General features: G+C 34.2%; 4 protein-coding genes across 4 annotated transcripts; 1 reads left to right on the forward strand and 3 right to left on the reverse strand.

Moving 5' to 3' along the window:
• Window positions 1-15,119: 15,119 nt before the first annotated feature.
• On the forward strand, window positions 15,120-17,583 carry LOC126715126 (uncharacterized protein At5g39865). The gene has a single exon (XM_050415569.1). It carries the CDS (start codon window positions 15,889-15,891, stop codon window positions 17,239-17,241), a length of 1,353 nt encoding a protein of 450 aa, XP_050271526.1. The 5' UTR covers window positions 15,120-15,888; the 3' UTR covers window positions 17,242-17,583.
• Window positions 17,584-59,782: 42,199 nt separating this feature from the next.
• On the reverse strand, window positions 59,783-65,682 carry LOC126715127 (binding partner of ACD11 1). Its single transcript, XM_050415570.1, has 5 exons — window positions 65,533-65,682; window positions 63,690-63,846; window positions 62,567-62,642; window positions 61,696-61,803; window positions 59,783-60,485 (listed from the first exon to the last, which is right to left on the reverse strand). Exons 2-5 carry the CDS (start codon window positions 63,803-63,805, stop codon window positions 60,009-60,011), a joined length of 777 nt encoding a protein of 258 aa, XP_050271527.1. The 5' UTR covers window positions 63,806-63,846; window positions 65,533-65,682; the 3' UTR covers window positions 59,783-60,008.
• Window positions 65,683-82,679: 16,997 nt separating this feature from the next.
• Window positions 82,680-83,977, reverse strand: LOC126715128 (transcription factor PRE6-like). The gene is made up of 2 exons (XM_050415571.1): window positions 83,555-83,977; window positions 82,680-83,071 (listed from the first exon to the last, which is right to left on the reverse strand). The coding sequence occupies exons 1-2, from the start codon at window positions 83,672-83,674 to the stop codon at window positions 82,916-82,918; spliced, it is 276 nt and encodes a 91-aa protein (XP_050271528.1). The 5' UTR covers window positions 83,675-83,977; the 3' UTR covers window positions 82,680-82,915.
• Window positions 83,978-102,799: 18,822 nt separating this feature from the next.
• Window positions 102,800-111,821, reverse strand: LOC126715129 (ABC transporter B family member 19). Its single transcript, XM_050415572.1, has 10 exons — window positions 111,128-111,821; window positions 110,960-111,014; window positions 110,352-110,527; window positions 109,507-109,707; window positions 108,841-109,100; window positions 108,436-108,752; window positions 108,118-108,341; window positions 107,173-107,992; window positions 106,722-106,963; window positions 102,800-104,220 (listed from the first exon to the last, which is right to left on the reverse strand). Exons 1-10 carry the CDS (start codon window positions 111,371-111,373, stop codon window positions 103,012-103,014), a joined length of 3,750 nt encoding a protein of 1,249 aa, XP_050271529.1. The 5' UTR covers window positions 111,374-111,821; the 3' UTR covers window positions 102,800-103,011.
• Window positions 111,822-119,067: the final 7,246 nt, after the last annotated feature.

A 119,067-nucleotide genomic window follows, 5' to 3' on the forward strand; every position in this document is an offset into this window, starting at 1 on the left:
AGAGAGAGAGAGAGAGAGAGAGAGAGAGAGAGAGAGAGAGAGAGAGAGAGAGAGAGAGAGAGAGAGAGAGAGAGAGAGAGAGAGAGAGAAAATAAAATTTTTTTTTTTTAAATTAGCATTGCAATTATATGTAGTACTCCCTAAACTTCTATTTGAATGAAATTTGATGCAATGCAGTTTTATTAGAGGGGTAAATAGGGGATTTTTAACATTATTCTTATATGAAAGCTTGGATTTGTACTAAAACACAAGAGCTTGTTTAGACCTTCAATTTTAAAATTACACTAGATTGCTTTTACTTTAACTTATCTTAATGCAGAACAAGAATAAATAAAGCGCAATAAACTGGAACTACTTTAGTGCATAAACATGAAATAAATAATAAATATAAAGCACAAGAGTAAGAGAAGAGAGATTCAAGCATAAGATAATACCAAAATGTGTTATTAAAGAGGAAACCAAAGAACTTGACGAAAAACCTCTCCGCGACCCTCCAAGTTGAAATCGATCCGCTAGAGAATAAGTTGGAGTACAGGAATAACAAAAGATCGGATGTCTACTATGTAACTGATGGATATAAATCAGTGTGTCAGTTGTATCTTTTAGAAAGTGCCGTAGTAAAAAAAATTCCTAAATATCATATTCTTCAACACTTTCTTACAAAAACCATGTTCCAAACTTCCAATTCATTTTTTTATTAAAATATATATATATATATATTCATGAGCAAGGAATGAAATGATTACTTCCTATGCCTTTGATGTTTGGAACTTATTCCAGAATCGCTTCTAAAAGTGTTGATTTACCAGAGTCTTCCTCTCCACAAATAGCTACCTTTTCTCCTGGTTTAACTTCCAAATTTATCTTTCTTAGCACGGCCTTCACTAGATTAGTCTCACATGAAATTTCAGTGGCCTTGATAAAAAGGGACTGTTCAAGCTCTTTCTCATTGCACTTTTGCCTTGCATATCTGTTCTGCAACTTTGGTGCCACAAGGAATTTTAAAATCCGAGTTAAAGAGACCTTTGCTTCAATGAACACTTCAGCAACATTAAGGATCATCCTGATAAGCTCCTGAACAATATGCAGACTTGCCAGAAATTCCAAAGCAGTAGCATCCCCAAAATATGGCAACTGATACTAAAATGGGAGATTACCAAAACAAAATAAAATAGTACCCCTTTTGTATTAGAATTGCTAATATCCACTCTTGATCTTGTTTCCTTAGCACTTGTATAACATTCTTAAAATGTTTCTCCCAAGCCTACAACTTCAAGACCTTCATATTTGCAAGAGACTATGTAATGGCCCTTAATCTCATAACTTGTGCCACCATGAGCTTTGTCTGATACTTATGCTGCAGTTTGGCCATTGGTGAAGTTGCAACCACAGTAAAGTGTTGAAGACACAGGCTTGTGATCAACGAAGATTAAAACGACAGAGCAAGGAAAGCAAAACGGTGGTACTTAATCTGTGTCATAAAACGCACAGTTTCATTACAAGATTGCATAGCAACGCACCGTTTTGGAGAACACAGAGCCCGAATGATAGAAGAATTGAAAACGGTGTCGGTTTGACTCTGTTCAAGCTTCAGATGTTAATGGCGCGAAAGTTAGTTATTGAGCTGTTAGTCCTTCCATGATTTACGGGCTTGATCCGCATAATTTGGATCTAATTATTGTTCTGTTAAGATCTGTAGAGTGAGTGATGTAAATAGTGAGCTAGTGATCAATTGTAATATTAAGCAAGATATTTTTCTTACTCATAGTGATTCTTTCTCTCAAAATTGTCTCTCTCTTTCTCACTGGTTTTCTTCTTTGATTCTCACTGTTATTAATACAATTTGTTCTACTCACTGTATTGATCTTGCTTCGACCTGAAATACGCAGATGAAGACATGTTGACCATATTTGCTGAAACCAATGTAGAAATTCACCTATTCTATAGGCATCTACTGTGACAAAGTTCATTATCTCCCCAGGAGAAGGATTCACCTTAGCAGCATTTGAGCTTTAGTTGCTTCTGGTAGATAGCTACAGATAGGAAAGATCTTACTTGGAGCCCAATCAACCTAGTTTGAAAGAACCATTGCCTTTCTGATAATGAATCAAAACACTTTGGTAAGAAGAGCACTCCAGCCAGTGCATAGCTTTCATATTTAAAGGCTTCTTTTGTTTCAGCAACCTCAATAAAAGCTTTGAGAAATAAATGGCTTTTCTCTGGCAGAAAAAAATTTACTGACACCATAGGGGGCAAATCATATGTTCATTTCTATTTCTATTTGCTCAGTTTCTCTTCAAACATTAAGTAGCAGGTTTGTGCCTGATCTTCCTGCCGTGACTGTGGAACATCATTCTCCTGAAGGATTTTGTCTTTACCGTGCTTTGTCAATGGATTCAACCACCAAATTGACATTTTGCAAAGAAATCCAGCTTTGGCAAAAGGATTGACATTCTCGTTTGAACAATTTTCACCAGTGTTACTAGCTTCCTCACCTGGCAAATGTGCATACAAAGTATCATATCTGATGTCCGGATCAATTTCCATATACCTATGTTCCTGAAAAGCTAACAAGAGCAACAGGATTGCTCCAGGAAATGACAGAATGTCTAAAACCATCTTAATAGATGCCCTTTTGTCCACAATAGCAACCCAAAGAGATGAAAAGCGGAGGAATCCTACAAATAAGAAGGGGGCAATATAACAAAGCTTTGCTGTTGTGACAGTTGGAAGGCGTAGCTTCTCAATAAGTCAAGCAGCATCCATGTGAAGCCTTGGAATAGCAACACTAGTCATCCATGCAAAGCTAATATGGCTTTCTTTGCATCCAGATTCTCAACAATTATCTAGATCCCCAAACCAAGACCACCATTATAAATGGCTGAGCATATCAACTTTAAAGAGAAGTGTTTAGACTTTGAGGGTGTTGTGTTCTTCCTTGAGAATGATCTATAAACCATGACATGTAAGAATATGACAAGGAGAAGAAGATCAAGAGAAAAGACCAAACGGTGATTGGTGCATATATATGGTTGGAATATGGATATAATATCATAATTGCAAGCAGGGGCGGAGGCACACATAAGCTTGAGGGGCATGGCCCCCCCAAAGCTTTTGAAACCCCTATATAATACCATATAAAAACAAGCTAGCTCCTGCAAATGTATCTATTGGCCCCTCCAAAAAAATTCACATAACTAGTCTAATATTAGTTTTAGTGGTTTCCCCTTTGAAATATGTTGTGGTTGTATGATCAATCAAAGGGTTGAGGCAATTATCTCTCAAAACTACATAGAATGACACACTAGCATGAGTGATAAAAAATATTTGATCTCATAAGTATGTCTCAATTTTATTAGTTGACGATTGGATGTATCTAGAGCATGGAACTATTAGGATTAAAGAAGGTATATGGAAGTAATGAAAACAATTAGCTAAGTGGGGTTGTCTAGCAAATTATGGCATATAAAATGACGAAAACAAAGTAAAAGTATGAGTTACCTTTCAGTCATTAGCCTTTGGTTAAGCAATTGACTGAAGCAATTGTCATATGTGTTTATTTTGTTGTGGTTCTTATGCATCATACAATGTTAATTTCTTTATAGCATTCATTTTGAAATATGACTATTTTTACAATTACAATATTTTAGTTTCTCAAGTGGACTTCACCTAACAAAACACACGTTTACTCAAACCAAAAATAAATAAATAAATACAAAGTTGTCCAATTGTTTTTTTTTTTAAGTAAACAAGAGTGCACTATATTTGTGCATGTTCAAATGTGAAAGTCGCTAAAAGTTTATTGTTTTTCTTAAACTAGTGTTTTTGTGTGTGTGTGTGTGGCAATCTTAATCTTTAAGCTTCATTTCTTTATTTCTCTTAACTCTATCTATCTCACACATACATACACATAAATATGAGTTATGACTAATGTACAAGCATGTAATTCGGCCCCCCAAGTTAAAAATCCTGGCTACGCCCCTGATTGCAAGTGCTTTCATCTTCCTGCCAGAAATTCCCACAGAAATCAGTCCACAGACTCTTCACCATTCCTTGTTTACTATGCCTTGAAAGAGCTGCAATAATAACTTCAAAAAAAAAAAAAAAATGACTACATATATGTCAGATTATGCAGAAGTATTATCATTTAAATGAAACTAAAATCAGTGATTCTAGTTCAAGTGAGTGAAAGACACAAAAGCGCTATAATTACCATTCCATATTATTTCTTAAGCAATAAAACTCATGTCTGTCTTCTTAGGAAGATTGAAAAACATGAATGATCTGATTTGATACATCAACCCCATAATTATACCGTCTGAATATGGAACATAAGGAAATAGAAAATAAATAGCAACAATTTATTAAGGTCCCTTTCGTTGTCACTTATTCAAAACTTCTGGATATGAATCGGAGTTTCAGACTACAAGTTAAGTGATATACCAAAAGTATATAGTTCAAGCAAACTGAAGCATTCCCTTCGATAGTAGGGCAACCATTCTGTGATATCCCAATTTGATTGATTATGTGATGTGTGTGGGTGTGTGATGAGCCCCACATCGGGTATTTGCTGGGTAGATCTAGGCTTTATTAACAACTACAAGGAGCCTTAATTGTAACTAGTCTTTTTGAGGTATAGCGCAGATGTGACTAGCGCTTTTTCTTGGGTTGTTACATATGGTATCAGAGCCTACCCCACAAATTGATTGTGTGATGTGTGTAGGCATGTGATGAGTTTTACACCTTCCAATGCTACAAACACTGAACAAATATTTATTGGAGCTTTCTAAAAGCAAATTTATGTCTAAAGGTCCAGAATGATGTAGCTGAAAAACTTAGCATTAATGACAAAAACAATGTAAAAGAAATGCATTATAAACAACATCTTCCATACTCTATGTTCATTGAGCCTTTTCAATATATACCCAAAAAGATCTATAGATGCCCAAACTAAGTCCGAATACTATTTTTGTATGTATTACAACTGTGAAGACTGTGTCATAGAATCTTGAGCTAACCTTCCTAAAGCAATCCATTATCGTATCCAACTTGTAAACTAAGGGTCCAGTCTCTTTCTTATATTAATACATACAACTCACTCAAGTACGATGTGTGTTATTTTCTTGAGCGTCTTCCTTCAATAGTCATAGATGTCATGTCTACCTCAAAGACACTTTAAATTACGTTAAACTTAACCTTGATTTGCAAAACTGGGAAAAGAAGTCTGACTTACCATTTACATTTCATCTTAAAAAACACTCAAAAATTGCACGACCTACCAAAACTTTTCTGAAATTATAGCTCCGATTGTTTCAGCAATTTTTTTATTTTTTTTTATTTTTATATATATTTGGTGAGGCAGAAATTATAGCTCTGATTGTTCATTGCTGCTGCCACTTCTGCTGCTTTTGCTATCACCGCCACCTTCATTTTTTTTTTTTTTAATTAAAATATAGAAAGGGAAATTCTAAATTAAAGAAGTGATTTTTTTTTTTCTTTTTCATTTTATAAAGTTAAATTATACATATCTTTATTTATAATTTATAAATATTTTAGTACCATTCCCAACACACTTGTACTCCCTTGACACTCTCATGCTCCCCTCTCTCCTTTCTCTTTAATGTCTATCTCATCAATCCCAAAACGACCTGATTAGGAATGACATACTTCCAACCCGCCCTGCCTCGACTTACCCTGCTTACATGTTCCCTGTCCAAAAAAGAAGATAGGATGGTAACGAGGCACCCATGATCTGACTCTAAATAGAAGAAGTGAAATCTGTTTATGCCAAGTTAAGATATGAAGCTTATTTAATGGTTTCTATTTTTCGATGCAATGAACAAAAAGAAAATACTCTTTAGTTTTTAAGGGTCAAACTTTCTGTATTTATGAAGAGAAAGAGCAATAGACTTGAACCAATGACATAAATCATTTTTCATTTTTTTTTTTACATAATTTTTCTAATAATTTTTGGGAAACCTCTGGAAAGACTCCAGTTCAACAAGATAAGCAAAAGTCTCAACTTTTTAAGTCACTTGCATATGGACTCCAAATATGTCAAATACCTCCTAAACTAGAAGCCTAGTTCCCTGTAAAACTCGTTGTTCAATACCATATGCATATATTAAATGGCAATTTTGGGGTTGTGGCACGTGGAAACAGCTTGTTACATTGTCATCCCCAAATTCAGATTGACTATGAAATATCAGCCATTCGATTCATAGCCGAAATACATGTTGCATTATATAAAAATTTACCAACCAACATAGCTTAGAATATATATTAACTAATACTAAAAAGCTAGCATAGGGTAGTGGAGGCTATGAAATTATTGAGAAACAAGAGGCAGACAGACATTCCATCCAAGAAGCCACTAACTCACTCCAAGACCCATTTCAATTCCTTCCTATAGCCCAAAAAGTGGTCAAACATATTGTTTATAATACATTTCCATTTTTTTTTTTTTTTTTTTGAGAAAAACCCCCCAAAGGGGAGGGGAGGAAGGTTAATTAACTGAGATCAAATCAAAGTTATACACGTCAAGGATGTCATATATTATCACACATTTAAATACTTTTTATCATTCTTAAATGACAGGTTAGATATACAGACCATTTTCCTTGTTCTCAGCTTAATGGTAGGTGGCATGCATGTCAGTGTAGGCAGTCTTTAGAATCATGGAGACAACTCTTGCAATCTCAAAAGAGCAATATACAGCTTCTCCACTAATGACATACATGAATCTGCTCTTTAATAGATTCTGTGCATATGTTTTAAGGCTTTTTTTTTTTTTTTTTTTTTTTTTTTTTTTTTTTTTTTTTGTACATTATTGACTACAATGTTCTTTGTCACTTGGGTTGTGTAGCTTTAACAGGTGCTTTTGAGGTTTGGGACTTTCTATTATTAACAGAGTTAGAAATTGATGTTATTTTGGTTTCATGAACTCCCTAAGAGCCTAAAGCTTTAAAATTGGTAGAGTTCCTTGGTTAAATGATAATTTATTAAGTCACTTCTTATTGTCCTAAATACAAGAAATTTAATGTGGCATTCAACTAAACAAAATTATGTGCCCCAACTAATTGGTATTGACACCATAAAATTTCAATGACTAATTTGGTTGTACACCCTCTGTTTACAATATATGTCATATTTTTTCTTCCTTTAGCCCTCCACTTATGCATTTCCTTTTTCACCACTCCCTAAATTTTTAAATGATAATTTTTGTTTTTGTTTTTATCTATTTGTATAACAAAATTCTAAAAGATTAAACTCAAGGGATAGTACAATCAGTTGGAGATTATATCTCAAATTAAGCAAAAGTCATTTATTTAAAATTTCTTCTCTCCTCTACTTCAAACCAAATTCAATCCTCTTTATACATATATGTATGCTAAATCTAAGAAAACACTACATAAAATTTCTACCATGCTATGTATTCAAGTATGTGTCAAGGGTCCTCCATCTCTAATTGTCCAAGATATCATCTTTAACAATTTTTTTTTTCATTTTTCAAGAATAATTTGACAGGGAGTGAGAAGATTTGAAACTAGACATCTTTGTTTCAAAAACTAAGAAGTATCAATTGAGGTATGAAGATTGTGACTATCTTAGAAATTTCTGTGTAATGTAACCAATTAATCTGTGTGTTGAATTACAAACCAAAAATGCTACAGCTACCGACTCAAAAAATAAATAAAAAATAAAAAAAGCTACAACTACCAGGTGATAATTAATGAACTTTGATCCAATTTTTAACAAAGGCATAAGAAAATTACAACCACCAACGACACTAATGTATGGTTGATAGACAATCTCTCCGTACATGTACCTTTAAGCATACTAAATTGCCTCCCTATCCAACTGCAGCCATTATTGAAGCAGCAAGATCTATCTGCAAGGTTGTTCTGGAAAACTTTATCAAAAAAAGAAAAATTGTTTTGGAAAACTGTGAAGGAGTACCACCTGCCATCATGTGGAAGGCTAATTGCATTTGCATATCAACATATGTAATAATTAGCTGAGTCAATCTCCATGTATTGATGTACAGTCTTTTGTATTAAATTTTAAAGATCAATAGGTGTACATTACATTTGTATTTTATTTTATTTTTAATTTGTCATCGTTAATTAAGGGTAGAGGAATTTGGACCTTGAATGTTTTCATTGAAATATTAGAAAGTGTTATTTAAACTACACAAATTATAATGAATGGATGATAGTTACTGGCAAATATCTTTGCTGATGGGCTATATTATTATGTCATAACTTGTCATTGTTTCAAAAAACAAGAACAAGATAATATTTTTATTTTATTTATAAATACAATAGAATTTGACCCTTTGATGATTATTTTATACCGTCCAATCTAGAAGCTAATTATTATTTTTTTGATTTAATTTGATCATAGCTCTCTTACACTTTGCCTGTTGAGCCTCTTTTTTCTTTTTCTTTTTCTTTTTCTTTTTGGGTTAGGTACCAGTTGAGCTTTTATGTTAAATAGAAGCTAATATGATGCTTTTCTTTTATGGAGAAAAGGATTCTATAGTCAAGATTGGACTTCAAACTTTATAACTATCCCTTTCTATAATTAAGTCTATCTACCTTTTTTTTTGGTACTGTCCACATTAAATGTGTTTTAAAATAGGTAGGCTGTCCAAATCAAGAGTTCTAGAGGGATAAAAGAATCATGCGCCTTATGTTTCCAAATTTTGCTGAAATTCCAAACCGTAAATGGTTATAAAAGTTGGCTATTTCAGTGCCTTGATTTGTTTCACTGGAAGCTTGAGCAGAAATTTGGGGCACATCAGCCAAATGATTGAATCTATATCCCAGCTAAAATATGGTCAAATTAAGCTCACGCTATCATGCTAGTTTGTTTCGTTATAAAATATTTTACGAAAGATCTTTTTAACATTTTCCAGTGTTTATTTTGTTGTAAAATGTAAATATAAATTTAACATTAGAATATGGTTTTTAATCATAATATTTGCAAATTTTGAATGTTCATGTCTAACTTTCACTTTTAAAGATGTCAGAAACTATCTTTGTCAATAGAAAGGTCAATTCCCATAAAATAAAAAAGAAAAAGAAAAAGAAAGGTCAATTAATCTGTGATTTTTCAGGTGAGTTTCATAATTTTTCGGGTTGCTCATATGTCATTTGGTACCAAAACTACATAATCATTTTTTTTTTTATGGGAACTACATAATCATTAATGAACCATTACATAATGATATATAACCATTAATACTCACCCACCTGAAAAAAAAAATTTGTCTAAAGCAGTAGAGCTACTCAACTATTTTCTTTGATTAGTTTTATGCTCTTATTTGCTAAGATACATAAATCAAGTAAGCAAGGCAACCACCATATCATATAACAACTTACTTCCTCCAAATAAATACTAGACTAGTGCATCGCCAATGTATTTATTTGACCTCTCATCTTGTACAATTGGCATTTGATTTTTAATATATTCCTAATCTTACTTCTTCTTCTTCTTTTTTCTTTTTTTCTTTTTTTTTTCTTTTTTTATTAAAAAAAATCAAAATCCAAGTCAACCATGAGAATTCCGTATATATTTTTAAATAAAACCGATAACACATTAACACCAACAATTCATACATTATATTTACTTAAAAAGATATTACTATAACTAAAGAAAATGACTAATTATTTTGATGAAGATAAATTTTGTTGAAGATGATAGCTAGCTATTATATACTTCAAAGTCTTGAACAAAATATTTTCTTCATCTTTTAGCTTTGATCGGTTGAACTAATTAACAAATCCCTTCTAATGGTTATGGTTATGTTCTAATTTTGTTGTCCATAATAGTAGTGCTAGGAACCCATGGGTAGAACTCACCCTTGAATACTGGCTTGTAATAGGAGGGTGCTCGAGAGCTTATATATACATGTTTAATTTTACACTTAAGTAATGTGGGACATTAGGATCATAACAAGTAATAAAAAATAAGAATTTTTTTTTCTATTTGCGTTGGAAATTTATAAACATCATTTTCACACTGTAAATTTAATTTTTATAAATTTAGAGAAATAAGATTATGTCATATTTCTTAAAATAAATTTAGTTTTCATTTATTTCCAAAACTACCTTTTTATTTAGTTCAAATATTTCCAAAAACATAAATTAAGGATAAAAACAAATTATTTTGAAAAATAGTTAAAACTTGAAAGATAAACTAGAAAAAAATAATAAGAAATAGAATAGGCATATTGAAATATATCTAACATGTATCTAACTCTATAAGACCATATCTTAGGTTTTATCCATAATTATTATGGTTTAAATGTTTAAACTTCACTACCGCACACCCTTGATGTGATAGTCATTCTATAAGTATAAGTGTTTGTGGGGTGTTGGGGGTAAATGCCGAGGTTTAGGCCTCCAAAAGGGAGTTTCACATATATATACACTTAGATTAGCCTAAAGTATAATTTCTATCTTGTATTAAAAAAAAAAAAAGTTTAAACTTCCCGTTCAAAAAAAAATATGTTTAAATTTTAAAATTCTTTCACCTCTAAATAATTAGTAGTATTTTGAGCAGAGAGAATATAACACAATATAATTTTTTTTTTTTTTTAAATCTTCACGGATATACATTTATTTATGGAATTTAATAACGGAAACAAATAGATTTTTTTAAAGACTTCATAAAGAAATATTCTCCAACGCGCCTCAAGACTAAGTGCAACACACGAGTCAACATCAAAGTGCGACAGGTGGGCCGATAGCTTGCTATCTCGCACGAGTTGTCTCATGAATGAGCTACACGTGAGACACTGTGCGATTGGCAGTAATATCATTGCTCAAAGCTCCTTTACAAAAAAAAAAAAAAAATCAATCATGGTGTGAAAGTGAGAGTAATATTACTTTGTTTAAACACATGGGCTCACAGTTTCCATTAATTTGTTTTCTTTTTTATTTTTGTGTCTTTCTATTTGACCAATGGTATATTATTAGAATTTTTTTTTCTTTTTTTGTGTTTCCCACGGGGTGTCCCACCCAATTTACGCACACTTTGACTAATCCTCGCTCGCAATGGAAGCATGTCGCTGGTCACAAGGTGTTACAGTTGTTGGAACTTGAATTGAGGAGCAAACTCAGTCGAACTCCAGAGCCTTACCCAGTGGTGGATAAGCCACTAGGCCACACTTAGTGGTTAAAATTTTAATTTTTATTCCAATAAATCTAGTGATATAACATTTTTACTTATTATAACATTTTTGTAATTAGTGTATAGTAAATGAAATGTTTTTGATATGTCAAGACTTTGAAGCTTTACACTCCTCAATGATAATAAAAGGAAAAAGTTAACAGATACGTTAAGGACATTGGTTTATGAAATATTTTTAAAAGCTTTTTATGAGAAAAAATAATTAATTTTTATGATTTTTTATATTTTTTTATAAAAATGATGTCAAAACTTTTCTAAAATATTTTATTAATAATGCCCAAAAACGTAAATGTAGTCGTTAATGGGACAAAATATAAAATATGTACAGTACACTTCAAAAAATAAACAAATACTACCAAAAAAAAAAAAAAAACACAATCCACACAGGATCAAGGCGTCATGTCTATGTGCCAGATGGTGGAGAAACTTCAGCATGTTTCGAAACATGCAATACCAGATGGTGGGATTTGAACACTATAAGTAACATATCCCATATCGCAATGAACCAAGTTCTGAACACAATATTTTCATCCAGCCATACAACCATCTCTGCGGCAAATAGATAAGATTTATTTAAAAACTAACCTAAGAGTAATAGTACCAACTTATCTATATTTTTCACTATATTTGTTATCTTTCCTATTTTAGGCAACCACTTTTCCATTTCATCTTGTCAAATTCCCTATTCTAAAATCTATTTTCCTTTAAATGAATAACCACATTAGATTCCCAAGTATTGGTAACTAGTAACCACTTTGTCTTAAATGGGCATTTATAAGTAATGTGGAAGGTTTTTAGGTGTTTAATTACCTATATTCACTCATTTACCCTATTTTAGGTAATCTTGCTACCAATAGACAGTCCTATCTTTATCTATTTACCCTACTCCAAGTAACAAAAAATACAATTTTGAAATGATAAAAATAAATAAAATAGAGACAAATATGAAATAACAGTCTCTCCTCCTTAATTTGCTTTGTTGTCCTTAAGAGTAGCATTTGAAAAGGATCTCTCTCTCTCTCTCCATTTTATTTTATTTTTATTAAATAAAAGCCATCTTCAAGTTTATCTTGATGCCAATTTTCCTTTTGTACTATCTTCAAGCTTATCTTGAATGATAGAGACCGTAAGAATGAGTCTCCTCCAAAAAAAAAGTAGTCATTGAATTTTTTTTTTTTTTTTTCCTTATCTAAGTTTGGGGTGTTTGTGTTCATTGAGCCACTTGGTTATTGACTTGTTTGGCCTTCGGGACTTCCTAGTTCGTATAGATTATATGAATCGTTAACTTGATCATAATCTTGACCACCTGCAAGTTAATTAAGACCCATTTGACCATTGGGACATCTCAATTCATTTTAATTGTGCAAATCTTCAACTTCATCAAAACTTACATTTTTGTAAGTTGATTAGGGCAAATATGGAGAACATCTTTTACATCTCGTTGTTGCCAAAAGCTAACAACACCAAGCTTTGCTTCTATCCACTCCATGTGTGAATTGTCATAACTTGGTTATGAAACCAATATCACCTAACTTTTTGTTGGTAGCTTCGAGAGATCCAAGAGCTCTAAATTTGATAAATAGACTAACTTAAGGAAGTCTAGACCTCCAAAGTGAAATTTCACTCAATAATAATATTTTTCAGCTTGTTTTATTTATTTTTACATCAAACCTTATATAGATGACTTTACAAGATAGACATAAAATTCAAATTCAAAAGAAACCCATTCTTTATCTAAAGTAAGTAGATAAAATTTATTCAAAAACTAACCTAATAATTTAGAGAAATGTTACGTCCATAACATTTTTACAAGAAATCTTAAGCCGGCAAGTTGTTATGAGTGGGCAAAAATTCTTAAAGAAAATAATTTAAGTTGTGAATTTAAATTAGAATTAATAACAACTTACTATAGGGATACTATAGAGGCACGTAACAATGGGTCACTTGACTATAGGTAATTACCATTGGGTTACCCAAATACTAGCATCTATCATGTACTGGTCCTTTGACATAAATAAAAATAAAAAACCTAAAGAGTAAATTTTGAAACTATATAAATTATTGGACAAATTATATTTTAAATCTTATACTGTAGTTTCTTGATAGTTTTAAATTAAATCGCACATTTAAAAGGTTTAAATTAAGTCTTGTACTTACAAAAACATTTCAATTTAAACCATAAACTCATATACGGTGATGTTTTTATTAACAACTCCATGCAAAATATATTTATGATTTGATTGAAAACTTTTAAAAATGTAATTGAAACGTAGTTTTTTTTTGAAACGTAGTTTTTTTTTTTTTTTTTTTAAGAAAAAGAGTTTTAATTCAAAACTCTTAAAAATGCATAATTTAATTTGAATCCAAGTATAAACTATGATTGAAAATGTAATTTATCCAAAATTATATCCGTTGATTTTTAACTGTTTGTAGCATTTTGAGCCATCTCAAATTAAAATAATTATATCTTCTCAAATTAAAATGGTAAGGGCACAATTTGGTTCCCAAGCCCCAAAAGTAAAAGGATCAAGACCCAAAAAGCCCAATACAATGAATTTGTAGAGAGTTGGCTGAAAACTAGATTTTAATGAGTTGGATTACAATCATAATAGGTTAAAGATTGCTAAGAAATGAAAATAAACGGGTTTATGCAAGGAAAATCTTCCTCAGTAAAGTTCGAGGAGAGTGATTCATATATATTTCTGTTGAACTTAAACACAATTACAACTCTCGTCACTACAGTGTTTTTTCTACCCATCCTCAGATGATCCTCTTGTAATGGGGTTTTTCTTCTTTATATTCCCCTCCTTCCCTTCATCTTAACCCTCCATGTGTAAATCAAGTTGTTGGTTTTGATACTTATCCCATCAGCACCTTCCTGAAATCCTTGCGGGTAGCTGTAAGGCTGAACATTACTGTTTAGGTATCACCTCCATATTAATATGGCCAGAGAGTTAGCTGCAGAACATTCAATGCGGTGGTAGCAGTTTTCTCCTAAATATTTCTAAGTTTGCCTTTGTCTTATTCCCTTTTAATGCTTATCCTTATCAGTATGACCGTTTGGTACGTTGTCCTTGATGAAAGGTCGGGTCTTTGACCTCTACACTGCTTAGCCGAGGAGGTGTCTCTCCTTGGACTACACTCCCAACCCTTTACAACTAGACTTCTTTCACAGCCCACTAATTTGTATGTCCTTGTTAATGTCTTCTTGTCATCGAACAACTTAATATCCTCGAATACGATCCATAACTCAATATCCCTTTCTGGGCCTTTTATCACTAAAAAAATAATAGATAAATATAATGATACATTGGAAGTATATCTGTTTCTCAATTTGTGCAAAAGATAATACTTAGATATATTTAGAAAATAAAATAAAATACTAATAGATAAATATATTGATACAGTTTGTGTTACTCTATGTCTTTGTGGAAGGAAAAATTCTTAAGTATTTTCGGAGTATGGATAAATAGTGTTTTTTTCTCTCAAATTCATGGTAGACCCCATCATAAATTTAATAAGTAGACCCTATTATGAATGTAAGAGAAGATATTTCCAAGTATGGATAACTGGTACTCCCTCCTCTCACATTCATGGTGGATTCTACCATAAATTTAATGAGTAAACCCTATTATGAATGTGAGGAGAAATAGTACCATTCTTTATATTCTGGAAATACCTAAAAATTACCCGCTATATTTTTTTTTTTTTTTTTTTTTTTTTTTTTTTTTTTTTTTTTGAGGAACCTTACCCGCTATATATATGTTTCTCAATTTGTGCAAAAGATAATACAAGCCAACCAACACGAAGCTTCAATCTTTTTTTATTTTTCCCTCTTGGGTACTTTATACATATAAATACATTAGTCACCACTAGAATTTCGATTCTCACTCTCTACCATTACAAAAAAAGTGTTTCTCCTTTCAAAAAATAAAAAGTGTTTGTCTCTCGAAGAAAAGAGAGCGTGTGGGACAGGTGGGATCGGTGGGTTATTAGCTTTCTGAATTGGTCCCTCTTTTTCTTTCTTCTACTTCCTCTTATTCAACCTCATTCTTTTGACTTTTAGAAAGAATTCATTTTACAACTTTCATTTCACACTCCTATTTTCTTTCCTCTTTCTCGAACTCTCATTTCACGGACGGCTTTCGAATTCGCATTTCTTTGGTAATCATTTTCACGGGTGTGAGATATTATTTTGAAAACTCCAAGATCTCCAAAACCCATTTCTTCTTCACCTTTGTCTTCTTCTTCTTCTTCTTCAAATTATACATTTTATTTTTTGTTGCCTTCATTGAAGATCCACTAGTTGAAAGTTCATTTAAAGCCAAATTTCGAAACTGGGTCTCTTTGACAGTTTCGGAATCTGCTTTCAAAATGTGTATTTTTTTTTCCCTCAGCTTCCGCGTTTTTAATGGATTGGTTTCTCCGTTATATTTGAAGAACAATGGCAAGGTAAGATTTTGATTCAAAACCCATTGTAAAAATTCTCTCTTTTTTTTCATTTTCCAAATCCGGGTTGTGCTTTGTTTGTCGAATTTCCACCTAAACCAAACCAAACCCATATAGTTTTTATTCAGACAGGACTTTTCCTTGTAATCTAATTCCCAATTTCCGGTTATAATATTCACAAAGTTTTGGCGTTTGCTTTGTTTTCAATTCATTCTTGGTTGTTTTTATCTATTTGGCCAAATGGGTTGTGCAAGCTCGAAGCAAAAGCGATGCAGGCATTGCCAGAGTCCTTATTCCCCTGTCCCTAGAAGCTACTCTATGCAAGTTCATCACCCACCACAGAACCAAGGTGAAAGCTACCATGTTGTGGCTCTCACCTCTTCTACATTGGGTTCCCTCAACCAAATCAACCATTTCAATAACAAGATCATGGATTTTGGTGATGATATTGATCATCTAAATCATGGTAATGGCACTGAATGTATTGGTAATAATGTTGATGGAAACGTGAGGAAGAAGAAGAAGAGTAACGATTTCACAATAGGCCTAATTGAGGCTAAGACGTGGTCCACTATGATCGAAGAGAAGATCCCCAAAGTGGTTCCGAAAACGCCAATTAGAACGCCTCCCGGAGAGCCAGAGATAATCAATACGTGGGAATTGATGGAAGGACTCGAAGATGTTAGTCCTCTAAGGTCCCCCTGTCATCTTAGGAGCTTTTCTTTTGATGTTGTTCGCAATCCGCACCCAGCTCGACAAGATTCTGCTTTTGAATACCCGAAAACTAGATTTCAAGAAAATGGCACGGCCTCGCCAAATCCTAAGCCTATGTGGCTTCAATTGGAAGATGATGATTTCAATTCAAAGGCTATCTTATCAGACTTTGATTCAGAAGCCATTTCTACATTCAGAAAGTCATTCCAAGAGCTTCCACCTGATAACCCTTTTCGTATTAGTCCATTGGACGATGACAAACAACAAGAAGAAGAAGAACAACAAGAAGTGGTTTCAGAAGCAGACAATGATTTGTCATTGGATTTCAATGATGAAAAGGAGGTAAAAGGTTGTGTTATCGATTATAAATGTGGGGAGGACAAGATTGTGCTTTACTTCACAAGCCTAAGAGGGGTACGGAAGACATATGAGGATTGTTGCCATGTGAGGGTGATCTTAAAAGGCCTTGGTGTCCGACTGGATGAGCGGGACGTTTCGATGCATTCAGGGTTCAAGGAGGAGCTGAGAGAGCTATTGGTAGACGGGTTTAATGGGGGAGGCTTGCCTAGGGTGTTTATTGGGAAAAAGTACATTGGTGGAGCTGAAGAAATCAGGAGATTGAATGAGGATGGACAATTAGAGAAGTTGGTTGAGTGTTGTGAAAGAGTGGATGATGGTGTTGGTGTTGGTGTATCTTGTCAGGCCTGTGGGGATATAAGGTTTGTGCCTTGTGAGACATGTTCAGGAAGTTGCAAAATTTACTATGAAGCTGATGAAGAAGAAGAAGAAGAAAGAGGTGAGGAGGTTGAGTATGGATTCCAACGTTGCCCTGATTGTAATGAAAATGGGCTTATACGCTGCCCCATATGTTGCTACTAGTTTTCAGTGCCATTCACTAGGTACTCTTTCACATTTTTGTGTCCATTTCTTTTTTATTTTTTTTCTTTTCTTTTAAACTTTTTCTTTGTGAGTTGCTTGTTGTACAGTGGAATTTTGGTATGTTTGATTTGAGGGTAATGAGAGAATTGTAGTAGTAGACACTGAATAATATATAATACTATGTTCTAAGCAGGTTTCCTCAACCTCAAGAATGTTGTAACTTGTAATAGCTGTATACTAAATTTCGTTTTCAGAAAGGCGAAGGGGGTTCGTAACTTTGTATACTTTTTCCATTTTCCATATAAATTAAAAAGATGCTACATTAAAATGTTGCATTTGCAATTCCTCTTGTTTGTGTTGTTCTTCTCTTCTTCTTTCTTTCTTCTTTCTTTTCCCTGCAATTGAGAGTCACAAAATTGAATTGAATTTTCCTCCAGAAAGATAATGTACTTTGTATTGCATTGATTAATACAACCATATGATTGGATTTAACCAGAGAACTTAGGTTCAATGCATAAAGGAATTGTATCTAAAAATTTCCCTCTTTTCAAAAATGTGGTACCACATTCCAGGCGTTGATCTACGGCATGATATGTGAGCTGTAGTTGCTCTATTCAATGATGTAGTAAAGTTGCTTTTGAGGCATAATTGCAACCATTGCACAGCATTTGGACGGTGACATAATCAAAAAGTCCAATCTGTAAAATGAAAAAGTGGAGAAAGAGAACATTCGCCCAGCATGAAAAATCTTTTTTGAAGCAACAAGCAAGAAAATCTTGCTCCTTCAGTTAAAAAACTATTTCCTTGTTATATAATATAAATAGTGTTGTTCGGCCTTATTATTTTACTGTTGGTGAGGATTGTTGGGCCAACTTTTTGTAATTCATTATATATAAACATTAAGAACTTGTCAATTAACAATCTTAGAGAAGAATAAAAAAGGTGAAATATTCAATAATAGAAAATTAGAAAAAAGCAATATGTACATTAGGTGAAGAAAAAAAAAATGAAAGGGTCAATGTCGGCGACGGACCAAAAAAATAGTGACATGGTCAAATCCTGCTTAGACTTCAGCAACGACGTTGTGTTTGTGGTAAAGAATTGCTTATAGAGTAGTTGCTTTCGAAGTTTCAACTGTAAGACCGTTTCTTTTGGAAGCTACACAACAATTTGAGAGACATTATAACATTCTATCTTCAACCCCCCCAAAGAGACCGTAAATTTGGCAATTTATTACTCAATTAAATTCCAAGATATTTTATTGTCAACCTCAAGTATTTCTTCTGAAATTGAAGCTACTATTACAATATTGGGAAATGAATTTTCAATGTCAAAAAATTCAAAGAAAATAACTTGGGATATTCTGATGCTGCAGGACTTGAAAGAGGACAAAAATTGAAGACTTCAATTTAAAGGGAGCTAAGGATTCTTAGAAGTTGCTGGAAGCTATTTTATTCAAGTATTCACATGGAGTGGCGCATACTTTTCAGGAACTCAAATTATGTGAAATGATTGAGTTAAAATAATCTTGTAGTGCCATTTACATAAGGTGGAAGCACTAAGTAACACATAAATGATACAAATAATAAGTGCCAAATACGTAAATATTTTCCTTTACCTGCCTCATCTATCTTTTTGATCTTCAAATCCAAAAGGACCTTGAGCCAAGAAAATCACAATAGGTTATAGGCTACATGACAGTTTGCCATCTAAATCAAATCATAATAATGGGAAGCAAGCCCTAAGAGGTATTGAGGACAATGATGTAGTGTGCAAAAATAATTCAAAGCAATTAAAAAAGCTTCTTGTCAAATACAGTTGCCTTTCATTAATGCTTTAAAAACAGTTTTGTTGTAAATTAATGAGGTTATGGCATCACCTAACGGATTGTATCAATGTCGCATTTAAGTTTTGGTTGTGGCATTGAAACTTTTGAAAGCCATTTGAGGGTGGAAAAGAATATAAAAAAAAATAAAAAATAAAAAAAAAATCTTGCTGCTGGATTGTCTTTATATAATACTAGTTATTATGATCAATAAGTTATGTGCTGATGGAATTTTTTGTTAATATTTTTTTGATACATGACAGAAATTTTACTCTTAACTTAATCTAAGTTCTAAGTGTATATGTGTGTGTGTGAAACTCCCTTTTGGGAACTTGAACTCCAGCCCTTGCCCCTCACACCTCACAAGCACTTATATTTTTTGTTAATATTAGATAAAAATAGTTTTTCAATACCAATAAATTTAGTCATACAAAACGTTCACAATTGTTGACATACGCAGCTAGTTGCAATTGGTAGATACTAAAAGCGGTTCCAAGGGTAAAATTATGTGATGTTGCTCAAATTAAAACTTGCTATCCTAACCAATTATGAAAAAAGATTGTGAATTATTTTATTCCTAGCATTTCTCCTAATATAATCTGCAGATTTTCTGGAAACTGACAAACCAAATGTGAAAGGAAAGGAAAGCCACATAATGGTGTTTAAAGAAATACAAAGCTGTAATCAGAAAAGGCCATAATCATTGTTTATTTTGCGATGTTTAGGATATACGTTTGCCATACACCTAACCAAGTCAGTGGACGATCTTTTTTAGCTTTTGTTCAGTCAAAATACTGGTAGACATGAATATGAGATCTTTCATATTAGAAATTTTTTATTGTGCAAGGCTCACAACTAAGGCAGAGACAATAAAATAATAGCCATTTAACTTTATAATGATACAATATTAGCACATTAATAAGGAGTTGGTTGGGTTGTAAAGACAGTGATGGAAACTACGCAGCACCGATTGTTTATTTTTTATTTTTTTTTATTGGCTAAGAAAAGGTCATTTAAATTGCATCTAGAGAAGCTGTACATGCATATGCAACAAGTATTATGATATATGGTTGGCAGCCAAGAAAGTGTATTAGAAAGTTTGGAAGTAGTTGACATTTGAAGGAAAGTAGTTATATGAGAGAGATGGCTCAATAAATTTGAAAGTGAAAAAACAAGAAGCACTAGATCAATGACTTTATGAAGTTTGCAAACATCTAATTCTCACAAGAAAATGAAAGCAAGGCCTACTCTGAAACACATGTCACTATCTAACATTCGATTATGAATGTAGCTATGTAGGGAGTCAACTTTCTTAGGCATTCTGTCTAGTGTGATTGCCTGTTGTCACGGGCTTAAGGCAAAGCACAGCAAGCACGTTGGCATGGTGCTTGGCATGACTGGTGCCGTGAAATTGCAGACCATGACAACTTTGTAAGATCAGTCAAATTCCCATTTGGGGTATGACTTATGAGTTATAACTTGGGGCAAGACCATAGCTTAAATGGGTCACATTTGCATTGTGGTCCTCACAATTCGGACCACGGTCTATACACTCCAGAATTGATAAAGAATACAATCTCGACACGAGTTAAATAGAAATGACATATTCCCAACCCACCCTACCTCGACTTACACTACTTACATCCCGCACGAGTTTCTTAAACTTGATAAACAACATGGGATGGGAATGAGCACCCATGATCTGACTTTATCCCAGTTCCCACCCTGTTTCTAGATGTGGCAAACAAGTCGGGTCAAGTTGGGTGTAGGTAAAAGATAAGTCATTTAAACAGGATATAAATAGGTCGGGTTTGGGTCAACTTATATCTTTTGATGCAAATTTTTTTGTTTTTTTGTTTTTTCTTTTCGAAACTGTGTATTTTCCACTTGGTAAGTTACGAAACAAATTACTTAATGTAACAATAATGGTACCGCATTTAGACTATCCTTTATAGTGTTGTACACTACGACATAAATATGAACACTTGACCCAATTTGGGGGCACATTTCCCAAATTGGTAAGTGTTCATATTTCATGCATAAAGATTGATACAAGTGTGCCACGATGTACTCAAAATTCAGGACAATGTGGTCTAATGTCCAAGGATGGTTGGCCAAAACATTAAGATTGATCACACATAGGTATGTGCATCCCTCTTATCTACTCACAATCGCAAACTCGGTAGAACACCTTTGAAAAAGAGTTTTAATAACTGCTGGTCATGAAAAGGCAATAGAAATCTCTGTTGTGATGTGCGAACTCGCACTAGTAAATTAAAGTCTGTTGTTCGTGTGCAGTGCATAGTACTCACCAGAAGCAATCTTTTTTGGTACACAACATTCGCACACCAACGGGGTTGTGCGCGCGTATTAACAAACAAACATGGACACTGCGAATTCATGTGGAAATTAAGGGACATTTAGAATGCTTTCATTGCCTAATTAATTAATTAATGCATATGCTTAAGTTTGGCCCACCTACATGAAGGGTGTGGTACCTGAACATGCATAATCTGGTCCACCTTTACACTTAACAACATTCACCTACCATGTGTGGATTTCTCTTACCATCATAAAACTCATTTATACTTTGTATCCACCTTCCAATGAGCACAACTCCATCATTTGGACCATGCCAAGTTACCAAGGGTATGTTGAATGGTTACTTTGTGGGCAAGATTCTTATGAAGTTTCTTGTGTAAAATACTAAACGGAGAAGTGCTCCAAGGATCAATTTTTTATGTTATTGGATAAAATAAGGGGGTAACTATTGAAGGAAAATGCATTGGAGTGCAACGCTCATGCACCAGTCCATTAAACTAATGCGCAGAATTGTGATAAAGCCATTCCAAAATCCATTCCTTTTTTCCAACCATTTTTCTAGTAGTTTCCTATTTTTCGCTTGAATTTTGGCACCTCTTTGTTGGCTTTCTGAACCTCTGTTTTTGTGCACTTTTAGCGCCCAATGCAAATTTTATGAAATTATATTTGCAACGGTACCAAGTTTTCATCAATCAGTCTTTCAGTTCAAAAGTAATGGCTTTGGAAAGTTGGGTGCCTTGAAAATAATTTTGATTTTCTTTATTAGGTTCTAAAGATATAGGATTAAATGTTTAGAATTTCAACTTGTATGTGTTGGCAAACCGAGAACAAAAACATGTCTAGGATAGGTGTTAGACATTGCTCAAAGTTGTACAAGTCAAGACTCAAGAATGTACAAGCTGCAAGAAAAATGATTATTTTTTTGTGAAGCTTGACTGATCGAATGATGAAGCTTGATCAAACAAAAATCGTAGAGAAAGAATTTTTGCAGAATTTTAAACAGGCTCAAGCTTGCGAAAACGTTTAGGGTTTCAATCCAACACTCTTATGTATAAAAGGAAAACCCTAGCTACGTTTTGAAGACTCTGGGAAGACTTGTGAGTTACTCTTGTGAGATTTGAGAGGTTCTGTACCTTCTAACTCTACAAGCATCTATTGGAACAAGATCTACAATCACGTACTGGTGGAATCTAGTTGCTGTAAAGATTAACAAGCCGTGATCTGAAACCTTTGAGTGGGATCTCAAATTCACAAGTGTGGGTACTTGTGTGGTGCAAATCCAAGAGAGGAGTCTGTGGATTTGGAGCTTATACATGGTTGTGTTAGTAAGTTACTACTAGAGGTAGCAATAGATTTAGGGTTAAATTTGATTATAAAAATTTCAATTCTCTATAGTGGATTTTTTTTATCTTGAGGATAGTTAGGTTAAATCCTTTCCAGATTTTTACCTTGAAATTATTGGTTTCATTAGTTTTCCTGGGTTATCATATTGTTATGTTCTTTATTTTCCGCTGTTGTGCATGATACGATCTGTCATTGTTTAACCTAAATCTCATAATTAACCTAAGTAATCACTCGAGGTAAGTTACTACTAGAGGTAGCAACAGATTTAGGGTTAAATCTGATTGTAAAAATTTCAATTCTCTATAGTGGATTTGTTTTACCTTGAGGATAGCTAGGTTAAATCCTCTCCAGATTTTTACCTTGAAACTGTTGGTTTCATTGGTTTTCCTAAGTCATTATATTGTTGTATTCTTTATTTTCCGTTGTTATGCATGATATGATATGTCATTGTTTAACCTAAATCTCATAATTAACCTAAATAATCATTTGGCTAATATATTAAGTTAAACAATCTGTTTTAAGGGGTCTAAACAAACAAACAAGTGGTATCAAAGTGGGTTAGCTCTTGTTTAGGTAGTTTACCTTGAGTTGATCATTGACTCCTGCTGTCATGGAACACGGTCACTCTTTTTTGATCTCTCCTCATTTTGATGGGAATAACAATGCTTACTGGAAGGTTAAGATGAAAGCCTTTTTGAAATCCCTAGATGAGAGAGTATGGCTCTCTGTTGAGAATGGTTGGGAGAGACCAACCAATCCTGTCAGTGAATGGAACATTGTACAAAAAGAAGAAGCAAGCTTTAATAGCAAGGCTATGAATGCTATATTCAATATTGTTGCTATGGAAGAATTTAAAAGGATCTCTAATGTAGAGGTTGATCATACTGCCTGGAATATTTTGCAAACTGTGCATGAAGGCACTAAGGCAATAAAGATCAATAAATTGTAGCTGTTGACCTTTAGGTTTGAAAGCATCAAGATGTCTGATGATGAGACTTTTGATGAGTTTTATGTCAAACTGAATGACATAGTGAACTCTGCTTTTTATTTGAGTGAAGTATATGATCAACCTAAAGTGGTTAGGAAGATTCTTAGATCCTTAACTGAGGATTTTAGACCCTTAACTGAGGATTTTAGACCCAAAGTCACTGCTATAACAGAAAGTAAGGATGTGGACACCATCCTTATTAATGAACTTGTAGGATCTCTTTGATCCTATGAGTCTTGATCTATCCAAAACCAACAAATCCAAATCCATGGCCTTAAAATTTGTTGAAGATGTAGATGATAGTGGATTTAATGATGAAATCTCTTCTATAGAAATAGCTTAACTTGCCAAGAACTTTAAAACTTTTTGAGAAACAATAATAGAAGGGCAAGAAATCGAAACAATGCTCACTCTAAGAATGTGAAGAAGAATGAAACAACCGAAAATAAAAATTTTGAAAAATCAAAAGATAAGGTTGTTCAATCCTCTAACAATTCTTTAGGTCAACAGTATTTTGATTGTCAGTGTTTTGAATGTCCTACTTACTTGAGATCTAAGAGAAAAACTATGACTGTTACCCTTAGTGATGATGAAGTTTCTGATCACGAGTCTGAAAGTGATCAAGAAGGAAATTTCATGACTTTCACTGCTACTGTTGAAGTAAGTGAGCCTAAAATTGTTGAGGAGAACCCTTATGATGGGAAACTCTCTATTAATGCTGACTTGCAAGAGGCTTACCATAAATTTTGCAAGATTGCAACAAAAGATGTCATGGATGTTAAAAAGTGATTGATTTTTTTAATAACTTTTTCAATTTCCTATAAAATGTTTTCTAAAATGGATAATTAATGTATGCTTTAAGAGCACACATTAACCAAACCCGTGAAAGAAAGCAGTGAACATGAGGAAGTTGGCTCATTAAATGTGAAAGAGAAAAATAAACAAGTAGTCAGTGATTTTATGAAGGATGCAAAAATGCATGTAGGAGTCAAACTATATATTGGCATTGTGTAAAGTCTATCCTCTCTAGTGTCCTTCAATGGTGTTACGGGCTTAGCACAGTACAGAAAGATGATCGGCATGACTGGTGCCGAGAAGTCGCAGATCAGTCAAATTCATAATTGGGTTATATTATGTAACATACCTGCGCGAAGAGTTTTTGTTATTATTATAAGGAAGTGGCTAATGCCTCCATTTATACCTTCTTAAGGGCCCTAAATTCCATTGGGCTCGGATATTATATTCCCTCAAGGCCTCTGGTGATGTTTATGGTCTGCACTCCCATTGATGTTTCTTCTTTGAAAAATGTTAAAATTGATCAACAGTTTAGACCAGTGATGGGTGACAAATTTTACCCATGGTGAACGAGTACACTTGAATGCCTTTAGACTTACACAAGATTGATTTCAACCTCACCATCTTACCCTTTTTTTTTCCTCTCTGGTCTCCATGTCTATCTTACTTATCATCATCTTTATATCTATTCTCTATGTATTCAGACTTTCAGAGGATTTACAAAGTTAATTATCACTTCATAAATTGTTTAAAATACCTCTAATCTAATTAAATAGTCCTTATTCCTTAAAAATAAAAATTGAGATAAAAAAATGTAATTAAACAATAATAATAGAAAGAAAAAAATATCCGATAAATCTCTCTATAACTTCCTTCTATATCCTAGACAGATACAAACTTCCTTCCCGAAAAAATAAAAAAACTACCACCCCACATCTCACAAACTTCCCTCCCCAAATAGGTGAACGTATTACAAACAAAACCCCTTCCAAATAATTTGTTACGTGTACCCTATTCCTATTCCTAATTTAAATAGGATTTTTGACAGCCAGCTACTGTTCTCACAAACAAAAACTTCAGTTCGCTTGTTTGTATAAAATATCTGTGCAGTGGGAAAAAAAAAGGGTGAAGTATTCACTTCATTTTGATATACAGTCTCAACACAGACTTCCTTCTTGGAGCGTGACTACAAAAAAAACTTATGTGCAAACCTTGCTTTATTTCAATAAAAAGGTAGGTAAGTTTTCTTCAATGCATTTTTTTTTTAATCCATGTACTACGGTTTTGTTATGGATTTTTTTTTTTTTTTGGAGAATCTGTTATGATTGCTAAATCCACTAATCACTACAATTTACAAATGAACAAAACTTAGGTATAGTATCTTAGATACTTTTTCTTAGGTTTCCTTCTTAAGATTCAACCACGTGGCTACTTAGGCTGCATTTGTTTCGGTGATAAAGGAAATCAGGAAAACGTTTTACACCCTTGAGGGTGTTTGGGTGCGTAAGGAAAATTGGGTCAAACGGAAAATCATTTCCGTTGACCGTAAAATATGCCCTCTGACCCTGTAAAACCATTTCCATTTGTATTTTACCTTCAAATCAATTCCGCCCCAGGAAAACAGAAGAGAGAGAGAAACAGCAAGGAAGAGAGATCGCACACCAGCATCGGCGAGCTTGCGCCACCTGAAGCACCACCGAGATCGCACACCAACACCGGCTCGTCGCACCCCAGCGCCGGCAAGATCGCACACCACCATGAGCTCCGATCCACATCCAAGTTACCCAAAGAAACATAACCCAATCCTCATTTCGGCAAACCCACACCCACCCGATCTCGCGCCACCTGAAGCACCACCGAGATCGCACCCCCGCACCGGTGAGATCGCACCCATAACCCACCCATGCCCGATCTCTCTCTTTCTCGATCTACCTCTCCCTTTCCCTCACTTGTCGATCACTCTCTCTTCCTCCTTCTCTCCGTTTGACCGAGTTTTTGAATTGTGGAAATGTTTTGTTTGGTTTTGTTTTTATTTTTGTTTGTTTTGTGTTTATATATTGAAATTTTCTATTATAAAATTTGTTTGGTAGCTGAGAAAATGGGTGAGAAAATGTGAGAAACCAGTAGGAAAATAGCATTTTCAGAATGCAACCAAACACATGAAAACATTTTCTAGAACAATTTTCATAATGCAGCCAAACACTTGAAAATATTTTCCTTTCCCGAAAATATTTTACACCTGAAAATATTTTACACTCGGAAAATATTTTACATTCAACCAAACACAGCCTTAATTAAAAATACGCTTCCATCTCATAAGAAAAAATCCACATGGTAGAATCTTAATAGGAGAATCTAAAAAACAGCATCTAAGTACTATACCTAAGTTTTGCCCTTTACAAATTATGTCTTAGAATTTGGCCTATTTATTAAAAAATTAATAATTTGGCTTTGGTTGTAGTTGAGAACATATGCTATAATTAAGAAGTTTAAACTTAATTAAAGATGATAGAATCGGTGTTCCTTCAATTGTACTCCCTCTTTCCTTTTAATATTTTTATTTATTGTGTTATTTTAGTGTTTTAACTATTTTCTTTTAACATCTATGTATTTTTTTTCTTTTACAAATTATGTCTTAGAATTTGGCCGGTTTATTAAAGAATTAATACTTATTGGGTTACGGTTGTAATTGAGAACACATGCTATAATTAAGAAATTTAAACTTATAGGTGATAGAATTGGTGTCCTTTCAACTGTACTTTTTAAAAAAATAATATGACTTTTGGAGAACAACTCTTCACATATTCATGTAAATTCACTAAGGTCAACTCAACTTATATCATATGGCATTTTTTGAACCCTGGTTGAGCTGCCACATCACTAAGTCGACCTGTTGCATCCTTATGGTCTCAAACCTATCCAAGGCCGTGGTGACACACCATCATTTATCACAATTGTTGGACCAATATTTTCTTTTTAAAACGTGTGCTCTAATTAACTATATTGTAAATTAGTTAAAGGCCTATGCGATGCACAGTTTTATTATAAATTTATATAATATAATAACAAAAGAAATATATAAATTGTATTGGTGTAACAACCATCAAATATAAAATGATAACACCTCAAAGAAAAATTATCTTCTAACATACCTATTGTGCTATAATGAGACTTGTGGTTACATGTATCAAAATGTTGGCATTAGAATTTTGTATATATTGGATCGATCTGCAACATTGTTTAGAGTTTATCCTTGACTTTTTGTTGATTGTCATAGCATAACAGATCTTTAAAGGAAACTATCTTCTTTTTAGGATGAATGGTCTTGCACAAATATTCGATTCTTGAATAGTGTTTTTTTTTTTTTTTTTTGCCTTTTAGAGATTAAATTTGTAACTCTTTGTCGTCATACATTCATAATGGATCTTCATCTTAATCTTGCACCTTTTGTTATTTCAATGTTGTTCAACTAATTTAAGCAAAAGGAAAAGTTTATGCCAAAAAATTATTAATTATTAGGCTCAAAACACTTGAAAACAAATTTATTATGAAATAAATGTACACAATTCAAGCAGATGTGTTTGTAATTTGCTACCAATTTATTATGTAAAATGAATGTATGATCATATTGGTACCTTTAAATGTTCATTGCTTATATTGTCTGTTGTAAGAATACTTGATTCTTTGTCTTTTCTTGGCTAAATCTACAGATCTTGATTGAATTTATAATTGATCTTCATTTTAATCTTGTAACTCTTGTTATTTCAGCATTGTCAACTATTTAACCCAATAAATAAATAAATAAATAAAGGCAAACAACTATAGTATACACAACCAACCTAACTGTATGAATATTTGAAAGACAAATCAAATGCATCTAAAGTGTAAAAAAAAACTTGCCTGTAGGTCAATGGTGGTGGTGATGCCTCCCATGTTTTGTATATCTCTAAAATAATCAACAAATGATTTTCTCATACTTGCATAAATAAGGTTATTCTAAAAAATTGAGAGAAGACTTAATAAAAATAAAATAAAATTCAATTGTATTTAAAGACATAAAATTAATTTTATTATTTTACTTTAAAACTTTCCTTCTCATCAAGTAGCACCAAATCAAAACTCATAAGTTCATTATTTGCTTTAATATTAAGTACCTCCCACATTCTTGTGACTCTTACTCTATATTCCAATCGTCTTTTTCAATGTCGATTTCATGATAAAACATTATAAATGAAAAAAAATATATATAAATATCAAAATGTTATCAACAATTTATCATCAAATTAATATAAATATTAAAAAAGTATGATGTTTATGTAAAAGAACTTTAATAAAAATAACTAATAAATTAGAGATGAATTCCCCTTTTCTTTATATCGCGGTAATGTTGAAGTTGCTCACTTGAGGAAAGTTTCTCCAGTGATTGATATTGTAAGCTATTAAAGTAAAAAAAATTTCTGTGCGTGCATATGTATGTTAGTTTATACCAGCTCTTAAAAGTTTTTTTTTTTTTTTTTTTGAGAAACCAACTCTTAAAAGATGAGTTGTTGTGGTTGATTGTGTTTTCTTCTACCAAAATATCATTGAGTTTATTCTTCTAATCTTAGAGTCATGAATAATAACCAAAAATAAGATTGTCCTCTAAATCAAAATTGAGGCTAATATGAACCCAAAAAAAAAAAAAAATGTTATCAACAATTTATCATCAAATTAATGCTAAAAAGAAGATTGTCCTCGAAATCAAAATTAAGGGATAAAAACAACATATTACCATTGGAATTCATATTTGATATACAAAATTGGAACCCATTTTATCTTTGTAGTTAACTAAAATAATTAACATTAATAAAAATAAGGGAGATCGTGAGAGAAGAATTATAAAAAGAAAAATCTTACATGCACATACTACAAATCATAACAAAAAAATTTATATGATATACAAAATAATATAAAATCACCTCTGTACGGGGTATGGCCTCAGGCCCATTGGGCCTTAGCCCGAACATTTCTCAAGAATCGAAGTTGGGCCCAAACCTCATAGTAAGTCCATATCATTTTTGAGTGCATGATAGACAAGCCCATGTCTAGCAGTTTATGGACTGTTCGGGATTGCATATGCCTGGAACAACATACCTCCCCAGTGGCTCAGTATTGCCTTAGGGAGTATTGCTATTGGGCGATCTTTTGGATGTGGAAATCAGTTCCAAAGCCACTACCACCATTTCCAACGAGATATATTCCATGTCAAGAATAATCACATCGGACCCCACCCACATGAGTGAGACCAGAATGCAATCATGAAACCCCCCACAAACCTCACGCTATAAATAGGAGGATTGAGTAAAGAATGGGGGTTGGCAACTCAAGAAAGAAAAAGGGAGAAAAGAGAGAGAAAGAGAGCGAATTAGGGAAACCAGGGAAGAGGGAAACCCGGAGAGGAAAGTGAGGGTGTTTATTGGGGTTAAGGGGAGTTAAAGTGTCATTCGGGGTGGAACTATCCTTAGTAGGAAACACCAGGCCCACTCTATAAGTAAATTGTGAGCCCAATTTTAGGCCTAGTTCTTCAGGCCGAGGTGGGGTGCCCACAACCTCTAATCATATTTAATGATTGATTCTCAAACTATAAGCATATAAATTGGATAAAACTTACGGAAATTAGGTTAATAAAAGACAAAACAAATATACAAAATCTAATCAATTTGTTAAAAAATACATACCTCCACAAGGTTGTTGTAGGTAGAAAATTGTATGTTTGGTAGTAAAAAATCATAATTTTATCATACACACACACACACACTCCAAGTTGAAGAAGCTGATATGGACAAAAAGTCTCCACATTGAAGAAGTTCATATGAAAAAAATGGTGTTGTGATGAGAGGAAATAGCAAAATCTAAATTAATGTCTAACATAAAATTTGAAGATAAAAATGAAAAATTGTATTCCACGCAACTAATCCAAAAAATTTTAGATAAAAGGACTCATGTATATCAATTAAAGTAGTCCTCGTGTATATGAGTATATCAATTAATAAAAGAAAATTGTATTCAACACAACTAATCCGAATAGGCCTCATGTATAACATTAATCATAACTCTATATTAAATTTTGGTGTTTATCCAAAGGATAAAAATGTGAACTGAAAAAATAGTTTGATATAACAAAAAGGTTGCGTGTTTTGTTAAAACACTGAGAAGAAGTTGATAAAAACAAATAAATTAGAAAAGAATTTGTGGGGACCGACCCAAAATAACAAGCTGGGCCCTAGGCCCGTCCGAGGACGCAGCCCATCTGAGGAGCCAGCGTGACTCAAGCAATCTTTATTCAGGCCCACTGGGGCAAAGAAAATATGTCCAAGGAGTAATTTCTCCTTGGATACTGCAAAATCCAGAGCAAAGGTACATCTAAGCCACTACAGTCCATCTTCTAAATACGTAAAAATGAAGGAAACCCGAAATATCTCAGCAAATGCTACTACCACCACATTAAATGCATTACAACTACTCTCCTGGCCGCATTAATGTGGAGAAGACCCCTGAACAGTGCTACCTTGGCTACCGCAACTCACAAAGAACTGAGAGAGGTGTCTGATGGGACAAGTGCTCAAGTGGGGGTTTGGATGATCAACAAGTGTAAAGCCCAGATGTTTGGAAATGGCCTATATAATATGTAAAAGTCCCCCAAGAGAGGGGGACGAGAAAAAAGAAGAGACTACTGTAGCATTAAGAGGAAATCTTCTTGCACTGATCTGTATCCATTGATCAAGTTTTTAGCCCTATCATTCCTGGGGATCTTTCGACATAATGGCATTTGTTCTTGCTCATGTATTTCCTTAATCCATGCAACAAACCGTTTAAACTTATTTAAGCCGAGTTCTTTAGCCCATACTCTACAAGAACTCATTGTATTGGACTTTTTGGATCAAGACTTGAACAACAAGGACTGGGTCACCAAATTGTTCCTCTACAATTGGCGCCGTCTGTGGAAAGAACTTAAGTGTTAGTAAGTACGACGGTTAAGCATGGCAAAATTAGATCCACACCAGGAGAATCCCCACCAAACTGACCCTCAACTGACGGAACCTGTTGGCTCTCAACGGCAAAATAATCCTCCCAACCCGGGAACAAATCCAGGCAATGGAAGGAATCATGAGGGAAGCGTACATACTACCCAGACTAGCCAAAGCCGTATCCAAATAGGTAGCCGTGTATCCCAAAGGCGAAACAATCATCAGGCCATGCAATGAGAAATAAAAGACCTAAAAAAAAAGCTGCGCCATGCACGGCAAAAGCGATCTCCCTCTAGCTCAGATGCGTCCTCTAATGAGGAGGAAGACGTCAGCTACAGATGGAGGTCGAGAACTCCCCCGAGTGAAACTTTTTCTTACAAGAAGGAGTTGCGCCCTACACGGAGGTATGAGAGCCCATCTAGTAAGGGATTGGGTAATGAGGTCATGAACAAGGCATTGGATCAGATCTCAAGATCGCCCTTCGCGCATAGGATCGAAGGGGCTAAATTACCCCGATGTTTCAACCAACCAACGTTTGCCATCTATAACGGTTGAGTAGACCCGGTGGAGCACGTGAGCCAGTTTAACCAAAGAATGGCCATCTACTCCCAAAATGAAGCTCTGATGTGCAAAGTTTTCCCGTCCAGCTTGGGGCCAATGGCGATGAGATGGTTCAACAGCCTGAAAATAAATTCCATGGGCTCCTATAAGCAGCTTACTCAGGCTTTCTGTTCTCGCTTTATTACAAATAGCAGAGTCCCTCGACCCTAAGTTCATTATTGTCCTTGTCCATGCGCGAGGGAGAGACCCTAAAGGCGTATTCGGATAGGTATTGGGAGATGTATAACAAGTTAGATGAGAACCACGATGATGTCGCCATCAGCACATTCAAAAGCGGTCTCCCCACCGAGCATGGCTTAAGGAAATCTCTAACTGGTAAACCCGTTGCCAACGTTCATTAGCTAATGGATAGGATTGACAAGTACAAAAGGGTGGAAGAAGACCAGCTACAAGGAAAAGGAAAGGAGAAGATCATTCCCCCCAAAAGGAATGATTACAGGTTGGAACGATATAACCACAACCAGCCGAGGAGGGATTTTTCGAGACAGGCTGGACAAAGCAACATGCAAACGGTTAATGTTGTGTTCAGAGAGTCGGTACAACAAATTCTGGAGAAAGTCAAGAACGAACCTTTCTTCAGATGGCCAGGAAAAATGGCTGGGTACCCTTCGAAATGCAACCAGAACCTGTATTGTCACTATCATCAGGACCATGGGCATACCACTGAGGATTGCAAAAATTTATGGAATCACCTAGATCAGCTGGTCCGAGAAGGAAAGTTACGTCACCTTTTACACCCCTCAAGCGGTCATCTGGGCCAGGCAATGCAAGAGCCTCAAAAAGATGTATCATTAAGACCTCCCACAGGGACGATACACGTCATCCTCGCCACTCCAGGAAGAACCGGCTCATTTCCTTCCAGGGTGCTGTTCGTGACTCGGCTCTCCGTCTAAGACAGGGAAGGAGAATTTAAAAGGTCTAAAAAGGGAAGCTCTTTAATATTAGGATTCTCGAACGAAGATAAGAGGGGAACTATCCAACCTCACGACGATGCCTTAGTGGTTATGTTGAGAATCGGAGGTTTCGATGTGAGGAGGGCACTGGTAGACCCGGGCAGCGCAGTAGAGGTAATGTACCCTGATCTATACAAGGGGCTAAACTTAAGGCCAGAGGATTTGACGGCTTATGACTCTCCCCTTATCAGTTTCGAAGGGAAGACTGTTGTACCAAAAGGGCAGATCAGATTACCCATACAGACCGGATCAGAGGTGGTGGAGGTGGACTTTATCGTGGTCGATGCCTACTTGCCCTACACAGCGATAGTAGCCAGGCCATGGATTCATGCCCTGGAAGCTGTATCTTCCACACTTCACCAAAAAATAAAATACCCGTCCGGAGGCCAAGTGGAGGAGATTCGTGGAGATCAGGCCATGGCTAGGCAATGTATGGTGGCCGCCATCTCCCGCCAGTCCAATGCCGAGTCCTCAGCTTCAGAGAACTTATAGCAATCAACCACCTCGGCAGGGCAAGTCAGTGAGCTAGCCGAGGAGATACGGTGTGAAAGTTTGAAAAAATTTACCGTTAACAATGACCCAGAGAGATTTTTCCAGGTCTGCTCAGAGTTACCTCCTCAAGAAAAAGAGGAACTGGTCGGGTTTCTGAGGAAAAATGTTGATGTATTTGCATGGGACGCTTACGATGCCCCGGGGGTTGACCCTAGTCTCATTTGTCACCACTTAAATGTTAACCCATCTTCTATTCCAAAAAAGCAGCCACCCCGACGCCCCTCGAAAGAACATGCTAGTGCCGTTAGAGATGAAGTAACGAAGCTGAAAAAGGCAGGAGCTATCAAAGAAGTCTTTTACCCCGAATGGCTGGTAAATACAGTGGTGGTAAGAAAGAAAACGGGAAAGTGGCGAGTCTACGTGGACTTCACAGACTTGAACAAGACATGCCCGAAAGACTCGTTCCCGTTACCTCGAATAGACCGACTGGTAGATGCGACTGTAGGCCACCCTCGAATGAGCTTCCTGGATGCCTTCTAGGGCTATCATCAGATACCACTGGCATTAGAGGATCAGGAGAAAACGGCGTTCATGACACCCATCGGAAACTACAACTATAAGGTGATGCCTTTCGGACTAAAGAACGCAGGGTCAACCTACTAAAGGATGATGACCAGAATGTTCGAACCGCAACTAGGCAAGGTTATTAAAGTCTACATAGACAATATGGTGGTAAAAAGCAAGGTGATGTCCGAGCACGTGAAGACCTGGAGATCATCTTTGGTGTCTTAAAGGAGCATAAGTTGCGGCTCAATGCTTCCAAGTGTTCATTTGGGGTCGGGTCTGGGAAATTCCTAGGCTATATGTTAACTCACAGAGGAATAGAGGTAAGCCCAGATCAAATCAAAGCGATTAATAGCCTACAGGCTCCTCGGAATTCGAAAGAAGTGCAGAAATTCACTGGCATGATTGCAGCGTTGAACCGGTTCATATCACGATCTGCAAACCGATGCCGACCTTTCTACCTCTTAATAAATAAGTGGAAAGGGTTTGAGTGGTCAGAGGATTGTGTCCTGGCCTTCCAGCAACTCAAAGAATACTTGTCACGACCACCCATCATGTCTAGCCCTGAGGCGGACGAAGTACTGTTCGCATACATAGCAGTAGCCCCTCATGCTGTAAGCCTGGTACTGATACGGGATGATAATGGAATACAGCGACTAGTGTATTACGTAAGTAAATCATTGCATGAGGCTGAAGTGCGCTACTTACCATTGGAGAAAGCAATTCTGGCAGTAGTGCATGCCACGCGAAAACTCCCCCATTACTTTCAGGCACACACGGTCATTGTTCTGACCCAGCTTCCCCTTCAATCGGTGCTCCGAAGCGCTGATTACACGGGAAGAATCGCCATGTGGAGCACGCTCTTGGGGGCTTTTGACATTAAATACATGTCTAGGTCCTCTGTAAAGGGTCAAGTCCTCGCGGATCTAGTCGCAGAATTCGCTGAGTCTTCTGTGGAAACAGTAACACAAAGGGAAAACATGGATGGAAAATCGGTTGGCATAATCTCAGCTTGAGAAACCTCGCGTTGGAAGGTCTATGTGGACGGCGTGGCCAACCAAAAAGGATCTGGGATCGGGCTAGTTTTTATATCGCCCGAAAGTATTACCATTGAAAAATCGATAAGACTCGGGTTCTCAGCTACGAACAACGAAGCCGAGTACGAGGCCTTGCTTCAAGGAATGATGATGGTTCAAAAATTGGGCGGAAAGGCAATGGAAGCGTTCTCGGACTCCAAATTGGTCGTTGGCCAAGTGATGGGTGAGTTAGAAGCTAGAGATGCTAGAATGCAAGAGTATCTCGGTCGAGTCAAACGCCTGCAGTCAGACTTTGAATCCTTTAACCTGACGCATGTTTCTAGAAGTGGGAACACACATGCGGATTTGCTGGCCACTCTTGCCACGTCCTCTGCGCATGATATGCCACGAATGATCCTTGTTGAGGATTTATGCCAGACAAGTTCAATCGGAAGAGACACAACTCGAATCCATCAGATTAGAAGGAATCCCAGCTAGATGGATCCTATAATGAACTTCCTCAAAGACGATACATTACCAGAAGGAAAACTGGAGGCCGAGAAGATACGGAGGAATGCTCCTCGGTTCTGGTTGTCAGAAGACCACAAGCTATACCGACGTTCCTATTATGGGCCGTACCTGTTATGTATACACCCCGAGGAATCCGAGTCCTTGCTTGAAGAACTACATGTAGGGATTTGTGGAAGTCATACAAGAGGAAGATCGCTGGCGCACAGGGCACTCACCCAAGGGTACTGGTGGCCGAACATGCAGAGAGAGGCCCAAGAATATGCGAAGAAGTGTGATCAATGCCAGAGATTCGCCCCAAATATCCACAAACCGGGGGGAGTCCTTAACCCCTTCTCCAGCCCTTGGCCGTTTGCTCAGTGGAGTCTTGATATTGTCGGCCCTTTCCCTAAAGCAGCAGGGAATAAGCGGTACATTATAGTCGGCACCAATTATTTCACCAAATGGGTAGAGGCTGAACCTTTGGCCAACATCAGGGACGTCAATGCCAAAAAATTCATTTGGAAAAACATCATTACGTGCTTCGGAACTCCTCACACCCTCATCTCGGACAACGGTCTTCAATTTGATAGTAAAAACTTTAGGGAATACTACCGCGACTTTGGGATCACAAACCGATATTCCACTCCTGCCTACCCCCAAGGAAACGGGCAAGCCGAGGCCGTGAACAAAGTCATAGTGAGCGGACTGAAAAAGAGGTTAGATGATGCAAAGGGGAGATAGGTGGAAGAGCTACCACACGTTTTATGGACCTATCGAATGACGCCGCGATGGTCAACGGGAGAAACCCCTTTTTCAATGACTTATGGGGCCGAAGCCGTACTCCCACTCAAGGACAGCTTCCCCACATTGAAATCTAGCACTTTTACCCTAAAAAGCAATGACGATTTACTGGGGAGAATTCTAGACTTAGCTAAGGAAAAAAGGGAAAAAGCGATGATCCATATGGTCTATTATCACCAGAAGCTAAAGTAGGGGTATGATATTAATGTAAAGCTGCGACCTTTAAGTCCAGGTGACCTCGTGATGAGAAAGATTCTTGGCAGCGCTAAGAACCCTTCTTGGGGCAAGCTGGGACCCAACTGGGAAGGACCGTATCGCATCACATCTGTGGCCGGAATAGGTGCTTATTACCTAGAAGACTTAGATGAAAAAACTGTATCTCGTCCGTGGAATGTAAATAATCTAAGAAGATATTACTATTAATGAAAATAGCTCTGCCTACGTTTTGTTCCATGATCATCACATATCCATTGGTCCACTTCCCTCTAGCCAAGTTTTAAACAGAACCTAAGTCTTGCATGGCTCCTCGGACCACAGACTTAGGGGAAATTAACAACTTATGGCATCTATTCAAGTTTTAACAGAACCTAAATTCCGCATGGATCCTCGAACCACAGACTTAGGGGAAATTAACAACTTATGGCATCTATTCAAGTTTTAAACAGAACCTAAGTCTTGCATGGCTCCTCGGACCACAGACTTAGGGGAAATTAACAACTTATGGCATCTATTCAAGTTTTAAACAGAACCTAAGTCCTACATGGATCCTCGGACCACAGACTTAGGGGAAATTAAAAACTTATGGTATCTATTCAAGTTTTAAACAGAACCTAAGTCCTGCATGGATCCTCGGACCACAGACTTAGGGGAAATTAACAACTTCAGGCATCTATTCAAGTTTTAAACAGAATATAAGTCCTGCATGGCTCCTCGGACCACAGACTTAGGGGAAATTAACAACTTCAGGCATCTAGCCAAGTTTTAAACAGAACCTAAGTCCTGCATGGATCCTCGGACCACAGACTTAGGGGAAATTAACAACTTATGGCATCTATTCAAGTTTTAAACAAAACCTAAGTCCTGCATGGCTCCTCGAACCACAGACTTAGGGGAAATTAACAACTTCAGGCATCTAGCCAAGTTTTAAACAGAACCTAAGTCCTGCATGGATCCTCAGACCACAGACTTAGGGGAAATTAACAACTTATGGCATCTATTCAAGTTTTAAACAGAACCTAAGTCTTGCATGGATCCTCGGACCTCAGACTTAGGGGAAATTAACAACTTCAGGCATCTAGCCAAGTTTTAAACAGAATCTAAGTCCTGCATGGATCCTTGGACCACAATCTTAGGGGAAATTAACAACTTATGGCATCTATTCAAGTTTTAAACAGAACCTAAGTCCTGCATGGCTACTCAAACCACAGACTTAGGGGAAATTAACAACTCCAGGCATCTATTCAAGTTTTAAACAGAACCTAAGTCCTGCATGGCTCCTCGGACCACAGACTTAGGGGAAATTAACAACTTCAGGCATCTAACCAAGTTTTAAACAGAACCTAAATCCTACATGGCTCCTCAGACCACAGACTTAGGGGAAATTAACAACTTATGGCATCTAGCCAAGTTTTAAACGGAACCTAAGTCTTGCATGGCTCCTCGGACCACAGACTTAGGGGAAATCAACAACTCAGGACTCCTGTGCAATTTTAAGGTACGTTCGTAGTCTCGTATAATAGCATCTATTGTTCTAAGTTCGCCGTACGGCACTGCCCTTTCTCATTTGTTTATATGGTAGAATCTTAAGGACTGTTGCAAACTTCAACTAGAGGAACAGTAGCATTAACTTTGAACAAAGTAATGAAATTATATCAACATCAGTCATAAATACAAAGGAGAAATGGAAGAAAGAACATTTTATATTAATAGACCGAGAGTAATACAAAGGGAAGTCTTTACAAATGAACAAAAAGTAAGACAACTCTCGTTTAAAAAAAAATACAGTAAGAAAAACCTAGGAGCTAAGCCTCGGCAGGAGGATTCTCTCTTTCTTCTGGCTGAGAAGGGGGAACGCCCTTAGCTTGGGAATTTGCCCCAAGATCCTCAGTTACTAACTCCTTAGCAGGATCCTTGGCCTTCGAGGAGGTACTTTTACCCTTGCCCTGGTCCTTTTTCTTCTCTATTATCACGTCCTCGGCCTGGACGGCTACTTGACCAGATCCCCCAACAGTATCAGTTAGGGGGATGGCATCAGGAACAGCCATAGCTTGCCCAATAGCTTCAGTTGCTTCATCAGGGATCTCTCGGATCTCAAGAGGAAAAAAGACCTTCTCAGGCAACCTCAAGGCTGAGTTTGCAGGGACCCCTGTAGCATTGAGAGCATGAGCCCATGAAATGCTGCAGTAATCCCTGCATACCTCTGGCAGCTCCTTGGAAAGCCTGGCCTCGGTCTCCTCCGCCCCTAGCTGATAAGAAGCCTTCTTCTCAGCCTCGGCTGCTTCCCTGACTAGTTGAGCTTCTTCCTTGGCCAGTCGGGCCTCCTCCTTGGCTTACTATAACGCGGCCTTAAGATCCAACACGGTTTGCCTTTCAGTGGCAAAGTTGGTCTCAGTCACGAACAGTTTTTGGCGCTGGTCCTCGGCTTGACTCTCAACGTTCTTCAAGCCAGCCTCGGCGCTCCGACGGTTTTTCTCAGCTTCTTTGAGCTTCTCAGACAGCTCAAATTGCTCCTGTTTGAGAGACCTTAAGGACTTCTCCACCTCGGCACAAGAGAGAGCCTCCACTTCAGCCAACTTACGGTTATTGCAGCAATACTCCTCGGCCACGAACACTTGCTAAGTAATCTGCCCACATAACAACAAAACGATATGTTAAAATGTGACAAGGTCTAATGATTTTATCAAGGGTAAGATGAATCACTTTACCATCATAAGGTCCCTCTTAAGAGATAGGAAGAGTTCAGGTTGCGAAAATCGCCTATAAGCCTCCATGTCCCTGGGGAGGAGCACGAGCTGCTCTAGGGCCTCGGCTATATATCCTGCTCGGCCCCTATTGTACTCTCAGACCGAAGCGGTATAGGGAATGGCAACCCCGTCTACCTCAAGTTTCGGCTCCAAGTGCGCGGATTAACACGCACTTTAGCCCGGTCCCCATCTTCCCGACTTTCTACGGATGGAGCCCTTTTATCCCTCTTCTCCCGGGTTGTTTTTGGCTGTTTACCCGAGCAGGGGCCCACCTTGCCTTCCTCAGGTGTTTCAACCGGCCTCTTCTTCTTCAGGTCCAGATTAACTTTTAGGTCAGGATCAGAAGGGGGTTGAGGGGCAACAAGGGGAAGAATAGGGGTCTGGGACTTGGAGGGCGCCTTTGATGACTGACCTTTGCCTCGGGAGGCCATCAACTCTTGTAGGCTTTATCCTTTGCTAGAAGCCATATTATCTACCTCCTCGTCTGAGGAGTCGTCCGAGCAGGCTATAACAAGTTGCCCGCCAACCACTGAATTTTGGTCCTGCTCTCCCTTAGGATCTAAAAGCTCAATCAGAGGAGCTTTGGGGATATCTTCTTCAAAGTAGAACTCATCTATCTCCTCCTCCAGAGAAGGACGAGATGATTCAGTTTCTCCTTCAGCTTGCGCGGCAGCTTCAAGATTGTCCGAAAGAGGCAATTGCGCAACTGGTGGAGGATTTTGAATGCGGGGCAAAATGACTGGCCTGAGATCGTTTCAGGCTAAAAACTTGGGCTTGGACACATCGATCCTAGCTAACCTCGGACTACCAGCTCTTATGGCGTGGCCAATGTCTTGGAAGGCGCGGGACAGGGGTTGGTAGCCCAAAACCAGATGAGTCGCGCGTAGTTGCCCGTCCTCGTTAACGTAGATTTCTGACCTCAAAAGATAGTTCAAGGCCGGAATGTTTACGTGGCTCAGCCGAGGAGCAATGTGAGCTTTATCTGCAAAATAGCTGAGGAGGAGATTGTGGTTAAGTTATAAAATTTTTTGATTCTTAAGCAAAAAAAAAAAAAAAAAAGGAATGAATCTAAAGAGCTAAGCCCCCTCCCTAAAGGATTGGCCCTAGAGGCGCCGCACCTAGAATTCCTGCCCGAGTTGGACAATGAAAACCATCGCTCCACTCTCCTAAGGCAATGAGGAAATCATCCTTCATAGTCTTATTGGATATGGGGAGACAGGAGATTAGCCTAACGACCTCGGACCGAGATTTAAGATAATACCCCCCCTTCTCGAGGTAGTGGCACTCGTACAGATGAACTACATCGTGCCAGGTAAGGCCTAGACCCATCTGCTCGTTCAGGACATCTATGCTGCCTAAGATCCTGAACATGTTTGGAGCGCACTGATGCGGTGTTAACCTATGATTGAACAAGTAGTCCCGGGTAATCCTACGCATGGGAAGTGTCATTCCTCTTTCTATAAAAGCAATCATAGGAATGACGACTTGACCCACGTCTCTATCTGTTAATACTCCTTCTGGGGGACAGTACTGTAGAACCACCCCCGGTGGGATATGATATTTTGCCCTAAAAACCTCCATGGCAGCCGGAGTATCTACTAGATCCTCAAATCTACCCATCTAAGTTAAACTGGAGGGACGAGAGAGAAAACCGAAGTGAAAATTAAAAGCCGAGGAGAAATTTGAAGCAACGAAGCGAGTGGAACTTACGGGTGTCCCTGCGACAATCTCTAAAACACTTAGAAATCTCTTCAGGGAAGGATGCCTCACAGAAATAGTTACAGAAATCCGAAGGTCGGGAGTGTTCGTGGATGTCTGGGCGCTGAAGTTCTCTGGAGTTCTTTGAACTTCTTATATGCTGGTGAACAAAAAGAAAAACAAGTCTCCTTAAGGCCTTATATAGCAAGGGGGAAAAAGGGAATCGCTCTCGCTCAAGAACTCTGGGAAGAATATCAGCCGTTAGATCTGCACCTTGCCATTAGATAAGGGAGACATGAAGCCGCCTGGAGTAAATAGCCACGTCTCGTAAATTGTAGCGCGTCAAAAGTAACTGCCCCCACACGTGTGAATCAAGAGCTAATTAATTTCATCCTTTGTAATGTTAAAACCCCGCTTTTCTCCTCGGAAGGAGATCAAAAACCGGAGTTTTAAGGGACTATTGTAGGGACCGACCCAAAATAACAGGCTGGGCCCTAGGCCCGTCTGAGGACGCAGCCCATCTGAGGAGCCAGCGTGACTCAAGCAATCCTTATTCAGGCCCACTGGGGCAAAGAAAATATGTCCGAGTAATTTCTCCTTGGATATTGCAAAATCCGGAGCAAAGGTACATCCAAGCCACTACAGTCCATCTTCTAAATACGTAAAAAGGAAGGAAACCCGAAATATCTCAGCAAAGGCTGCCACCACCACATTAAATGCATTACAACTACTCTCCTAGCCGCATTAATGTGGAGAAGACCCTTGAATAGTGCTACCTTGGCTACCGCAACTCACAAAAAACTGAGAGAGGTGTCTGATGGGACAGGTGCTCAAGTGGGGGTTTGGATGATTAACAAGTGTAAAGCCCAGATGATTGGAAAGGGCCTATATAATATGTAAAAGTCCCCCAAGAGAGGGGGACGAGAAAAAAGAAGAGAATACTATAGCATTAAGAGGAAATCCTATTGCACTGATCTGTATCCATTGATCAAGTTTTTAGCCTTATCATTCCTGGGGATCTTTCGACACAATGGCATTTGTTCTTGCTCATGTATTTCCTTAACCCATGCAACAAACCGTTTAAACTTATTTAAACCGAGTTCTTTAGCCCATACTCTACAAGAACTCATTGTGTTGGACTTTTTGGACCAACACTTGAACAACAAGGACTGGGTCATCAAATTGTTCATCTACAGAATTATATCTTCTTCTTTTTTAATCTTAAAAATGTTCTGCAATTTGGTGAAGTCACATAGCGTAACCACAACTTCTAAACCTAACTTTTATTATATAGTATATAATATTGAATCATACTTTTCACTTGTTCATTTAAAAGTAATTGCATACTTTCAAGTTTGCTTGACTTTTAATTAAAAAAAAAAAAAAAAAGTATGCTTGACTATTGCAAACGGGCACATTTTAACATAATACTAGTATGAAATATTGTGACCCTAACCCAATGGCATCACTTAAGTAAACTTTAGATTGCTCATGCATCTAAAAGCCACAATTCATAAACAATTATTATTATTATTATTATTATTATTATAACATCAGTTCAGAATTTAAGTTCAATACAAGAAAATTTTTGAAGTGGTAGAAAATAGGTGGTAAGAAAATTGATGGGAAAATTCATGGCGGTAATGATGTGTTTATCTATTACAATTGTCATTGGTATCAAAGATGATGATTTGGCTTCAACCCCTTTTCAACCCTCTTCCGAACAAACCTCACTACCTCAACCTTCTGAGCTTGGTCCTAAGCCATTTTATACTTGCCTCGAAGAAAATGTTGAAAATTGTAAGAAAATGCAAAGAGAAGACCCTAAAGCGCATAAAAATTGTATAACTAGGACTTTTTACCATTGCAAGGGCAAGATACATCCATCTGATCCATATAAGCATCAAGCTAACGATGCTATTATAAATTGTGCCAAAGAGCAAAGGAAAAGGCCTAAATATTTCATTCTTGACCATTGCTTATATAAATTGTAGCTACATAATGTCAAAAAAATTTACCCAGAAATGTATACATCGATGGAGTAAACGGTATATCAGAGGGAATATTATGATAAATAATTTCTAATCTCTCTCTTTCGTCAGTAAAATACACACATGCATGAAATATTATGTCTTTAGCCTCCTAAACTAGAAAGGATTTTTTATTTTTCACTTGTTATATAGACTAGGAACTAAATTTAAACATATAGAGAGATGTACCAATTAAGATAGACTAATTAGTATGTAGCTTAATTTGGGTGTATTTCTGCAATGTCGATCATTTCATAATTCTCTTTCCTAGAAAAATAAATTATTATGTTATTCTTAAAGTTGATTTTTGTGAGAAACTATTTCACGTTTTCATATTTTTTCTTAAGATATTTTAGAACTCAAAGAAAATTTATAATTCATATCAACTACATGAGGAAGAAATCTTGATTAATTCCATTTTTAAATAACATTTGGTTTTCACTTAATTTTTCATATAATATGACTAATAGATACATGGGAATCAAAGAATATATTACCAATATTTTGGATGCCTTCTATGTAATATATATTGGATTTATGGGTTATCACCTACAAGTTTCAAAGCTTTCACTAAAAATTACCAAAGGACAATATTAAGTGTTTCAGAAGTTTGTAACACTTACCGAAGGACATTATTTAAGTTTACACACACAAAAAAAGTCATTTTGAATTGTAATAATTACAACTCTATGAAATGTCACCTGTATAGGGTATGGCCTCGAGCCCAATGGGCCTCGGCCTGGACATTCTCAAGAATCGGAGCAGGACCCAAACCTTATAGTGAATCCATATCCATTCTGAGTGCATGATTAATAAGCCCATATCCAGCCATTCATTGTCTGTTCAAGATTGCGTATGCCCGGCAAAACGTACCTCTCCTGTGGCTCGGTATTGCCTTGGGGAGTATCGCGGCCGGGCAATCATTTGGAGGCAGAAATCAGTTCCAAAGCTACTACCACCATTTCCAACGAGATAGATTCTATGTCAGGAATAATCACATTGGACTCCATCAACACGAGTGAGATTAGAATGTAATCATGAAACCCCCACAAACCTCAAGCTATAAATAGAAGAATTGTGTAAGGAAAGGGGGTTGGAAAAACTAGAGAGGAAGAAAGAGAGAGAGAGAGAGAGAGAGTGAGCTAGGATAGCCAGGGGAAAGAGCAACACAAAGTGGGGGTGTCACTCAAGAAGGGAAAAGAGAGAACTCGTGGGGGACAAGGGGTGCCACCAGGTCACTCGGCTAGAAACAACCCTTAGTAGGAAACACTAAACCCACTAATACAAGTAAATTGTGAGCCCATTCTAAGCCCGGCCCATCAAGCGGAGTTTGGGTACTCATACCATTTTTAACATATATTTTTATTTTCATAGAAGTGTTCAAGCGAAATGTTTTGCCTATATAATTTAGTTAAATGTTTCGATTAATAGTTAAAATACTATTTTGGTCCTTACATTTTTGGCTTACAATGAATTTAATCATTATATTTTGATAACAGTCAATTTGGTTCCTATTATTTTCAACTTGCTGTAAATTTAGTTCCTATCATGAACTCTCTATGGAAAAACGTCTATATAGCAAATAGTGTGCATCATTGGCATACTTGGCCCGATTAAAACTCAACAACTCAATTAAAAAACCAGGTCAACTCCACCTCCCCATTACTAACAAACAGAACCTCCGTTATCCCCTTCCTCTCTTTCTCTTTGCAAGCGGCTGGTCTGCTTCTTCAGTTCTCCATACCTGAATACCCTACACACCACTCGCACCACCATTAGAGTCGGGTTCATGAGGGCTTGGCTGTCAAAGCCCCAGGTGGACATCTCCTTCTTCTGTGTTGTAGGTAATGTAAAGAAGTATGAATGAAGCCAAAGCAAAGCCAAATCCTTCACAGATCTCATTCATTTAAAGTAAATTTAAAATAAAATAAAATAAAATAAATTATTTCCTATATGTTTCTCTTTGTTATTGTTGGAGGTGTTGGATTTGTTTGTTTTGTTTTTCTCTTTTGAGTTTTGACATCTTCACCTCTCATCCTATCCAAGTTTATCGGATTGACAAGAGAGAGATGCCAAGAAATATGGGTTTCTATCATTCTATGTGATGGGATTTTTGTGATAATTGGATTGGAATGTGAACCAATACATATGGTATTATTGTTGTTTTGGACAGAAAAGGATTTGAAAGAGCTTTCTTTGTTTGATTTGGGATATGGGTTGCTTTCGTACGTGTTTGAGTAGATCTGTAACTAGGGTGATTATTGTGGTTGTTCAAGACCTAGGTTTATGATTCTTACCTGGAGAATAAAGTTTTTAGATTTTTTCTTTTTTTTTGGGATAATGCGCTTCAAGTTTCAAGCAAACTTGCAATTGAAGGCTCTTCTATTTCACCGAAGAACTAAAAAGAAAGGGTGGAAGGGGATAACGGATACTTCAAGACATTTTTTGGGTTCTGTCAGTAATAGATGAGTTGGAGCTGACTTGGATTTTTAAATTGAGGTGTTGAGTTTTAATTGGGCCAAGTGTGCAAGCTATGAATCCAAGACATTTTTGAGTTTTGTCATCAATGTTGCAAGTTATATCTTTTTCAAAATTTTAGTTAAATAAAATTGACTTTTTTTTTTCCTAATAAGGATCTAATATGTTAAGGAGACTAAAGTTTAAGGACAAAATTTAGCCACAAACTAAGTTGTAACACAAGGTTACAACTCTCACTAAAAAAATTAACATTGCTACATATTTTGAAAATCTAACCGTTGAATTACATGTTCTCTCTATATTCTTAAAACACATGTTAAATTTCATGACAATCGAATGTTATTTATTATTCAATTCATAAACTTATTTTTCAGAGCACTAGCATTGGGGGGTGTAAACACCCCTCCAGTTGCTATTTTATTATCCAAGACAGCAAAAACTCACTCCATCCGGGTTTGTATACCTAAAAAAATATGCAACCTATGAAAAAAAATATATATATATATATTTAATCTTGTGGTTGTATGTGAAGAAAAAATGATGGTGAGAGGAAAGAGAGATAAGAATACTTTTTATTATTTTATTAGGTAGTTTATATTATTTTATTGAGTTATATGTAAAAATAAAAACTAGGATATAGGATGAATTGTAAAATTGAGCTGGTAAAATAGATGAAGTAGTATTTGAGGGTGCAAAATAGGTTTTTTTTTGCATCCTTAAACACTAGTGCTCTTTATGTTTAATTTTAGACTACAAAAACTCGAAATTTAAATATTTGATTGATGACATAGCTATTGATCTTTAATTTTCTTGAAATTTTGTAAGTATGGAAAATATAAGAAGAAAATGTAACTAAATGCTGGATTTTTCAAAATTCATATCCAATAAAAAAAATATTGAATGGAGTTGTAAGCTTAGCTTACAACCAAGTTTGTTGCCAAATTTTGTTCAAAGTTTAATTATGTTGGGCCTAAAAAATATTTAGAATGGTCACAAAGTTTTTTTAAGGATAAAAAAATCATAAATTTTTAAAACTTATACATAATAATTATTATTTTTTCCAAATCAAGGTGGTCCTGTGACCACCCTGAACTCTATGTAGAATCTCCAGTGTTCTTTTCTTACTTGTTAATTTAAAAAAAAAAAAAAAAAATCACTCTTTCAAGTATGGATGACTTTTGCGAACAATCACATATTAAAAAAAAAAAAAAAAAAAAAAAAAAAAAAAAAAAAAAAAAACTATTATGAAACATTGTGACCCGAAACCAAAATAGCTAGCATTTCTTAAAGTCTTAAACTAGAAGGATTTTGCACTTCTTTTATAGAGAAATGTCACTACTAACCATTTAAGCTAGGCTCACTGGCTCAGAATTTGGGTGTTCTTCCACAACACCCCTTATTTCATAATTATCTCTCCTTGGAAATAAATTAATTATGTTATTCTTGAAATTGATTTTTGTGAGAAAACTATTTCACGTTTTCATATTCCTTCCTAAGATATTGTAGAACATAATGAAAGTTATATTTCTTATAAAATATATGAGGAAGAATGCTTGATTTAGTTCCATTTATAATGAAATTTTAGTTTTCCCTTAATTTTGCATTTAATGTAACTAATTAAAACAATGGGACGCAAAGAATAGATTGGCAATCTTTTCGATGCCCTATGTGAATTACATATTTTATTTTTTGGTTATCACCAACATGATTTGCATAATTTTGCAAAAAATAAGTTCCTATGCAATTATGGAAAGGAAAAATTGTGAATGTACTTGTTTTGAAAATCTACATTGTTGGAGCATTTTAATATTAAATAATTAAAATGAATAAATGTTATAACATAAATGTAAAGATGTGGGAGTGAATATGGAAGATGAGGAGTTAGTGAAAATTTTTAATGCCACATTGAAAATGAGAGAGACTATTTTATTCTTTTTAATTGTGGTGATTAATGGGCTAACATGAATTGTCTTAGATATTGGGCTAGATATGTGCACAAGGAGGAGGTGAAGAGTGGAGCCAATCAAGGGCTTGAATCTCCTTAAAGAGAGCGAGTGCCGCGCCTCAGTCCAAACAGTTCTCATTAAATTAGTAATATTCAAAGAAGTATTATTCACTTTCTAGTTGGGCTAGATATGTGCGCAAGGGGGAGGTGAAGAGTGGAGCCAACCAAGGGCTTGAATCTCCTTAAAGAGAGCGAGTGCCGCACCTCAGTCCAAACAGTTCTCGTTAAATTAGTAATATTCAAAGAAGTATTATTCACTTTCTAGTTGTGTTATTTCCATTATTATTGTGTTTGCACCATCATACACTTATAAGCTTCTTAATAATTTACTCATAAACAATTATATGTTGTGCCTAGCTTTTGGAAAATAATTGTTACCTGAGATTATGTAGAGATTATGATGGACAAGGAGAATATACACTAGCATTCCTAATTTTGAACTTGATAAGAAGTTGATGAATGATATGAGTGCCCTAAAGTATAGATACGTACAGTAGGCGATCTTATTCAATCGAGCTTGAATATGTGTCCTTAAACATAATACATTTGTATATAATATTGCTTTCCTTGTGTGCATTAAACATCATTTTTAGATAACTAGTCATTTACTTGTCTTACTAAAAGTAAATTCTTCTATGTTTTTCTTTATTAACTTTAACCACTAACTTGTGTTTCACATATTTATTGTGTTATGGTTTAGATTCAATTGGAGCAGTATCAACATTCTATTAAAATTTTTTTGTGCCTCGTGTTTTAGATTGTGTTGTCTAAAGTTTTGTAATAATATTGTAGGGACACGATTCTTTAGCGGCCCAACAATGATGTTGGGCTCGCACGTAGAAAATCCCTCACAATACGATTTGTAGAGAGTGGGCTTGAAAGGCTAGCGTTTGGTCATAAGGCGTTGGTTCAGACCGGGCGTTAGGGAAACCCAGATAAGAAAAGGCTTCAGGCTGGATATCCAAATCCCACAGCTTTGTAACTTGAGGGATTGGGCTCCTCGGATCCTGTCCGAGGGGCACTAATGTTTTTCTCCGATTACCCGACGGTGGGTTTTTCATGGTGGTGCGCATATATTGTCCGGGCATTCTCATCCCTGAAGTTTTTTCCAGGAAGTGAGATGGGGATCTTCACTTCGTTACCTTATGTTTCCTTTTATATTATCCTGTGTTTGCTGTCCTTCGTCCACGTGTAGGGTTAACTTTTCCAGGACTGACATTTGTCCCGTCAGTCTAATCCCAGAATTGGTGGGGATGGTAGATAAAGCCTAAGAATCCGGTTCTGTTAGGTGTATAGTCTTATCTGGGAAGGGTAATAAGGGTAACTTTCCCAAGATATTTTAGATCTTCTTACGGATTTGTTCTTATAGCTCTCTTTTACCCCTTTTGTCAAGGGAGCTTTAGGCTTGCCGAGGACTAAACCGTCCTCGGCTGCATATCTGGGCCATCCTCGGCCTTATACTTTTAAGCTTGGGCCATAACTTTTTTTTCAGCTTGGGCCTGCGGGCTCCCCATGAGCAAGTGGGCCTGGCCCATAAACTATTGGGCCCCACAAATATCTTTCTTAATTTTATACTATTGTATATGAGTCTAAAATCTATGTTAATTAAAGCATTTCAAACGTAAATACAATGCCATGTGGGAGTTGAATTTTAAATCGAATTATATTAATTTATCTCATGCCTGGTTATTGCTGTTGTTCTATGGGGTGTCACTATCAACATCAAGAAAGATATCATTCATTTTCGCAAATCATAATTGTATAATTGAGTGTAATACCTTTGTCGACTTCCTATTTTACCCCCCTAATTGTAAAATTAAAGGCAACACAGATACATTGAACATTGTTATTTTAACCCTGGCGGTGCCGAAGTTTCTTGAACTCATGTTAACTAAACAAATTGTGAGTTCCAGTTAGCTTAACTAGTAAAATCTCTTATAATTGAATAAGAGATTTGGGATTCAATCCCCGCCTACACTAAAAACTGATTGATATCCTAATTTGATGATAAAGATCTATTATCAAAAGCGGATACCATAGGTTGAAACCTTCTAAAAAAAAAAAGTTAACTAAACAAATTCCAATTGCACTTAAGGCAATTGGTATAAATGGCTGAGCCATTGAATATAAAAAATGAGTAAAAGTAAAAATGAAAAAGTAAAAAAAAAAAAATATATATATATATATATATATTGTGAGAGGGTGAGTGTACGTTTTTAGATCCCTTAAAACACAACCAGATTAACCTAGTTAATTAGCCAAGTGATTACTTAATCAAATTATTTAAACCTAGGTTAACACAAATATATCATATCATTGTAAAGTGCAGAAAATAAATAACACAACGATATGATAACTCAGGAAAACCAAACCGGTAAAAAACCTAGGGAAGATTTAACCTAGCTATCCTTAAGGTAAAACAGATCAACTATGAAAGAATTGAAGTTTATACAATAACGATTTAGACCACTAACATCCTATTGCTACTTCAAGTAGGAAACTTACTACCACGACCATGTGACAGCTCCGAGTCCACGGACTACTTCTTTCTTGGATTCACAACAAGCACAAGCACTCCTGCTTGTATATCTTTAAGCTCTTTATGCAGCAACCGAAATGATCATCAAACTCTTGACACCAATCTTGATTCTTGATAACCCTAAATACATGTGAAGGCAAACACCTCTAGATCTCATAAGAGATTCACATACACAGCATAAATAACAACATAAAATGTGGTTAGGATTTTTCCTTTTATACTTAAGGTAAAACATAAAACCCTACACGTCAAACGAGCTTGGGCTGAGTTGGAAAATTCTGCAGAAAAACAATCAGCACAAGTTTCGATCGATCAAGTCTAATTTTTGATCGATCGAGCCTTGCAGAAATTGAATAGTAATTTTCTGCAATTACTCAACTCCAACTTTACACATAAACATACTTTGAGCAAGTCTAAAACAAGACTAAATGTTTTGATCATAGTTTGCCAACATTATAAAATAAAATTCTAATACATTTAAACCTAAAGTCTTAGAACCTAACAGTGATGATGAATTGCATGGTGCAATTGCTATAAGAAATTGTACCAGATCTCAATCCGTAAAATATCAAATGTAAAAGAGGCTTCACAAAATTGTAAAGTTTTTTATGTAGTTTTAAGAGGGGGTAATTATAGAAGGGAAATGTTAATCAATGCTCTAAGGGCATTGGTTTAGAAACTAATTTTAGAAACATTTTATTGGGAGAATGATAAAAATAATAAATGTTGTTAACAACTTTTTATATTTCCAATGAAAGTAGTGTCAAAATTTTCCTATTATGATTTATTAACAATTTCCCTTAAAGCATCCATCAACATGACCCATTATAGAATACTTCTAGAGTTCCATAAATGCATAATCTCCCCCTCTCACATAATCATTAGTCCCACTAATTAAATATATGGTGGGACCCACAATTCATGTGAAAGAATGGGAGTACGCATTTATGATACTCTCGGAATATTCAATAATTTTCTTTTAAAAGTTGTCTACCTTTTAAGTTAATTAGTAAGTTGCCCATACAATGCACGAATAATGTTGTAATGTTCTATGTAAAAAAAAAATTTGAAGAATGTTGTACATATATTATAACATATTTGTTATAAAACTTTGTTAATAATGTGTTCATCATAAAAAGTAACAATTATAAATTGCTTACACATATCTATTATAATTATTTTGTTCAAGTAATAAGCAATATATATATATATATATATATATATATATAAAATAAATAAATAAATAATAAAAAAACAACAACAACAACTTTGGAGTAATATTTTTTAATAAAAGATTATAAAAGCATATTAATTCATTTCATATTATTGATTTTTATTATGTGATGTAATAAAGAGCTTCATTACTTTTTTTTTTTTTTTTTTTTTTGCTTCTTCAATGCTTTTTTTATTGCTAAATGACAACGCTTGTAAAACTTATTGAGAGGTATGTTATCATCATTTGTTTCTTCATCTTCAATGTTTGAAGTTTAATTCATCCCTATTCGTTCAATTTTTGAGCTTTCATAACTTTTTCTTTTTGTTGCATCATTTGTGTTAATCACTAATAAATTGGCACTAGAAGATTCTTGACTGGATCTTACAAAGTTTGGACTTGCGGATTTATTGTCACTAAGATTTTTCTTAAGTATTTGCATTCATATTAAATTTCAGTGATATGACAGTTTTTTGTAAATGTTTATGTATATATATATATATATATATATATGGAATAGTGTAGCAAAAGAATTAATATAGCATATTGGATTGTGTATTTTTTTTTCTTCCATACCTTTTTGTCATTTGAAGGTTTAAAAAAAATCTTAGCAACTGTGTAAATTTTCAAAACCATTCTATTCTTTTCTTTTTTTGAAATAGGAAAATCCTTTGTTTTTTTCTATTTTTTTTTTTTTTTCAAATCATGTGAGATTTCTCTCCAATATCATTAGTTTTACAATAATTTAATAATTTAAATAAGTTGTACCTCAATTTCTTTTTAGCAAGATCTCTTGTAGATTTATTTAGGATTTTCTCGGCATCTCGATCAAATATCATAAAAGTTGTTTTATCAGTTGCATCAAAAACTTCAATTTGAATCATGTATCTGAAGTATTTTGCAATCTATACAATTATAGTGAGTGCCAAAATGATCCTGATTGTGGTTGGACATGCCTTCCACAAAGCACGCACGAAATGTAATACCAACCCATCATTGTATCAATGTTGATTATTGTTCCAATACCCTAGCAATTCGCATCCTAAAATTGATAAAAAAATGAAGACATGATTTCATGAGAATGAAATTTTCTAAAAGTATCATCTATACATGTGTGTGTGTGTGTGGGGGGGGGGGGGGGGGGGAGGAAGTGAATTTGTAAGTGGGTAAGAGTTTTGGCTTTGATTTACGAAGGGTTCAACTTGGGTCATAAGATGTAAGGTAATAACTGGGTTTATAAAGTTTGATCTATTTTTAGAAGGTAATCTATTTTGTAGAGAATAACTTTTGGTCTAATTGTCAAGAGTAGCCCATATTTTATATAATAGTAAAAAGAAGTTACTATGATCTACTGGATTACAATAAAAAATAATAATAATAAAAGAGTTAAAAATGGCTAAATGCAAAATTAGAGGCACCATATGGCAAGACCTCATGTACTCTCCTGCATGAGATCTCTACTTATATATATATATATATATATATATATATGAGATGGGTTTAAGTTACACCTGATGTAACTGTTATAAACTTACACCTTTTTTACACCATAAATTTCTAAGAGATCTAACGGTTAAAAAAACAACATTAAATGCTATTTTTTTACCTTATTACCTAATTAATACTAGCATTCTCTCTCTCTCTCCTTATTTATTGCTTTCCACCAAATAATATTTTCTTCAACACAATCTAACAAAAAAAATTGAAAAATAATCTCATTTTCATTGATTTCACAAGACTACCCAAAACAAGAGTCAACAAATGACTTTCAACTTGCTCCTTAAAATAAATAAATAAAAATAAAAATAAAAACTTCAAATATGAGCCTATCATACACTACACAATCAAACCTCCCATTTCATCGAAAAGCAATTGAAAGGTGGGCCTATATATAGTCTCTTACAAGAAATAATATAATGATTGGGAAAAGTAAATACGTATATGTTTAGAACCCAAGTGACTGTTATGTTTCCAAGGGTAGGTGTTTGTGTTTGTATCATCGGTAAAAAATACAAAATACAATAAGATTCATACGATCTCTTACAAAAATAATAATTTGAAAATTAATTAAGCAGTCTCTGTAAAATAAAAGAAAAAAAAAAGGGTCGGTATTTGTTAGCTTTGGACAGATTTCAATTAAACAAAGTTCCTAGAGGACAAGCAAAAAAGATTAATAAAATATAATTCACTCCAACTAGAATATTGACCCGCTATATATTTCCGTAGCAGTTAAGTTTAAGCTTGGTCACTTACTAGAAAACCTTTTAAGCATTCCCATCTGATTTGATTGTTTAGTGTGTGATAGGCTCAAATTTTGAAGTTTTTTTTTTTTTTTTTTTTGGTTAAAAGGAAAATAGCATTCAACTAAGCCAAAATGGCCAAACTGTTGGCAGTAAGCCTACAAAGGTTTTCCCCCATGGCATCTGAATATACAAAATTAGCAACAACATCAGATGGGGAGCTATCCATAACAACAAAATATTCCTGCATACTACATCCTAACTTAGCCAGTGCGTCTGCAACTCTATTAGCTTCACGGAACACGTGTTGCACCTTGAAATGTTGAAACCTGCCCAACAGAGACCTGCAATCAGCCAGCAGAGAGGAGTAGAAAGCATTAGAGGTGGTATTGGACTGAACTAACTCCACCACAACCTTAGCATCTAGTTCAATCACCAGGTTCTGCACTCCAATCTAAGCTGCCAGCAACAACCCATCTCTTAGAGCCCAAAACTCAGCAATAATGCTAGTAGTGAACCCAATAGCTCTAGCAAACCCTTTCACCCATCTCCCCTCACTATCTCTAATAATTCCTCCTCCTCCTGCCCTACCCGGATTACCAAGAGAGGCTCCATCAGTATTTAATTTACACCAATCTAAAGGAGGTTTTTTCCAGCTAACAGTACACACCACCTTGTTCCTGTGACAATTGAGCTTCCCCACACAGTAGTAGAACTCCAAAGCTTGGTTTTTACTAGATCTGTGTAAGTTAGCATTAAGGGTAGTGTTATTGAAAACCATTCCATTCCTTTGTTTCCATAAATTCCAAATGGCAAAGGTAAAAATATAGCTCCACAGCACCAAAGAGGAATGAGGCACTCTACTTTGACAATTAGTTTCCAGCCAACAATTCAAATCTAAATCAAAAAAGGAGCTAACCATAGCTGGGGGAATCTTAAGATTAAACCAAAAAATTTTTGCCACCACACAATCTCTTAACAGATGGCTTATGGTTTCAGGAAAATTATTGCACAAAGGGCAGCAACTGTTAGTAATTATACCTCTCCTAGTTAATTCAGTCCTCACAGGTAAACTGTTATGCATACACAGCCAAAGAAAGCTGACAATTCTTGGCAAAGTGTCTATTTTCCAAACCCATTGACCTTGGAAAGGCACGGCATTTTGAGGAGCACCATTTAGCAAAGTATAGGCAGACTTAGTGGTGAACTCTCCATCCTTAGAAAACTTCCACATAATGACATCTTCCCCACTGTCAACCAGCCGCTTTGGGATAGCCTTAATCCTATCCTTGATACAACCAGCCGCCTTGGGATAGCCTTAATCCTATCCTTGTGACTCTCATTCCGAAGTGTAAAAGCCCTGAATCCCTAAACAATTATAGGCCGATTAGTTTGTGCAATTCGGTTTATGGCTAGTTTTGTGAAATCAATGATTATGGGATTATTTTTCAATATTTTGGGGGGAAATGCTAACGAGTGCCCTTAAAGTATTGGTTAATAATCTATTTTAAGAAAGTTTTGACATCACTTTTATAGGAAATAAAAAAAAAATAAAAAAATAAAAATCTATCAAAATATTAATTTTTTTCTCTTTTCTCATAAAAACTTTCTTTAATTGGATTGTTAACCAATGCTCTAAGGGCACTTATTAGCATGACCTTTTTTTTGTTAGATTGTGTTGAAGAAAATATTATATGGTGGAAAGCAATAAATAAGGAGAGAGAGAAAAAGAGAGAGAATGTTAGTATTAATTAGGTAATAAGGTGGAAAATAATAGCATTTAATGATTTTTTTTTAACCGTTAGATTTCTTAGAAATTTACGATATAAAAAAGGTGTAAGTTTATAAGAGTTACACCAGATGTAACTTGAAGTCATCTCTCTCTCTCTCTTTATATATATATATATATATATATATATTGATTACAAGCAATTATCATCAACTTTGTGCATCAATCAAGCAGCCGAGTTGGTTCATTTTGGTATATTTAAACTTTCTTTTTTCACACACATACTTCAAGGCTTTCCTAGAACTTGTGCAAATGAGGTGTTGTTGGATTGGATGGCTTGCAATATCAATTTTTCTCTTGCACCTTGGCAAATGACACCTTAGTTCAGCCTTGCCAAGCCCATTTTCTCCCGTTGCCTCATTCCAAGTATGGTTACAAAAATTTAATGACAAGAAAGTAATGAGATTTTAATTACCTTATCATGCACAACAACGCAATCACACAAGCGAAGAGTACCTAAAACTAACATGTAAATAACTAAATGCATTTTTAAGAGCTAGTGACATAGATTTCTCTATTTTATCAAGAGAATCAGAGTTTGAATCTAACCTATTGTTATAAATATCAAATTATCATTTTTTTTAAATAAATATTTTATAAAAAAATCATCTGAAGAAGGTCAATCCATGAGGGTTCCAGCTAGCCATGGGGATTCTAGTCAATCAACAATCCAATATTCCTCATAAACATAGGATGAAAGATCTGAAACTTTTTAAGAAGAACAATGTGTTGGTCTGGTACATTAAATCACAATATATTGTGATATGTTTTAACTAATTAATCTAAAACTGAACCATTTCCACAACAAGACAACCACAATAAGAAACGATGTTGATGAACTCTGGGATATCAGTGGACTGAAAATGCCGGGCCTTGCTAAACTTGCGATTGAATCCTGAGAAAACAAGTAAAAACTCAGAGGAGACCGGTGGTAGCCGGCCAAGAACCCTCCGATGGTGAAGTTAGTCTCTGACTGAAGAAATGTAAACTTAGTTTCTCAAGAACAGAATGCCTTACTCTTTCATTGACGTGTGCTTATATAGTATACGGGAAGCGGTTACTTGTTTAGTAACCGCTCCTACAGTTGGGGAATCCAACAAGCTCGGAAATTAACTTCCGTAACTGATGTAGAAGTTCGTATTTCACAACGGTTGGGCTTGGCTGGCGACGGTTCGTTCTTCCACCCGGCGGAGACGTAGTAATCCTCCCTCTTGTCTTTTACAGACGAGGAATGGTAGCGAGCTCGTCCGTCCATGTCAGACGGACAAGTGCTAAGAAGCCCGTCCGTCCTTAAGGACGGACGGAGGTCAGTAAGCTCGTCTGTCCCGTCTACCTTGAGGACGGACGGATGAGTAACCAATGACTTACCTCGTCAATCCTTTGGACGACGCGCATGGACAGAAGATAACTTAGCAAATTTTCGTTACACATCAGATGTTATGCCAAAAAATAAAATTATCTATTTGCATACAGTATCAAGGGTAAAGCCAACTATAAGAGTTGCTATAGTATCAATCTATTTGTTTACTACCATTAGTACCATAGCTACCCAAATCAGCTATAGCTTTAGCTGCACGTAATTGAATCTTAGTTTATAGTGTGAGGGTAAGGACTATTTGCTCATACGGTATAACTATTAGGACTAAGTTTAGTCTAAGCCTACAACCTTACTTAATATCTTTTTATTGGAGGTGAATTTTAACAAATCTACTGTTAGGTTCTAAAGATTTAGATTTAAATATCTAGAATCATATTTGTATTGTGTTGGCAAACCAAGAACAAAACATGTCTAGTCTAGGTTTTTAGACAATGCTTAAAAGTGGTTGCTTCAAGGTTCAAGTCCAACTAATTGCAAAAAATGAAGTATGGTTCTACCTTGCTTGACCAATCGAGAATTAAGCTCGACCAATCGAGAATTAAGCTCAACCGATCGAAAATCACAAGTCTAGTTTTTTCTGCAGAATTTTAAACAAGCCTAAGCCCACGAAAACGTTTAGGGTTTCATCTAAACTTCTCCACATATAAAAGGGAAACCCTAACCACGTTTTGAAGCTACTAAAAAGACTTGCGGATTACTCTTTATGAGATCTGAGAGGTTTTGTACCTTCTAACTACACAAGAATCTACCGGAGTAAGAACTACAATCAAGCGTTTGGTAGGACATAGTTGCTGCATCAAGATCATTACTAATAGTGATCTGAAACCTTTGAGTGAGATCTCAGAGTCATAAGCAAGACGGCTTGTGTTGGTGTAAATCCAAGAAGAGAAGGAGTCTGTGGATTCGAAGCTTGCATATAATTGTGTCAATAAGTTACTACTGGAGATAGCAATAGATTTAGGGTTAAATTTGATTGTAAAATTTCTATTCTCTAGTGAATTTAGTTTACCTTGAGGATAGTTAGGTCAAATCTTCCCCAGATTTTTATTTTGAACAATTCGTTTCATTGGTTTTCCTAAGTCATCATATCGTGGTATTGTTTATTTTCCGTTGTTTTGCATGATATGATATATTGTTGTTTAACCTAGATCTGAATAATAAATCTAAGTAATCACTTGGTTAATATATTAGGTTAAACAATCTGGTTTAAGGGGTCTAAACAAACAAACATCCACCATTAGATTATATTTTCTTCTTATATCCCCCATGCTTGTAAAATTTCTAGAAAATTAAAGATCAATAGCTATGTCATCAATAAATTGTTTAAATTACAAATTTTTTATAGTTTAAAATTATGCATAAAATATAAGCTTATAGATTATATAGTAAATAATATCCGATTGGTACAAAATTTGACATATATATTAAGAGTATAAAAAACATACAATCCAACGATTAATTTTTAAAATATGTAATAATATTAATTTTTTCAAAGGAAGTTGTAGCCCTAGACTACCACCCATAATTTTGTAACTAAACTTTGTCCAAACCATTAAATACACGTGATTATTTGATTACTATGACTATTAAATAGCATACATAGTGGTACCACAAACATAATAAACTTGTATATAATACTGCTTTCCTTTTGTACATTAAACTTCAATTTTAGATAACTAATCAATAATTAATTGTCTTTATTTTTAGATAACTAATCATTAATTACTTGTCTTTATTAGAAGTATATTCTTCTATGTTTTTCTTATTGGACTTTAACTATTTAGTTGTGTTTCAAATTTTTATTGTGTTATGGTTTCAGATTCAATCGAAGAAATATCAACATTCTATTTGGAAATTTTATTATGCCTCTTATTTTAAATTGTATTGTCTCGAGTTTTGTAATAATATTACTTTGGGATACTTTATTTCTTGACTTTATGCTACTGTTTATGAGCCTTAAATCTATGCCAATTGGAGCATTTCAAACCCATATATGATGTCAATGGGGGAGTTGAATTATAAATCGAATTATGTTAATTTATCTAATGTCTTATTATTCTGGTAGTTCTATGGAATATCACATCAAATACTATCAAGAAAGATATCATTATTCTAGGGAATGTTACATCAAATACTATCAAGAAATATATCATTCTTTTGTCTCGAATCAACATTGTATAATTGAGTGCAATACCCTTGTCAAAAATATTTATTTTGATCTAGGTTATTTAAGTAATTAACCAAAACTTGAATTGTTCATGTCAATACAGAGCCCAATTTGATGAACATCGAATACAGAGATTTTCTCTCTACATGTATGTGTGCTCACTCTTGTGTGTGTAAGGTAGTGACCGTGTGTAGGGAGTGAATGAAGTCGCGCCAATCCTTGGAATTTCTAATGCGTGATTGGTCATATATTAAATTAATTTAGCTTAAGGTCAAGTTTAACTCTAACCTAAATAGGTTAGATCGTATTTTAAACTCGAAACATACTATTGATACCATATTTTGATTATCCACTCTAATGCTATGAATTTCACATAAACATTATCACTTGACCCAATTTGGAGGCACACGTCCCACGATACCTTTCATGCATAAAGATTGATACAAGTGTGTTACAATGTGCTAAAAATTAAGGACGGTGTGGTCCTTATAACGCATGAAGATTAACACAACCACACCTGGTTTTAAGCTAGTCATCTTTTTTAGATCCTATCATCCAATTAAAGACGATGTGGTCCAATGTCCGATGATGGTTGTGCAAATCTTCCTTGCCTATTGTTATAACTATCGAATTACTATTTAAAAATTAATAATAATCTTCCTTGCCCATTGTTATAACAATTGAATTGTCAATTAAAAAAAAAAAAAAAAAATTTGAAGAAACCAATCCACAACTGTTCCTTCTAGCCATGGGGATTCTAGTCAATCAATAATCTAATATTTTATTTTCTCTAAAACATAGGATGAAGAATTTGAAACTTTTTAAGAAGAACAATGTGTTGGTCTGGAACATTAAATCACAAGATATTGTGATTTGTATTAACTAATCCAAAAAGATTCAATCAAAAACCGAACCGTTTCCACAACAAGACAACCGATAAGAAAGGTTGTTACTTATGCCAAAAAATATAAAACTATCTATTTGTATACAATATCAAGGGTAAAGCCAACTATAAGAGTTGCTATAGTATCAATCTATTTGTTTACTACCATCAGTACCATGGCTACCAAAATCAGCTACAGCTTTAGCTGCACGATTCAATGAGTCTGAAACCCAAAGTGCTCCTTTGGCAAAGTAAGTGCTGTTGACTACAGCATGACCAGCTGCAGCAGCTGCTTTTCCTGTAACCATTGCCGCAACTACAGCTGCTGTCCCAGTGACTGTTGCAGCTGACTTGGTGATTTCTGAAACATGGAATTTTTCATCCACAGTCTTAACAGTTTCCATGCCAACATGAATTTTATCAGTGAGTCCAATTCTATCGCTAAGCTCAGCAATCTTGGCTGCTGCAGTAGCTGAGACTCCATGGTACTCATCAAAAGCTTTGGCCTTGATTAATGCGTCTTTGCCCAGAACATATCCCTTGGCTAGCATTGTTTTGACAACTTCCTGAGCTACTGTTACAGCATCTCCGGAGGTGGAGACACATTGTCCCGTGTGAATAACCTGCTAAAGTGTTAGCTCAAACAGAACAATAAAGTTGAAAATGCAAATTCAAACAATAAATTGTATGTATTTAAAGAATTTTTATTTCATAATCTGGCATTATGGATAATAGAAGAATTTGCCCCCCCACCCCCACCCCAAAAAAAAAAACATCTACCAGATTTTAGGAAATTAAGTCCACCAAATATGATACTAAAGAAAATAGAAATCCTCTGTTCTACTTCTAGAATTCCACTTCAGGCTTTACTAACTGCAGTATGCTACATGTCTAAATTTTTTTGCATTTTAAACTCTGGGTATGTTATAAGGAAAAAAATTAAAATAAAAAATAAGGTAGAGCAAGCTGTGATTAGTGGGATTTAAAGTATAACTAAAAGTGAAACAAAAGATTTTTATTCATACCAAGTGTAAATTAAGCAATCCATTTCTGATAGGCAAATACAACTCATGCACTCATGTAAACTAAAACCATGACCTCATCCTCCACTGTGCATTGTGGAAGAAGGAGATTCCATTTGGTCTAAAGACCATTGACCAGGATCACTTAACTGAGTTGAAGTAACAGAAGAAATGAATATTTAGAACAATTATATATAGTTATCACTTCAAGGTTGAATCTAGAATACCAAAGCCACAGTTCTAATGTGACTGGCAATGCTATTAATCAAGAAACTCAGCCAATGGTAGAAGGACATTAAAGAAATTCTTGTATACTTCCAATATGCATTTACTACATCCCATTTCACTTATTATGCGCAAGAGGGAGATGGAATTCATTCTTCAAGTTTCAAGACATGACAACTGCACATTATAAGCAAATATAGCAGATACTTGAACCAAGTCCCCAAAATTAATTGCATAGTTTCAGAATAGTTCCATAACAAAAGCATAGCTTCTTTTTTGAAGAAACATTCCCTTTCTAACTGCTCAATAGTTAGTAATTCCCAAAATATGCAAAACAACTCAAAAGATCTGTAATATGCCGTTAAAAAACACTAATTTCTATCTTATATGTGAAGAGAAGCTAGATCATAATTCCTGGAACTACTATGAATTTCTTATAGTGACAATTAAAATTTCCATCTTATAATTCCTATGATGAATTTCCCAGTTTAAATGTTCCAATGCATAAAGTTTTTTATGTAAAATATAGTTTCTATAATGAAAAAGCCAACCATCTACTACTACCAGTAGAAGAAAGGATCCATACAATTGAGCTTGTATTATCTTCTGGCTTCCAAGATAGACTGTTCCAAGGATCAGATTCATATGTCCCCCAGTGTTGTATGCATATACATTGATCCACAATGGTAGCTCCCTGAAAAACATAATTGTACAAAATGAACAAACACTGCCATGTGGAAATCAGATAGATGTGACCTTGGGATGCAATATAGTTGATGTTCACTCATTGCAAGTGGGGCTTTCAGTTTAGGGCAATTCAACACCTGAGAAAAGTCCATTTTGTCTGTAAAGATGAAAAGCACTATCCAATTTATTGAAGGCAACTTGGACTGAATGGTTAATTATCAATTTGAATGAGAAGCAACAATTTGAACATTCTATTTTGAGCTGATTCTCAGGAAAACTTGAACAGTGCTGGTTCATATGTCGAAATAGAGATACCTATATCTTAATTTTCAATTTTTAGATGAGCTATAAGAAAATGCAAAAACATATTATTCCTAGAATCTTAGGATACTCTTGGAAATCATACAAAACAAAATTCTTAATTCTTCTCAAGGGTATGAACATATTGATGTTCTTAGAATGTCTATGGTTTCCAATCTTGTCAAATTACACAACTGATAGTCTGAGACTAATGGAGAAAACAATTCCATCTTCCCTTAGCACAACATTCAACAGCCAATAATATAAAACTGAAATACTCATAGTAGTATGATTAGAAAACATCAGTACTTGTCACAAATCCACCAAAAAAATAAAGATAGCAGGTTGAGGGAACAAACAAAACTGGAGTACACACATAGCCAGCTAGTTTCATTAATAGGTGAACAGTTTATTTCCAAATATATATCAAGTCCTCATTTTCTTCCCAGAGAATTTTCAGAGCAACTTACACTAAGCAGAACAGCAGTTTCCAAAGCATAAGCATCTTTAAATGTCACATATGCAGTACAAGCACCTTCACCAGCTCTGTTTTTCAACAAAGAAAGCAATCTCCAAATCAGACACGTGATAATTCCTACTAAGGTTGCAAATATGCATTCAATTAGTTGTATAAAACTTATGCCTTGAAAATATGATGGAGCCTTCATTATCAAGAGCTAGTATACAACACAATAAGTGGGATGTAATAAGAGCACCTGAATATTAACTTATGAGGATGCCAATTACCTTCTCTTGGTTTTAAAGAATAATATGTAAGTCCATGTTCTCATTTGTGTATATACAAGAAAGTCTAAGCTTGTATTACAATTAAAACACATAGCAAGGCTGCAGAATGAGAGTCTACAACATGAAGTACTATTAATTGATCAATAAACCAAGTCCAAAGTATATATAAAATTTTACCATATTAAGTTCATAGAAATTTAGGGAAGTTGCCATTAAGGTTGCTATATACAACTATCACAAAGCTTTTAAAGAGTTTCTAGAAATCAGGTATCTTCCTATTCGTTATCAAGATTGATGGAGGAAAGAAGAAGATAATTTGGAAGCTTATTGTAACAATTTGAGTTCAGAATTCAGATACTTTACATTCAAGATCCTCCCTTTTTATCTCGTTTTCTTAGTTGGATTGAACCTCACAAGGAAGATACCATTAAGCATATTTTTCATCAAATGCAGAATTTGTGATCATTATGTGTACATATCCATTAATGTGAGCGGATGGGCAATTCTGGAAATTAGTACAGAAAATGAGAACAAGTCTAGTAAATAATTCACTTGATATCATCAGATCTTAACATTCACAGTACTCCATAAATCAAGGTGTCAGCTTCAAAGACCCTATTCTAAATTATGGAGATGTGAAGGCTAAGTAAAACTAATTATACTTGTAAACAGTAAATGGATGTCCAAGCATAATCTGAGTCAATTTCAAGTCACACAATGGCATGGTATTGTTGACCATTTCCATATAGCATGAACAAAAATCCAAATATAACCATGATCAAACCACTATTTTGGGATTCAATTGATAAGTGGATTTATTTTCAGCAACTAGAAGCAGGGTTGCACCTGATAAGCTCAACATGCTCAATTGCACCACAGTGAGCAAAAAAATCGTAAACATCTTTCTCTGTTGCTTTAGGAGATAAGCTTGTAACTTCAGCAGTGTAACCACCAGGGTACATTGTTTGGAATTTCAAAAATAAAAAATTGGATTTGAGTAAACCTGGAGGAAAAATAAAAAAGAAATGCAAAATAAAATTTCTGCAGCTTAGTTCAATAAAAGGTAAATGATCACAAAAGAATCATTTTGGTTACTTCAACACTTAAAAATGATGAAGAAATAGCATTCCATTACTTTTACTTATTGCATTATAAAGACCACATTTTTTGGAGGAACAAACATTAAGGATAAGAAAAATGTCAGAAAGGGATAGAAATCATTATCATCTTGGACATGCTTCCTTTTATGTGGTGCTCCTAAAAGGTCCATAACTTGGTGGTCCCCATTTTTTATCAATCCCTTGCAGGAGAACACACATTATGGTGGCCAATATAATTGGAAGCTTCTAACATCTACTTATATGTGTCTTCCACTGAAAACTTGAGGATTTATTCTGGTTTAACTCTAAAATTCAAGTTACTCACCCAGGAAAGAAGCTCTAAATTCAAGGTTAATACAATCTATAGTCTAATTAACCCTATAATGGCCCTACAATTAAACAGCCCTGTGTGACTGTAAGCAAGTCCTTGGTTATACAATGTGTTGAGTGACTTATGGCATTAGGTGAACTAATGTAACACTAAAATACAAATGTACTTTGCAATGGATTTTAAATTAGAATGACCCTGAAAAATGGAAGAGAAACATTGGGGCCATCACAAAATGTTGTAGCACATGAATTATTAAAGGCAAAAGTTTAACTTTCATTGCAAGCATCAAAGTAGTCAAAAACCGCACGCTGGAATCAGATTGAACTTTGGCTAAAGTGAAACTGCTGGCGTGACTTAAGTTGGAGAATTCAACTTCTCTAAAATGACCATAATGGCTCCTAAAAGGAAAATAGGTGGTGTATTTACCCTACTAATCTTTAGGTTAGGGAAATTATGGACAAGTTTATTCTTTGAATAATACTTTGTTAACAAGGGGTTAAGTTAGAGAGAATTCAACTTATTTAAAATGACCATACTGCCTCCTAAGAGGAAAAAAGGTGGTGCATTTACCATACTAATCTTTAGGTTAGGGTTATTAGGGACAATTTTATTCCTTAAACAATACTTTGTTAACAAAGGGTTAAGTTAGAGAGAATTCAACTTGTTTAAAATGACCATTCTGCCTCCTAATAGGGAAAAAGGTGGTCCAATTACCCTACTAATATTTAGGTTAGGGAAATTAGGGACAATTTTATCCTTTGAATAATACTTTGTTAACAAGGGGTTCCCAAAAGGTTGGCCTATATAACAAACAAAAAATAAAAGAAAGCTATTTAGCAAAAAATAAAGAAAGAAAAAAAGCTTTTAGGGTTTCAGCAATTCCACTTTTGGCAACAAAATGATCACACATGGCTTAAATTGGTCCCAAAAAAAGTTAGTTCAAATTAAATAACATCATTAAGCTACTGATATAACAAAATTTTGTTAAAAGGCAAAATTTATGTCTCCCCAAGACCTATCATCAAGGCAGAATATAAAATAAAAATTAGTTCTTGATTCTGGTTAAAGAAATATCACAACATATAAATTCTGTGCTCATCAAAGGCTTCTTGATCAACTAGAAAAAGCACTAACTGATTAAAAGTAATGGAATATGTGAGAGCTTAAAAGGTGGGAACTCGAAATTTAGAAGAAAGGTTGGAAACCCAAGAAATCTAAAACTATTGAAAAGTTTAGGAAAATGATGCTTTGAACATACCTGTTGTTGATCAGAGATGAGTAACTGTAACTGTTAACTGTAAAGAGACACAGAGAAGAAGAAGAAGAATTATCTGGCTACCAACCAAACATCTTTTTATGTTGCCACTGCCGTTAGGTGCAATTGTTATCAAATGTGCTAATCCCACTCACAACAGAGCGCGTGTCAAGCACGATATCTTATTTTTCCTTTTGTATTAAAATAAAGTTTTTTTTTTTTTTTTTTTTTTTTTTTTTTTTTTTTTTTTATATGAAGTTACCCTTGAATCCTAGATGTACATGATGCTTTAATTTAATGTAAAGATGTTCACGGTCACTTCTTGACATCTGTCAAATGAGACATGTAAGGTTTAATCTCTAATGGCCGAACACTTAAATTAAATTTATCTTTTAAGATACACGTTTTTGTTATAAACAGAGTTTGTATACAATTTAGTTTGGAGGAATTCTTCCTAATTGAGTTAGGTGGCATATTATACAACTGACATGTGTCATAATTTGAAATCACCTAACTCACTTAAACATAATTAATAAATTGGCATACTTAAGTGGGTTAGGTGATTTTGGATTAAGACGCATGAAAATTTTTATAAGGGGTCACCTAACTCAGTTTGGAGGAATTTGTTGGTGTGGGTGTGAGTTCCAAACACTTTTATTCTTATTTATTTTTTAACCGTTGGAAATTTATGAGTAAAATAGCCGTTGGATAATTATGAGAAAAATAGTCATTAGGCAATAATTGATAATATAGTCGTTGGGCTTTTAAGGGTTATTAGTAACCAATAACTATAGACTATTATCTTCATAAGTAGCCTATATAATACTCATTATAACACACTTTCTAAAGGGTCTTTTTTACTACTTTATATTTTAGAAATACACAAGTTTACTATCTTTCTCTCCCACATATTTTTTTCTACAAGAATATTTGTTCTAAGGAAAGGCAATAGAGGATTGTTCTTAAACCTTTTGTGAGTGGAAGTGCGTACATCACAAAGGTCAACGCTATAGTCTAATCCTGGGGGGTTGTTTGGCCAAGAGAACCAATCGCACCAAGTTTTACTTTGGGTGGCACGAATCAACCTTTAAGGACAACGCTTTCGCAGCGTGATTCTATAGCATTGTGAGATTGTTCTAAAACTGTGGGGCTTGGATATCCAGGCTGAAGCCTTTTCTTATCTGAGTTCCTTAAAATCCGGTTTGGACCAACGCCCTGTGACCAAACGCTAGCCTTTCAAGCCCACTCTCTACAAATTTTATTGTGAGGGATCCATCACGCGCGAGCTCAACGTCATTGTTGGGCCGTTTGAGAATCGTGTCCCTACAACTTATATCTTTTGTGGAGTTTATTTTACTATCTGGTTTATCTAAACAAATTGGTGGACTAATATTTTAGAAGAAAAAATAAATGACATCCATCCAAATGTGATTTTGATTCTCTAATCTAAATCATATGTGAATAATATTATGTAACGTATATTATATGTGTATTATATTTTGTGAAATTGTTTTATGTTTATTGAAATTTGAGGAACATGAGATTGAAGAAAAACGTATGTGTTTTGAGAAATGTTTTTTGAAATTAAAAAAAAAATGTTAGAAATAATTTTTATGAGAAATGAGATAAAATTTTATTTTTTGGAAAAATTCTGATAGAGAAAAAAATGGTGTAGACTTATGGTGAAGGCATTCCTATTGTTAAGTGAGAAAAATGGTGCCATATGATCTTGAATACTCCTTTTGTATGATGAAGATACAAAGATACTATAATTTAATTGAATATTATCTTCCTTGCCAAAGTATTCAAATAATCATTTATGGTTGTGTGAAAAAGAAATTATGAATGATTAAACATTTGTATTATACAATTTTGGTATCATGATGTCAAACATTACAAAAATATTAAGTATCTTATTCTTGTAAAATTTTGGACATTTCTAAGAGTGGTTTCTAGTAGCTAGAGGCTACCGGCTCTATATACAAAAGCTATTATTTTTATATATGTTGACACAAATATATTAAATGAGAAATTATGGAAAATAATTAAAATTTTCTTTATACATAAATAATAAAATGATCCAACTAGTATTTTGGGCTAGTGGATAAGATTTAGTGGGAATAAATATTCCTTTTATCCCCCTAGTACAAGAGTGATATTGAAAAATTATATATACATATTTTTATTGGTTATATGTGTTGTTTTGAGATGGTGGATAGGTTTTTCTGAATTTGAAATAAATTAAATAAATAAAAAACCTTGCAAATCTATAATAAGAGGAACCAAACTCTTTAGTTTGGTCGATAGCATTTTGGATGATTTAAAACACACAATGATTAGAGGTGGTAAAAGATTTTATGTAATCTTTGTTGATGACCATTCTATATTTATTTAACTTTGTGTATTAGGAACCAAAGACGAGGTATTGGAAATTTTATAAAATATAAAAAATGAAGTTGAGAATAACATAAGCCTAACTTGGTATACCTCGAATTGTGGGGGTAGTTGGCTAAGATGTTATCCAAATCTAAAATGAGAATACCTCAAAGTGTGGGGGTACTTGCCTAAGGTCACGCTACATGAACCTAAAAGGAGGAAACTTGATTCTTAAATATGTGATTGTGTATTTATTGGTCATGTTTGTAATAGTTCATGATATAGAATTATTTTCATCAATAGTGATGTATTTAGAATTTAATACTATTGTTAAATCTTAAAAAATACTTTCTTTAAGTATGAGTTTCCTTTGAAAAATAAGGAAAATATGTTTCATGAACCTATTGATACTTCTAATGATCTTGTTGTGATGTGCAAGAATTGAGAAGAAGTAAGCGAACTAGGGAGAAAAAGAGTTACGGTAACAATTTTCTTACCTATATTGTTGAAGATGAACATGTAAGTTATTATGATGCAATTAAATTTGTTGATGCACCATTATTGTTGGAAGCTTTTAACAAATTATTACATTATGTCTAATCACACTTGGAATGGGTTGAGCCTCCACCTAAGGTTAAGCCTGTTAGTTGCAAGTGGATGTTTAAAACAAAATTTGTATGGTTGCAAGTGGGTTTTTAAAAGAAACTTATAACTGAATGGGATCATAGATATAAGAAATGTTCGGTAGCTAAAGGCTATAAGCAAAAATATTATGTTGATTATTTTATACTTATTCTTCAATTATTAGAATTGCATCTATAAGAATGTTGTTTGTTATTGTATCTATTTACAAACCTATTATACATCATATGGATGTTAAAACTGTTTTTTTTAATAGGTGAATTAGAAAGGGAAAAAAATTATATAGAGCAACCCAAGGGTTGTGTTGTCCTTGGACAATAATATAAAGTTTGTAAATTGGTTAAATCCTTGTATGGATTAAAACAAGCACCTATACAATGACATGAAAATTTTGATATATGATGCTTACATATGGATTTGTGATTTATGATCATGAGGATAAATGCATATATAATAAGCTAAATAATAATGAAGGTGTCATTATTTGTTTATATGTTGATGACTTACTTATATTTGGAACTAGCCATAATGTTGTGTATGATACTAAATGTTTTTTTGCCTCTAAATTTGATATGAAAATTTTGGTTGGGGCAAATGTTATTTTAGGCATCAAGATCCTTAAGGATAATGATTGCAATGTACTGTGACAATCTCATTATGTGAGGGAAAAAAAAAATTAAACACTTTGATATGTGACCTATGCCTATTATGTATGATTTAAAGGTGCACTTGGTCAAAAATGTGGTGATAATGTTTCACAAGATAAGTAAGCACAAATTATTGGTTGTTTAATATTTTTGACAAATTGTAGTCGCCCTGATATTTCATATGATGTTGGTAGATTGAATAGATACACTCACAGTCTTAGTGTTGAGCATTGGGATATAATATCTATATTATTGATATATTCAAAGGGAACTTTTTATTTTTGTTTATCATATTGTGGTTATCCTGTTGTTTTAAAAGGATATTGTGATACTAATTGGATCTCTGATACAGATTATGTAAAGCCCACTAGTGAATATTTGCTCACATTAGCTGGAAGGGCTGTCTCTTGGAAGTCATCCAAGAAGACTTGCATAATGAAATCTAATATGGAAACAGAGTTAATGGCTTTAGAGAAGGCTGGGTCCAAAGCTATATGGCTTAAGAGTTTATTAATTGATATGCCTCCATTTACTAACTCTGTTGTCTCTGTTTGCTTTCCTTGTGATTGCCAAGCTGCCATAACACGTGTTAAGAGTAAAGTTTATAATGGGAAAAGTCGACATATTCAATTGAGGCTAAGGCAGCTTATTGATAATGATGTTATGTCATTGGACTTTGTGAAATAGGAAAAGTCGACATATCCAATTGAGGTTGAGGCAGCTTATTGATAATGATGTTATGTCATTGGACTTTGTAAGGTCTGAAAGGAACTTAGCCGATCCTTTGACCAAACCACCAGCAATGAGGCTGGTGAATGAGACATCTAGGGGGATTGGACTGATACCCAAGTTGCGACACTGTGGCTAATGCCCAACCTCTATGATGGGTGATTCCACGTAAGAGGTTAAATGGGTAGAGGTCATTAGTGGTCCATGGGCACTGTCATTTGTTACGTGTTTTCCGCTATCTCGATAAGGAGATTAGTGATGAGTCCATCCCTATGGTGTGAGATAGTGCTAAGTTGCAGAATTTGGTGAGGTTGAGCTTTAGGCTCTTAATGGATTCATATTCCTACCTATTGGGATGGGGTGTATCTGCACGCACTCTTGATGGATGCCACCAATTAAGTTGCAGATTGTTGGAGGTTGAGCTTTAGGCTCTTAATGGATCCATACTCCCTACTTGTTGAGATAGGGTATTCTGCACGCACTCCTGATGAATGCCACCTATGTGTGAGTGGAAGTTGTGCTGCTTCCTATGAGACTTTTTGGGTAGGTCTCTAGAACTCTCATGAAACCTAGTGGCACATGGCCTGGATAAGGTGCCAACCCGCTTAAGAACAACCTTGATAAAGAAAGTTATGTGGGTGGCAAGTTTGGTTTACTAATAGCTTGGTTAAAAGAGTTTTAACTTCACCATTGTCTTTTAGTTCTTACTTATTTATCCTATGTATGGTAAAAACCTTCTGGTGCCATATTGATGCATGCTTTCTTTAGTTGCGTGCATTTCCTATTTTGTGTTTGTAATATGTGGGGGATTGTTGGTGTGGGTGTGTGTTCCAAACACTTTTATTCTTATTTATTTTTTAGCCGTTGGAAATTTATGAGTAAAATAGCCGTTGGGCAATTATGAGAAAAATAGTCGTTAGGCAATAATTGATAATATAGCCGTTGGGCTTTTAAGGGTTATTAGTAACCAATAACTATATACTATTATCTTCATAAGTAGCCTATATAATACTCATCATAACACACTTTCTAAAGGGTCTTTTTTACTACTTTATATTTTAGAAATACACAAGTCTACTATCTTTCTCTCCCACATATTTTTTTCTACAAGAATATTTGTTCTAAGGAAAGGCAATAGAGGGTTGTTCTTAAACCTTTTGTGAGTGGAAGTGTGTACATCACAAAGGTCGACGTTATAGTCTAATCCTGGGAAGTTGTTTGGTCAAGAGAACCAATCGCACCAAGTTTTACTTTGAGTGGCACGAATCAACCTTTAAGGACAACACTTTCACAGCGTGATTCTATAGCATTGTGAGATTGTTCTAAACTCCTTTTTATTTTATATTCTTGCTAATTATTTGGGATATTATTTTTTGTATCAAAACTTGTTTATTCACTAAAATATTTCCAACAGAATTCCTCCCAACTGAATTGCATGCAAACTTTATTATTTTATTATTATGTTGAATGTGGTAGGATATTCTTAGATAAGCCTTTTATCTATTTCTCCCTACAATCTCTAATGATCCCACCTACACTTCCCAATCCTGAATGGACCAAAACCAATTATGAGCTAATTTTGGAGTTATAGTACTTTATATTCATCTATCCCATACTAAATAGTAAAATTTTGTAGATGATACACATTTTAAAGAAGCAAAATAAGCATATTAGTTCTGTAAAATGACTAAGTTGAAGTGACGAATGTGATCATATATATTTTCAAACGCATATTACCTGCTTAAGGGTAAATTTTCGGAAGATTGTTACATTCATTTTGTTTTATTAAATTATGTTTCATTTCTCCTCTGAAAAAAGAAAGAGTAATTTTGCAAATTTCAATTATTGGGAGACAAAGAGAATAATCAATAATCATAACAAACCTTGACCAAAACAATATATGATATCAATAAAACCAAATCAAGATATAATACTGATATAACCAGTTCAACCACTAATGTTTCAGCAATTATAGATATACTATTTCTTTTTTATGAAAATTCTCAAAAGCTTTCATTACACAGCAAAACCAGATAATATCGTTCTAGAGTACATGCTTTATTGCATCAGGTACTTCTTCTATCTAAACAGTTTTATGATTTAGATTACATGCTATTTTTGCTAACATGTGAGCTGCCCTATTACTTAATTAATGGCTAAAACTCACAATCAATATCATTTTATTATATGAGAATTTTAACAAATTCATCAATAGATTACATTTTCTTATTATATTATCTATACTTGCAAAATTTAAGAAGATCAAAGATTAATAGTTATGTTATTAATAAAATTATTTAAATTTTAAGTTTTTATAGTTTTAAATTACACATAAAAAATAAGTTGATATATCAAATAGTAAGTAGCATGCAATCGAATGGTTAAATTTTCAATTGTTAATATCGATACTATGTGTTAATGGATTAATATTAAATTTAGATTGCCACGAAATTTTAACTGTTGAATGGTTAGATTTTCAAATTGACACAAAATTTGTCGTGTGCTAAGAGTATAAAATACATGCATTCAAATTATTAGATTTCCAAAAACGTAGTCATATTAATTTTTTTTCCCCTCAAAAAAAAAAAATTAACAACTTCAATGTAGATGCTAAATAGAGAAATTGATTAGTTTATACTTTATATGGTACTAATGGGTCAGTCAATCCAATTTAGTGTTTTTATCCTTCTAAAAATTCGATGAATTAAGGAGGTTTAATGAATGTGAGTTAAAGAGTTTAAAACCTGTGTATCTAAGAATTAGGTCGTTTTTTATGTACACCACTGTTAATTTCTTTAAGACCTTCTCACATCTTCCTATGTGTGTTAAAAATACTTAATATTTTCAAAAGAAAAAATAGTGGGTTAATCCCAAATTGAAAAATGAGTGTAAGTTAAAGAGATTTAAAGCTTGTATTGTGTATCCAAGAGTTAGGCCTTTTGGATATATATATCCCTGTCAGTCTCTTTGAAACTTTCTTCCCCTTCCTTGTGTGTGTTCAAAATACTTAGTATTTTTTTTAAAAAAAAATTAAAAAGGTCCATGTATTTTAGACAGATTAACAAATTATAAAATTACTTGCAAGGTAATAATAGGTAACTACTAAATATTATGGTTTTTTTATTTTTCGTTTTAACTGGTATTTAATTAATATCTTCTAAAAAAACTGGTATTTAATAACAATAGTTTATTTCAATTGGATGTGATATGATTTGAAATTTCTAAATAAAGTCTTTGCTAATACATCATTTAATAGATGATGTGAATAATTTATTATTTTAAAGGTGAAAGTGAAAGAAAGATCTTCTAACAAGATTAATACACAAACAAAGGGTGCCATCAAAGTTAATCATTTTTTTTTAGAATGAAGTAATCGTAGTAACATCTTTTCCTTCTTCATTTTTCGTTTTTTTTTTTTTTTTTTTTTTTTTTGGCTGAGTAATACTTAGAATTTTATTTTCCTAGTAACATTACTCCATTAACTTAACGCGTGAATTCTTCCTCCTCGAAAGAGCGTGGACTTGTCTTAATGGCCCCATCGCTTGTTTTGTGTAATTCCATTGGCGGGGAATCTGATTGGATTATTGGAGATTGGGTATGCACTAAGAGCAGCAGACGATTCTTCATTATCCATTACAGCTTCTTTTCTTTTTCTTTTTCTTTTTTTTTTCTTTTTTCCTTTTTTTTTCTTTTTATTTTAGGAAAAAATTTAGCTAAGAGCATCCGTATCAAGCCTTTAAAATTTATTAGCATTTACAATTTCAAAACACTACTTTAACAATTTTAATACCTCATTTTACAATATACCAAACATCAAACATTCTATTTTTTTTACAACTTCATTTAAATAATATTGTTTTTATTTTACCACTGTGTCTCTCTCTTTCTCTGATGAAACCCACCACTTTCTTCTCAGTCCAAGCAAACTCCAGTCACAACCACACCCAAGGCTAGCCACTGCCAGCCACCAAAAAAAAAAAAAAAAAAAAACCATTCTCAACCCCCACCACCACCCACCCACCCCGTTCTTAACCCCAACCAAAACTCACCACCCTGAACTCAACCCCATAAAAACCGTTGCCAAGGCACCATTGCTACCCACCAAATCAGACCCACAAAACCCACCAAATCATGACCACAATCGCCAAACCACCACCATATCTCATAACCACAATTGCTGACCACAAACCCTTGAAGCTTAACAAAGAGCAGATGGGTTTCAAAATGGAGGTAGCGTGATGAAAAGGGAAGGGAGATGATGCCTGGGTTGTGAGGGAGAACCAAATAACGAGAGGGAGAGTCTGAGAAAGTGAACGAGAGTGATGAGAGTGAGCAGTGTCTGAGGAGAGAGAGAATTAGAAATCAATAAAATATTATAACATCTTGCTACAGTGCACTTTCAAAAATGGCAAATCTTTTAGCATATGCAAGTTTTGATGGAGTGGGTTTTTTGGGTTCCAAATGCTAAAATTTAAGTTTTAGCATTTTTGCAATCCTTGATAAGGATGCTTTAATGCCTTTAGAAAATTAGTTTAGAAAATATTTATAAAAACTTTTTATGAATAAAAAATAATAATTAATTTTTTTTTATAGTTTTTTATATTTTCTGAAAAAATGATATCAAAACTTTCTTAAAATAATGGTCTATTAACAGATGTCCTAAGAGAATCCATTAACAACCCCTTTTTTAAAATAGAGTATCAAAGTTTTACAGAGTTCTCCTTACAAGTTTGTTTCCATATTAGAAGTATGGATAAGAATATTCGAATAATGTGACCTTTGTTTCATTAAATTTAAATTAGACTCTGGGTTGAAGTAATAGTCTAATGATAATGATATTCTTTATGATACCATGTGTTTATTGTTTGAATTCCACTTGTCCCTCTTCTACTATTTACCTTTCAAAAAAGTGTAGTCTCTAATATTGCTAAAAAAAAATTAGGTATAGTCTCTAATCGATTATGTTACCATAGGGTTTCCTAAAATCTAGAAGTTTGTTACTTTAAAGTATAAACGGAAAATTACATTTTAAATTTTGTAGTTTAATAAAAATAAATAAAATCATTTAATTTTGAAAGTAATAAATTAAATATGAATTTTCAAAAGTAACAAATTAAACGTTGTAGTTTCAAAAGTAATAATTTATTTTTTGAGGGAAAAAAAGTAATAAATTAAACTTGAGATTTCAAAAAATGAGCAAATTAAATTAACCACCCTCAGTGTATATTAAACCACAAACACAATGTCATTCCACTAGTTCCTCAAAAAAAAAAAGTCATTCCACTTAAATCGATTGTGTAAACAAGTAATTCTTAGGTACTCCCGAAATACGGGGAATGATGCTCCCTCCTCTCGCATTCATGATGGGGCCTACTCATTAAATTCATGATGGGGTCTACCATGAATATGAGAAGAGGAAACACCATTTCTCCATACTCTAAGAGTACCTAAAAATTTTCCTGTGTAAACACCCCATTTTTGCAACCTTTGTTTAACCTTGTTCTAAGGACAAAATTGTCATTTCGCGACATATCGGTAAAATCATAATTTTGATCATTCAATCTTCCAATGCTTTATTGAAAATAAATCTACAAGTCCTAATAATCAAAATAATATATCATGTGTTCAAATCAAACTATTAAATTAAAGTTATAGTCAAACCAAGATTTAAAAATTAATATGCATCGATCCTCGTGATTAGAGTTGATCACGTGCAATTATGATTAATTAATTATAATTAGTTCTTTAAATTTATATATATATATAAAAGATAGAATTCTACTCTAGTCTAATCTAAAATATATATGTGTGTGAAGCTCCCTCTTGGAGACTTGAACCCTGACCCTTACCCCCCACACCCCACAAGCACTTATACTTATGGAGTAACCATCGCACCAAGGGTGTACGGTGGTTATTAATTATGTGTCCAATGGTATTGAATCTTGTTAGAAATAATGGTAGAGATGTGTGCATAGAATTTATTTTAAAAGTCCAATTTGTTAGGGAATTTAATGATTTTAAACAATTAATCTAATTATATGTAATTAAATATTGTTAATTAGTTTTTGAGGTTATTAAATTAAATATTCTCTAACATATTTTTATTTTTGAGTCTAAAATGACTAAAAAAATAGGTCCAAAGTCAAATTAGAACTCAAAATAATTTGAAAAATGTCAAAAATTGACAAGGAAACAAAATAGATGCAAAGTAGGACTTTGGGGTGAATTGTCAATCAGCAATTGGATTTGGTCACTAAGTGCCAATCAACACTTGCCTCCTTCACAGCAAATATTTAGCCTGTTTTTAATTTTTTAGATTTCAAATCTTATCCAATTAGTTTTTGAGATAATCTTATGAAATTCTCAATCTTGGGGAGTCCCAAACTTGTTAACCAAGGCATTCCCCCTCTCTAATTAGAGAAGGCCTTCTAATTTACAAAGCACACTTGAGATGCACTCTTTGAGTAAGTTTTTAGGAAACAACCATCGAGTAATTGTTACTATTTCTTGTCAATTTTAGCATTTTACCCCTCAAAAGATTTAAGTTTATATATATTGTAAGGACTCAATTTGTAACGATCCCAAATTCGTATTGGGTTCGAACGTTAAAGGCCCAAACAATAAATTTGTAGAGTGTGGATGTCAAAGAACTAGGTTAACTCCAAAAGAAAAACGATTAAACTTCACGTTTATAGATGGATTAGCACTGATATAATGATCAATTTCTCCTTGAAACAAGTTCAGGTCTTTATTCAATAAGGTTTTCTTCTAAGTATTCTTTGTTTAGAAGTTCCAATCCCTTTTCTCAATGCGTTCTTCCATGTTATATACTGCCCTCTTGGTGTCATCTTCACCACACACGTGTAGGTTGGGTTCAGGGGATCCCTTCCTGTCCCATCCAACACCTCCTGGAACCTCCAACCAGCAGCTGTAAGGCTGCCCCATCACTGTTCAGGCATCACCTCCACATTAATGCGGCCAGAGAGTTGGTTGAAAGGCAATTGATGTGGAGGCAGCTATTGTTAAAGATATTTGTTTACCTTTTCTTTCTTATCCTTGGTCCCATGTCCCACCTTCAGTGGTAATGTAGCTCTGAGGTGTGTTTGCAACAATGTGGCGTTCAAGTCGTCCTCGGACTCATACCGCCGAAAAGGATTTTGTTCTCAGACGAATACTGAACTCACCTCACGTGATATCTACTCTCCGTTTCATTTGGTTACCCTTATGACCTGATATGGACCTCCTCAAACGGTTTTACGTCCTCAGCTGGGCCACAGACCCAGTTAACACGATTTTAATAATTTATTGATTAACCGACCCCCACATATACTATGGATTGATTATGAATTATGTAGGTCAACTTGGGGTTGACCCATTAATTAATTGTGTCAAAATGGGTTGATGTACATAAAAATGTAACCTACAAAAAAATCTTATTATGTTTAGGTCAAACATTGCTTCCCTTAGTTGAGTCACATTGTGTTACCAATAGTTTGTGCCTGAGTCACACGGTGGGAAAGCCTTGGTTTTTATGGTGGGGTAGGGATTTAGGGCAAGGTTCATGGCTATTTGAGAGTTAGGTTTGTTGCTAGTGGCATGGAGTGGTTAGACGTGATGCATTTTACTAGCTAGTACTAGCAGCATGATGGTTTAAAGGTTGCGTTTGTTGCCGATGGGGTCTCACCAATGATTTTGGGCATCAAATGGTGATATGGTCATTCATGATAGGTCTATTGCAACAACTAAGAAAAATTTAGTTAATAGACCAATTTTCGATTGTTACCAAACAAGTCTTCAAAATATTTTTTATAAATACTGTTAGAGATATATTAGACATATTAGTCCAATGTAATAGGCTCAAGCCCACTTCTACTTACACTTGTAGTCTAGGGTTTAGACGCTTATATATACTCATATTAGGATTCATTGTAACGTAGATTATTGTACTACACTCTTACATAATAAAGATGTATCCCTTAAAGGTGTCCTCCATGTATGTAAGCCGACAAGGCTGAACTATGTAACCATCGTGTTCTCAGTATTCTTATTCTATACTTCCCCTTTCGCATCTACTACAGCATATACAACATGGTATAACATATCACATTGCTAATATATTGAATGTAGTATCAAAGCCAATATTCATTCTTCGCATTCAACAAAATATCTACACAACAAAGAATGAAATCATGAAACCACCATCGCTCACACCCGTGTTTAAAATTCATAAGCCAAGCAAGCTGTGCCCCTCCAATCACAGATTTGTGCAAAGCGAGCCTTCGACTAATGAAACTAACTACACAAACATGCTCCTTGGTCCCCCGTACGAAAATCCTAGAAATTTGGTCACTCAAAGCCTACCTACGTGCCGCAATTAGCTCCAAAAAATCTCCCACACGCCACATCAGAATTCTCACTCACAAATCTTCATTGGACACATCTGCTGCCCTGTCCCCTCGTTCGCCAATCTGTAGATCCGAGGAATCTGGCCCTTATTCAACCAAACACGTACTCTCACATGCCTCCTGGATTTTTGGCCTCGCCTCTATGCGCCGAAAATTGCCTCGTCATCATCTGATGACATCATAAACACCTCATCATCAATCATGTAAGCCCTGGCCTATGTCACTGACACGTCAGCATCTAGTCATCAAACACGTTAGCAAGATGCCACGTCAACACCAATGTAGTTCACCTAAACTAGTTTCCCGATTCCGAATTGACCCGTGATGTCAATGTACATCTGACTGTTGATTGCCCGTTGACTATATATCTTGACTGTTAACTTTGACCTAATTTGACTTTGGCTTTTGCGTTAACTTTTAACCAAAAGTTAAAATTTCCAAAAATATCTATCTTACTCAGTTTTTCGCGTAGATTCCAATTTTGGACTCCGTTTCTCCATTTGTAGCTCCAAAATTGGTTAATTGGCACATTCTTTATTGTGGTTTCTTCGAAGGCATTCTTCAAGGCATCTTCAAAGGATCTTATTATGCTTATCCAACCTCAAGCCTTTATTGAGCTTTTTCCTTGAGTTTGAGGGAGGGTGTTAGAGATATATTAGACACATTAGCCCAATGTAATAGGCCTAAGCCCACTCCTACTTGTACTAATAGTCTAGGGTTTAGTCGCCTATATATACTCATGTTAGGGTTCATTGTAACGCAGGTTATTATACTACATTCTTACATAATAAAGTGTAGCCCTTAAGGGTTTCCCCCATGGACGTAGGCTGATAAGGCTAAACCACGTAATCCTCATGTTCTCAATGTTCCATGCTATGATTCCCCTTCCGCATCTACTCTAACATATACAACATGGTATAACACATCACGTTGCTAATATATTTAACAACTACACAGACGTGCTCCTTGGTTCCCCGTAAGGAAAACCCAAAAATTCGGTCACCCGAAGCCTACCCACGTGTTAGAGATATATTAAACATATTAGCCCAATGTAATAGGACCAAACGAACTCCTACTTGTACTAGTATTCTAGGGTTTAGTCGCTTATATATACTTATAGAATAGGAATACTGAGAACACAAGGGCTGCGTAGTTCAGTCTTGTCAGCCTACGCCATAAAGGAAACTCTTAAGGGCTACATCTTTATTATGTAAGAGTGTAGTACAATAACTTGTGTTACAATGAACCCTAACCGGAATATATATAGGCATACTATATAATTTTAGCTTGTGGTGTTCGCTCCATGATGATTGCTTTTTATCATCGGGCCAAGGCACAATTAATTTTTGGCATAGGTGGGATTCGAACCCCACCACTCTATGATGATTGATCTTTATCATCAAGCCAACACATCAATTGATTTTTGATATAGATAGGATTCAAACCTCAGATTTCTTGTTCAATAACAAGAGAACTTACTAGTTGAGTTAACTAAAATCACAACTAGTCTTTTTTTTATGAAAAATAATTTTGAGTAACATCTTTTCAAATGTACTTTTTTTTCAAATGTTTTATTTTCTATCTCAATCAATTTTTTAAAACACTTTCAACAGATCATGACCTAAAAGTAAGGAAAATTTATCCAACCTTTGATCCAATGATGAATAGACTTTATAAGCTAAAGATTAAGGTCACATCCTTCCTTTTGTCTTCAAGATATAAAGTCACAATAGAAAAGACTTAAGAAAAAAAGCAAAATGTGTCTTAGATTCCTACCTAATTGCTCCTTCTTTTCATCGCTGTTGAAATTTAGAACAAAAAATACCATCAAAAACCAAGAGAGTTTTCATAGCTTAATTCTGCTGTGAAAATTAGTATTTAATGGTTAAAATGCATAACAGAAAGATGCCAAAAGCCTATTTTGTTAGGTACAAAGGTTAAAAACACGTGGGGACAAAATGGCTACCTTTTAGGTAATTCTCATAAGTCAAAATCCTTGAAGGTAATTAAATATAATTTTAATTTTTTTATTTATGAAAAATTATAATTAATAAATTTTATTAGGTCATTCCATTCACCAGACTAAAGGCAAGGAGACCCTAATTATCGCATATAGTATTTTTGTATTGCTTTCTCTCACATAACAATAGATTTAATGTATAATTCTGGTAGGATTATACATTAAATCTATTGTTTTGTTCTTCAACAAATTCAATACCTCAATATTGAGAACTTAATTGAGTCAACAAAAATATTGAGAATTTAATTAAATGTCTTTCCACTTATCTTGTAATCTAATGAGTAAGGAAACAGTCTCTAGTTTAAGTCCATTACCATATAATTCAAACAAAAAGTACATGGGTTAACTATTCATTCAAATAATATTAAGCATGTTTTTGATGTTTATCTCTTCTCAAGAAACAAGTGGAAAATATAATTGGAGGGCATGTATGGGTTGGGTTCCATTTGTACACTTGCTATTCACTGAAAAGAAATAAATTTGCTCTCATTAAACTTGTTTAAGCTTATACTTAGTAAATAAATTTGAAGCTTTAGGTATTCAACTCGTGGTTTTTTCCAGGTTAGAACATGTACTAATCAATAATCATGCCAAATTTCAGCAAAACCGAAAAAAAAAAAATCAAAACAAAACAAAATAATCATGTCAAGATGTAACACTTCTTTTCTGAGTTGTTATTCATCTATTGAATTGTTGAAAGATCATATATACAAGACAATAAAAGAAAGTTTGGGAACTCCAGACCAATTACAAAGCTCCAAGTTTCTATATCTCTAGCTTCCTATGTTCCAAAAGAACGTGTAAAATATTTTTATAGATTTATTATTCTAATTTATTTGTATTTGGATTAGTATTTTTATTAAAAGCTTATTTACTTTGTCATTGAAAGTTGTCAAAAATCTTGTAATTCAACAGTACAGTGCACTCTTTTTTATTAGAAAGGCTAGAGTTCAAATATTCCATTCTCATTGTTGTAATTATTAAATTTTAAAAAGTAAACCATAAAAAATACATGTAATTAAGATTATAAAAATATAAGATTCTAAAAAGCTGTACATAAACATTTAATTAAAGGTTAATCAAAACTCTAACATGAGTAACATTTTATGGTCTTGGGAAACCTACTTGGCTGATTATCAAACCCCATTTTTCTCTTGCATGCAGATCAGGTGAATTAGAAAAGTAATCAGCTTTCCTATCAGTCTTTTATTAGGGAAATAGCTTTACTGCTTCTAGTCAAATTCTCTATGACTTTAATGACAATTTTGAGCGGAAAATATGGTCATTTAGTTAAATGCGTCTAAACCCTTTTTACCCTCAAGAAATAGTGCAGTGTACGTAGATTCTTAGTAACTGAATTTTTTAAATTAGATACAATAATTACTGCAATTCTAGTACTCTCATATGAGGGGGAAAAAAACATATCCAAGCTAAAAATCTTCTATCAAGTGAGATGAACCACCAAATTTCTTTGACCATCATATATATATATATATATATTGATCGATCTTAGCTCTGTCGTCTTCAATGGCCGACACACTTACATATCTAGATGTTTTGTTTGAGTAAGGCACAGGATTTTTATTCAAAGTTTAGTCCCTTTCTTGCTGTCGGTCTAAAAAACCTCTGGTTGATGTGTGTAAATCCATTCATACTACATAGAATAAGTGTTTGTGCAGTCAGCTCTTTTATTAAACAAACTTAATCAACATTTTATTTATGCAAAAGTGCATGAGTATTTGATAAAAATCTTGCAGAAATTCTACACCCTTCATTTGTTGTACAGAATTCTTTGGTCACATATAAGTGTAACTTTTTTTTTTTTTGAAGTCACATTTAACCTATAGTATTAAGCATTTATCTAGCTAGTATAACAATTTCTAAGGCACGTCATAGCTTTGAAGAAAATTGATTGGATGGGGCAAAGGAAGTACTAATGTCATATTGGAAGTATCACGTACACCATGAAAGCAAAGTTGTCAAGGAATTATCCATTTAACTCACTAATTTCAATTAGTGCATGAACTTCATTTTTTAAGAATGAAATCAAAATTAAATTAGATATAAAAATGAAGGCATTTGAGTGTCACTCTTTTTGTAGTTGTATTACTATTTTCATGAAATCATTCACATGAAATGATTGGATTCTGAGTTACCAACAAAAGCTAAAGTTCAACACTACACCATGTATTTGCCATTTGCTAATAACAATATCCGATCATTTTCCATGCAAAAGTAGGCCGCGTAATCCTAATAACATTAACTGTTTTTAGTGTCAATGAAGTGATAGCTTAACCAACTAGAATCCCAGAAAAAGTACATTAAGTATCCATAGAAAAAGGCATTGCTAGTGCAAGTCCATTTATTATACAACTTAATTACAGCCACTATCCACACAAAATATGAAACACACTAACCCTTGTTTGATCTAGTGACCAAAATCTTAAAAGGTCGTGCCCATTGCACAAGACTTACACTTCTACAGAGTCTGTAAGAAATGCACGTGCAGCTATAGAATACATATAGATATATATATTTATATTTATATAAAATTTTAAGGATTTAATTTATTGCGAGATTAAGCTCCTAATTATCGCAGCCTCAGCGCTATCAGCATCAATTGTGGCCAAAAGTTGGGACAGTCGCTCGCTAAGGTCATCCACTTCTCTGTGCAAGCTTCTGATATAGTTGCAGGTCTCTTGTAGGACCTTAGAAGCAGATACCTTCAAACACAAATAAACAAATAAATAAATGAGTGAAAATTCAAATTTATCAACAACCCCACTTTCTTCTAAATGCTTTAGTTAAAGACATTTTATAATCTTTTTAAGTTTTAACCATGTAAAATATGGTCAAAAGTCAAACTAATACAAAGATCATATATGTACACCTTGTGTTACATGGTCCAGCCACAAGACTGTTAAGTAATAGTCAATGGGAACCTTTTAATGTCCATGAATGCATTATTGTATGGAAATAATGCACAAATGGTCCTCAATACCCGGGTCAAATTTGAAACAAACCCCAAGAGTCTTATTATACTATACTATGGGACACACATGTGCCATGCTAGCTAGGCTGTTAGATGTAACATTTTCCTACAACCTTCGCTGAAGTTGGGTGGCAGAGTTCAAAGCCAACAATGCTCAGAAAGAAAGAGAGATGAGTCAAAACTTTAAACTTTAGACTTTAAAACTTTAAAGTACCTTGTCAGAACGCCTATTTTGAATCTCAGGAACAAGTTGGCGTAACTTGGAAACGAGGTCGATGATTTGGTCATCAGTAATCCTTGAAGCCCCAGATTGCCTTGACCTTCTGCTAGACATGCCTAGAGTGTTTCTTCTTTGTGTTTACTTCAAAAGAAAGATAAAGAAAAGGAAACAAAAGAAAGAAAGAAAGCTCTTCTGGGTGTAGAAAAGAAAGGCTTAGCTAAATTAGTAAGAAGAAGAAGAAGTAGCTCAAGTAGTTTAAGATACTATAAGTTATGAAGAAACAGAGAAAGTGATTAGAGGGATATAAAGAGGAGAACCATAAGGGAAAAGTGGAGAGCAAGAGAGAGAGAGAGAGAGAGAGAGAGAGAGATAGTACAATTACTTAGACAGTGATGTTGGATGTGAAGAAGACAAGTGCATTGGAGAAAGCAGTGGACTAGGCTTGGTGTGTTAGAGAGAGAGCATAGACTTGTTATGTGTATGTTCCCAAGTTGGGGTTTGATCTCAAGTGGGCTTGAAGAAAAATGTTTGTTTTTTAACTAACAAAGTGGGCCTCCATGTAAAGCTCTCATTGCGCAACACCATGTGATCATAGGACACTGATCCTCTCTAATCAGGGTCTATCACTGAATTTCACCTACGAATCACTGGATGCCACATTATATCGTATATTGCAAGTACTGTTAGCCGTATGAACTAGCAGAGACTTTCTGTCCACAGCAATGTTAAGGACACAATCTTAATCGTAAAAATAAGGCGCAATTGCACTTTTAGTCCCTACATTTTGACCTTTTTCCATTTTAGTCCCTACATTTTATTTTTTTCACTTTTAGTCCCTAAACCAATTAACGCGGAACATTTAAGTCCTTGAAACACTGTTCCGTCACCAAACTACCGGAGAAACTGACGGATTAATAAAATAATAATTAAAATTCACTGTAGCACTGACACGTCAGCATATAAATTAAAAAAATTAATTTATTAATTTTAGTTAAATAAAAAAAATAAAAACAGAATTAAAAGTATTTCATTATTGTTAGCAAACTAAATCAGCCACCTAAATCACAAATCGGAGTGAAAAAATCAGCAAAAGCCAGCCAGCCAGCCACCACAGCCCACCCACTCAGCCACTCTCCATAAACCCGCCCAGCCACCCACCGCAACCCCCAAGCCATCCCAAAAGCCCAGATCGTTAAGGAAAAAAAAAACCCCACTCACTCTCACCGATTCCAGGTCAGAGATCTTAGTGACGGCATTTCTAGTGAAACCAGATCCGAGCAACGAGCGACGAAGCGGCGATGACAAGGCTCACCTCGGCCCCCTCGCAGCGACTTCTCCGACGACAAAACGGGCCAAGATCTGATGGTGGTGCCACCAGAACGAAGGCAGAGGGTGCCGACGGAGTGGAGGCGAAGAGCGGTGAAAGGTGCTGGCGAAGTGGATTGAAGAGTGGCGTCACCGATGGGTGTTGTCACTGGTTTGGGCAAGTGTGAGAGAGGATGAGTAAAGTATGAGAAAGGGGGAGAAAGAGTTGGGTATGAAAGACAGTCAGCTGTGATATTTTTGTAAAATACGTTATACTTGTTTTTCTGGTAAAATATTTTACAAGTTTTTACATACAAGGTTTTAGATTTTTTTTCCAAATAACCTTACTTTGCTAACAATTTCGTTAGTTTGCCGGAGAATTTTGGGGGGTTTTGGTTTGTTTTTCCTGTGGGTATCTGACCCAAATTTTTTTTTTTGTATTTGTTTCCCAAGTAGATTTATGGGTTTGAAGGTTAAGGTTTACTTTGTTGGAGATCGGTTTGGTTGTTGGGTTTATGGGTTTGGTTGTTTTATTGGAGATTTGGGTTTGGTTCTTTGTTGGAGATTGATTTTGTAGGAGATCTGTATTTTTGTGATTGTTGGTTTTGTTCTCATTTGAAGATTGCTGTGTGTTTTGCATGTTTGGTTGCTAAGAAAATGCAAGAAGAGAAACAAAAATATTGATTTTTTAAATTTCTGGGCAAGGTTTGCTGGGAAGAAAATGAAGAACATGATTAAGGGGAAGAACACATGTTTTTATTCTGGGCAAGGTTTGAACATGATTTTTTAATTCTGTTTTTATTTTTTTTATTTAGTTAAAATTAATAAATTAATTTTTTAAATTTATATGCTGACATGTCAGTGCTACAGTGAATTTTTATTATTATTTTATTAATCCGTCAGTTTCTCCGGTAGTTTGGTGACGGAACAGTGTTTCAAGGACTTAAATGTTCCGCGTTAATTGGTTTAGGGACTAAAAGTGGAAAAAATAAAATGTAGGGACTAAAATGGAAAAAGGTCAAAATGTAGGGACTAAAAGTGCAATTGCGCCATTAAATAATTATAAAGAGACGTTCCAATTTCACAACTTCACAACTTTCTACACGTATTTGCATTAACTCACCACTTTTGATCAATCACAATCAATCGTACAAGTCAGTAAGCTATAAAAAAAAGTTATGTGTGTTCATAATATTGTTACTCTCATAAATGATTAAAGTAACCCGTTTTAATGATCCTATTACTTTTACATAGGCACAACATTAATGCTACTAAAAATTTTCATTACTTACTAGTAAATGACAAGTTTTGATTATAGCAACATTACTTTCATACAATAATAATTATATATTAATCAAAGACTAAAAATATATGTATCACTAAATTTGTTGCTTTTGTCTCAGGGTACCACTGCTACCCTTGTGTAATACTCTTGATTTTTAAGTCTCAAGTCTCTTGGCATGGCATGTTGTCATTGGTTAGAGCACAAGTTGCAGGAAAGGGATGAGTTAAGCAGGATCTCAACAGAAACATTATATATAATCTTTATACAATACAATAGTTCAGCTTTATCACAAATCGTACCAAACATTATTAAAATGTACATGTTCTAAAATTTTCAACAATAGTTCTTTCTTTATCTACTCGGAAATTATTCAATTTATTGTCACCAAGCAAAATCTCATATGCTATCTCTACCTCTCATATATACAATTGTTTTTCTCCCTTGTTTGGGACACAAGGACGTGAACGTAGGTAGCATCCTTTGATTCTCTAAGCCTTAGATCACATGCAATTTCCCTAGCTCACACGACATGACACGTGGCTACCCTTAGGCCTCAGTATATATGTTATGTGAAGGAGGTTCCTATATGAGGCACTAGATATGAAATTTCCGTGCTTTTGCCCAAAACACTGTCACGTGTTACTATTAAATTGCTCAAAGGACCCCCCTTCTGTCCACAGACACCCCCTTAAAAAACCCCGGCGACCCCTTTTCTCAAAACCAACCAGCAACAATGCATCTTGAGAGGTGATACGTCCACAACATTTTTATAACATTTTCACAACAAATCATAGGTGGTTAGTTGTTATTGGTTCAAATATAAACCAAACACTAAGATTACTTTTATACACCAATAATAACAACTAATAACAACTTGCCGTTTAAAATTTGTTGTAAAAATGTTGTGAACATATTATTTCTCATGCATCTTTTTCATATTCAATTTCATAACTTGTTGATTAACTTGATTTAGTGATTGACAAAATTAGTAGATCCATCATGTAATCAGTAGTAAGCAAAAAGTGACAACTACACACAATCGTACAAATCAACATAGTATGAAATTTGATGTAAGATTTGGTGTGCCTCGAGATTTATTCAAAACCGCGTTCAATTTTTGCTAACAACCAGCAAGTTGTTAAACCAAGACATTGTTAGCTAGCTAGGGTATAGCCACAAAAAGTTTTTGCTTTTCTCAGATGGTTCAGTGTTTGTCATGTTTGTTTCCTTGATGGCTCAATTGCTTTGCAACATACACCATAAATGGTTTCTTGACAATATCTAGATTGTCCAATCTGTAGATGGTAGTAAAAAGAGTGATAAAGACTGTATACCGTACTTTTTCATGGCTTGGTAAGAAAAAAAAAAGTTTAATTAACAGTTCCCAACAAGAATGGAAATTGTCATGTTGCATTATATGGAAATAGTCATAATATTCATGAAAGCAATTCTACTCATATAAAAGCTTTTGGATTGAGACGCCTGTTACCTCAGTTCTTATTTAGAAAATAAAATTGACAAGAGCTTAGCAAAAAAATAGAATGAAATTTGACATTATGTAAATTTCATTTATTGCACCATTGTCCTTATACATGTCAGTTCATGTGAATCTTCTGTACAGATGAACTTGGATGAAAAAACTAAATTAGTTAATAGTACATGACCTTGATGAATGTGACAATAGCATATAACTAGATAAAACACAACTAACTATACCATTGGATTAGACCCGTGAACTCATTATTTACAGAGGAGAAGAAGTAAATTATTCATACAGAAATATAGAAACATTAAAGACATAAATTGTTTTTTCTTTTTGCAAAATAAGATAATAAGTGATAATTAGAATAACATTACTTTTACATATACTTAATATTTTGTAAAGTATCTAGCGCGATATATTAACTCAAAAGGCATGTAAGAAGTTAGTGAAAATGTTTATATCATTAGAATATTGTTATTCAAAAGATCATTATATAATTGATGATAAAATTGGAAACAATCTCATTCAAAGGACCCAATTCTCTTCTTCTTCTTTTTTTTCTTTTTTCTTGTGTGTGCAACTGTGCATGTGAGCATGCGCTTATCATGTATATATCATATATGATGATATATCATACATTCATCTTTTTAAAAAAAGAAAATTAAAAATTAAAAAAAAAAAAAAAAAAAAAAAAAAAAAAGAGGGGGGACGTGTTGGGTTGTTAGGTGATTTCCACTTCTTTATTTAAATGTTTTTGCAATTATTTTGGGGTCCACATGCAACATAAGGTGCCTCTCTATATTATTCAGTATACTAGGTCTTTCTTCTTCCTTGTAAATAAATAAATATATATATATATATATATATATATTATATTGTTAGTCATTGTTCTTTAATTTGAATATGAGATTAGTTAGGTGTAGACTGAACCAGCCGACTTATGTGAAATTGTGAATCTCTTGTAGAAACATCATCTGGAAGTTGGGAGTTATGGGTCGGTTGGAACCAATGATGAAAAAGAATGAAAATGATTAGTTTTATAGTGTTCATCTTGACTCGAGCTCATGCAGCCATGCTAGTGCATGCGGATTTCCCTGTTTAGAACACTTTCTTAATCTTAGGTTTAAGTGTGCAACACAACCTTTATTTGATTTGCTAGTTTCTGCTTTTCAAACTTCAATGTTGAAAATGATCATGGGTCTTCCACATTTTCTTGCTTCTAAATGATTAATTTGCTAGAATTTTACTAAAGAAAGCAATGCTTTCTTGCTTTTGAGTCTCCATCCATATATATCCTTTTTTTTTTTTTAATTAAGACACAATATTATAAGTGCTCTCAAGTACCCACAAGTCCCAAAACCTTTATTTGTTGTTAGCTTAGTTTGAAAATACGATTAGAAGTGCTTTTGAATCTCCGACATATAATTAATTGTGTCTAAGCATATGCATCTACTTTGTTCAACGCAAGTTAATGCATCTTTATTACCACTAATTGTTTAACCTAATGCGTAAATACTAGTAATAATTCTTTTGAAATTCTATGCATGCTTCACCGACCTTGTTTAATACTACTACTTGAACTTTGGTAAAAACTAAATATTAGTAGGTGCCATTAGATCCATCAATCATTGGCTTCATTGACCTTAGAGGTATTGATTTTCCATCAATTACTCTTCTTGGTAGATGTTCAAAACGTGAGAAAAGTTAGAAACTTAGATTTAGTGGGGAGTGAACATCCTGCATATGCGCGGCACGGTTTAGGGGTTTTTTGTTTTCACATAATGCCCCCCCACATTATTTTTATATAAAAAAATATATTAACTTTTTTTTTATGATGCTAGAGAATTTAAATTTATGTCATCATTTTACGAGTTTTCAAATCATTGCAAGATAGTATCACTATCAATGTTGCAAACTACATCTCTTTCAAATTTTAGTTCAATAAAAATTTTCTTTGCCTTTTTCTTTTTGATTGAAAGGGCCTTAAAGAATTTAAGGCGGTCACAATTATTTTTTAATGAAAGACAAATCATTTTTAAAAAGAATTTATATGTAATTTTTTTTCGGGTCAGCATGGTCTTATGACCACCCTACCTCCAACTTGGAGCCGCCCCTTATCCATAAACTTACTCTCACTCTAAATTTAACATTTAAGGTCTGTTTGGATACCGCTTATTTTGCTAAAACTGAAAACTTATTGTTGAAAGTACTGTAGATAAAAGTAAAAGTTAGTTGAAATAGTATAGTATGGCCCGTGAATAGTACCAAAAAGTACAGTGAGACCCATGAATAATAGCAAAAATAAACTGAATAGTAAAATATTTTTCATTTTTTATTTCAATCCAAACGAAGGCTTAGAATTTTATAACAAGGTTCATCCATTAGAATCTAACATATATGCACATGATATTAGTAAGGGTAAAAACATGGAACTAGTATCATGTGTTTTATTTTATGACACATTTAACTCCTATGTGGTTTGTTTCATGAGGCATTTACCTCCCTTTGTGGTTTACTTTATGAGATATTTCCACTAATTTAATAGAATTCAATGATGAGGAAAGTGCCAACATCACATATAGAGAAAGAATTGAATAAAAAAGTCATTTAAGCCTTATATTTAAACAATTCTAGTTTTTTCTCTAACTTTCTCCCTCAATCCTCACTCGATTTTGTGTACTACAAGGCGTAAGATTTAAGGTAGAACAATTTCTTTCTTCAATTCTTTCCCAATGGGATTGGTTGGCACTTGTCATCAAATTTGGTTAAAATTAATGGAAATACCAAATAAAGCAAATTACAATAATTAAAAGTAAATACCTTATAAAGTAAGTTAACAAATTGTTAATAGTAATTTTAAAAAAATAATAATATCATTGATAAATTCAAATAATAAACAATAAATATTTCTCTCTAATGGTGAAATATGGGGGCAACACTCTTTGATGAAAGTCCTCCCGATATTATAATATTGCAGTCAAGGACTCAAGGTCATTATCCTTAAAAGGTGGTAGTGGTACCCGGATTTAAATTTTCAAAGTAACGTGACAAAATACCAGCCGGTTTGAGTTTGTTGTCAAAGTATACTTACTTTTGCTTGATTTTGTGGAATCTTTCAAACTGAAAACAGTCACTCTAAGCCCTAGCTAGGGACACAAATCTTGTTTCGATTTTTTACACAGTGTTGGTCTGATTGAATGTCATTGGTATCAGTAATTTTTAATTTTGAAAAATAATAATATTAGTTATGGGTTAATATAAAAATAATATTGTGCCGATCACAATTTCTTGCGCAATCGGCGGTTATCGTAAAAATTTTTGCTTTTAATAATTCAAACAGCTATGTTATCTATTTTATCATCCTACTTTACAATACACTCAATATTATTGATTCTATTTTAATGTACAACATATTAAAATAATATAAAACACACACCAATAGCAAAATTATTGAGGTGAAATTGTTGAGATAACTGCATAATTGTATTGAAAATTGGAAGCCACCTAGGTGTGAAATTGAATCTTCTTTGAGAAAGGTTATAGATACAAAATATTTTACAAAAAGTTTCACAATTGTTGATTTAACATAATATTGTTAATGATAGATAATAAAAGTAATATTAATGATAGACTCAGATGAAAATTAATTATTATGAAAAATGTTATGAAATTTTTTGTGTTTACCTCTCTTCTTTTGGACCCTAATTTATATCCAAATTAACCATGGAAATCTAAGGGAAGAGTGGGAAAATATTGGTAAAGTGAAATTGAAAGATTACCAAATGCATAAATATACAATTATGCATTCTCCTTGTACAATTTAAGGCCTTCAGCCTCATCTAAGAGCATTCATATTGGATTAGCTGGATTGAAAGTCTGTGTCTAACCAAAATTTTGTTAACAAACCAAAAATAAAAAAATTTAAAACCTTAGCATAGGGCTTGCTACAAAATAGAAAACATGTGTGTGTATATATAAATTGAGAGAGAAAGACTACTAATTCATTAAAGAGAAGCCAAATCAACTTGAATTATAGCATTTAAGTAAGGAGGAATATCCTCCATCCACACCATGAGACCTGTGACATGCTTGGCATGCTTAATAATGTTATGAGCAACAGAATTACCTTAATGGCGTACATGGGAGAAAGTAATAAAACTAAAAGCTTTTGCAAGGAGCTTAGTGTTATCAATCATATGACCAAAGGAAGTGAGGGAAGGGTCCCTCTCCTTCAAAGGGTTGATAATAATCTTAGAATTTCCCTCCAATATCGCTTTAGAGATGCTTACCTCCAAAGAAAATTCTAATGCCTTCATAGTCAATATTACATCTACCTCAACAACAAAAACTAGTAAACCACTCTTTCGAGACATTGAAGCAATAACTAGGTCTTTTTAAATTATTCTCGCACTATAGCTTCACCAAACTCCCCCTTTTTTTTCTCTCTCTCTCACAACCGAAGCATGGAGTGGCTATCGTTGGTGTGCGGTGATCAAAGTTAACCGTGGGTAGATATCATCCGGCATGGTGGAACCCAATTGGCCGATCTTGGACATTGAGGGGTCGATCATGGCTATTGGATAGCTATCCTGGCCGTGGGTTGTTGGATAGTGTGAATGAAATCTTGATGGTCGGATTTTTGTGATAAAATAACAAAGAATTTGATGCTGATAGGAGTGAAAAATTGGACAAGGCAAATTAGAAGTGACTTCCGAAATTTAATTAGGCTTAAATTTTGCCTAATTTGATGCAAATGCTCCGAGTCTTTATGACCAATTGAAGAAAAAAACAAAGAAATGGAAACTTGGGGTAAAGCTTTAGTCAATGGACAATATTAAGCGTCGTTATTTCACCGACTTTTTTCTAAAAGGGATAAACGAGTTACTTTAGTTTGTGCATCAGAGACCAAATAACCAATAATTCAGATTTCTCAACATCCTGCACATGGGGACACTCACTGCCTCACTTGCCTCCTGTGCCACTTTTTTGGAACTGTTAGTGTTTCTTCACTAGACCAATGCAAAGATTAATTACAAGTTGATAAATTAAATCCAATTAAACAAAAGTGTAAAATACATTATTAGTAATGTGAAATCGATGTCATTGAGAAGAAAAAATGTTTGTAGAAATTATAATGTAATTTTGTATTTTAGCATTGTTTTTGGATTTTGACATGTGTAGCATGAATGTGAATGCACGCATTGCGTAATTCATGGTAACAATGGTTTGGTCACAATCATATATAAAATAGAAAATTCTAGTGTTGTAGACTTTGGGAAGTTGCATGGTACCCAGAATTGGATTGAGCATCTGAAATGAAAGGCTGATGGACCACTAGGCTGTCGGCAGTGGTGAGCTTTTGTTCAATTACTGAGCTTTTGTTTTTTAGTAGATAAATTAGTGGGCAATTAATAGGTCCTAGATTAAAATAATGTGAGGACTGAGGATAAAAAAAATAAAGAATATTGATATTTTCTATTACATTTAATAGAGTAGAAAAGTGGGAGTAAATATTTTTATTTTTGAAAACCATAAATAACATTTTTTTTCTTTAGAAATAGTTTCAACCTATGGCGTATACTCCTGATGATTGTTTTTTATTACTAGACCAATTGATGTAGGTGGAGATTGAACTCCGAATTTCTTATTTAACAACAAAAAATTTTACTAGTTGAGTTAAAGTAGGAGTAAATATAAATTAAGAATTTAAAAAAAAAAAAAAAAAAAAAACAAATCTAAGCTCACCATTTTAATCTTCTCAACAACCCAAAAAAAAAAAAAAAATTGAGAGAGAAAAATAGGAGAAAACATTTCTTACATTGATCATTTGATAATCTTAACCTTCTAGATTATCAAAAAAATTATAATGTGAGGATAGAATAGGAATTTAATAAAAGATGCTTTCTTTTTAGCTCCACTTTTTTATCCTTCCTAGACATCTACAAGTCCACAAGAAATATGCTTAAGGAAAAAATAAAAATAAAAAGAAGAAAAAGTCACAAGAACATGTAGAGCTGAATTCAGCTGGGGTTGACGGCTTGATTAAGCTAGACATCTAGAATTATTGTCTGAAAAATCAATCAAAACTTGTGTAACCTTTGGGATTTGTTTCAAAAATTTTATTGACTGGACCTTGATTTCTGTCCCTCTTTTGCTGTTTTTTTTTTTTTTCCAGTACATAGGCCTTATTAAGTCCAGAGTCTTTGTTTGGGCTCCAACTACAAAATTTCCACCGATGGGGAAAGAAAAGTAGGTCCTAAGGCCCAAATATAACCTGAACCACAACCACAATACATGCATTGGTCATTCAGGTTCGGGGAGATAAAATGTCAAAAACAATGTGCTAAAATGGTGCCCAGCCCATATTTCAGCATGGATTTGCTTAGAAGGCACATTTGGAACCATTGTGAGGGAAGCCTACGGCCCAAAGAACAAAGATGATGGACACCAGCCCAAACTTATTACAAAATGAGGCCCAAAAAGCCCACAGATGGGCGGGTATATGTTGCACAGAACATCATAGAATGAGCCTCAATGGTCATGACTCATGAGTCCTCAAACAGGCTACATTTTTTTTATGCCATGTTCATAGTATGAGGTTCTAATTCCATGAGTATATCAGAAAATAAAATTTTTTTTAATATTATCGCACTAATTTAATAAAAAAAAAATTAGCATTTTTTTTTCTTATAGTAAGTGAGGTGAGGGTAATTTGAATTTTTAAAATAAAATTATCTTATAACTATGAGAAGTTATCTAATAAATGAAAAACAATGTATTTAGATCACAAAACTCTTAAGAAGTAAAAGATATTGCTCAAATATAGGAGAAAATTATGAGAACAAAGACGAAGCCATGTGTAAAATAAGGTGGGGATTTTATTTTTTATTTTTTTGTGAAGTAATTATACTTGGTCCTCCACATTGAATATTGTCCCATAAATTCAAAAATTAAAATGGTCATTTAGCCCATTCCAATCATTGATGGCCCTTCCAAAATACAAAATCCATTTTACATAACAAGAACCTAAGTCTGTGTTTGGCTCAATGTAAAATGATTTCAGAGTGTAAAATATTTTCAAGTGAAAATATTTTTCAGAAATGAAAATATTTTCAGATGTTTGGTCGCATCACAAAAAATGTTTTGGAAAATATTTTAAGTTGTTTGGTTGTGTTCCTGAAAATCCTCTAGAAAACACATTCTCTCACATTTTCTCAGCTTCCAAACAAATATTATAATAGGAAATTCAAATATATAAACCAAATCAACAAAAAAATAACAAAAAAAAAATCAATCTTTCTAAAAAATAAGCACCGATCATGAGAGAGAGAGGTAAATGACCACAGATTAGTGGGTGGGTCTGAAGGAGGCGACGACGAGGAGATCGGTTTGTAGATCAGAGATCGAAGATCGGTTTGTAGATCGAAGAGGAAGAGAGAAGAGAAGAGAAAGAGCTTCCTTGAGTTCGAAAAACAATGGCGAGGGCTTTGAGCTTGAGATGGCGAGGGTTGAGGAGCTATGCCGGAGTTCAGGTGAGTGCTCTCTCTCTCTCTCTCTCTCTCTCTCTCTCTCTCTCTCTCTCTCTCTCTCTCTCTCTCTCTCTCTCTCTCTCTCTCTCTCTCTCTCTCTCCTCCCTTTCTCTCTCTCTCTCTCTCTCTCTCTCTCTCTCTCTCTCTCTCTCTCTCTCTCTCAAGTAGGATGAAAATGAGAGTGTAAACTATTTTACACTTCAAGGGTTGATATTTTACGGTCAACAGAAATCATTTTCCATTTGATTGAATTTTTTGGCCAATCCAAACACTCCCTATGGTGTAAAATATTTTCTGTATTCCTTTTACAACCGAAACAAACGCAGCCTAAGTATTACTGGGAGGACAAAGTTTAGTTATAAAATTGGTTGTAACCTAAGGCTACAACCTTACTTAATATCTTTTGATTGGAGGTGAATTTTGACAAATTCACCGTTGGATTATATTTTCTTCTCATATTCTCCATACTTGCAAAATTTCTATAAAATTAAAAATCCATAATTACGTCATTAATAAATTATTTAACTTGCAAGTTTTTGTAATTTAAAATTATGCAGAAAATGTAAACTTATAGATTATATAGTAAATAATATATAATTGACACAAAATTTGATATGTGTATTAAGAATATAAAGAACATAAAATTCAACGGTTAGATTTTCAAAATATATAGTAATGTGAATGATATTGAGTAAGGTTGCAGTTTTAAGTTATAACCAATTTTATAGGTAAACTTTGTCCTTACTAGAATTTGTTTATTTATCAACTTATTTGACTTTTCTTTATATTCAAATTATTTGGATTTCATTTTTTTCACTTTGTAACACGTTATGAGAACATTGAACATAGTATAGAATATATTGCTGAGTGATTAAGGCAGAATAGTTTCAAACTTTTGATTGGGTTTTTTTTTTTTTTTTAATTTACTTTGCAACAATAATTAGTTTTAGTTAGAAAAATAATGGATATATAATGAGATAATTGATATGACGTTATTTGATATGTAGCCGATGAAAAAAAAAAAAAAAAAACCTATTATTTGATTTAGATTGAAAGGGGGTATTAATGTGAAATTTATTACAAAATCAATCACATGTAATTTTTAGGGATACAAAATAATGTAGAGTTCTATTTCAATGGGTATTGAGTTAAAATATATTAAGAAAAAATTGTTTTTTGTTTATTCTCTTATTTATAATTTATTAATACAAATAGATGTTAGTTATTTATCAAAAAAAGAATAGATGTTAGTTTAGACTTTTGTATATTAATTTAGTTTTGAATCTTAATATATTTTTTTTGTTATTGAAAGATTGAAGAAAATCTTTTGTTTCATGCTTCATACCTTAGCCTTCCAAAACTCAAATCCTAGCTTTGATCATGTACGTTATGTTAGGATATGTGTCCTTTAAATCCTATTGTATGATGCTATGTATGACATTATGTTGTGATTAATAAAATTATTTTATTATTATTTAAAGTAATGGTAACATGAATATTTAGACATTATCATATAGTCCATGAGATGCATAGTATGTGATTTATGTGATTTAGTCACAGAAGATATAATTCACAAGTTCTTTGTGAACTCAGAATTTTAGTTCGTAGTAGGTGATGAAATTGGACATTTCATCTACGAAGACTATAACATATCAATTAAAATGATTTGTCTTGATCATAGAAGTGGATACTTCTAGTTGATATGTTGATATGTTTTAAGTGTTAAAACATATTAAACTGGACTGCTGTGAAATTTATTATTCTACTAACGACTGTCAAATGAATAATAAATCTCACAACTTCTATTTACGTCAACTATTAATCCTAAGAGAATAATGAACATGATCATAAAGTGTAAGTTGCTTTGATATACCAAGAGTAAGATCTAAAGTCATGATCAAAATCTCAATATGTTGGGCAGCCACATTTAATGTTGAAGGAACATATATTCTCAAAACAAAATTCATAATCTCTTAACGGAGATATAAAATATTCTCTTGAGATAAGTTTAATGAGTTCAGTTATTCAGAGTGTTAGGCCTAACCACTTTAGTAAAGAGTTACTAAAGTATATATTTATGAAATTAGATTTTATAAATATATGATGAATAATTTAAAAGATTAAACTGGGTACTCAAGAATTAAGATTTAGTAATCTTTAAATGGCAGTTATTATTCATGACTTTATATTACTACGAATATTTTAATGAAGGGTTGTATGTATAATAAAGTCTTGGAATATAATTTATTAATAAGGCTTAGAGTGTAATTATATTTATATAGTGATATTAAATATAATTAATGGTAATTTTGGGCTTATCAAGAGTTGGCAGAAAGGCCTAAAACCCATTAGAGATAGTGTCTTATTTGTTCCATTTTAGTCCCACTCCAAGCCACATACTAAAGCCTAATTGGAATGGTCCAAAATGCTAGTCCAATTAGATAATCAGTTATATTTAAGGAGAAACATACAGAATTTTATAAAAGAATGAAATGATTTGTATGTGAATGTAAGCCACTCTTTTATTCTTCCTTGAACACATACGTATAAACTGATTAAGAGACCACACTTCTTGGGCATAAATGAAATTAGAGTAAAGATTAAAAGTGTTCACAAGTACTTCTAATCTTTGATTTTGAATTTCACCGCACCAAGGTACATTCTCTTGTTCTTAAATTCTGAAATTTACATAGTACATGTTATCAATTGCGAATGAATTAGATCCGTTAATTTATACAAACTATGTTTTTCCAACATGTTAAAACATGAAAATTGTATGAGTGGTTAACATGAAAAATGAAAGCTAATCATGAACATGGGGCCATAGTTATTATTGGTATTTGATATGCAGTTTCACGTTACTTATTCTGTTTGGCCTTTTATCTAACCTAATTACAAAACAAATCTTTGATGGTTCCTTCTTCAAACGCACCATTGTTTCAGATTATGAATAGAGACAGCACTATATAAAAGAACTCTCCACCCATGCTTGCAGACAAACGTGATTTCAATCAAAATTGGCCTATAGTCTGTGTTTTATAATTGATTAAAGACATGAATTTGTTATTGCATGTACGAAATGTTTTAAGTGTTTTATCTTTATGGGCAACTTGCTATTGCTGCTTGTGATAATTATTGTAAGGTCGGTTGGAATTTATAGACAACACACATAACTTATCTTCTATATCTATTCAAGAAGAGATGGATTGCCATTTGACCTCCTTTAATATATCTCAATTATTAGAGGTAGTTACCATTCCAACCATGGTTTTTTTTCCCTCAACTATGGTTTTAAAATCTTTCTTTTGCCATTGGTTTAATGATTTCTAAGATCTCATGATAATATAATTTTCATAAGATCCTGGATTCGAAACGTCTTGCTAGTATTTTGGAGTCACCTTTAAAGGATTTCTCCCTTTAATAACTTGATGTGTATGTGGGACGAAGGAACTATACATACCCAAAAAAATAGACAAATACTCAAAGAAATCTAAATATCCTCGTATGTTCCACACAAAAATTTCTTCCTTTTGCTCATTACGGGAAAGATAGAATAAAAATGTTTATTTTGCTCATTACAAGAAAGATGGTATATCCTTATTCTCTGTGGTATTAAAATTGTCATACAATTTGCAATTCTGTTCTAGGTTCGATGTCTAGTTGCTCTCTTCATTTACCTGGATACAATTTATTGCAAAGTAGCCATTTGTTCTCGTTCCAAATCCAATTTATGGAATGCTCCTAGGGAAATGAGCTCTTTATCAAACGAATAGTATGGACTCCGCTACTTGAATAGGTCAATGGTGGGTCCAAAATCTTAGCCTTTGAATAAGTGGGGGAAGGATATTAAACGATATCGTATTATCCCTTAATTGAAAACAAAATAAATAAATAAATAAAAACAAAAATAAAAACCCTAAATGACACTGTTGAACTATAAAGCTTGTTGTTCCAAACTATTAATCTTAGAGGTTAAAATAAGCATATAAATGTGGGTTTCAGTTAACTCAACTGGTAAAGTCTCTGATAGTTGAATGAAAAATCTAGGATTCATTCCCCGCTTACACCAAAAACTGATTCATGTTTTAGTCTAATGATAAAGAACTATCATCAGAAGCGGACGCTATAGGTTGAAACTCTCTCTCAAAAATAAAAAATAAAAAATAAGCATATAAATAACAATTTTAAGCCATAGATGATATCAAATATACGGTGCCATATATAACATATATAGCACCAAACTAGCACAATAACACAGATAGATAAGTTGAAGTAAAATAATTAGTATTCTCAACCAAAAAAAAAAAAAAGTAATAAGGAACACAAATAGATAGATGGCTAAATCTATCAAAGTGTTTGTAAATACCCACTTTGTTCCTTCATGGGTAGGTTTTGCTGTAATCGTTCTTGTAAAGTATCCACCATTGGTTCTCCCTTGCCCTTTTTCAGTTCGGGGAAAAAAATCTTTGCCGAAAGATTTGCACAATGATTTTCTTTCTCGTGAGTATGTCGAAATTGAACTACCTCAAACAACTATAGAAATTATCTGCAATTAGAAATTAGAGCACCACACGAGTGAAATTTGATAATCGAGTTAGTGCAATTAGCAAGTAGTTTTAGAAAAAAATCTAGCACCACACCATTTGTAACGCAACTTTCCCAAAATGCTGATTTTGCATCTACTTCTAGTCTTCCACTCTAATCTTTCTGCAATCCAGCTCATGTAAGATTCAAAAAGATACTTACCAGTTTCCTATATGGGTCCAAATCTCTTGTTTTTGGTTTTTTCAATTAGAATGGCATAAAACTAATTGATAATAGAATATTTACAATGAGTATAAGTTGGGGAGAACACTCACAGATAAAATTACAATGAAAATCAAGCCAAATTACATGGTTCCAAATCTTAAGACTTATATATATATATATATATATATTGTATGATAATCCAGATATATAGAATAAATAAATAAAATCCAGATATATAAAAGTCACATAGATGGTCAAGATCGATTGGCCCACTACAAGGACAAGCATTGTTTGATTGTAATTGAATTTTGATCATTGAGTGCATCTGTGTGTACATCTGAGCACTCAATCAAAATTCAAAACCCCACATTAATGGGTCAATAGTACAACCAAAAACTGTACGGCTTTGAGAATTGGGCTGGAGCTTTCAGATTCAGGCCCTCCCATCACTAATTGGAAAACAGGACACTGGATATTAAATAATAAAAAAAAAAGGACTCCTAGAGAATCTAATGGGAAGAAAGCCTACACAAACTTCCAAACCCTTTTTCTGCCAATTTATCAGCTGCCTCTCCTCCAATTATGATATGTCTTTTTCCATTTCCAGTGTGAATATTTCCATTCAAACCTTTTTTTTTTACAGCTTTTACTACTCTTTAACAATTGTGGAACATAAAATTTGTGATAAGGTCAATTTTATTTCCTTTTATATATAGGGTTGATTTGATTTTGATCCCTTCTTTTTTCTTTTTAATAGAAATTTGATTTTGGTCCCTTATATATGTGGTTGGTTTCATTTAATCCCTTTAAAAAAACTAGAATGGTCAAATAGTTCAATTTTTTTTAATCTTGGGGACCAAAATCAAACGTTTTACAACTACGGGATCAAAATGGAACAAACCATGTATTTAAGAGAAAATTATTAGGTAAATCTGAAGTATCATAAATATGTATTTCCTCCTCTTACATAAACGGTGGATTCCACCATGAATTTAATTAATGGGATCACCATTCATGTGAGAAGAGAGAGTACGCATTTATAGTACTCCGAGAGAATATAATAATTTTCCATATTTAAGAGGTCTAAATTAAATTGTATCCTAAATATAATTATTATGATAGAGAAAGATGACACATTAATTGGAATAATAATCATTAAATGATAATTTTGGTCAATATTATCCCCACACACACACACACAAAAGAAGTTAATTTTGGTCAATAACTTTGTCATGTAATGTAAGGATTGATCACTTGGACACTTGGTTTGATAGACCAAACAAGAATTATAGGGACACTATTTATGAGTACAATAGGATCATGTACACTTGATGTCCTAGTGCCGTCCATTTGATTTAATGCCTGCCATGGATTGAGCATGAGTATCCTCTAACAAGTAGGAGCCATTGATAAAGACTGTAGTTACTTATCGAATGTCTATAGAGAGATAGAAAATAAGTTAATTAAACAACTAATAAATCAGAAGCCAAATTATTGACCCACAGCTAGCAACCATCAACACCTAACATGGAAATAACTTACAAGGAACCATAATTGAGACTGATATGTTGCATCACCTCTACCAATTAGTGACTTTCATTTGTGTTTCTTTTCTTTTGTGAATTCATTTTTATCAAATCTTCTCTTTCTCATTTCTTTGGAAAAAAAAGAGAGAGCACATTTTAAGGTAACTATTTAGTTTTTCGTGCATCTTAAGATGCACATGCTGAAGTGTCATTTAAAATGTTAGAGATATATTAGACATATTAGTCCAATGTAATAGGTCCAAGACACTCCTATTTGTACTAGTAGTCTAGGGTTTAGTCGTCCATATATACTCATGCTATGGTTCATTGTAACACAAGTTATTGTACTATATTCTTACATAATAAAGATGTAGCCTTTAAGGGATTCCTCCGTGGATGTAGGCCGACAAAACTGAATCACATAACCCTTGTGTTCTGGGTGTTCCTATTCTATGCTTCCCCTTCCACATCCACTCTAACATATATAACATGGTATAACGCATCGCGTTCTTAATATATTTAACATTAAATTTTATATTTTGATCTTACCTAGTAAAAAAAAAATGATGATTTATTTTAAATTGCATAATATCATATTCACCTTAAGATTGGTGAAATAGAGAGGCTATTCCAAGAGTAATGGAAAGAATCATTTTCCCCTTTTTTTTCTTTTTTCAATGCCACACCTTGCCCTCCTTACTTTGCCCCCATCTTTTGCTGGCTATCTCTCAAAGAATGGAACAGTAAAGTGGTTAGGAACTTATAGGGGCCAACCTTTTCATGGAGCCTTCTTTGTTTACCTTTGACAGACCAAGTACACATAAGGTGGCACTCTTTTAGTGAACATAATAATCATGATCAGTCCAAGTGTAGAGGAAGCTGTCCTGACTAGCAAATGTTTCAACATTGGCTGGAAAAATTTGTAAAGCCAAATTTAGTTAGTAGATACAGAGAAAAGTTACCAATATTTCACAGGCGCACTCAATGAAATGCAAAAAGTTGGGCCCTCATAATGTCCATTAAGTGGGTCATGAACCCATCAGTACCATATTCTTAGGCTTTCATCACCAAGCTCTTGCTTTATAATAATTCAGACCATCTGCCACAAATCAATGTGTCTGCATTATATTAAACAGTTAAGTTTGCCTAGTGCTAGTGTTTAAGCATGTGGGCCTTAAATCACCCAAAAACTGAAAAAGATCACATTGGCATACACATGCCTAAGAAAAGCAAGAGTAAGAAAAGGTTTCTCACAAAGGCTGGAAAGGTGGTCTCCAGGGTCAGCTTTTAAAGTAATATGGAACTACAAAAGGAGGAGAGAGAGCTAACAAAGTAGTAAGAATCACCAAACCAAGAACCAGATTAATAACATGCTTGTGAACCATAGATATTGATAAAATATAATACTTGCTACATGCTACTCCATTGGGAATGCAGCAGTAGTCCTCAAAGATACAAACCCACCCCACATCCCCATATCTACAACTAAAAATGAAAAGCATAAGGTTAATGGGACCCCAAACATAATCACCAACCAACAAGGCCATGTTGCTTCAATCATAACTCTTCTCATATCATATGTGATGGTGTTGTAGTTGCAAAAGTCTAGAATAAGCCCCATCAGCTCGGCTTACTAGTTCAGAATGGCTACCTTGTTCTACAATGCGCCCATCTTGCACTACTCCAATAGTGTCCACCCCTCTAATAGTTGACAAACGGTGAGCCACAAGCACAGTGGTGCGGCCCCTCATTAGCCTCTCAAGTGCTTCTTGTAAGACACATTCTGATTCAGCATCAAGTGCACTTGTGGCTTCATCTAATAGAAGAATTGTGGGGTCCTTGAGAACTGCCCTGGCAATTGCAATTCTTTGTTTTTGTCCACCAGAGAGTTGAACACCTCTTTCACCAACTGGAGTTTTGTAACTATCAGGCAAACCACTAACAAAACTATGGATATTAGCAGCACGAGCTGCTTCGATTACTTCAGCTTCTGTTGCTCCTTCTTTACCATAGGCAATGTTTTCGAAAATGCTAGCTGCAAAAAGTGCTGGTTCTTGCTGTACCAATCCGATTTTAAGCCTAAGGGACTGCAAGTTCAACCGCCTAATGTCCTTTCCATCAATCATAACTTTACCAGCAATCGGATCATAGAAACGTTCAATCAATGCAATCACGGAACTCTTGCCAGAGCCACTAGCCCCAACAAGAGCTTGGCTTTGGCCAGAACGGATTCTAAGGCTGAGGTCTTTAAACACCATTACATCAGGTCTTGAAGGGTATGCAAAATCAACATGTCTAAGTTCAATCTCCCCACGTATTGTTTCAACAGGCTCAGCCTCAGGATCATCTGGATCAATCTTTGTTTGACGGTCAAGAATTGAAAACACTGAGCCAACAGCTTCACCACCCCTAATAATCTCAGGAGCAAGACTAACAGTTTCTGCAACTGAATTGGCTGTAACTACCAGGACTACAAAAACCTTAATAACTTTTGAGAAGGTGGAGACGCCTTTTTTAACAAGGTGTGCACCATACCAAAGAATGAGGGCTTCTGATGCATAAAGAGCAAGCTGAGAGATGCCAAAGAGGATGCCAGCAGATTGGCTGCGACGTAGGCTCCTGAGCTGAGGAATACGGAGTTCGTGGCTGAACAGAAATAGGATCTTGTTTTGGGCATTGAAGGCTGCAACAGTTCGGATGTTGCTCACTCCCTCGCCTGCAATCATGCTGGTCTTGGCATGGGCCTTTGCTGTGTCACCAGCAAACCCCTTGAGAGAGAGTTGCTGTTCAATGCAGAAATAACATAATTAATTTAACATCAAATGTAAAATTGATTTTCATGGAACTCAACTTAACATCATCCAACAAGTTTTACAATTAGTTTTTCTCTTCCTATTACAACACTATTGAGGAATTGAGATAGCAAAAACATTTTGGCAATCATATGAAATTAAACCATACCAGAACAAGAACAATATCAGCACCATTTTTTAATGTCAATGGTATCATCTAATGATTCTCATTATCTAAATCTGACCAAATAGTGATTAAAAGTAATTATTAGGGTTATTTATTTCATAAGATTAAAACAAGAAAATCATTTTTATTTTTTGGTTGAAATGATATTCATCTTATGATCAATCCAACTCCCTATTTGTCAATTAAATGATTAACAATGGGATAGTAGCATCAAAAGGGTCCTACAATTTAATCTCATTAGGATCATGTTTTGTTTCTTTTTGTTTTTCATAAGAAAATTCATGTTATGCCATCTTGTAACAGTTACTTGCACACAACTCACTCCAGTGACAACTTCAAGGGTGGGATGTAAAGTGTAAACTCACATTAAAGGACCCACTCAAAAGAAATAAACAGCCTAACTTGGCAGGACTAGGACATAAGGTGCCTCCAATATCAAACATGTACATGACAGTGTCATAAATTTGCAAGGAACATCACGCCATAAGCAAACAATATACATTTCACTGTTTTTGTAGAATGCAAAAACTTAGAACACTGTTCTAATCAAGACAAACCGTCAGAATACTCAGTACTACAGTTTGAAAAACGAACCAATTTCTCGAACCCCCATCAGGCCCCATATTTTAAGTCTGGACTCTGGAGCACCAAAGTATCAACAATAAAGAAGAGGCGGTAACTTATTTTCTTAGATACCCCTACCATGACTGTCACACCCTGACACCCTCATGAAAACACAAATGACCAAGTGAAAAAGAAAGAAGATAATATTTGCCAAGAGGGAAATCTTAAACAATATATGATCACGGGCCAAGAATTTCTTGGAAGTCTCATAAGGGTGTCTAGCATAGATGGTAAACAAAAGCAACCAAAGCTCATGTACCTAGAAAAAATGGAGCACCTTATAATTCAGAGACACACAACTGATGCATACTGCAAAGTGCAGTGTCGGTGCAATACAAATAATTAAATATGTATATATATATATATATATAAGTAGGTAGGCAAACTCATACACTCACCAAATTTTTCATTTGTTTTTTATGACTTGGTGAATAATATTAATCGGAGTAACATTTCTTTTACATGAATTTATTAGCGGCACTATTTTTAAAGTTTTATAATATATGAATAGAAACAAAATCACATAGATAATTATATTAAAAAATAAATAAATAAAAAGTCACTAGAATTATTGGGTAGAGAAAATAGACAAGATCTAATTTGACAAGCATGACAAGAAAACCAAGAAAAAATAGTCGTAAGAGTCATTCCCTCCAAAAATAAGCTACAAGAACCAATGCTAAAAATAAAAAATCTCATAGTGGAATTAATATTTTTTTTCCATTTTCATGGGAATTGATGGAATCTTTGGTATAAATATATATTTCACAGTTATTTATGAGCTTATATTATATTAATGAACCGGACTTGGAGGAAGCACGTGCAGTGCTGTAGTATGTTGTGTTGACACGTAGTTTTAGCCTTTTGTCGTTTAATATTAGGATGTGGTAAAGTTAGATTCCGAGGGTTTGTGTAAAAAACTAAAAAGTAGATGCAGATGCGGAGACTCTGACACTGTAAAAAATAAATATTAAAAAACCAATAGTTATCCATATGCCTTTATTGGAATTTGGTCAATTTAAACCAGAAAAAAGTTGACTAAATTTCAATCCTGCGTTTGGACCAGAGCCATTAAAGTAGTGCTCACATTTTGAAAACAATAAATTTATAGGCACCAAACTTTTCCCAATATTTTTTATAATACTAAATTCTATTTTACCTGATGCATAATAAAATTAGTACTGATTGGTACAAAATAAAGTGGGGTCAATAATAAAAGTGACAGGGCTCTAATCAAACGTAGTTTAATTGTGATATATCAGTTTGTTAGGCTTTGTGTCCGTGAGGTAAAAATTATTTTTGACATCTTATTTTATTATTAAATTTATTTTGCTATTATTTATGAGTATCACTGTATTTTTTGGTACTATTTATGAGTTCTATAGTACTATTTTAGCTTACTTTTACCTTTATTTGCATTACTTTCAACAAAAAGTTTCCAATTTCAACAAAATAAGCGGATCCCAATTGATTGGTGGTTCGTCAGTTTATAAGATTAATGTAGTAAAATGTGTAGTGTCATTGTCACCTCAAAAAGGTTGTAAGCATTTTTGTATGCATTGCTCTTTTGAAATCTAGTATGATTTGGGGATTGATTGGTGAGAAGAAGAAGAAGAAAAAGGCTGTGACAACCATATCTTGTGACAAGGATTGATGCATGGAGAGAGTGCTTTGAGCTTACCTGAGCAAAGTTAGCCAGGACTAGAAGGGGAAAGGTAGCAAGGATGAGAAGGGAGACTCTCCATTCCACTATGAAAGCAACAATGAATGAAGTGAGGAGTGAGGTCATGTTCTGGAGTATGACAGAAATCCTTTCAGCAATTGCAGATTTCACATCAGCAGCATCAGTGGCCAGACGTGCTGCAAGAAGACTTGAATTATGCTCTTCCTCATCAAACCACCCAACTTCATTCCTTAGGATTGCTGAAGGAAAAACAAACACCAATAAGAATCCAAAACATGAGTAATATATAAAATTTACAGCAACTATATTGATTAAAGAACAAATTTTGGAACTTGAACCATTAAGTCCAAGAGAATGATCAAGTTGGGCTTGCAATGCATTTTATAGAAATTAAATAGATTAACTTGTAATTACAAATTCAAAGAAAAGGAGTTCCATAGATTTGTACCTGCAAGCATCATTCTCCTAACTCTTGTGGTAAGGTTCTCTCCCATAATACTAAAGAAGTAATGTTGTATCAAATATGCCCCCACAGCATAGAGACCAGCTCCAATGTAAATGAAAACATATTCCTTTGTTTTCCTTTCCATTGAAGCAGGATTTCTGTAGTAAAAGACCTCAATCATATTGCTCATCACAATAGCAAATGTTGGACCAATAAAACCAGAAAGCACAGATCCTATAGCACCCATAATTGAATAAGGCCATTCAGGAGCGTTTAGCTTGAGAAGCCGGCAGAAATAGCCATCAGGGGCTGGATTTCTCTTGTCTGTTTCAGCATTTGAGATCATCTCTATCCTGCCATCTGCACCAGTACTATACGAATAGCTCAGGTTTCTTAAGCTTCCAGACCGGAGGCTTAAAGACTTTGTTGACAGCGAATGGCTTAGTCGTGATGAGCGTGAACGGCGTGTTGATGGGTTAGAGAAATCTTTATTCCTAACCATTTCTTGGAATCGGATTAATGAAGCATAGGCCCCAGCTTTGGTAACAAGTTCTTCATGTGTTCCAGTCTCAACAACTTGACCTTGCTGTATAACTGCAATTGAATCCACATTTCTAATAGTGGAGAGGCGATGGGCAACAACTACAGTAGTTCTACCAACCATGAGACGGTCTAATGCTTCCTGAACGATGCTCTCAGAGCCTGCATCAAGGGCACTAGTTGCTTCATCAAGGAGAAGGATTTTTGGGTTTTTAAGCATAGCTCTAGCAATTGCAATTCTCTGCTTTTGGCCACCGGAGAGTTGCACTCCTCGCTCTCCAACCTAGTTTGTGATTGAAAAGTTAACATTATAAGAGGTGAACCATAACACAAATAGGAAATTCTAAAACATGGTGATCATGCTTTGAAAATTTTCCAAACTAAAACTAATTGGAATAACACACCAACCTGAGTGTTATATCCATTAGGAAGCAAGGTAATGAAGCTATGAGCATTTGCTGCAGAAGCAGCAGCTTCCACTTCATCCATTGTTGCATCAGGCTTCCCATAGAGTATGTTCTCAAGTATGGTTGTGGCAAAGAGTGCAGGTTCTTGGTTCACTAGTCCAATCTGGTCACGTAACCATTTCAATTGCAGTGTTTTTATGTCCACATTGTCCAGCAAAACTTGACCTGCCAAACCAACAAAAAAAAAAGTATCAGTAAAATCAATTTTATCATGGGACAGATTTTCAATCTTGCAACTCATGATGTGTCTCTTAATTACCTTGATTAGGATCATAGAACCTTTCTATCAAAGAGACAACAGTGCTTTTTCCTGACCCACTACCACCAACAACAGCAACAGTCTTTCCAGCAGGAAAGAATATTGAGAAATTTCGAAAGATAATAACATCTGGTCTTGATGGATAGCTGAAAGTTACATCCTTGAATTCTATATTGCCATTAACCTCAGCCAAGCACTTCCCATCTAAGGGGTCTTGAACTATGGAAGGCTTTTGCTTGATAATCTCCATCAACTTGTATCCAGCTGTTTTACCTTTGCTAAATGCCCCAAGATTTGAAAATGATTGACCCAAACTCCTGTAATGACCAATTATTGCATTATAATTTGAACTAAATTTTGTGTCCGCAGTTGTACAAAAAACAGTGCTTTAGTTTGAGGTCTTACATGCCCCCCACAATTGCAGAGAAAATTGCTGTGAATGCTTTCCCTCCATCAGTCTGTCCATTCCTGATAAATACACCGGCATACCAGAAAACAAGTGCCCATGACATGCATGCTATTCCATAGGTACATCCTAGCCCCAGACCTTTGGCCATTCCAGCCTTGTACCCAAGCTTCAAAGTGTTCTGTATTGCATCTGAGTACGAATTTAAGGCCTTGCTCTCACCAACATATGAGTAAACCGTCCGAACTTGTGCAATGGTCTATGGAGATAGTATAAAGATTTAGAAGGCCAGTTAAGAATTATCTCATGCACCTTGTAAGCCTTTTACTATAAACCAATGTTGTGAAGATAAACAATCTTTATGTTATTGTGATTTCTTTTTTTATCTTTTTCAGTATTTCTTTTTATGAATAATTGTAGATTCTTTCTACAATTATTCTTGGAACATCATCAAACCAAGGTGCAAAAAGTTTGACATAAAATTAGTCATGGTAGGGATAAGAACTTTAAAAAGTCAACTAGTTTTTCAATGATTAAAAAGAAAAAACAAATAGTAACCTTTATGAGTGTTGCACATGATAGAACATCATTTCATTGGCATACCAAACCAAAGCCTTCCTTGCTATTTAGTATAACAGAAACTCAAATGAAATGTGAAACTTTACCTGCTCGGCAATAATACCAGCATTGGCATAGGATTCGCGGCTCTTTGAAGTGAGGCCTGTGAGTGTATAGGCGTATAAGCCCCCAGCAAAAGCAATTCCTGGTATCACTGCCACACTTAGCAATGCTAGCCTCCATGCTGATACAAAACCAACCACCAAACCTGCCAGAAACGTTGACAGATAATGTATGAAGTTTCCCACCTGAAATTCAAGAAACACAGTAGTAAACAAAAGTGTCAAAAATTCATTCAAAGAAAAAAAGGAATTTAACTCTTTTGTGATAGGTTGACCATGAGGATAAATTTTATTTTATTTTTTTATTTTTATTTTTAAAAAGAATACAGTCATGAATAATTGTGATATCAGATAGAAAAGAATGAAAAAAAATTATACATATAACAGACCCTGATTAGTCTTTCAATTCAAGGCTTAGTTGTTATTGTTGTATATATTTTCTTAATTTCCAATACATTTTTTGTTATACTGGATTACTAGCAATTAATAAGACTTTTACTTTAATTAAATAAAGTTAATTAAGGAAATTAAAATCCAGATATCAGAAATCACAAAAGTCCAAGAACAAAAAAAGGCTAGCGAAAGATAACTCAGACTTGCTAACACGTGCCACCAACATGCTAGAATCAGCCATGGGACCCGCATTAATGGGTCGCCAACCATATCGCAATGTATAACGCCAACCCAGATACTAGTAGATTTCTTCAATACGGTCGTTACAGATAAAAATGAAGCTAACTTCCATTAATAGAGGGAGAATAAAAACAAAAACAGAACTAAGTAAATAAACAGGTAAAGAAACAGAGCCTATATGGTAAAATTGGCAAAACCTTTTCACTAATTGCATCTTGGACTAGAAGTGTGTCCGTGGACACACTAAAAACTATATCCCCAGTCCTTGCATCAGTGTCAAAGAACCCCACATCTTGTCTTAGCACTGCCTCCAAATACTTCTTCCTCAGTGTGCTCACTTGTCTTTCTCCAGTGTACATCCAGCATGCAATCTCTGTTAAAAAACAAAAAACCAAACCAAAACTTGTTACAGTTTGATCAATTTAGTGAGATTGATTGAATTAAATATGTCACAAAAGTGATAGGGATGTGTGTGACTCAAAGTTATAGATAAATGTTAAAAGCAGAAAAAAAATAATAACAAAAATTTTTAAAAGTGAAAGAGAGAGATTCGTGAATGGAAGTGAAGTGAGATTGACAGGTGAATAGGGACCAGTCCACAGACCACGTGGGTTGAACCCACCGGCCCGATGTGAACTAGCTACACGAGTCGTGTTTAATAAGAACTATGGTCCAACAGGTGTGTAATGTGTATATGTGATCTCTCTCTTTCCCCTTCAAGACCAAACAATAAAACAAGATCAAAAACTAGCAAACAAAAAAAGAAATAGACCATTCATATACAATAATAATAAATTACACGTACCTGCATAGGATGATAAGCAGACAACAAGGCCAAGGTACACAAAATAGAGTGCATACTGCAAAGTGCAAAGAGATACAAAAATGAAAGATCTTAGATCTGAGTTAATTGTGAAATAGCAGGTTTAAAAGTTTGATCTTTGTGATGTTTGATGTATTGCGTTGTTAATACCTTTGCGACTTCTTCAGTCATTGTCTTCAAATCTGATTGGTTTTTGCCGAACCCATTAACCATTTCACCAAAAAGAAGGAAGAAAAAGGGCATGGAAGAGCCATGAATTATGGCTCCCAAGCTACCAGCAATCATGAGCATCCAATCATACTTGTCTGCAAAAGAGAAGAGCTGGTAAAAGGGTAGGCTTTGCTCTTTCTTCTTCTCAGCCTCAGGCAGTGATTTTGGTTCTGTAGCCTCAGCCATTTTTTTTGCAGCTACTAGCTCAAAAACCAAGTCTTTGAAATGGGAAAGAGAGAGAGAGAGAGAGAGAGAAAGGTTTGTGAAGCAGCGACTAGTTGTGAATTGTCATTGAGAGAGATCTAAGGTGAGCTATTAAGCTTAAGTTTGTGGAGTCATTGATGTTTGGCTTTTCAAGTATTCTGAGAGAGACCCTTTGCTCTAGTTTCTGTCTCGAGAAGTGTCGATGTCGTTTTTGGTTTTATCACACACACCCTCACCTCAAAGACTCGTTTGCCGGGGAGGAAAAGCAAAGAGAAAGTGAGTTAGAATGAGAGAGTGTATGCAAAGTGTCTGGGAATGAGTTGGACTGTTGGACCATATGGTCAAAGAAAGTGGAGAAAATGAGTGTAGAATAGAGAGAGAGAGAGAGAGAGAGGTGTGTGGATGTGTGAATTGTATATATTTTATAGAGGAGGGCTTAACTGTGGCTGTAAATAATAACATGCAACTTCTGTCCAAGTTATAGGAAGGGAATCATCTGATTAACTATGTTGGGTCCTACATTACTGCTTGTGTTGCATACTTGCATTGCTTTTCGTGCTTCGTAAAATTTTAGTTTATTCGGATGCTGCATGTTATTTATTTAAAATTTAAATAAATTAAATAAAAATAAAAACAAAGAATGAGAAAGAGAGGAAAATGGGAATAGACTAATTTGACACAAGTTGGTTCTGTTTCTGTAAGGAAAATGATCCTTCTTTTATTTAGGTTTTATACATTTTGTTATTATTTATGGGCTTCACTGCACTTTTTGACACTATTTATGGACCCAATAATTTTTTAATTTTAACAAAATAAGCGATATCCAAATACATCCTTAGTGTATGTTTGAGAAACAATGAAATTATAAATTATTTCACTATTCAGCTTATTTTTGCTACTATTCATAGGCTCCACTGCACTTTTTAATACTATTTACGGGTTTCACTGTACTATTTCAACTAACTTTTACATTTATCTATGGTATTTTCAGTAATAAATTTTTAGTTTCAGTAAAATAAGCAGTATCTAAACAGACCCTTAGTGTCTGTTGGGGATCCTCTTATTTAATCGAAATTGAAAAATTGTTGCTGAAAGTACTGTAGATATAAAAGTTAGCTGAAATAGTACAGTGAGATTCATGAATAGTACCAAAAAATGCAGTAAGACTCATGAGCAGTACTTTCAACAATAATTTTTCAGTTTTAACAAAATAAGCGATATTCAAATACACCCTTCGTGTACGTTTGAGAAATAATGAAAATTATAAATTACTTCACTATTTAGTTTATTTTTGCTATTATTCATAGGCTCCACTGCACTTTTTAATATTATTCGCAGACCCCATTGTACTATTTCAACTAACTTTTACCTTTATTTATGGTAATTTCAGTAATAAATTTTTAGTTTCAGTAAAATAAGCAGTATCTAAACAGACCCTTAGTGTCCGTTGGGAATTTGCTTATTTAGCCGAAATTGAAAAATTGTTGCTGAAAGTACTATAGATGTAAAAGTTAGCTGAAATAGTACAGTGAGACCCATGAATAGTACCAAAAAATGCAGTAAGACTCATGAATAGTACCAAAAAGTGTAGTGGAACTTGGCATTGATTATTTTTGCTAGCTTATTTTATTATTCAGCTTATTTTTGCTACTATTCGTGAGTCTCACTGTACTATTTCAACTAACTTTTACATCTACAGTACTTTTAGCAAAAAGTTTTCAATTTCAGCAAAATAAGTTGTTCCCAAACGAACACTTTTAGTGTGCGTTTGGCATGAATTATTTTTGCCAACTTATTTTACTATTCAGCTTATTTTTCCTACTATTCATGAATCCCACTGCACTTTTTGTTAGCAAAAAGTTTTCAATTTCAACAAAATAAGTGTATCACAAATGGACACTTAGTACATTCTATGGTTTCAAAATAAATTTTACAAATTTAAAGATACATAATGTAAGGACTCAATTTGTGACGACCCAAAATGATAATGGGTTCGCACGTAAAAAGACCCAAACAATATCATTTGTAGAGCGTGGGTTTGAAAGGCTAGGACTTGGTCACCGGACGGTAGTTCGGGTTGGCTCCGGTCAATGAATCTCGTCCGAGGAGTCTAGGGAGCTCTATGCTCTTTTTACCCTCCTTGTTTCTAGGACACCATGGCTGAGAGGACGGGATGTCCCCCCCTCCCCCCCCCCCCCCTCTCTCACACTGCCTCTCTTATCCTTTTATACGGGCATTTATCCTCTCACCAGCGTCCACGTATAAGCTCACTTTCCTAGGATTTAAGACCTGTCCTGTCAGCCCATACCTAGAGTGGTTGGGGGCGGTTGTAAAAGCTGAAGAGCATGGTTCTGTCAGGTGCAGAGTATTGAATGGCAGTAATGGCAGCTTTCCCCTTGTCTTTAGTCATTATACTATCCAGCGTCTCTTTCTCTATTGATATAGATATTTTAGATTTTTTCCCAAACTGTTCCTATACCGTTTTTGCCCTTTCTTTCAAGGGGATCTCGGATATGCCGAGGACAGAATCATCATCGGCTGTATCTCAAGACTATTTGAACTTTTATTACCCATCCTCGGCTATACCCATTCTCGGCTCGGGCCTTGGGCCTCAATGTAAAAATAGGCCAGGACCACAAATTATTGGGCCCCACACATAATAAATTATTTTAAAATTTTGAATAACATATGAGGGCGATTGTAACTATAATGGTCCTAAGGTAGCAAAATTCCTTGTTGGATAAGTTCCAATCTATGTACACTAGTATATTCTAAAAATAAAATATAACTAGACAACACTTAAAATGGAGAGGATCTTTAACCAATTTACAATTAATGCACTTACCATAAACTTGGGAGAATTCAGTTTATGGTTATGATTATATTTTTATAGCATATTAGTGGCATTAAATTATCTATACTATATATAATAGAATTCTTTGAATTGAATTGAACTTTTATGTGATTCAGAAATATCCTTAAATCCTATGTTTAATAGAAACAAAACTTGGGAACAATCCGGTAAAAATATATCTTCAACTCCACGTAAAATGCCTAAAAAATAGGACACTCTCCTGCTAATCTATGTTTTCAAAACAAACTTATCAACAAAAAAAAAACTTATCCAAAAATTAAAATATATATATAAATTAAAATTAAAAAATTAAAAAATAAATAAATAAAAAAACTTCTTAATCCACTTTGTATATTTCCTTCAAGACCACGTTCCACTTTTTTTTTTTTTTTTTGAATTTCCAGTTTTCTTAATCCCTAAAAAAAGAGTCAATTTGTTGGTTCTAGTTATCTCAACTGTTAAAATCTTTGATGGTTAAATAAAAGATCTGGGGTTCAATCTCCATTTACACAAAAAACTAATTAGTGTCTTAGTCTGATGATAAAGAGCTTCTAATCAATCTCGTCTATACCAAAAACCAATTAGAATCTTGGTCTGATGATAAAGAGTTATTATTAGGAGTGAATGTCATAAGTTGAAACTATCTAAAAAAAAATACAAATTATGAATTGTTGTATTTTGTTTTTTGAGATTTCATTAATTAATGGTTGTGATTTAATTTTGGATTTAATAGTGTACACATGAAATTTAATTTTTTTAATTAATCCTAAATTTCTAATATTTAATATGGCGTCCACTCCAGTTTTTGGTGTAGGCGGGAATTGAACCCCAGATCTTTTATACAACCATCAGAGACTTTACCAGTTAAGCTAACTGGGTCCACTCATATTAAAACCCACTTGTTTTTGTCATTTCAATGTTAGTCCTAGTTTAATGAATTTGGTTCAGCTGAAACTTTTGGTTTTGCCTTTAAGACCAATTAACTTTGTGAATTTGCAGTTTTATTCCCATATCTGTAAACCAATTGCTGGAAACACCTTTAAAACTGACTGACATTCCATGTGACATTTTATCCTCTCTTTCTATTATTTGTTTTGATATCCTAATAATTTCCTTGGTTGTTCGAACTTTCAACTCTCTTTTTCACTTTACCAGTAACTCTCACTCTCTGCTAGTACTAAGGAAAAAAAAAAAAAAAATATATATATATATATATATATCTTGCTCTCTCAAATTTATTTTATTACTTTTTCTCCTTTTCTACTATATATGAGATTCTGGTGAATAAAAATAGGATATTTGATGTAGCTTTATCGATCTCACGTCACGTGAAGATAAGGGTAATAACATGTGACAACACATTTATTAAAGTATTACTGTTTAGACCACTCAACTTCTGTCAAAATGTCATTCTCAAAAAAAAAAAAAAAAAACTTCTGTCAAAATGTGAAGCAATACGAGAACTCTTATCACTCCATCAGTATTTTTTTAAATGAATATATGTTGAAAAGTATAAGAGCAAGAATTAATTCTTTTACCCTTTTTGCTTTATAAGGAAACATGGAAGCATGTATATACGTACATATAACATGATAATATCTATATATAGGGGATTATTTTCGATTGCTAACGAGTACTGCAACAATTGTTTTGACAATACAAACCACATAGACAGGACTCTTATGAGAATCTAAGTTTCAAATCATCCAATGCCAAGTACAACGAACATTGATATAGATTTAAGCAATCTTTAAGTCCGCCATTGACGTCTATTGTGAATCAACTTACAATTGAAAATGTCGATTTTATTGGCATTGATAAGCTTATCATGCAAAAAGTTTTACAGCTCAACTAGTTGAAACCTTTTGAAGTTTTCAATTAAAATATCTAGGATTTAAATCATACCTCCCCCAATTCCTGAATTATCAACAACAAAAATATATCCTTTAACAAATTATTATATGACATGAAGCATGAAATTAGAGAAATTTCATACTCATGTGAAAAGAAGATTGTACCTAGAGTATTAAATAAATTGTTCAATACACCAAAAGCAATACTCCCACCACTCATGTGAGTTGTGAGGTTTATCATAAATTTAATTAATAGGACCCATAATTATATATATTTTTAAAAAATAAAAATAAAAACTTATTCTAAAGTATTGAATAACATCCCCTCAAAAAAAAAAGAAAAAAGTATTGAATAACTATTTTTATACAAATTGAATGAGGAGGTCAGGGGAATTTATATAATTCTCTATTTGTTGACAGATAAGAATTCAATTATAAGCACAAGTGAGGGTTTGATATACGACATTTGATTTTGACCCATCTATTTTGGAGAAGTGCATTCAACATGAATCAAGGCCAAATTACAAGGGAGCATATTCTATCATTGATTTTTGTAGTATTCGAATGTGAATTTGATAGTGTTACGTGAGAGCGATTGAATGAAGCTTTAGGCCAAATTGGTTTAGAGGAATCAACATGAATCAAGGTCGATCACGTGGGAACTTATTCGATCATTTATTTTTGTAGCATTTGAATGTGAATTAGATCATGTTTAGTGAGAGTGATTGAATAAAGCTTTAGTATCTTCTCAAAAATAAATAAATAAATAAAGCTTTAGTCCAAACTGATTTAGAAGAAAATAAATTTAAAGTGATTTTTCTTTTTTTGAATGTTAGGTCAAAAAGGGGGATTGAATCATAGATATTTCCTTGTGTATCACTCTAATAAGAGAACGATTGTAATGTCAGTGCTTTAAAAAATAATAATAATAATAATAACTAATTGAGCTTTTTCTTTTTTTTTGAGAAAACAACTAATTGAGCTTATTTGCTTATTGTGAGTCTAATTTTAATCATAATTGTGGCATTTTTTTGGACCTTATACTTGTTTTGAATATATTGATGATTTATATTTTTAAAATAAAAATCTACACAAATGTCCCTTGAGATATAAGGAAATGATAACAAACTTAAAGTTTTGCAAAAAATATAATTCCCTCACTGAAGTTTGTGATAAACATAATAAATATTATGAAATATCTTTTTGTCCACCTTGATTTACCCAATTAACATTGTTATTTTTTTAAAACCCAATTAATCAAATAAGTTAAGGACAAGATACTTTATATATAAGCCAAGGGAAGACTTTTGTTAACGAATGTGCTAAGGGCAATAATTAAGGGATATTAATTTCTTTATAAAATAATGTTTTTATACATTTTTTTTTTCAAAAAATAAAGTCAAATTGTTACATATATCCCAAAAAATACACATAAACACAATGAATTTGTGCGTGCAAGCTGATAAATTATTAACAAGTGTATTTCCTTCTTTGAAAATGTGTATTACAGCTTCTAATCGATCATTTATTAACAAAAACTTTCAGGGTTCAAATTCCCTCATCCCCAATTATTGAACTAAAAAAAAATTATAATAACAATGGTAAGGCCTTTTGGAACTTATGCTTGTTTTAAATATTTTGATGGACTACAACCAAAAACAAAACAAAAATAAACTTACACAAACCTCTCTTGAAGTATAAAGAAATAATAGTGACAATAAAAGTTTTGTAAAAATGGCAATTCCTTCCTAGTGTTGGTGATAAAAATTAAATTACGGTTGCTTAATGACATGATCATAGGTGGGGACATCATTTTTCGCAATTTTTAAAATGGTCTATTCTCTATTGTGATTGGTACATAATAAAAGTAATGTTAACGATAAATCTAAATAAAAGTGATATTACTCCAATCTAAATAAGCCTTGTCAAGAATTGTAAAAAATGTTATATCTTATTTTCAAACTGTGTAAACTTGCCATTGTAATATGTCACCTTCTGTCAATATCATTTATAGCATTATGTGACAGAGAATGGTAAATGTGTTTTTAGGGTTCTCTCATCATTTGAAAAAGAGCAAACTAAATTTTTTTTTTTTTTTAATATATACAAGATAGAAATTTTACTCTAACCTAATCTAAATGTATATGTGTGTGAAGCTCTCTTCTGAAGACTTGAACCCCTGCCCTTCCCCTTCTCCCACGTCCCACAAGTACTTATATTTGTGGAGTAATCATCGCACTAAGAATGTGCGATGGTAAAGAGCAAACTAATTGATTGGGCAACATTGTAGTATGTAGCAAAATCTTCGGTATCTCTTTAAGATTAGAATAAGTTGGAAAGTAAAATTGTGAATTCAAACTTCATTAATGCATAATTAAGGTGGAAGCAAAGCTCTGAGCTCAAACTTCACTAAATGCATATTCAAATTATTAAAAAAACAAGTGTTATGTTCATAACATTTTCATAATAAATCATAGATGGTAAGTTGTTACTAGTTCTAATTTGAACTTACCATTGAAATTACTTTTTTGCCAACTAATAACAATTTGTCACTTAAAATTTGTTGTGAAGGTATCTTGAAAATGTTGTGAATATAATTGTAAGGACACAATTTGGCTCCCAAGCCCAAATAATGGATGAACTTAGCCCCAAAAAACCCAATACAATGAATTTGTAAAGAGTAGGTTGGAAAACTGGGTTTTAATGAGTCAAACAACAAGTAAAGTGGATCTAGATGACAAAAAAATGATGATAAACCGGTTTAATCTAAAGAAAATCATCCTCGGCACAATCTAAGGAGATCAATTCTTATATATTTTTTTCTCAAGTTTTATTACAAGTTCATCTTTTGATTGTTATAGTGTTTTTCTCTCAATTTCTCGATCCCTTTTCTCAGGGCCTCCCTCTTATTTTATACTATTCTCCCTCTTTCATTTCTACCCTCCACGTGTAGAGTAGATTGTTGGTGT

The sequence above is a fragment of the Quercus robur genome, chromosome 2 (assembly GCF_932294415.1).
Source record: "Quercus robur chromosome 2, dhQueRobu3.1, whole genome shotgun sequence".
Classification (NCBI taxonomy): domain Eukaryota; kingdom Viridiplantae; phylum Streptophyta; class Magnoliopsida; order Fagales; family Fagaceae; genus Quercus; species Quercus robur.

Excerpts from the sequence above, each read along its gene's own strand:
- LOC126715128 (XM_050415571.1), bottom strand. The coding sequence starts at position 83,674 with ATGTCTAGCAGAAGGTCAAGGCAATCTGGGGCTTCAAGGATTACTGAT. Across the intron at positions 83,072-83,554 it reads AAAATAGGCGTTCTGACAAG|GTATCTGCTTCTAAGGTCCT; the intron begins GTACTTTAAAGT and ends TTGTGTTTGAAG.
- LOC126715126 (XM_050415569.1), top strand. The coding sequence starts at position 15,889 with ATGGGTTGTGCAAGCTCGAAGCAAAAGCGATGCAGGCATTGCCAGAGT.
- LOC126715129 (XM_050415572.1), bottom strand. The coding sequence starts at position 111,373 with ATGGCTGAGGCTACAGAACCAAAATCACTGCCTGAGGCTGAGAAGAAG. Across the intron at positions 108,342-108,435 it reads GTTCTATGATCCTAATCAAG|GTCAAGTTTTGCTGGACAAT; the intron begins GTAATTAAGAGA and ends TTGGTTTGGCAG. Across the intron at positions 104,221-106,721 it reads TCCTGGCTAACTTTGCTCAG|CAACTCTCTCTCAAGGGGTT; the intron begins GTAAGCTCAAAG and ends TGCATTGAACAG.
- LOC126715127 (XM_050415570.1), bottom strand. The coding sequence starts at position 63,805 with ATGTACCCTGGTGGTTACACTGCTGAAGTTACAAGCTTATCTCCTAAA. Across the intron at positions 61,804-62,566 it reads AAACTGCTGTTCTGCTTAGT|GGAGCTACCATTGTGGATCA; the intron begins GTAAGTTGCTCT and ends TATGTTTTTCAG. Across the intron at positions 60,486-61,695 it reads AAGATAATACAAGCTCAATT|GTTATTCACACGGGACAATG; the intron begins GTATGGATCCTT and ends ACACTTTAGCAG.